The sequence below is a fragment of the Prinia subflava genome, chromosome 17 (assembly GCF_021018805.1).
Source record: "Prinia subflava isolate CZ2003 ecotype Zambia chromosome 17, Cam_Psub_1.2, whole genome shotgun sequence".
NCBI lineage: Eukaryota > Metazoa > Chordata > Aves > Passeriformes > Cisticolidae > Prinia > Prinia subflava.
The window spans coordinates 10,175,274-10,319,452 of record NC_086263.1 but is presented as its reverse complement, the minus strand read 5'-3'; the positions used below and the strand labels follow the sequence as shown (position 1 = coordinate 10,319,452).

General features: G+C 42.5%; 1 long non-coding RNA gene across 5 annotated transcripts; it reads right to left on the bottom strand.

The window, feature by feature from the left end:
* Nucleotides 1–46,876: 46,876 nt before the first annotated feature.
* Nucleotides 46,877–120,690, bottom strand: LOC134559594 (uncharacterized). Of its 5 annotated transcripts, XR_010082544.1 has the most exons (5): nt 120,193–120,690; nt 67,153–67,305; nt 64,193–64,302; nt 49,430–49,586; nt 46,877–47,018 (listed from the first exon to the last, which is right to left on the bottom strand). It is a non-coding gene; the product is annotated as an uncharacterized LOC134559594 (long non-coding RNA). The 5 variants fall into 5 exon arrangements; XR_010082546.1 differs by lacking the exons at nt 67,153–67,305; nt 120,193–120,690 and adding an exon at nt 66,244–66,342; XR_010082547.1 differs by lacking the exons at nt 67,153–67,305; nt 120,193–120,690 and adding an exon at nt 66,051–66,197.
* Nucleotides 120,691–144,179: the final 23,489 nt, after the last annotated feature.

Below are 144,179 nucleotides of genomic sequence, written 5' to 3'. Positions count from 1 at the left end.
AATTCCGTGGAAGCCTTCTGTTGCAGTCCAAAAGTCAATGCAGCATTCAGGCTTCATATGCACGTTACCCTTCCCTCAGGCCCTTGCTGAGATGGGGTTTTTAGGAAAGTTAAACATCATCAGTATCCTGTGTCCTGCTCTGGTGCAGCAAAGTCACTCCAGAACTGCTGTGGGGAAGGTTTGCAGCTACTCTGGGGCACCAGGCAGCCAAAACAGCAGGAGCACAACAGCAAATGGGATCCTAATAGCCAGAAAATCATAAGAAAGGCTTTTATTTAGGCAGATATGTTTTCTAGTTTTGGGTTTTTTAATCACCTCTTTCTAAGGAGAGCCTCTTGGACTCTCGGGCAGATGGAATGTCCCTCGTCACAGCTAATGGAGGAATATCTTCTATGGACCTTTTTCACTATGAGAACAAAATATTTTAGAAGAACCTCTCAATACATTTTGTACATCTCAGTATGATTAAATACAGAACTGGAGGCCAAGCAAAATCTGCACATGGTGCTGAGGCAAAGCCCCTGGAGTTGTTGGTGGTTCCCCTGGTAGAAAGCTGCCCTGGAGGAAGGAGCTCACAATTCAAGGCTGATTTGGAAGGATTTGGGGATCTGCTCTCTGGCTTCTGTTTTAATTGTTGTTTAGCTGTAAACATTCCCTCAACCCAGAGTGGATAGCAAATATCAAAATCAGAATAATTAAATGATTGCAAGTACTAATGAAGATCTTAAATAAGTGAAGACATTAAAAGCAGTCAGCTTCAGGACCACATCAGGTCTTTGTATCTGTGAGACTGAAGCTTGAAAATCAGATACACTTTTCTTCCAGCTCACAGATAATAATCAGATATTTAAATATCTCTTTTGTCCAGGCAGGAGACCACTGTAATATTCAGTATGCAGTAATATAGTAAGTGTACAGTAGTCATGGTTATTTTGATTATTCTCTCTCCCAGTCAGTATTTATTTTGAAAAGACAGATGGTAGCATTCTGTGCTGTATAGTAATGTGTGCTATTAACCCAATACAAGATCATATTCATGTCTTTCTCATGCAAGGTCATGCACATACAGGCCAAGGATAAAGTCAAGCTTTTTTCCTCTGGGCCTATCTTTGCCTGTGGAGAAAACAAAAAGGATTCTGGTTCAAAATCTGACCTCCTGATAGACATATTCATTCCATATAAAATAAAATCTCTCTGATTTTTACTCCCACACCTACCTTGAAGACCTGGGTACCTGTGCTCTGGGTACACAAGCCCCCAGTACTTATATTTTTCCATAAGCACAAAGACCTTTCCACAGAGGTTGGGGCAATGTGACCTCGAGACCATGAGAAGCCATCCATGCCCCACTCCTCAATGCAGAGCTGTGATTTTGGCCAAGGCTGCTCTCTTTGCTGCTGGAAATGAAGATGAGTGGAGCAGGAGGACGACTGTGGAAGGTTCTAGTAGCAAATATCCAGAGACTACCATCCCTGTCAGAAGGGATGGATGTTTCAACAGCCAGTCAGCCAATTTCACGCTGAAATTAAAGTTGTCAGTCATCAGGTGGCCTGCTTGGTAGATAAGTGATATTACAGTTTCACATGCCCAACCTTTTCCCATTGGCCAGAGTTTGATGCAGAATCCTTGCTGGCATGCCATTGACACATAAAATGTAGCAATTATTGCTAGCATTTTTATTCTCAAGGCTTTTTGGCACATCGAGTTCAGATTCCCATTTGCTATGTTTGATACACGTAAACAATCCAATTTTTCATCAGTTCTGCTCAAGAGCTCATCAGTGACTGCATATGGGTGTAATCAAGTAAGCATCGTTTACTAAACCCAAACCTTAGATCTTCATTTCCATCAGTTCTCACTTCTTTTTATATTTCCTAGAACAGCTCCATATTTTCAAATAGTGTTAGTCAGGATTCTCTTTTGTTTGTTTGTTTTAATCTTATTGATATCATTTCAGTGCTTCTTTTTTTATTTATTGCTTGAAGTGTAATTCTACTTTCCCCACATAATTTCCTTGCAAAGCCAGCTGGACAGAAATGGTGCCATGCCATGCTGAAACCTTCCATCTTATTTACACAAGATAAATCTTGTTGCTAAACAATTCTGGAGAACGTGTTCACTATACAATATCCACTGAATTTGTCAATCAAGTCATTCCTATTTCATCTTTCGTCATTCTGTTGTTGTCTACACACATGTAATAGAAAAGGGGAAAAAAACCAAAGCTGTGGAGAAGATGATGACAGGAATCTTGAGAAATGGATGAATTTGCCTACCATTGTTTTGCCCCCAAGGTGACAAATGGATTTTTTTTTTCTGTCACCCTTTTTTCCTCTCCCCCCTGAAGCACACAGAGCTGCCTTGGGTTAAGCAGCAAAGCTGCTGGAGCCAGTGCTGAGGAGCAGAGTACAGCCCCTGCTCTGCCAGCTCTCCCAGCTCACTTGTGTGCTCAGCATTCCGTGTGTCTACATACTCCTAAGGTGCATCTCTGGAAGTACATGTGTGGAAAAAACAAATTTATTTCATCAGGAGAGCACACTAGAGGTTTTGGGAAGATGTACTTGTAGCAAGTAATCTGCAGTACATATTGGATATCTTTATTCAAGTGCAGCTCTTCAAAGCAGCCTTTCAAAGGGGCAGAAATTCCCATTGTGGTGCTCAAAGATGGAGACTTCAAGGCAGAGGGAGTGCAAACCCTCCCAGTGCAGTCAGACATCTCAGCAGACACGAGCATTTCTCCCTCCTTCGTGCTTGCCTGTTGCTGCCCTGCTATGCTGATCACACTTCTGAAGGCTGACTGTACTTCTCATTTAGTTCAGTGCCAAAAAGCCTTTAGTGCAAAGACAGAGGAGGATTTTTTTTTCACCCGTTTGCCTCCTATGTCTTTCAGAGGTTTTTAGCTCGGCCTCCTCTGCTCTTTGTGTCATCACCGCTCTCAAAGACCAAGAGAAGGACAACCTGGGCTGTGCAGCTCTAAAAAAGAATGAGTTTTTCTGCTCAGGTTTTCACCCCAGCCCACCTGCCCTGGAGTGAGGCTGGACACCAGAGCCTGAGCCTGGACTGGAGAAGATGTGCTGGGAAATTTCCAAGACTTTTCCTCTCCTACAGATATTTTTACCCACGCCTGGATCAGCTCTGTTCCTTAATTGAAATCATCCTGTCTTCAGCATGCTTAATCCTATCCTTTGTGGGAGTCCCTTCCCCTCCCTGTGCTTTCTGCTTGCGTGTTTGCAGCTGATTGCCACTGTTTATGGAAAGTGGCACATGCTGCCTTCCAGTTTTTAATACCTCTTTCAACTGGAATATTAAATATTTTCCCCATAGACCTTCCTATTTCTCTTGTTTCCTGCGTAAACACTGTGTGAAATGCTGGGATCTCCCTCATCTGGACCCAAGTGCTTTGTGATGAGTATTAAGAGATATCTTGTAATTTAAAAAATTACTGTTCTATTGCAGTGGGAAAGACTTTTGCAGTTTTGCTTTTTTTCCCCCTTGTCTGAGACAATGTCTCCCCATTTCACTAATCTTGATTTGAAAGTGCTGGAAACTCTGCTTTCAAAGGCAAAGATGGAGTCCAAAAAAGAGCACCAGCCCCTCCTGTCTTGAAGGATCAGACTCCTCATCTTCCCTTGATGATTGTTACTTTATTTGTTTTACCATAATTCCCCGTTCATTCCTGCTGCTCACATTTTTCATTTGCTGGGCTATGATGCAGGGCTGCTGTTTCAAGGTTCACTTACAGTAGAGCTCAGGAAATCATGTTCTCTCCACAACACTCAGAGTTTCCAGCTCCCAAAGGTCATCTGTAGGAAAGTCTGTGTGAGGAAGTACAAGAAAAGGTCTGGAAATGATTATCTGAATCCGTGTAACTGGTTCCTGGAGGCCACACAAGAACAGCCATCCCTGCTGGGTTCAGGATGGAGAAGGGCAGAGATCTCCTAGCTCATGACTTTCCGTATTGAGCAAGAAGAGTGTTGTGTCACTTAGCAGAAGTACAAACCCAGCTCGTGCTCTTCAAATTCCTCATTCTCACCAGTGCTAAGGCCCTGATTCAGCAAAGCCACGCTGCTGAAATCTCTCCTTCCCAGCAATTCTCACCAGCACAGCTCAGACCCGTGCCTTCGCTTGGTAGCACAATTAAAGAAAATACCCTGATCCCTTTGACTGCTTCTTAAAATAACTTCAAAGGGATTTTTTTAATGGAGAATGTCTTGTGGGGAAACACTACAACCAAACAGCAAAGTGTTTTAAGAGTCTCATCTCAGAGGAGTGGCTGTGTTTGCTGCACTATGATCTTGCTAGAGCCTTTATTGTAATGTTCTAGAGGCCAGGTTGATATCCTAGATTTGCATCTTAAATCTTTGCTTATAACCCAGTGACAAAGTATTTTTTCAGCAGTTTGCCAATGCAGTGATTTGTTACTTGATTGTACAGGTCATTGATATGAATAGTTAATACAATTTAAATGCTATATTAGAGGAAAAATCATAGAGTTTATAGAGCAATGTGGTGGAAAATCCTCTTGTAGTAAAAAACTGACATGGCATTTATAGTGCTGGATGGGCTAGCCATGTAAAAATGGTAATGGAAACATAGAATTCTGCCAATTTTTAATGCTATTTCCTTCCCAGACATTATTGATGCACCTCTTATCTTAGTCTGCAGTTATTTGTTTAGTAACTATATATTAGTAACTTATTGAAAAGGTACCTTTACCTTTATGGACTGTTTGGTTTGGATCCAGTACAGAGTAAAAATAGAGCTTTATCTGTTCATTCTATCTTATATCAATGGGCTAAGGCATATTTTTTTCTCATCCCCACTCATCTTTAACTATGGAAAAATGATAATTAGTCAGAAGAGGTAGTGAACAGCACAGTGGAAAGCCCTTATGAGTAAACTGTGGAAAAAATGCGACCTTATTAAAGCAAAAAGTAAAATAAAAAGCTGGAATCCTTAAATACCCTTTAAATAGTTTGTTTTTACAGCTGCAAAAAGAGTGAAAGAACGGATTGATTGAGGCAAGTTGGACTATGGTTAAACAACATAAAAGGGTGTTCACACATTAACACAGTGTGGGTTTCCTCTCCGAGGTTCAGGTGTGAGAGTGCGCATCCCACACAGACCCAGGGATGTGTAAACCTGGGAAATAACCCAGGCCAGTGGTGGCTGAGGTGTCTCCAGGGGTAGATCACAGCCCAAGAGCTCAGTGGGTCTTACCAGTGCCCATAAAACCCTGACCTCTTGCTGCTGCATGTCTGCATTGTTGGTGGCAGGGCTGTGAGAAGGGGAGAGGTTGTTTACTCAATAGAGTTAAAATCTGTGATTGTTGTAACTGCTTTGTTCGGCCAAAATTGCAGAGAATTGTTTCCCAGGACTGTGTTGGAGCTGTGTTTGATCACACTGATTGCTGGTGCTTTAACAACCATTGGTATTAACAATTACTCATAATTGCTGGCACTCTTTGAAAAAGTCCTCTTGCCTCACACGATTTGTTGACAAAGAAGACGGTTCTCTCCCAGACCTCTTGACTTGAAAAGCCTTCCTCTCTTTTTAAGGTTTTTAAGTAAAATTTCAGATGCATGTGAGCAAATGTTAGCAAAAAGAGGCTGTGATTTATTTTTTTTTTTAAACAAAGTTGAAATTCAAATGAAACACATTTTATGTACAAAATTAAACGTCTTGATAAAGATGGACCAAGATATCTGATTTGTTTTTCAGATAAAGTGAGTTGACATTATAAAATAGCATCTTCACTTGGTCAGAAAAACTGTATCCTGCCCAAGCCTGGCTGTTATCTCAGTATGATGATAAGGTTTTCTTGTCGTTCCATTCTGTGAGAAACAAGTGTCAGCTCGCTTTGACTCACCACTGAGTCACAGTACAAGTTCACTTCAAAGGCAACCTGCCCAGAGCCCCAGACACGGAGCTGTGAGAGAAGCACAGTGACCCCACCACGCTCAGTCAGGCTGGGATTTTACAGCTCCAATGACATGCCCCTGTTAGCTGGCAGCAGATAATTCCTGAGTATTTGAGCTGTGGCTCTAAGATGTAATTTAAAGGGGGTTTTTTTGTCATAAGCAAAAAATATTAAACAGGGATGTTGTGTTCTGTGATTTTAAACAGTTTGTTAAAAATAACCAACAGCTCACAAACACTTGAACTGGTATTTCTCCCTGATTCTGATTAAGAGCTCAAACAACCCTCTTGAACAGGATTTTCCCAGGTCAAGTCTCAAGTGAATGCCCCCACTTTTACCTCCTCAGTGTCCCTGACCCTTTGCCATCACCACCTCCACATCAAACCCGCACACCCAGCACAGCCACACTCCTGCTATTGATGTGCTCCGTGTCTTGGGGCAGTGATACAAAGGGAGCACAACCCCACTGACCCGTGACTGTGTTTTCCAGATCTCCCTCTCTCACCAGGCACCGCCTGGTTTCACTTCTGAGAAATTGGATCAGATAAAAGTTCAATTGTTTTGTGCTGAATTGCAGCCAAGCTGCGCTGTCAGTTTAATTAACTCCTAACTCGAAGCCTCTGATGAAGGTGCTTGGGAGCAGACAGTGGAAATAAAACAAATGATGGCAGAGTTGTTGCTGTCAGGGCTGAGGTGTTCTTCACAAGGGAACAGTGTACAGAGAACACCTCTGCACTCACTGAGCCTGGCACAAGCTCTGTGATACAGAGCACAGAGAGCAGAGAGATAAACTGGAAAAGGTCACACGTGCTGGGCTGGACCTGGTACAAATTACTTTAGAGGGAAACTTTGTCCTCTACAAAAGATCAGTTTAGGCTGGAACACAACACAAAGGTAATTTTTCAAAGTTTTTAGTGAATTTTGAGGGCAGAGACTGTGTTCTGGCTTGTTCAACCATGTCAGATATAATCTGTAAGGCTTTTAAAGGAAAGATTCCTAGAGGCATTTCCTGGATAACAACAAATCTCTCAATTGGGCTTGAATCTGCAGAAGAGGAATCCACTAAACCCACTGAATTCACAGCTGCTTTCTTATTGACCAATAAATTTCAGTAAGTTTCAGCTCCTGCTTTAGCCTGGGAAGGTGGGGCTGAAAGTGTGAATTTAATTTCTCTGAGAAATTAAATTTCATGGCTGATGCAAATCTGAACCATGGGCAGCATGGTGGTGAGGGTGACTAAACACTGGCAGGGGTTGCACGAGGAGGTTTTGGACTCTCCATCCTGGGAAATATTCAAAAGCCATCGCTGGCCACTCACTCCAGGTGACTGCTTGGACCAGATGACCTGCACAGGTCCCTTCCACCCTCAGCCATTCCAGAGACTGGAGCAGCATCCTCTGCAAAGCAGGCTCAGAAATCCCTGCTCACTCCTGTACCTGCCCTGTTCAGACCCCAATTCCTCAAGGGGATCTGGTTTTAGGTGGAAGGTCTAGCAGATAAGTGAATATCAGGCTGGCAGGTGGATCATTTGGGGAAGTACAAATAAATGTTGTTCCAAAGGAACAGAGAAGTCTTATTCTGCTTTTACCTCTCCTCTTTTGCCCTGCAGAGAATCAGTGGGGTGTATCCAGCCAGTGTGTCAGAAAAGGGTGAACACTCAGGAATTCAATTAATTTTGCATCTTTTCTTCCCTTTCACCACCTAAAAGTCTACGGAGCAGAAGACAGCTTCCCTGGAAATGAGTCATTGTAGCAAACCCTTCTGTGAACAGCTTTTGGGCTGTAGTGTATGGTACAGATAATTTACAGCACTTGCTGTTCCAGACTGTAACAGTTTTTATTGGGCCTTTCTGCCTTGGGCAATACTATGATGTCCTTCCTGGAGGGACAGTAAATAAATCAGATGTTTACCATGATGAATCAAACATTATGACTTTTAAAAACTTTGTTTTCTGAAAGTATTTTCTCTCGTTGCTTAAAACATATTGTTCATGCCAACACATTTCCTAAGAAGCCTGCAAAAAACCCAAAGACAAAACAGATACAAAGGATGAAACATATGTTTTAAAATGGGAGATGTGTTCTTCTGAAAACATTTGTATGTCTAAGTCTCCAAATATGAGCGATTTCTTTCATTTTATTGAGACAGTCTTGCAGCCCAACTAGATTTGACATGAGTAGTAAGAAAGACCCTCTGAAATCTGGCACTACAGGAGAAACAACATGTTTGTATCCAAAACATCCAGAGGGGAATTATGCAAAGGGATTAGTCATCACTGGAGCAAAGTCTTAATTTCCAGAGCTGATTTACACTGGGCCACAGCACCAACTTCTCTCCCTATGCAACAGGAAAAGGCTTTTGCCCCCCTGCAACTGATGGATGAGGCTTGGCTCTGATCCAAACCAGAGCAAATATTTGTTAATTTGTGGATTGCAACAGCACAGGCCTGACCTGAGGTTGGTCATGAAATACCAGCCCAGGCTGGTAACCAGCAAGACGTGGAGCCCTGGCTGGAGAGCTGAGCTGAGCCACCAGCTGTGGCTTCAGCTGGCCACACTCACAGCAGGCTCTGCTTGGCTGGGTAGGAGTAAAATAAACACAGCCTGAATTCCTGCATAAACTGAGATGATTCAGGATTGCTCTGTCAAAAACCTACTGTGAACTTTCAAATATTGACTGACAGCACCCATTTCTGGAGCACAATAAAAGATGTAATTATAAAACAGCTTGTGGTTGTAGAGAAAAGCCTAAAATCATGATGCAGGGGTATATGGATGGCTGAGAAATTGAGAAATAATAAGAAAAAAAATCAAATTAAAGAAACCACAGGCTGTGTTAGTTTTAAAATATTCATGACTTTGAAAGAAATTTGGGAATGGCCAGTTTCTTAAAGCAGAGATTATGGAGTCTGGTAGTTTGCCTTTCTGGCAGTTGGTGTTCACAACAAACTTATAAAGTTGTTCATAATTTTAGAAAAAATGAGGAAGGCATAATTTAGTATGTTCTGTGACTTCTATTGATTATTTCTGGGCTGGAAAAAAAGCCATAAAGGAGTTAATGTAATTACTATAGAGGCAACTCTACTCTGTGCTTTCGGCTTCTCCAGGACCATTCCCTTGTCCCTGGACGGGACAGAGTTGACTCATGCTCCATCTGGAAAAGGAGAGTTTCCCATCTGCACTGCCAACCACCTCAGCTTAACCCAGGGAATTCCCCTCTGCCTCCTGATACTGGTGGATGGAAGGTTTGGGGCTTTGTGCTTTCTCTTCCCCTGCTCTGCCTGGCCCAGGGAGCAGCCTGGGATCTGCAGGCATGGGAGCATCCCTGGGCACCCAGCCACACACAGGGAAGGGCAAGGCAAAACCAGGGGGTGTTCAACATCCTGGGCCATGCAAGGGCTGGAAATGATAGTTCATTAAGGAGAGGGAAAGGAAAAACCTTCGGCTTTCTGAATCCCCCTCATCTGGTTGGAAGGGGCTTTCTGTGGGTACAGACATGGGAGAGGGCTCTGGGTGTAAAGAGCTTGTCCCTGCATGCTGGGGGGAACAACACACTGGGGCAAAATATCTGCAGGAAGAAAAGAGAAAGAAAGTGACACATTAAAAAAACAAAACCGAGAAAGGAAGCTCAAAGAGGAATGATGGCAGCGCTGTCAGGAGCCAGCAACCCACAGACATCCATTTTATCTGTGTGAGTAGGAGGGGATCTGATAACACCCAGGGTGATTAAAAGCATTGTCTTTGCACTCTGTCCTGTGTCCTCTAATAGGTGTATGAGAAACCTGAACTGCACAGCTGGTGTTTGGGGCTGTCAGCCCAAGGAGCTTTCACTTCCCATTCATTACAGCCTAAGTGAGCTGCCAGGGAGCACAGGGCACAGAGCAGTGCCACTCACCCTGCTGGCACTCCCATTTTCTGCTCCACGAGCCACAGAGGAGCAAAGCAATGCCAGAGGAGGACATGGCAACCTCATCACAGCTGAGATCCACCCTCCTCTAAGGCAGCTGATGGAAGAGGCTGTGGCTGGGTCGCTCTGCATCAGTACAATTTGGATTTGGAGAATTCACTGTTTTGGGCTTGTATGTTTTATTGAGTGGCAAAAAACCCCAACCAAACCGTCCTTGATTCTTGTGCTGTGCTGTACAAACACTTCTGATGAGAGGTGCAGGGCTGGCAGATGCCTGCAGAGTGAGGGAGAGCTCTCCTGCACGTACTTAGAAGGGACTGGGCTGCCACATGCTTTTCTTGCCTGCTTTGCTGCAATTGGCCATTTTGCCTGGTTTTGGAAAACAGCAGGAGATTCCTTTCCCCTGATTAAATGAATAATTAGATCTATTTCAGTATTTACAAGAGACTGCTAAACACTGTAATTTCAAGAAAGCCGGGAGAGGCGCCTCACGTGCGGTGATGCCACCACTGGGAGTGGGAGTGAAGAGCCTGACTCAGGGCTGTACCAGGGACTTTCTGAGCCTGCTGCAGGGCAGTAAATCAGCCTCTTCAATCTTGTTCTGACTGCTCAACGTGCAGGCCCAGCCTAAGGTCCTCCATTTGAAGAGCATCTTGTTTCTGAACCTGCCCTTTAGGCAGTCCCTGTGTCCTGCCTGTGCCATGGGGCAGTGCAGGTCAGCATTTGGTGCCTTCCAGAAATCATTTCCCTTGGAAATGGAGCCTGGCACCTCCCTGCTCCAGGGGTGTGCTGCAAACAGGGCAGTTTCTGTGGAAGTTAGCGTGCCTCTCTTGGTTTTATGCTGCTTTCTTTTGGCCCTGTGCCTCTGAGGTTTTCCATTGCAGCACTGGGCTGTGCTCAGAGCCCTGCCACTGCAGTGTGACCTGTGGGGTGGCTTCTGAAGAGGCTTTATTGATTTGTCACTTAGGAGGGAAGTGCTAAGCCATCCTTCTTGCTGCTCGAGGTCTCTCTGTGTCTGTAGCCTCAGCACAGCGTCTGCTGCAGCCACATTTTCTGCAGAGAGGTGAAAGTCAAATTCTCTTTTTGGAGAAGAGTCTCGGGGTTTGCAGGCCAAATCTCACGGCTCTTTTTGACAGGCAGGGAAAACAAAATGTGAGCTGGGGAGATTTGGAGTTTCTTTTGTCACTTGTCCATGACTCTGGGCACAGCAGGACCTGGATCTGCATGGGGGGACCTGACACATCACCTTGAGATATCCAGGGACTCACAGGGCAGAGGAAATGCAGTCCTTGTGATGCATTTATGGTGCCCTGCCAAAGGGAAGAAAGCTTGAGTTAAAGCAAGAGATGTTATGTTTGTGTTATTTTTTTTTCTTGGACAAAAACTATTTGAGGCAAATTTTTGAAACAGTTTCACACAAGAAAGCTGGTCAAAACTTGGAAAGGAAAACAAAGTAATTCAGTCCTTCTTTTTTTTTTTCCAGTCCAAAATGCCTCATTTTTGAGTGTGTCCGTGATATTTTTATACATTTTTTTTCAGGATCAAACAAACCAAACCAGTTTCAGCTTAAGGCTAAGCAAGAAATCTTTGATTAGCCCCAAATGATGGTGTTTTGTTGTTCAGTATTTCATTTTCCTGAGGCCAGCAGCACAATCATTTGGCATCAATCAAAAAAAAAAAAAAAAAAGCTTTCAATTCTTTGCTCATTTGTGGTCTGATAGATCCTCCCTGCTTTCCTACCAGTTTGGTCTGTCATGCTGTGGGACCTCCACATTTTCAGGGTCTGTGCCTCCAAGGCTACAACTGCTCTAGAGCTAAAGCCAGATTTTCCAAATGCCTGAGGCACCTCCTTCCTGTCCTGTCTGGTTCCAACGCCCCCTTTGTTCTGACCACAGTTCCCCATGCCCCCTCATCCAGCATGAAGCAATCACACCCCAATCTAATAAGAATATTTCACTTCTCATTGCTGCAGGGTGCAGTAATTAAGAAAAAAAATCGCTTCTGAGAAGGAATTTATTCCATTGTTATTCAGAATTGTAGTAAAAAAAATTAATGATGAAAACAAATACTAATGGCCAGACAAGGCCAGTGCCAGGGGCTGGCAAAATCCCTGCCACTGCCAGGAGCACAGAGGAGCTGTGACCCAGCTGTTTTGTGTCCTGGTTAGCAGATGTCTCCTTTGCCTGTGGAAAAGCCCTGAAAAACTCTCAGTGCTGCTCAGAGAGAAAGAGAAAAGCTGGAGGGCACCAGTGGCTGCCAGATGTGAGATCCCTCTCAGCCCTCTCGCCTTAGGTCAGGAACTGTTGTGTGATGCCTTTGAGCTGCTTCTCTTCATGCAGAGTTTTACACCCAGGAGTTTTATCAACTCCCCTGATAATCCCTAAACCTGAGAGCCATAAAATGGGGCCTCAGAGCACTTACAAATATACTTACTTACACCTCAGAGCACTTTGCAAATATATTGGAGGCTTTTAATAACTCCCTTTAACATAGGAAATCGGGCAAGGGAAGGGTTATTTGTCTGACCCAAATGAATCTACCAGGGAAAGCTGACTGCAACATTAGTTTTCATTTATAGAGCCATGAGAGCATCCAGGAGTCAATAGCAGTGTCCATATTCCCATCCTGTAGATAAGAAATAGGATAGTCCATCAAGGTGTTTCTTTATTTGTACACCAAGCTAAAAGTATTTCCTATTTTTGTCACTTGTCCGTGACTCTGGGCACAGCAGGACCTGGATCTGCACAGGGGGACCTGACACATCACCTTGAGATATCCAGGGACTCACAGGGCAGAGGAAATGCAGTCCTTGTGATGCATTTATGGTGCCCTGCTAAAGGGAAAAACGCTTGAGTCAAAGCAAGAGATGTTGTGATTGTATCATTTTTTTTTTGTTGGACAAAAACTATTTGAGGCAAATTTTTGAAACAGTTTCACACAAGAAAGCTGGTGTTGTTTTCAGGATGGGGGGAAAGAGCTCACTTATAATAAATCATGCAAATCCTGCTGTGGTCAGTGCAGAAATACCTGGTCAACACTCAAAGGTTGTAACCTAAGTGTGTGTCCTGGTGCAGGTTTTTCTTTTTTCTTCATCCCCCCAGGACACAAGAAAATCCCAAGACATCTCAGACATGGGCAGGACAAACAGCTGATCTCTATTTGCATTTTGGGTGTAGCTCTCAGTGGGTGGGTTTCTCAAAATGTGTCTAAAATTGCAAAGGAACAGGAGCCCAGAAAGCTCCTGGGAGCTGTGCTGAACCACTTCCCTCAGCTGGGTTGACTTAACCAGATCAAATACATGTGAACAGGATGAGAACTCACAGGTTTAAACTGCTGCTCAGGAAATTCAGGTTTAACATCAGGGAAAACTTTCTAACACTGAGAACAGCTGCATATTAATAGAAATTGCCATGGGAGATTGTGTACCCAGTGCCACTGGAGGCTGTTAAGAGCAGGTTAGAAAAACATCTGTCAAGAATGATGTAGGCAGAGTTGGTCCTGGCTTGGGGAAGAATTGTGAATTAAATGAAGCCCCAAGTTTCCTTTCAGCCCAATTTTCTCTGCTTCTGTAGTGTTGTGTAGTAGTGATTGACAGATAAATTATAGTATTACATTTTTTTTTCTTTTCTGAAGTATATATTTTGAGTTCTCTCTTCAGTGTAGCACAAATACAGGTTTCAGCCAGGAAAGGTCCATAAGCAAATAAATTATTAAACAGGCAAGAGCAAGAGCAGCGCCCCTTTTTTTAAAGGGAATGAAATTTCAATGCGGAAAAAAGGGGAAAAAATGAGGCCCCAAAGAATATGCATTAGCTTGGGGATGATGATTGTTATATTAAGAAAATAAATCTAGAATGTATCAAAAATTTCATACCTGTGGGGAGAAAAGAGAGGGAAAGAAGAGAGGGAAAAGCACAGATATCATTAGAACAAAACCCTAGAAAAGGGGAAAATCCTAAACAAATTAAATTATACATCTAACAAGCACAAACAGACATCTTCTTTCAGAAGAGATTTAACCCAATTCTTCAAAGAAACAAAACCCAGCAGTAATTAGTAAGTGCTTTTATCTCTTCTGGATTACAGTACCCAATAAAGCTGAATTCCTAGAGGTGATGTTCCTCCTCCCCAAAATATGAATCATTAGAAGATGTTGTGCAAGGCTTTTCCTGCCTCAGCCCAATAGGATGCCACCAAAGTCGGACAGCTTGGGCTGTGCTTATTCTGCATATCAAAAAATCAGCTGTGGCCAGACCCCAAATGCAGAGATGAGAAAAAGAAACTTGGGAAACTGGGACTTTTCCTTTGATGTTCTGTGAGTTATGAATCAGGCCTTAAAATCCTGCTGGTCTCCAGTGTTTTGACACAATACTGAAGTTTTGTAACTTCTTCAGCAGAGTGAAGCTGGAGGGTAACGAGGGAAGGAAATGTCGTAAGCAATAAAATTTATATTCTGTTTCTTTGCTTGGGTGCAAGTGCCCTGGCCACATAAAGGGAAACCAGGCCCTTGTTTATAAAGTGGACGTTGTTCTGTGGCCCAGACAGGTAATTCCATGTGGCTCCAGAGTGCAGACCTGGATTTCACAGCACTTGAAAATGAAAGTACAACAATCTCAGGCAGAGGAGGATGCAGATCCCTGCCATAACCCCAAGGCCTGGGAAAAGCTCTTATTTACTCTTTGTGGAAATTTCATGCCAGGACTAACCCACAAGTGACTTCTGCTTGCCACTGAGCAGCTTTTTTAATGACATGAATAAATAAGCCATAAATCCCTGATGGAAAACTCGTCATGGCTCACTCAGAGACACGCTCGGGCAACAAGTATTTCAATGTGTATTTGACTTTCTTTCTGCCTTTGAAGCTGCCAAAGCATCCCTTAATCCTGTAAAGCAAGATGGGAGGTGGGTTGTCCAGGAGGGATTTGCCCCCAGGTGTGGCCACGATTTTACCATGCAGAGATGAGGGCAGTGAGGGTGGGAAAACCCAGCCCAGGCAAAGCTTGTGCTCTCTGCCATCCTTGGGAAAAAAAAAAACAGAAAAATGTATTACCACAGAAATATAGGTCAGGGTGGAAAAACACAGCTCAGGAAGGTTTTCAAACCACTTCAGGAAAAATGAAGATCAATTCCTGTGCTACTGCCTTTTGACTTTTCATCCAGGCTACGTGCCTCTGGTAACCCAGAATCTGCATGCTGAGCTGAGTGGATGTTAAGCACTCAGATAAGAGTGGCAGACGTTGCCAAAATTTTTCTCCAGCCAGTTCTTTCAGCCCAAACATTCTCATTACTTTTCTATGGATTTAGACATTTCCCAGTGGGTAGCTTCTCTTCCTTTAGTTCCCATGTTTCAGGAGACAAAGTTAATCTGTCTCAGCAGAGGTGCCCGGGCTCTGTGCTGTCAGCAGGGTTCATATCAGCGCCATTAATCATCTGGTAGTTGCTGTTCTTTCATTTCCTTTTGCTACCTCGTGTTCTCAGCTGTCCTCCTGTGCTTGGAGGCACAGATCTCTGCCTGGCCTGCATGGGCAGTGGTGAGAGGCAGCTCCAGGCTCTGCCTGGGAGGGGAACCTGCTGCTCCTGGGGGGTTTAGCTGTGCCTGGCGTGTGGGGCAGCTCCAGACATCACAAACTCCTCACCAGGACATCAGCTGCTGCCCCTCTGGAGCCTCTGCAGCCCAGGACCTCGCCAGCAGTGGGATGACATCTCAGAAATGGAATTTGTCCCTTGCCCAAGCTGACAGGGCAGTCCCCATTGCTGCTGGGCCGTGTTGCAGCCTGAGCTGGGGAGCTCACTGTGCCTGTAAAGCCCAGGAGCATCCTCACCCTTGGAGCTCTTTTCCTTGCATAAATACATCCTATCCAACTCAAGGTTTGCTTTTAATCATGCATACCACAGTAAGAAGGCACGTTTGTTTTGTTCACCACGGTTATGATGCAGTTTCTCTGTAGTCTTTCCATACATCTTCCTGTTCATACTTCTATTTTTTCTTATTGAGATAAATTATATATTTCCATTATTGAGATAAATTCTTGAGCTTAAATGTGATGAAATCATCTTGAACAAGCTTAGTATTCTTATTAATATTGAGATAAGTCCCTGTCATTAGTAACATGGGTAATTATTTGTGATTTTGTTGCTTGCTGTTCATACACTGTTGTGTGCACAGTTCTTTCTAAACCGGTAAAAACTATTGCTGTTATTTTATTGTGATAAAATTCACAAACTCAGCAGCTTTGATCACTGCCCTCTGCTTAGAAATAGCCTTGGTGTGAAACAATATCCTCTTCCAAGCCAAAATGAAGCATCATGCCACTTGCCAAACCAAAGGCTGGTGTAAGGCAAGCTGTGAATCCAGGAGCCCTGGAAGCACACACTTGATCCCAGAGAGTTTGAGAGGCTGCAGGAGAGACAAGGGATGTTTGGTGAAGCCTGGGTTTGTCTCCATCAGAACTGCAGATGTGTCACAGCACAGCTGCACCCACCACAGTGAGCACAACCTGAAGCTCTGGGTCTGCATCCCACCTTTGTTCTGCCAGCACTGCTCCTTTCTGCTCCTTTCTGCTCCTTTCTGCTCCTTTCTGCTCCTTTCTGCTCCTTTCTGCTCCTTTCTGCTCCTTTCTGCTCCTCTCTCTCCTCCTCTGTCTCTTTTCAGGAGGTTTGGCCCCATCAGAAGTATCACAGGTAACAGCAGCCTGAGGAGAGGTGGGGTGAGGATGTCCTGGCAACAACTTGAGCAGCAAAATGGGAAGCACAACTAGAAACACCCCAGAGCACACGTGAAGGAATGCTCTTTGTGTATTGTAGGTAATCTCTACAGGAAGGCAGCTTCCAGCCACAGGAGCCCATACACATAAAAATTATGTTTTTCACTGTCACAAACTATTTGAGACATTATTAGGGTTCATTCTGTGCCCTGGGTTGGGCATGGAGGCAGCTAGAACAACCACAGCCCTTGGTCCTGCAATTACTGTGTCTGGTATGGAGTGATTGTCTCAAGTGCCTGAGATTTTGAAAATTATTTATTTATATTGTTACTTTATTTAATCATTGTGGTATCTCTCGGATACATTTATCGACCAAAGTAGCACTGCTTTTGCAACAGAAAAAAAAAATTTGGTCTCATTTAAATTTGTCTTAAAAGTAAAAGGGGTAAATCACAAATGTGTACAGAATGAAGGCCATGAAGGCAGAGTGTTGAGGTTTAGTGGCAGGATGTGTCTGTCTGTTACAGCTACTTTAACTACGCTTCAAAATTAAAAAGTAGAGAGCCTAAAAATAGAGTTTCAAAAGCCTTTTCTTATTGCTAGGCCAGCTTCAGAGAGGCAGGAATTTTGCCCAGACTGCAGGGAGTGCTGTGTTCCTGAAGGGCACCAGAGCTCCCTTCTGAGTACAACCCTGATCTCAGAAGCTCAGCCCAAGCTGGGTTGAGCCTCCCCAAGTCCAGCATTTCTCTGATCCAAGCTGAAGTCCTGGTGAGTGGTCACTTCCTGGGCAATGAGATGCTGAGCACTGGGACCAGATGCTGCCTCCCTTGGCCACACTCGTTCTGCCATCTGCAGAAGGCAGCACTCCTGACACTGCTGCAGCACAGATAATGCTCAGTGGCTGCTGCTCTCCCCTAATTACCAGGAACATTGCTTTAAGAAGTTACAACTTCCTGGAATGATGTGAAAAACAAATTGTTTAGAGCACAAGTGGGTAATAGGCAATTGCAGGCTGGAGCATCTTTAATCACTTTCAATTTTAAGTACATTTATGAAGAGAGTGGCTCATTATTACCTGGCAGATCGTGATGGAGTTCTGCATTTCTGGGAGCCTAGATTACAAATGAAAACAAGAATTTTATCTACAGGTTTGGCAGTTTCTTCCCCCAGAATGACCAGTGGCCAACAAGTTCTCAGCCAAGATGATATTCCTGCCTCAGACTTTGGAAGGGAAGAAGCCACACCACCTGTCTGGAGTGGAATAGGAGGGATGAACCTCACTCCAGCCACAGGCAGATGCCATCATCCTGCACTGCAGATTCCTGGGAGGGATGTCTGGAGCGGCAGGACATGCAATCCCACTGGCCCCAAATATCTGAAACTGTGTTATTATCCCCATTCCTACTGTGCATCTGCAAATGCCCTAAATTCATTGCCAGCATGTTGATGGAAAGCTGTTTTCTCCCCAATTAAAATATTTCCAAATGCATTTTCCCATTGTATGCTCACCATATTTCTTGCCAGCAAATGGAGTTTTCTTCTCCCTGCTCTGGTGGCAGTGGGAGCCTGGAGGGGAAGGGCAGGCAGGGCACAGGGATGTGCATCTCACCCCCCATACCCTGACTGTCCAGGCATTACCCACTGCAGTGGCCTTTTGGGGAGCAAAGGAGGGACAGCAGCCCAAGAGCTGGACAAATTTGATGTTTTAAAATAGGATTTATACCTCTGGAACAGGAAGGACAGTGTTAAAGGACTCCCTGCACCATCAGGAACCTGGCCCCATATATGATTGGCATTTGCACTGCTAATGAGACCATCTCTATTATAATGAGCTCATTACTATTTTTATTACTATTGTATTTTGCATGCTTCACAAATCATGCAGGGAGCTGCTTTTTACCTCTGCTTTCTTTTTCTACCTTGGAAACTCTCAGGGCAATCCCAATAACCCAAGAGAATGAATTAATCCCTGTGGAGAGACCGAGAAGGAGTGGCTGCCCCTAGCTGGTCATAGCAGGAGAGGGAGAAGGAGAGAAAGGAGGGGATTGAGTCGTGGCTGGAAACTAATTCAGTGAGGAGTTCCCATGCTGTGCTGAAACCCAGTGACAAGACATTTTTATGAATGTATCTCCTACTCAGGAATGTCTGCACAAAATTAGTCTGCTCCTAAGGGAACACTTGGCATATAGATTATGCTCTTTGTCAACGTTCTCTTTCAAATATCGATTTGGATCAGATTTTGTTTCTCTGCTATTTTGAAGTATTTTGCTTTAATAAATTTTGGATATGCTAAAACAAAGACATTTTGGCTTTGTAGCAATGTTCAAGTTTCCACTGTTGCTCAACTGGTCTGATTCATGTCCCTTGAGGTGCTCCTTTCCTTTTCCAAGTTCCAAACATATGTTCAGTAGGACAGACCCCAGAGATAGGTCTCCCTGGCTTCCAGTGATTCTGTTGGCTTGGATTGCTTTGGCTTCAGCTCCTTACCATTAGCAATTCCAGTTGGCTCCTCAGTAGCCACTGCCTCAGCTCTAACTCTCAGTGAATGGCCAACACCCTGGAAATCATCCTCTGCTAAATTTCAGGCTACTTGGCTTCACCACGAGATGCAACTCAGAGAGATGATTAAAAGGGGTAACTCTGCCCCTCTGGGAGCTTCCAGAAACCTCTGGAAGTGAAAATGAATCCTTGCTGCAAACCAGCTGCTGGAGAATCAGGTTGCTCTGCCATGTGGCTGCCACTAATAGGTGTAAGCACACCAGTGCCTGATGGAACAAAGACACCAGGATGCACAGATATGGAGGGATTTGGCACTCTGGACCTGTGCTAAAGGCTGTAATTCCACTGATTCCATTAAGAGAGGACAAACCCATGGATTTGTGTCACCTTGGATGTCACTGACTGCAGGACCAGGATGGTTTAACCTCACCAGGCAGGTGAGAGGTATCCAGGTGGGAATGGCCATCTGCCAGACTGCATTCCTCATCTACTTATCATACCTTTGCCTTGCCCATCAGCAAGGAAGAAGACTGTACTTGGATTTTTCTGTTCACAGTGACTCCAGACCAAATTTTTTTCTTACCTATACATTCCAGAAAAATTCTGCAGCCAGGCGTGAAGTCCAAGAATCGGTCAAGAAAATTGACTTCACCAAAGGATAAAAAAAAAAGTAAATGTGTGAGTACATCTGTCTGTTGTTGGAGCTACCAAGCTGCATTTTAAATTTCAGGTCTGTTATTTTGTTAGTTTGACATTGTAGCTCTCTGACAAGCTCCTTCTGTCTCACTCATTTCCTCTGTGTCCTCTGGCTGCTGAGAAATCATCACTCCTTCAAGCCAAGGGTTAGGGCTGGCCTGCTTTTAATACTCAGTAGACTTTGGTGGCATCTGGCAGTAGTACTGCCAGCTGTTGCAGAGAAGATAAAGAAAAAAGGAAGACATCAGCATTAGGAAAAAAATAAAACCAGTCAACTGGGTGTGTTCAAAGACTCAGTTTCACAAATTTATATTGAAGAAAAATATGGATAAAAACTTCAACTTTCAGATGAAGCTTCTCCCACCTTGTTTGAATACCTCACCAAGAGCAGAGGAGAAAGAAATAATAAATATGTAGAAAAACAGAAAACATGCTGCCTCTCCTTCAGGAATTTAGTAATTACTTAAGGGAACCTGGAGTTTGTTTTTCTCAACATCTTAGAGATGTGTCCATGTTGTTCTTTTGTGGGCTTTGTACTGAACTGATATTTTATGTTTAATAACATGTGGAATGAAATAGGAAAATTAACAAGAATTTTGCTTCTGGCAAGATTATCTACAGAATCTGCCTTTGGCTGGATGTAACAAATGTCTTTTCTGCAGGTGTCTGTGGGTGCCTTTGAGACAAACTGCTCTGGGATTTGAGATCCTGCTGCACAAACCAGCAGGAGTCAGCTGAGACTGGTCCTTTCCTTAGAACACTGTATAAAGGGAAAGGAAAGAGAGGGAAGCAAACTGGGGCCCTTTACAACCACATCCCAAGGAAATTCCTCCAAAACGAATGCAAATCATCATCCATCATTCTCTCCATGGAGCTGCTACAAGTTTCCTGCACGTGGGGTGAGCTTTTTGTCCTCCAGCTCCTTGGCCACAGGAATTCTGCAGTCGTCAACAGATGCGGGTCTTAACTTCACATTTCAGTCCTTCTTTACCCTTCCTTTGCCTTCTCAATCCACAAGAGCCAGGAAAGCCTTGAGGAATGTGACTAACATTTAAAACCTAGCTGGGTGTTTCACACGCTTCCTCCTCACTGTGAGCAGGATTTCAGTTCAATTAAGAGTAGACCCCCTCCCACTGACTTGGTTCCACAACCTAATTCAAGTTTTAACCCTGTAATGCTGATGCTGTGTATTTTCTGGCTGATTTGGGGGTTTTGTGGTAATGTATTTCTTCAAAGAGAATAGATTTAATCTATAGATCCAAACTGGGATTACTGAAAAAGGTCACACATACACGCCCTCAACCCTGCTCATCCCCACAGCCTCTCATTTAATTTCAACATCAGTAAAGCCTGAATTTTAATATTATTTGTTATATTTAGGGCAGATGACCTACCCAGTCAGAATAAGAGATTAGAAATTCATCTTTTAAGGCATTATGCAAAAACATAGAAAAAATTTGACCTTGGTTTAAGTACTCTGAGACCACTTGTGTGTAATTTAAAAATCAGGACAAGAATCTGAGGAGAAGAAAATGAAATAATGCTGGCGAAGATCTTTGGGGTTTAATCTATTTTTTTTTCCCTGCATGAGAGCTTCTGTACACAGAAACCTTGAGACAGTGGCTGGCTCCTTTGTGAATTCAGGTGTTTGTAGCAACCAAGATTGCTCAGGAGCAATAAGAATGACCCCAGCTTTTGTATGCTGCTAGAAACCTTTCAAATGGATAAGGACATAGTCAGTAATTACAAGGGAGGAAGGCCACATGGCTCAAAGTGACCAGTTAGTTTTGTCCTTGTTTTATGATATGTGTGGAAAAATGAAAAACATGTGCATAGAAATCAACAAAAGAAAAAGTGAAAGTTCATTCAAAAATGAATAATGTAGTCAGCATGGTATGAAATCCCACTGTTTTAAAATAATACCTAATTTAATTTCATCAATCTTCTAAAATAATTAAGAATGTGAGAATAATCGGTTTTCCTTTCATTTCAGACCTTTTTGTGTGTGTTAGGGAAACATTTTTTATCTGGTTTGCTCCCACAGCTTCAGCTTTAAAGGTCATGTTTTATCAAGATATCATTTTGTGATGACTTTTTTATTATTCTCAGTGGCACTAACAGCATGCAGTGGCTTATCTTGCTTCAGAAACCGTAAAGGAAGTAAGTGATTTATCCATATAACCTAAAAATAAAGGATATTTCTCTTGCATTTTAATTTAGCACTAATTAGCTGAGAGTTTTTGAATATGTATTTAGAACACAAGGAACAGATCTGGCCTTCTGTGTTGATTTTGTTACTGAGTTTCAGGAAATTAAACAACTCAACCTCAGAAAAAGAAGGAAAGCTGAACGCAATAAATGCTGCAGCAAGTGAAACTGTGATTTTAGAATTCAGTGATACAGAGAATGACTTTGACACATTTCTGAATAATCAGAGCCCAGATTGCTCCTCGAGAGCCACACACCGGAAAAGACAACACAGAAAGTAAATATTAAAATACTGAAATGTTCTGGGCTAGGGGAAACAAATCACCCCTTGAGAAGGGGAAGGCAACATTCCTTGTGCTCTCACAGCTGCCCTCGTGCCGTGGATGGAACTGGTGCTGCAGGCAGGCACAGCTTGCAGTATTTCAAAAGGACATCAATGCCACATCTTCTGTGTAAGTAGTGACAGAACTCAGGTTTGTCAGCAGCGCTTTCAGCGGTGAAGCTCAACTTTTTCCTTCTTTAAATGCACCTGCAACAGCACTGTCCCTGCCTACAGCCAGTTTTTGTCACCCAGTACCAAAAGAACTGGCTACAAGTAGGAGCAAGGCTGGGAAGAGAATCAAGAGGGCTGTGCACTGGACTGTTTGCTGTCCTCTTGCTGTCAACGAGGCAAATTCAGGAGTAAATGCTGCAGAGCACTGGAGAAGTTACCAAAGCACTCATATGGAAACTGTGCTGTCATCACAGTTTCCCTGACAGGCCCAGGTTTTGAAGCAGGAATGGCAGGACTGAACAGAGAATGTGGAATTCTTGAGTCAGTTCACAGTGCCAGAGAGGGCCCTGTGATTCACAGGGAAAAAAATGCAGCCTGTCTCTATTCAGTCCCCCATGCATAAACCGCATAAAACTCTCTGGAGTGACCTCCCATGATTTTGCTTTGTTTTGTTAAGGAAGATTTCCCCTTGCTTGAGCCTCTATTATGACTGCAGTAAGAAATAGTTTACTCCAGAGCAGTTCATAGACCCAGGTGCTTGTGTTCCTTTGTTCTTAAGATACTTTGAGCATTTTGCTTTTCTTCAAAGGGCTGTTTCTTCTTTGAGATGAAGCCATTCGCTTCATGTTTTAGAGTATTTCATATCCTCTGTTGTCTCCCCAGAAATTCTCTTTTTGTAAATGAAACATAGGCCTGGATCAATACCCTTCTCCTTGCTGCAGGGTAGCATAATAAGAGAAAGATGTTTTTATAATCGTTATGAGGACACGGGGGTTGTTTCATTAATGCAAGGGAACTGTGTTGTTAAGTCATCTGATGGTATGAGTTGAGCGTGAGCTTTCTTTACTTGTGGCAAAATGTCAATATTCCTAAAGCATCTTACAGTCAGCAGTTTCAGAGGGCAGGTTATTTGCAAAATAGCCTCACCACTATAATCCAGTGACACATAAATCTGCTGCTCCCTAACTTCCAGCACTGTCCTTTCCAAATCCAAAGTTAAATGGATTCTATTCCAAGAGCTGAATCGTCACCTAAACTGCAGTGCTTGAAAGATTTGCTGTTACTGAGGAAATTGGTCTCCTACATATTTCTATTGAATAATTTCCCAAGGACCTATCTTCAGTGCATGGTAATACCATATATTGCAGTGTTGTAGCTTCTGGATAGTCTAATAGACATGTAATCTTATTTTAGCAGAAACCCACATGCTCATAGACTTGTACAGAGCAGTAACTGGCTGTACAAATAGTCCCTCTGAAATCAACAGGAATCCTTGTCCAGGTATTGTTTCATATATTAAAGTATATTCACAGCTCATTAGCTCACACCAATGACTTCAGCAGAGTTACTTCTCAGCTTCTATTACAGTAAAGCTCAGGCCCTTTTCTGTTGGGCAAAGTATTTTTTACTTTGTGTAATAGGAAAATGTGAAGATTGCATTTGAACACAGTAACTTTCCAATCCATTTCAGCCCTCCTTTGGCCATGTTCATGAAATCCTGGTTGCTGAAAGGATCTTGTTCACAATTACCTAATTCTGCAGTTATCTTTACTTCCAGTGACCCCCTTGGTACGTATGACAATGTTCCTGCTCCTGCAAAGGGAGATGTTGGCCATTTTTTGTGGATGATTTTGAATAGAAGGAAAATACAGTAAATCATGCCCATTACTTAATAGAACCATGTTAATTTCTTAGGCTGTGCTACCCATTCCTCCTCCGTGAGCAAACTGGAAACCAGCAGTGGGACACCATTGCCCGTGCTTGTTCTTGCACCAGCTTCCTTTCCACCTCCCATAATTGCTTTTTTCCTTTCCAAAACTTCTGCAAATTTCTGGGTAGAGGGTGCACTTTGCTGCTGAACAAGATCAGAACAGATATCTCAGAAAGACACAACTGCAGCTTGTCACTGGTGAGGGATGAGCAGTGGGGCAGTGACGAGCAGTGGCCTTGGCAGGCGCGGTGAGGATCACCCTGGCCTCTGATGTTCCCCTCACACTCAGCACTCAGGAGCTGTGAATTTGAGAGGTTTGAGCTGTTCCACACAGTTGCCATGTCCCAGTGTTATCCCAAGGACCCTCCCCACCATCCCTGGACAACCACAAAATCTTTCAGCACAGATCTACAGGCGCCCTCAGGCGAGGCCCGTCCCTGCCCTGGGACAAGCCAGGGCACACGTCCCCCTTTGCCTGCCACGGCTGGCACTAGCCCGGGGTGTGCTGGCCAAGGATCACTGTGGCCCATCCAGGAGAGCATTTTCGAGCTGTTTCCCTCTGACAAGGCAGGCCAGGGGTCTGTCTGGCAGCCTGTTTGCAGATGCACAGCGTGGACTCAAACGCGTGCGTGCGCTCCGCTCTCACCCTGACAAAACAGCCTGAGACGAACGCCACAGCGAGAGCAGCCACGAGAAGCACTGTGGAGAGGGTTTGGAGGAGCTGATCAAATAGCTCTGGAGAGCCCTCGAAGCAGCCCGGCAGGAAAACGTGGCCGTGCATGTGTTCCAGAGAGAGTTCTGAGGCTCGCTGGCCTCTCTGCTGCTCCTTGGAGCAGGCTGCTCTCCCACGGCCAGGGTCTGCAGGCAAAAGATGCCAGAGCATGTCAGGTGCCAAAATGAACCCCCACTGCCTTTGTTCACCTTGCCAGATCCAGCTAAATAATGAACTGCATTCATTTCGTACAAGCCTCTCTCACCTCCTGTTGATTTGATGTAATAGATGTACTACAGATAAAATAGGTGCAAGCAGTACTTCCTCGTGAGCCAGTGGCGTGGAGAACTTTACACAATGCAAGCAGTTTGAGCTTTGTACAGGTTCAAACTCACCTGAGGAAACTGGGGTATAAATCTCCCTTGGCTTTCATTGTTATGTGTATTTTTCCTTTGTTATTAGGTAAGACCCACGCTTGTTTTAACTGCCCCTCTTTAATTTCTTGCTATTTAGATCCTTTATCAAAGCCCCAGAGTCTATCTTACGGAAAGAACTATTAGACTCTTTCTCATTCAGGAAAAGCAGAGCATTTTAGGATTTTTAGATTTTAGCAGTCCCAGTAAGTTGACAAAACATTAACTCTCACCCCCCTTCCCCAGCATATATAATATCAGAGGAGTTTCACAATGTACTGCATAGCAAACAATGCTGTGACATTTTCTGCCACTATATGTGAGACAGAGAAACACAAAGAAATATTTCAAGGGAGATATAAAGAAGCAAGAAAGCTTAGTACACAACCTGACACAATAGTGGCATTGTGGTCTTGTTTAAAGCCTAAACAGAGAGCCTTTTTGGCTGAGTGCTGGCTCATGGAGGCTCGGTGTTGGATGTAAAAGTATTTTTTCATATTACTTGATTTGGATGCTAAGAATTAGGATTTTATGTTCTTTTCAGATAAACAGAACTACATCAAAGATACCTGACTATCATCATTCCTTTTCTTCTAAGGGAAACAACAAAGTTTTGTCTATCCCTTAGGGACAAAAAGAAGCTGTGTTATTGAATACCTCACCACATCAGTTTCCTGGTTTGTTTGATGGGATGACTATGATTTACAGGATTTCTTTATGAGACTCAATTAAATATAGAATTTATAATATTCATGCAGTTTCTGTGCCAAATATACATAGTGCTGATACAGCAGGGATCTCAAAATATCAACCACCTGCTTGGAAGGAACAGAATTATGAATACATCTCCTTAAACAATAATTCATCATACTCAGAAGCCTAAAGTTGAGATGCTCTAGAGCCAACACAGCTGCTTTATCAACTTATTTGGGGGATACTGCTGACTTACAGTGCTGGGTATCATTCTTGTATCTCACAGTTAAGATTAAATTCAGGAATTTAGAACCTTAGGAAGCAACACTGACTGTGGCATGAAGGATCCCGATTTCCAGAGGGGAATCCAGAGCTGTGAATGCCATATCCACACTCATACAGCGTGCCAGGAAGGGAACCATTCAGAGATAATATCATCCCAGTGCCTGTGGGGAAGCAGGAGAATCCCTGCATACCTCACTGAGGACTGTAGGGAACATCCCCTCTTCTCAAGGACCCTCACTCTTAAGCCCCAGCCCCTCCAAAAGATGGTTATGGGGTAGAGTTTTTTCCCTAAATGAGGTCAGCTGAGGTACCAACTCAACAGAGCCAAGACATCTTTTTCCCTAGGGAAAGCTGCTCTACCCACAGTAATGAAGGTAATTTTAATCCTCATGACTTTGTGAAAAGACTCTGATCTCACATACTTCAGCTTTATGTTTTTGGGTTTTTTTTTCCCAGACAGGCTGAAGCTACAGAAGTGAGACAGAGTGAAGACCCTCTGAGCTGAGCTTAGAAGACTTACATTCAGTCTAGGAAGATATATGTGTGTAGCAAAAATGGAATCACAGGACCTGAGTGGGGCTCTGGAGGATAAAAACCAGCACCACAGCATGATAGTGGCTTTAAGTCCATTTTCACTGCATGGATGCAGAGTCCTGCTGTGCCCATTCCAGACAGATGTTAGTCTAATTGGTCTTTTCTAACTTAGATTTTACAGCTTCCCCTAGCAGCCAGGTTCACTGTTTAAATATCCATCATTAGGAAGCTTTTCCAGATTTCTAATTTAAAATTTTGCCCTATGTAGAGCCAGGAACCCTTTTACTCCTTTAGTGACCAGAACAGTATTTCAGAAGCACCTTCTTTGCAGACTTTTTGAGAATTAGAAGACTGTTACCATGTCTTTTTACTTCAAAGCTCTACAAATTCACCACTTTCAGTTTTTTATCCTTATGAAAAGGAACTTCTTGTAAACTTTATAATGCCTGTTGCTCTCCTGGAACCAGGGGTACTTTAGCCCTTTCTGTCCCTTTCTCACCAAGTAAATGTATTTCTGGATGACCACTTGTGAGAAGGGGACATCAAAATCTCTTTTAGTCAGTAACTGGGATGTCATCCTGCCTAATGAATTTTGCTAAAATGTTCAGACATACTGGGATAAAAGCCTCCTGAGGAGCCTTAAGTAGTCAGAGTAGGAAGAAGGCTGGCACTGCAAATACAATCTGCTGAGAAATACCACTCTTAGCTGTAGTATCCATGCTTCAACACAGCTGCTTATATCAGAAAGGAAAACATCCCAAAACACAAAATCCTGCTCGTTTTACCTCCAGCAGGTTTGCATTATTACCTGTCTCCAGGTCTTCCTTTTGGGACTTTGTTCCTGACCAAGAGGTTTTCCAGCCAGCGGCTGGATTTGTAGTCCAGCTCTGAAAGACACAGACCCCTCTGAGGGCATCATTACTACCTGAGCTTTGAAAATCACTCCAGACCAAATAGACCAGGCCTCTTTATTAAAGAAAACCTGTGCCACTGTAAAGACAGCAACCACCCTATTATTTATCTCTAGGAAATAACTTTTAGAGTTTTAACAAATAAGAAGGAATAGTCTTTTCAACCAGACTGTTCCTGCCTGAAGGATTCAAATAGACTGAGGGCTGTTTTCAGGAACAAAATGCACAACAAACTCAGAGTGGGATAAGAACACAGCAAGAAAACTTCAGATTTATTTGAGATTACAAGGAGATTTGCCTATCTCATCCAAAACCCTCTTCTAATTAGCATTTTCCTCTCATCTACTGTCTCATTTTACCTTTTGCTCCCCAATAGTGCTGGAGGCTTGGTCCTAGGACAGCTCTCTGACATCCACAGTGTGTGCCTTCTCCATTTGACTGAAGCTCCATTTCAGTGATGCAGAAAATTAATTAGGATATTTTATTTCCTTCATAACTAGACCTATATACTGTTTCTAGAGCTACAGATCTGTTAACTCTGTGAAGGAATAAACACAAAATTAGGTTCCTTTTCCATGATTTCTGAAGCTGATAGCAGCAACAGCCATGAAGGAATCTCAATACAGAGTCTGCTGTTTTAACCATGCTGGAAAAACATTCTCTGTACCAATTAGAGAGATTACTTTCCTCCCAGTGATGCAGAGAACTGAATAATCAGGCAAATATACTAACCAGATGTCACTTTATCAGACAAGAGGAAGGAATATTCTGTGGTGAATGGAAGACAGTGTGTGGGATGCCCATTGGCTCATGCAAAAATTTCCGTTTAGTCCCTTTATATTCACTTTTCCTGTGGTCTTTGCCCAGCCTTTGCTCATGAGCAGCATGAACAGGTGAAAGGGCTCCTATTTGTGTATCTGTGGCTCATCTGGGCCAGTGGCCACTTGCCCTGAGGGGGTGATGGCTGTGTACAGGTGATCCTCACCTGCTCTCCTGGTGCACCACAGTGAAGCATTAAAATGTCAGGAGGCAAAAATGTGGATTTGTGTCTTCAGCTCCTCTCATTCCAAACATGCACAGGGCTTGTCATGGCAAAACTGACAAACCACTAAAAATACAGGAGGAAATAAAGCCACAGAAGGGATTCACAGTAACAGCAACCAGGTATCACCCCTGTGCTCAGATGTTTTTATTCAACAAGCCCTTGGAAATGTTAGTCATGTTCAGGTTTTCAGAAGTCCCATATTTCACCAGATTGAAACCTTTGTGATATTAGGACTTCATGAGTGAAAAATAGTTCTTTCTACCCATATCTAAAAATATATGTTTGAAGCTCAAGTTGATTTAATGTGAATTCATGCTCAACTGTGCATGTGATGTTTGGATATAAACAACATTTTCACATTGCTCAGTATCACCCTGCTGCTGTTGTGTCTTTTCTCAGACTTAGTTATGTATCTTTAAGGTATTTTCTTCTCGGGGCTGATTAGATAACTTTAAATGCCTGAACTAAAATTCACTCTCTTTAAATTGGGCTAAAGACATCATAGTTATGTACAGTCCAGTTAAATTACTTTGACTGAGCTAACTTGCTATAAAATGGCATCTTTTATTTCAAAATAGGGCAAAAGGTTTTCCACCATGTCTTTTTTTGTGAGGTTAAAACAACCAAACAGACACCAGACCCTGCTCACCTGGAAATCCTCTGTGTGATCTCATCAAGCAATTCAAGGTAGAGCACGAAAGAAAAAGTCCTCCTACTCAGAAATCGAACATAAAGCCCCTTCTGCTCAACTCCAAACATGTGCTGAAAGCTCCCCAATCATCCTAGCTGTGATTTTGTCCTTGGCTGCTTCAAGACAAGGGAGCGAATCTCAGCTCATTTGAATCACAGCAGCTGCGATGACGAGTGATGAGCATTTATTCCTGCAGGAAGTCGTACCCAGAATCTTCCCTAGCTGTAAGATCCCTCTCACTGCCGAGCAGGATATTCCATGCCATATTATGCTAATGCAGTGGAGTGTTTCCAGCAAGCATAGTCTGTCAGCAGCACCACAGTGACAGCGATGACCACCACCCCCTAACTCAGCCACTCACTGCATCTGATAATTGTTACTGCATTTTGAAACCCTCCATGGGTGTTCCTCCTTTGTGGCCACAGAACTTACAGATCTGTTAAACTCCATGAGTAAGAACTGTATTCTTAAAAAGGTAAAATATTAGTTGTCTGGGGACAGCCTAATCTATAGAGGGCTCATTGCAGTGTGAATATTGTCCTGAATCATAAAGTGCTTTTAAATAAGAAAAGGTTAGGTAGGGCAAGAAGACATTTTTGCACCTTATCTTTATATTCTTTTTGTTAAAGATGTCAAAAAACTCCCAAGCTCAAAACAAACTGTTTGTATAAAGCCACACACCATATTAAGGCAATGGAGGGTTAAGCAAAGCAGTATTTTTAAAAACTAAAGAGGACAGGTTTTATTTAGGGGTGGAAGCCCTGTGTCCAACAAGGAAGGTTCTTGGACTCCACCTTGCATTTCCAGCCCCCCAGTCCATGCCCCAGCTCTCAGCTCCCCTGCCCACTGGCATCTCCTCTCCTTGATTTGTGCAAAGGCAGATTAGGCAGAGGGGTGAGAGTGGAGAGCAAATGTTTCAGTGCAGCAAACACAGCCAGTGCTCCCCCAGCACTGGGTGGCAATTATTTCTGTGTAATAGGCAGTCACCCCCTGACCCTCTCCTTCAGCATGCAACGCTTCCCTGTCAAGTGCTAATCCCTTTGTTAGCTACTCAGCTGCACGTTCATTTAGGAGGGCTAATGATTTACACTGCTCCTTCTCTGCAGGATTTCGATGGACATGTAATTAGAGGTGAATGGAGCCTTCGGAGGTACAGCAGCCACGAAAGCCAGCGGCAAAGTCAAAGTGTTTGTCTAATTTTGCAATCGGCTGTTTCAGTGAATGAAACCATGTGGTCAGCTGCACACTGAGAAGAAAGCAGAAAAGGAGAAGAAAAAAAAATCAGCCTTTAAATTAAAAAAAAAGTGGGTTGCGTGGCACGCACAAAGCTCTGAGATAAAAAGGAACGTATTTCAAAATATTTTTGGTCGGGGTGCCAGAGAGCAGGCTGGAAGATAAATGCCAGCAAGGGATCTGTTCTTCTTGTACAGAGGGAAAAAATATCTAAAGGTGAAAAGCTTTGTTTCAAAGTGCTTGAGATGCTTAATCATTAGCAGAATAAGTGTGAGAGCTGGAAAGCTACAGAAAAATGCATGAAGGTGAACTGAAGAACGTTTTGTGTGCCATGACATTGGTGTAAAAATTCGAGTATTTTTTTATGTGAGTCATCCACACCTGCAACACCTCAGGAAACATCCTACAGCTCTCACCCCAGATGAGTATGGCCTTTTGAAGTCCCAGGGATTCTTGCATATGTATTAAGATCACTGGATGAAGTGGAAAAGTGTAACAGGGAGCCAGAGTCTTGACAGATTTTAGATGAAATAAAAGCTCTCAGCTTTGATTTCTGGACAAACCACGGAGAAGGTCCCATTTTGCTGCAAGCCATCACTCCCTCTCCATCACACGGGGGGTTGTGGATGATCCCAGCAAGAAGGGCTGGCTGCCATCGGTGTCACTCTTGGCACTGTGACATCCCCAGGTCTGACGGTGCTGGCTGAAGGCACAGAAAGCAGGAGGTGACAGTGGGCTTGTAACTCCCTCCCAGCACAGGAGCAGATTCCAGCTACCAGTGATACCTGCCCTCTGCCTCCCTCTGTGCTGCTTCCTGCTGTCTCCTCACACCTCCTGAGGCTGCAGATTGTTTCCTGCTTCCCAGAATTTTTTGGCAGGGTTTGGGGTTTTTATATTACTGTATTTTATAAACTCTGCCTATGTTTTTGGTGTCCTCATCATGGGTTCCCCTGCACACTGCGTGGCCACCCCTTTATTGAGGCTGCTGCACCACCTCCCTGCCATTGACCATTTGTCCATTTTGGAGCAGGGAATCTCCATTCTCCACACAGATTACACACAGTGCATCCCTGGATAAAATAGTGTTTGTGTTAACTAACACCCACTCCTATCCTCTCAGTTACACAATAGCCAGTCAAAGTGATATTTTTGTGAATTGAAGTAAGACACCTTCACCAGTGCTCTGAATTCAGAAGCATAATTTCATTAAAAATGAAAAAACAGAGTAATAATTAATAATTGTTTTAATTCATCTTGGGCTTATGGGCTAATATCTCTCGCAGAGTTGTCTAATACAATTATAAACATAATTTCATGCTTAATGAAATATAAATGATGCAATTGAATGGTGCATTCCAAAGATATCTCCCTATCAATCAGCTGTCCTCCCAACACTTCCATTTTCCCGTGTGCTTTAGGTAGCAATTTTGTTTGAAATGTGGCTCTGGTTTTGATTTGATTTGCAGACAGCAAGCTGCAGGTATTCCACCCTGTCCCTGAGGACGGCAGTCTGGGGGTGAGGTGTCATCCCAATTTAAACTGGGTGTCTTTTTGCTGGTATGGGGCCTTTTATCTCCTCAGATCTTGATTCAGAGCACTGCCTCTTGAGTGAGCACAGCACAGCCTGTCCTCAGCCCTGCAGCAGCACAGCCCCACAACAAGAAAACACATCCACAAATGCCTCTGCTTTCACTGCAGCCTGTTTCCCACCACACCAGCAGAGACAGGATGATTTGCTGCTGACAATGTCAGAAGATGGCTGTGGGCAGCTGATGACGATGTTTGATTTTCTGAGTGATCTGGGGTCTGCTGATAATCAAACACATGAGCATGCACTTCTTGCTTTTTTTTTTTTTTTTTTTTTTGAATTACCATCTTTATCACTGATATTCACCTTTTGAATTATAGCAGTAATTTCTCTCCCACGTTGACCAGCTGGCTCATAGCACCCAGTGGTGCCATCATGGAAAACCTTGTGTGCAGTTGCATGACTTGCAGCTACAAATAGGTAAAACTTTGCAACACTTGCTCACTAATTTCTTGTGTTTGTATTCCAAGAGCTTCACTGTGTGCCTACAGAGGGAGAGGGAGAAAGAAAATTCCTCCCTTTGTATCAGAGGTGTAATGATCCTGACAGAAGGACAGGGGTGGGGGCAAAACCAACCAAACCCCAAACAGCAACTCCTGCTGTGGTTTGGGTCTGTGCAGTAAATATATGTTTTATCTTGCTGGGGCTTGGATATAATTAAATTGAAGTTTGTTGGAAAAGTAGCCTAGACATGCTGAAAGCTCCACACAACTCAAAACCAGGCAGCTTTGCTTGGTTCAGGTTTAATTATGAATGGTTCACTCAGCCCTGGTAGTGACTCATATTCACTAACCAGCCTGTATATGAGATGTGACGAAAGTGTGGTTCAGATACACAAAGCATAATTATTTAATGATGAAGTAAAGTTGATTAGGAAGCCTTTAAGCTATTACACTCTTAGCAGGGTATTTTGCAGTCACTGAATAAATGAACATAATTTAATTCTTAAAAGCTGCATGGCTCCTGCTGCTTTAGAAAATGATATGTAGCTAACATGATAGGTTTTTCCCATTATAGAATTCTATATGCTACAACAAACAGCATACAGAATGCAATGCAATGCCACTAAGAATAAGGAAAACTATTCTTAGTGACTATCCAGGCTAAAAATGATAGAACTCATATATCCACTTACAATCATGAACCTGACAAATCAAGCTTGTAAGCCTGTGGTGTGATCTGAAAACCTAACAAGCTTCCAAGAGGAATCTCCATTTTAAAAAATACATTCTTTCTTCCTGGATTTTTTTTCCTCATGATATGTGCAAGACTGAACAAGCTGAGAGGGGCTGTGCAACTGAAGGGATGTATTTATATATTATGTAGCTGTGTTCCAATTATGAAATTGATCCATGGATAAAAATCCCTCAAGGGTGGCTATTAATGAGATTGTCTGCTCTGAGTGCATCCAGTAATAAGATTAGGTATACATTTATCCTGAGCAGAGATAAACCAAAGACAAGTTCATGCCAAGATAAGACAGTTTTGAAAGGCAATTAAACATGGGACATAATGTGCTTGCATATGTCTGTGGGAGGCTGCAGGGTGGAAAGTTGGTTTTCATCTGCAGAAGTGCTCCTGAGTGTAACAGGTAAGGAGAAATAGGCTTTTCACAGGAGCCTCAGAAATCAAAATATTTGAATCTTGAATTTACAAACCAACATTATAAAATTCTACAAATTTGTACACCTTGGCCTTTTTTGGTTTTTTCCCCATTTATGAAAGGCTTGTAAACACCCTTGACAATTAACAGCTGCCCAATAAGACAAGAGTCCATCAACACTCTTGGGGTTCAGAGAGCACAGCACCTTAACAGCACCCAGGCATAGCCTTGCACCCTGCCTAGTGCAGGCAGATCACAGTGATGCTCTGACACAAACCATCTCAAGCATTTCCTACAGGATTTGCAGCAGAAACACCTCTGCCATAGCTGTGGCATGTGGGACACAAACTCTTGCACCAAGAATCAACCAGGGATAGTTTGGGTAGTGCTGGAGGAGCAGCCAGAGCAGCTCAGGGCTCAGCTTGAGCAGAAACACACACAAAGCCAATGGCTGTCACCACATCACAGCCAGCACCTTTCTGTCCCCACTTCGTGACCATTGGAACAGGTTGGTTGCTCATCACACTCCTGCAGAACAGCTGAAATACTTGCTAAAATTTTCCCTTATTTTTACAACACTGGTTAAAGATTCTCCTTCTCACGCTGCCTCTGCTGCTGCTCAGGACATGGTTTGGCTGCAGCACCTTCAATAACTAGATGCAAGAGGCCAGAACCCCCCTGGAAGCAGAATGATGCCTTGCAGGTGAACAACTCAAGCTCAAGTCAAATTTTGAGTTACTGGAGTTATTAAATAGGCCTTAAAATGCTGCCTGTGCTTGCCACCCTTCATAAATGTGACCCAGAGCCAAGTTCTCAGTGCAGGTGGAACCCCTGGGTACCACTCTGAACATCACCAGGCATCAGGTAAAAATGTGGAGGGGGAGGAAAACTACAGCTCAGTTTCTGGAAGTAGTGTCTGGGGAGATAATGGACAATAATTGGAGCACAAAGGGTAGGAATGAAGACATGATTTGTGCTCCCTCCATTTTTTGCCTGACCAGTTCAAGGTCACTCTGCCAGCAAGAGCAGCCTGGAGGCTTCTGAAAACCACATCCACTGAAAAAATCTTTAAACAGAAAGGTGTAAGGAGATGGGGAGCTTCTTCCAATAACGAGCATGAGCACATCTCAGGACTTTTTGGAAGAATTCTTGATAATAAGCTTGTAATAACAGAGCATCATAAAAACCCCATACTCTAAAAATATTGGCATCTCAATGATTTGTGAATACACAGGAAACTCCCTTCCTCATACTTTAAAATACAAAAGCCTCCTGTTCAACTGTCAAATACCCATTTTTCACAAACTAAATTACTTAAGAAAGTCAGATATTTGACACTTCAGTTAGGTGTATTTGAAAGGAATAAACGGATTTCTGCTATCTATCCATAGACCTCGAAGTAATGATTATAAGTTTTTGAAATATCCACTAAATGGGTATTCTATTCAGTGGTGACTGCACAGAGTATACGCAGAAAATGTGTGTGACTGAGGAGTTCTTGAATACAGCTGTGTGCTGTAATGAGCATTCTGTTAAAAAGTGAAAAAAAAGTATGTATTATTATATATAGCATTTTTCTCCCTGAGTAGTTTATTCACAGGTAATTATTTGCTTAACTTACTTAAAGTGACACAGAATCAAGTTCTTATCTGCTGCAGAAAGCTGTTGCATTCCCACCACTCCCAGGTAAAAATAACAGGGTCCTTTCACGCCTCATCTCATTTGACAGAAGAACAAGGTCGAGCAAAGCCACCCGTTCATATTTTACTCAAAAATGTAGTCCTGCCTTTTTGTTAAAAAGCCCTAGAGAAATTCAGTAATTTAGTAAGAAATATTGGATTTAGCAACTTCTCCCACTAGTCTGTCTGTTCCCTGCCAGGACAGCTGATTCTTCCCAAGCCTGATCTTTTTGTCACATATGAATGCCACAGTGCTGAGCACTGACATTCATTCTCCCAACAGATACTTTAAATCATCAACTTTGTTTTGCCTTTTGGGTTCCCTCCTTCAGAATTCTAAAAAATCATCTCTCTTCCAAATTAGTATCAGCGATTTACTGGTTGGGTACAAGATCTCTGAGCTCTTTTTGAAAACTCTGCTAATTTTGCTTTTCCATGTCCTTCCTTCAGTGCCCCTCCTGCAATCAGGATCCCAGAGTGTGCTTTCTGATGAGGATTAAGCCATGACCCATGCATGATTGCAGGAAATAAGCCTTTAAAGTATGCCTAAGTGCTCTGCTTGTTTGAAGCTACTGAGCCTTTAAATAGATGTCTGTAAAAATGTGTAATTTCAAATGTTTCTGCAGATATTGTTCCAGTGTGTGTAACGAGGGGACGCATCAAGCCAAGTTATATCAGTTATGCTCCATTATATCATGAACTGAGACAAAGGAATCAAAATATACAGTAATACTTCAAATGAAAACCCTACTCTTGTACAGATTCTTTTCCTAGTTACCACTTGCAAAGCATCAAAATATTCCATTTGATTTGGGGGGTTTATTTTAGCTATTCACCAAAAATCTTTTCAACATAAAAAGTATTTCATGTACTGCAAGAAAGGACAAAGAATTATTCTGTGTTAATATTCTCAATATCTTTTATGATTTGAAAGTCCAGAAAGTCTGATGTTCATTCTTCTACGGACCATTTCTTCCTTCCAGACCCACCTTTTTTTCTGGCTCACCATCCTTTTTTGTTTCTTTCTCATCTTTTCCAGAGAAGATGATCACGAGTGGGGTTTGTGAGCTGGTTCACCACAGACTGATGCAATGGTAAGTAAGAAATGCCATGATTTACTTCTCCAGCAGTTTCTACATTATTCCCATCAATGTTCCTCTGGCTGATCACCTCTCGATTTTGAATGGCTTTTACAGGAACCATACACGAGGACTTAGAGATTTTTCTCCTAAGTTTTTATAACAAAACTGTGTGGACTAAGAAATCAGCCAAATCAGCACAGGCAGCTGGGACAGGGTTGTTTCTTTCTCTCCAGTGGCTCAGTGCACTTCTGGGAAGCTCCAAAAATCTGGGAGAATAGAGCAAGACCAGGACTTCTCCAGGAAACCCCATTTGCTGTTCTTTGTGACCTTTCTGCTTAGAGATGGTGTGAAAAGAAGACTAGATTGATTTCCTTTCCTTTCCTTTCCTTTCCTTTCCTTTCCTTTCCTTTCCTTTCCTTTCCTTTCCTTTCCTTTCCTTTCCTTTCCTTTCCTTTCCTTTCCTTTCCTTTCCTTTCCTTTCCTTTCCTTTCCTTTCCTTTCCTTTCCTTTCCTTTCCTTTCCTTTCCTTTCCTTTCCTTTCCTTTCCTTTCCTTTCCTTTCCTTTCCTTTCCTTTCCTTTCCTTTCCTTTCCTTTCCTTTCCTTTCCTTTCCTTTCCTTTCCTTTCCTTTCCTTTCCTTTCCTTTCCTTTCCTTTCCTTTCCTTTCCTTTCCTTTCCTTTCCTTTCCTTTCCTTTTGTCCCTTTGGTATTATTAGGTATAAAATGCCATCATGGGAAGCTCAGTGTCACAAGATGCCTCAGAAATCCTAAATTACTGTCTGGCATTTTTAAATCCCCGACACTCACTAAGCTTAGTGGCAAAGCTCTGTAAGTATTGAGTATATTGATAGAAGTAGAATACTGTTGCTCCCTCCTCATCAGTTTCTCAAGGTACTTAGTACATAATTTTGGCCTATTTAATGTGACTTTAATCTTAACCAAGCCAAGATAAGGTCAGATATTTCACCTTCACTGCAGTTCTCAGTCCTCTTTATGCCTGTGTGCATAGAAACCCGTGAGAAAAACATTTCCATCATTTCCACAGCAGTGATCAAAGAAATTCACAAATGCAATGGACTTCAAAGAAAAGGGCAATGGCCCAGACCTAGCTCTTAGGCAGTGTGCACAAAATTGGTGAGATCTGAACTAAATTGCTTAAAAACAGCCTCCAGTTTGCAGCACTGGCTGTTGAAGAGAGCACAGGCTCGAGGTCTGTGGGTGCCTGCTGCTCACTGAGACCTCTCTGCAGAGCTCCTGAGCTGCCCTCACCTCTGGACAGGGAAACCTCAGCAGGAGGGAGCTTTAAGCAGTCTGTGAGCTGCAAAGCTTTGCCTCCTCATGTGTGGGAATTGAGTCAGTGAGAGAAACAAAACCCAACCAAACAAAGAAAAAATACAGTCCAAAGAAGAGAAACAGAGATGCCATTCAGTGCAGCACCTATCCCACCACGATGGGTGGAAAACCAAGGAACCCCTTGGGGCTTATTCTGAGCCTGTAAAATCCCTCCTCACCTTCACCAAGAACACTTATATTCCTGCCAGTGCAACAGGGGGAGGCAATATGGGTATTAACTACTCTACAGGACACTGGGAGGGCAGGCCATGCTTTCCTCCCTTCCTCAGGCTCTGCCAAGTTCAGAATTAGCAGCCACACCACAGATGGGACAGGAATGGGGACCTGCTGCAGCCTGGCTTGTTTTTGACATTGTCTCCCAGGGAGGGATGGTGGTAGCCTTGGAAAGCTGCAGCTACATTCTGCTGTGGGCCAAGGCCACCCCCTCCAGCAGCAGTTCCATTGCTTTAAGCTATTTATTTGCCAGGGTGTGCTATTTAAATCCACCTCACTAATGTGCATCACTGCTGCCAAAGGCAATTTTCTGAAGGAGCCTGGGGAAGAGGGGAGATGGGAGAAAAGGATGCATTTCCCCCCCGCCACTCCGGCCCCGAGCCAGGAATGGAAAGCTGCGAGGTGAAAACTCAAGGGCTTCATTTAACAGAGTTAAAGCCTCCATTTCTGCACATTGTGGTGCCTGCACAATCATAGAGAAATATATCCTGGTTAAATTTTTGATGAGCTTTCGGCTGCTCTAAATAATTAACCAGGACCTCTCTCATTTGAACAGGGGTGCAACTTTTCATGTTTCAAACGCCTCCCGCCTTAACCACAAGGGAATGGCTCGAGTTATGCAGCTCACGTGATAGATATATTTATTTATTTTCAACATCACTGGTCAGAACTAATTTTGAACCTTCATGCAGGAAGGGGAGAAAGCAGGTTCCTTTTGATCTCACTCCAGGTAAATCCCCAGGAGAAGCGTGTGTCTTGTTTCCAGTGGCTGAATAATGGAGATTGATAGGTTAATCAGTTCCAATACCACTTACAGAGCAACACTGTGCACTCAGATCCTGAGTTTTGACATTCCCAGAGTCCAGGATGTTCCAAAGATGTTATATCACGGCACAGTTTTTGAAAGACAAATGCATTAATAAGGATACTTCTGCATCCCCTCATAGAAAGCAGAGGAGACTGATCCTGCTTTTGACAGGCTGCTTGTGTGACATTCTAACTACTGAAGTCAGCCCTGCTCCACCACCATGTAACAGCATGGAAAATGAGGGCTTAAAACACTCCTTCTGTCCCTTCATTAGGTGTCACAAGGAGCTTGGATGTTGTTTTATACAGAAACCAGACTATCTTGTGAGTATATAAAGTGGCATTAAGTGTATTAAATATTGGATTCAGTCCCCTAATGAGGGACTTTGATCTTCTATCATAAGACTCAGATGTGAAAATTGGACTCTAAAAGCAGATTAATAAAAAAGCTCCTTCCTAACCATTCCATTCTAGTGGTGCTCAGTAAGTCACAGACTGAGCCTTGAATTCATGTAAAAAACCTGCAATATGAAATTAGCTGTGTCCACTCTGCAAGTGCAGCTGTCTGCAAAGGGGTAAGGGGCATGGAGGTGAGGCAGTGAAAATTTGGCTTCAAGTCATTTTCCAGCACACCTGCCTGTGAGCTTCAACATCCCAGCCCCAAAAATGGGATCCACATCACCCTGTCTCAGAGACATCACGGGAAAAGAAACATATCTAAAATTGCAGAGGGCTTCGAAATACCATAGACAAAGGAGCAGGCTGCACTGTCAGCTGAATTTCTAACAAATATCTACCCAGGGCTTTCAAACTTGTCAATAAATTCAGGATTAATGATCTCAGCTTGTGCCATTTTGTAACTCATTACTTCAGGCACAAAGCTGGCGAGCTTGTTTAGTCCTACATGACTCTTTTCTTCCTATGGGTGGTCACTGCAAGAATCCAAGCCATTTATTTCCCAGGAGCAGGTTACTGTTGTTTAGCTGTTACTGTAACTGAGTTCTTATATATTCTACTTTCACTAATTTGTCCCCTTTTGCAGTGAAAACTGTCATAACTGCTCAATTTAAAATGCAGACTGCCTGAGAAAGGCCTCCTGAGAAGTGACAGGTTTGGAGAAGTACTTCGTGTGCAGGAGAGCATTTTAAATTGAAAGCTCTCATGTTTCTGCAATGAGACTGGCAGAGCTACATGCTATTAAAATGGGAGTCTTACAGGACTTTCCTCAAGAAATGTCCTTTGGTGCTGGTCGTGTCTTCCAACAGTTTCTGCAAATTGCAGACATAGGTCAAAATTCATTTATTTTTCATTTGATGGTGTTGTTGTCAATGCTGATATTTGGCCATAGGTGCCAAAAGCATCAGCCAAAATGAAGAAGATCAAAAGCAACAGGACTGGGTATAAAGTGTTGTGGTTTTACTGTCTCAACAGTTTCTTTGTTCCAGCTGGGCATCAGACATTGAAAGCTAACTCAGAATCATCACCTCACAACAGAGGGAGTGTAAGAGTTTCTTCTTTTCTGAGAGCATTGCACAACCAAACGGTGTTTGTGAGCCACTCCCATGGCAGGGAGGGGTGCTAACTGCAAGGTGAGACACAGAGCTGCCTTTCCTCTGCAGCAGTCCCTGCTGATGCCAGCTGTGTGCAGCTCAGGCAGGTGGCCACACGTCCACCACCCTCCCAGCACCGAGGACACCAGTTTGGCCTCAGGCCTACACACTTGCTTTTCATCTTCGTGTGACCTCAGAGTTGGTCACAAAAAGCGTCTGGGACTCCTCCAAGGTTTCCGTCTTCCTCATCAAGATGCACTAAACATATTTGGAAATCTGCCCTTTAACCTGCCTGTGCCACAGTTCTTGCTCCTTTTTGTCTCTTTTCTCCTAGTGCAGTGTGAATGCAATCCCTCCACAGCAGCTGCCCCCCACTCAGTGCTCATGGCAGGATAGGACCCCCAATGTCATTTAGGAGCCCCTTTACTCTGAATAAGAAAAACAAAGTCCCCCATTATCTCAGCATCTACTTGACAGTGCTGGCTTAGTGTTGGACTCCATATTCTTAAGGGTCTTATACAAATTAAATTACTCCATGATCTTATTCTGTCTTTTTCCAGCTTAATTTTTATATATCTACATATGTTAGGTCATCTACTATTTCTGTGGGCTAGTGCATTGTCATATGTTCTATTTCAGTAACACCCGAGTGTGATTTATTAAGATGATGGACCACACTACAGTCTTCAATGCAGGGCTAATTTGTTCCTACTTTTAAATGCAGTTTCTTGCATGATTTCCAGCATTCAGGAGGATAAGTATTTATTTTAATCACCATGTGTTGCATATGTAATTTTTTTCCTAGGTGAAATTTCTTTTTTAATGGAGGCTGGGTCATGAGAGAGCAATTATATTAGTTATGTGCATGTTACAGAGTAATTTAAAACCAGCTTTAGGTCAATCTTTTTTAATTATCTATTTTATCAACAGTTTTGGACTAGCAATTTAAATAATTGTGTTTGCCTAATACCTGGAAGGGCAATTGCTTTCAGAGGGCCTTTATTCTGATCTCAGTATCAGCACACACTGCGCATGTTTGCATCTGTCTGCGTGGTGACAGCTTCGTGGTGACAGCTTGTATGACTTATTTATAAAATGACAAATTATTTTAGGATTTCTTGAAGTTCAGAGTCTGGAAACATGGAGAAACACCTGCTTGTTGCAGAAAGCTGAAGAGGATCTGCTAAGCTGAAGGGAAACTGCATGAATTGGTGAAGAATTCTTTGCAAATGCGACAAAACCCTGTGGGCCACTCTGATGCTGGTCCAGGTGCAGGCAGGGCTTCATGGATGTCATTTTTTGGCTACAGAGTCCCTGCTGCTGAAATCAGATATGATCAGGAAGGTTCCCAAAGCCTGACCTGGAGTCCATGGGGAGAAACAGGCTCCTGCTGGGGTTGGCTCAGAGCAGGAGCCGAGTGGAAGCGCGTTGAGGGCGTCTGGCAAAGCCCAGGGCACACGTGTCCTTCTGTGTCCTGCAAGGACAACTCCCTGCTGTCCCTCACCTTGGGCTTTCTCAGGCAAAGGCTGCAGGGAGCATTTCCATCCCAGCCCTGGAGGTGCCAAGGCTGGCACTGTAATTGCAGTGGGAGTGTCACTCTGCAGCCACCTCGTTAGCCTGAAAGGAGGAGTTCATCAGCAGGAGGCTTCGCTGGGGTGGAGTTTGGGATGTCCAGCTGGCAAGAATAAGGAGAGCCTCTGGTAGAAATTAGCCCCTGGTGGAAATTCCCAGCAGAAGGAGCAGGAATAAACAGGTGAATTGCCTCATGGCAGCCCTGGGTGGGCAGAGCAGCCCTGCAGACACAGACTGAGCTGCACAACTCTGAGCACACGGAGCCCACCGTGCATCTCTGCAGCACCAGCAGCTGTCAGTGCTGTGTACTGGGAGGACAATGGAAATAACCCACTGCTCCTCAGCTGGTGGGGGTTCTGCATTTAAGAATAAGTTACCACAGTACCTGAATGAAGCCAGCCTAGACACAGCCCTCTGACAGGCAAATAAACCACTGTGCACCTTTCTCAGAAGGCTACTCTCACAGTCACTTTCATAGATAATAAAGATACTTATCAGCATCATTCAAAAAGATATTGGTTTACATTTAGCATCGTGAAATACTACCCATAGAAACACCCATTTATCAGCTACTTAATGGCCTCTTGCTCAAAGGGCAACTTCTTTTCTAATCTGATGGGTGGTTTCTTATTGTCCAGGTCAGTTTTTGGTTTCATTAAGCAGCCTTGTGTAAGTTAGGATTTTTGGTCCATAATATTCTGAACTGTATTCAGCCACCAGTGAATATCAATGTTTGAGCTCTGTGCCAGCTCTGATTACTGTTCAGCCTGCTGGGTACAGCCTGCAGGGTACATGGCAAATGACCACTTTGGTGTCAGGCCAAGTCTGGCCTGGACAGGAATGTTTAAAGCTTCAATGCTCATAATAAAGCAATAGAGCAGCTTATCAGTTACTATGAAATTAGCTTCAGAATTGCTGCTGGACGCAAATGTACACAGCATTGACATTTATTTTCCTACCAAGAAAGACTTAATTTTGTTTTTGAGAGTGACTAAGGTATTGGCATAGTGCTTTGTGTTTTTCAAATTGTCTCTATTTGAAAAATAAACTATCCCTCAAGGTAAATTAAATGAGCCTTTTTCTTTGTTCTTTCAATCCTTCTGCTGGAAGCCTAGTGCTGTTCAGCTGGAACTGCATGTAAGCCAGAGATAGACAGGTTGCTCCTTTGAGCACTGACAAGAAGCATATTGACAAAAAAACCCCACCCTAGCAGAAATAAAACTGAATAATTCAGACCACCCTCATTGTCAGAAGAAGTGCAGGAACTTCCTGTGCACATGAAGGGATAGGATTTGGTCAGACCATGTGAGGATGCACAGGAGGTCACACAATTTCAGGAATTAAAGGAGAGAAGGGGATAAATGGACTGGCAGAAAGGATAGCAGCAAGGAGACAAACCCTACAGGCCATTCCCACACCTGGTATCACCCCTTAGAAAAATTCTGTCTCCATTTAGACCCTTTCATCCTTGCTTGAAATCATCAGTTTCATTCAGTTGAACATACCAGTGTTTCTGAGTAGCTTATTCCTCTTAGAATTCACAAATGCTGTGGAATGTTTCTCCATCAATACAAAACCTTCCTCCTGGTTTTATCTGTCCCAATAACAAGAGTGCACAGCACACAGAGTGTGTGCAGTTCCCCCCAGCCCAGACCCAGATGTGCTGGAGTGGACTCACCCTGACACCCCAGTGCAGAGGGCTGCTGCCATCACTTCTGCTCTGCAGACACTCACCTTGTGCTCTCTTCCACATGTTCTGCCCCCTTGGTCACATTTCCTACCTGCAAACACATTTTCTGCCTGCTCCCTTTGGCATCCTCTTTACCTGAGTGTGAACACACACGCCTGTGCACACTTCTGTGCTTTTTCCATGTGTTTTTACACGTGACTGTGTGTTTGTATTTCCCTTGAGATTGTTTCCTTCCTGCTGCCCTGAGAAGCTGTAAACATTCCAATTCCCTCTGGCACACAGAAGCAGCTATGATTACATCCATGCGAGTTTGGTGATAGCAGCTGACACATCCATTTCTGATCACAACTTCTGTGGGCAGCCTGCCTCTCACTCTCTAGCTGGTGAGGAAAAATAAGGGCTCTTCACAAAAGATAAAACTGTGTCAGCTTGCACTCACCTAGGGAGATGCTGAGCTCTGAGACAGGTGAGCTTAGTGCTAGGATTGAAGTCACATAGTGTTAAGCTGAAAGCTGCAAACACATTTTTAGGTATATTAGGATCAGGTAGTTACAAGACTATTAAAATAAATTCCAGAAGTTCTGCTTATATAGTAAAATGATGTAGTTAAACTGAAAGTAGATTGAAGTGGCATAAAGAAGTATATATTTATGTGGAAAAGACTTTTTCTGTAACTGCCCCGTCTTCACATAAATAGATGCTCACAGCACTTAATTGAAATGGTGCAAATCTGAAGAGCACCAAAGACTTCAGATTTCTTCAGCTGGATGAATATTACAGATACCTCTATGTTTTCTTATCAAAAGCAGCACTGTGATTAGAGACAGGTCATTTGTGTTCTGTATATGAATGCATTGCATTATACATGAATCTAACGCCAGCTTCATTAAAAAAAAGTTGAAAAAATACTGGAACTCAGAAACTGATATTGAAAATTTTACAGCTGAATTGGAGGCTGTACTGTGACACTGGAACTCCAGTGCTAAAGGAATACATGGATAGATTCAAGGAGATAACAGAGATGATGGAGATTTCAAAGCCAATGGTTTCTCTGACATTGAGAAGGATTTCCCCTTGTACAGGCAGTTGCACTGCCAGGACTGCAAAAGGGAAGCTGTTCCCTGCCCACTCTGCATTTCAACAGTGCTTAATTTAGCTTAACTTCAGCCACTGGGCCTGAAACTGTCTCAGGCACTTGAGAGGTTCTCTAAGATCAAACACAGATTTTCATATCTATTTGCTTTAGAGTTTATTGCATAATATCATTAAAATCCATGATTGAAATCAGGTTTTACTGGCTGAGAATACTCACAATTTATCAAGTTTCCTGCATTTACTGCCCAGCATGACATGGAAATGCAGGGCAGTGACATCTTCCCCATCAGCATTGAACTCACACCTTGGCTGCAAGGGCTGAGGGTCTGAGGTCAGCATAAGGCAGAGACTATCACAGAGTCTGGGACTATCACAGAGACATCCCAGACTTGCTCAGGCCTGGACTAACAGGAGGGCTGAGGTGGCAGGAGCTCTGTCACACCCCCAGGTCCTTGCCTTGCCTCTGCAGTACATTTACTCTGTCCCTGTGGGCAGAGACTTGGATCCAGCAGCCAGCAGGGGATGGAGCCCCCAGCAGCAGCAAATGAACAGAGCCAGCACGGTGCCATCAGCTGGTTTGGCCCACAGAGCTCCCAGGGGGCTTTTAGAACCCCTTGCCCACCCAGTTTCCAGTGGAGCCCCAGTTTCCAGAGCTGTCTGCTGGGGCTGGTTCCAGCAGACACACTGCAGGTCTGTCCTTCCTGCAGGACCTCAGCTCATGCCAAAAGCTGTGCTGTGCCCCAAAACCCCTGGAGGAGTAACAGCCCAGCCCAGCAGAGCCATTATCATCTACTGAGCCCACACAGCACAGCGTTTTTGTCTCCCCAGGCTTTAGCTGCCCTTGGAACAGCTCCAGGGGCCCTGCAGACTGCACACAATTCCAGTGAACTGCTGGAGCTCTTTGTGGGAAAGGAGCACTAGGACTGTGAGCAAGCAGGGTGAGATTTGTACAAACTGTGTCACAAAGAGCAGAGAGGGCTTGCAGGCTGTGGTGAGAGCAGCGTGTGGGCAGCACACAGAGATCAGCTCCTCTGAAACCCTTCCAGACCTGCTGGTTCCTCTGCAGGGTTGGAGTCAGGACTTAAAAGTAGCAGAGTACATGGACAAGTCCCAGTGCATGACTTTTTGGCAAACTGAGATGGTTTGAGTAGAGTGGAGCTCAGTAATCAGTCCTGTTCTACCACTGTGCTGTTCAGAGCCATTACTCCATCTCCCCAGAATTACAACAAACAGCTACCACCCCTTCTTGGGGAGTCAATATTCAAACAGAACTCATTTGAGGTGAAATTTTTAATCTTTTTTTTAGCTGTATCAGAATGCACTGGCACTGCTTAATCTTCTGCTGATTGAATTCAGTGTTTGGCTTTTAAAATGAGGGCACGCTCAAGTTCTTAAATTCCAGGAGCACAAACAGCAAGCGAAGTGCTTGCAAAGCAGCTTCACTGACTGCACCTGCTGGGCTTTGCTGCCATGCACCACTCCTGAGGAGTGTGTGCAGGAACAAAAACACCCAAGTACTGGGGGAAATTCTGCCTGCATCATCACAGCTCTGCAGATTTTTGTAATTTTGTTTTTCTGAGTATGAAAACACTTTTATGGTATGTTTGCAAACACGTGTGGGTAATTTTCACATGCTGCCTCTGAAGAGGCATGAAGGAGGTTGACATGGAAGGGCTGAACAACACCTGGTGGTTCCATCTGAGATGCTGAAGGTGATGTTTCTTGCATAACAAATCTCCTGTAAGAAACTGAATGAGGCCCTGAGAGGGTTTTGAGGCTTTAAATGAAACAAGGTTAAAACCATGCAGTATTAGCTTTGTCATGGTAAATGTGTCTTCTATCTCTGCATACACTTGTAATTCTTTTCATTTTCACAAACACAACTTTGAACAACAGACATGCTCTAGTAGTAAAGACAGTATATATAATATTAAAAATATTCTCTATACAGAAAAAAAAAAGGGCAAGATTAGTTTTTACTTCCATCTGTTCTTTAATTACTTTACAGGACATGAAGAGCCATAAAAGTTGCCACCTTTCTGAACCTGGAGAAATGCAGAATGGGTGCATTCTTCTTTGTGAAGAACAGGAGGATCTGAGCTCAGGTGATGCTCTTCCCATCTCTGTTGTAGAGCTGCAATATAATCAACAGTTCAGAGGGTCAGAATCTGAAGGGAGATTAAAGGCCAGGAGCAGTACGTACAGCTTGTAAAAAAGAGAACAGACAAAGCTGCTTCCTATCACCTGTTGGATCTGGTAGTTTTACAGCCCTGTTTTCTGTACAATTTTAGCTTACAAGAACAATTTAATAATTTATTCTGCATCTGATATCCAGACCTGGAGATCCTATAAATAGCCTCTCTGACTGTTTCAGGAGGAGCGGATTTCCCAGCACTGGAGGGCTGGATGCCCTTCAGATTGGGCACCCATCATTACAGAGGCTGGTATTTAAAAATTGAGACACCCAGAATTTTCAGTGTTGACCAACACCCAACAGACTCCTTTGTTTGAATCTTTAATCCCACCATTAGACACAAAAGTCTATTCAAATAATGTGGGTTTGGACATTCCACCTTTTTCCAGTTTTAAAATATCTTTATAAGTTGCACAAAAAGCTATTTTCTGAGAGTAACCTCACTTACACCAGCCTGAATGTAGCACCTCATCCTCTGCAGGTACCACTTGCACAGGATTGCTCTGTGCTACTCAATCAGCAATTTGTCAGATATCTTTCCCTAACAATATATTAAATATCAGTATAAAAACCACAAACTATCTCACTTGTTTGTGTCCTCAGTATCTGCAGTTGTGCTGATTTATTCTGGACAAGGCAATGCTCCTTGGAGAGTAAGAGCAGGGACACAGGGTGTGGCATGGCTGGATGAGCCCAGCCTGCAGAGGCATGAGGCCATTAAAGAATATTTTGTTATTTTTTTCCCCACTAGGACATTCTCTTTGCTAGGCCAGGCTGGTCGATGACAGCCTTATGTAGACACAAATTAACTGCTGATTTGGATGCTTACAGTCCAGACACAGATGGGTTTTTTCGATGTTGTTTAGTCCAAATAAACCAAATCTACAGAAGAAGGAAAGGCAGGAATATCCAGTGGCAATGGGCAGCAGAGTTCCCTGCACCATTCTTGCCCCAGGCATGGCTAGAAGGGGTTCCCTGGTGCCACACTGGGTCTGTCCTGCACCCCCAGGTCACCTTTCCATGCTGCCACCCACCCCTGTCACAAATCTGCCCCCAGGGACCCGGAGAGAGGGGCCAGGACAGGCTGGTGGCACTGGGGCACAACGTTCTGGGTGTTTGGCTGGTGCCACCTGTGCCCCAGCACCCAGGGCTGGCCCCAGACCTTGGCAGAGGTCACAGCCCAGCAGGGAGGGGTGGCCCCAGCTTCTCCCACCCTCTGCACTCCAAGTGCCACAGCCCAGCACTGCTGTCAGCTGCCAGGCACAATTCAATCTCCTCTGCAAAAGCTAATCTCCTTACAGCAGCATTTGTACATAAATTAGTGAAAGATCAGAATATAAAGATGTTCATTTTTGATTAGTTGCCCATTTACAGGAAATTCAGTTAAAACTGTTTCGTTTTATCATCACTAGACAAAATAAGCATGACAGGATATTTTAGCCTCTGGATTATGTAGATAACACACAGAAATGTCATTTACATTTTCATTCTTTTCACAGTGCAACAAACCCATGCTTGCAAGCAAATTAAAATTCAGAACTTAATTGGATTTTTATATTCTCTTTAAACAGGTAATATTGTTTTTCTTCTTTTTATTATTGTATCTGAACACTGGATTTCATTTTGAGAGTGTGCCACTGAAGGTGAGAGGCCCTCTGTGCTAAATGGTTCATTTAACACCATTAAAATCTACGTTTCTCCAACACGTTTGAGGATTTAGATTGTTGAATGCCAGCATTTCAGTATTGTTAAACAACAGAAAGGCTGTGGAAAATTACTTTCTTGGGTGTATTCATGTATATACTTATGTGTGTATATATAGCTACACAAACACATGTACATACATTATTTATCTGCTTGCACGTGCACAAATACACTTATACATGTTTATATATATGTCTATATATCTATGCATGCAAATGCAGACAAAATGTTCCAAAAATTTATCTCTGCACACTCACAATTTGCCATAACTTGACAAGCGATTTGAGGAAAAAAAAACAAACCACATATTTTGTTTGAGTATTTCTCAGAACTTAATATGATATGAAAACAATGGAAATAATTCACTGTTTCCCTTTTTTTTCCTTCTTTCTGCTTATCATGAGCTTTACCAAGATGGCACTTTCTGATCCTGTATATAAGACCTGATCTCTGATGGTGACAGTGAAGCCCAGTCTCTGCAAATGCAGATTGCAAAATCCAGGTCTCCCATATCCCACTGAGGGGAAAGTCATATTGAAGAGTAAGAAACATCTGTGAGAAAACTTCATATTCTTATTGAAGAAGATACTGAGAATGGGACTCTGGCAGGAAACAGCATTTTTAATGTGAGCAGAGGGAAAAGTCACCTTGATGATGTCACCTCCAGGTGATGTGGCCACTTCTCACTGTCTGTGTTGGAGAGGAGCAACAAATCTGCACTTCAGATCTCACACTCACTTCTGTTCTGTGGCACTGGAGTGGAAGGCTTCACTCCAGACAAGTCATTTGCTTTCAGGAAAATGTCTGAAATGATGAAAATGTTCAAAGATGAGAACATTTCTTGGCCAGCAGTTCTGGCTGCTCCCCTGAGCGCTCTTGGCACAGAGGGAATCAGGGAGGCCATTCCTCTTGTGTCCCCAGGCACCGTGGTCCTGCCTTATCCCAGGGTGACAAAAGAGTTCTTGCAGCTAAAGCTCTTCCCACTCCTGCAATGAATACTTTGTGACCCTGAAGGACCCACTGAGGTGGAAGCATGATTCAAAAATCCTCAGTGCTAAACTGATGCCTTGGGAAGGCTGACCTGAAACAGACTCTGGACAGAGCTAGAGAATAAAGCAGGTATTTATTGAAAAGCCTTTAAGGGTACACCTTGAGCAGGAGAGGGCCTGACCAGGGCTACACCCAAGGTGGACCCAAAATGGTCACAAAATGCCCAACTGATCACAAGGTCTTACCCTTTTATAAGTTTTGGTCCATTTGCGTATTGGGGTTTAATTGTCCAATTACAGCTTCAGGTTGTGAGGTCCCATCCTTCTTGTTGCTCCCATCAGCCCACCCTTGTTTGTGCCTTTGGGCTGAAAGTTGTCCTCGGTCTTCAGCAGGAAAAGAATTTTTGTCTCCCTTCTCTGTGGAGAGCTTACTGGCACTTAATATGAGTCTCAGAATTGCACCCCTAGGCAGCACAGAATCTGAAAATATGGAAGCTAAACCTTAAGGCATCAAAACAAACAGGCTCACACTAATCCCAGCCCCTCCTTTGCTCCGGTTCCCTCTGGTCAGCGCGGGTCAAACATCACTCCCACACCTGGAAACCTCAGCACTGCAGATCTGTGTGGGGTGAGGCAGGAGCAGAAAGGCATTGCTAACTGAGAGCCTAATTATAAAACTGCCAGTACCTTTGGGAAATAACTGACCAAAAGTGTCAGCTCATCAGCAGGGCTGGAGCACTCTTGCTGAAGTATAAAATTCTCGGCATTAAAGCTCCGCACTTCACATTGTATCATTTTCAAGTGCTTGACTTAAAGCTGATCATGCCAGACATCTTCCCATATCTTTTGTGTTTTCCCTTCTGAAACCGGTGATGTCAGTTTTAACACCTGCCATGAGCACATAGTTGTGTAAATTAAAAATATGCTTTGCCTCCTCTGCGCTGACCTTCCTCTCAGATTAACTCTGTACTTACCTCTACCTGAGGCAGAACCTCCACACATTCAATGCAATAAATGTATGCATAAATATGCAACAGATCCCTTGCATCGTTTGAAGACTTGCCCCTCATTTTATAAGTTGTGCTTGTTAAAGATTGCAACAGGAGTAAGGACACGGAATTACTTTTCAAAAATTAACCTTTTCCACACAAACAGACACTTCAGTAATAAAGTGATCAAGGAATAAAAGTCCCTGTTTGGTGCCACTTCTTCTTCAGGATTTTGCCTGGCTAGTCCTCTGCATTCCTTGGGAGTTCAGAATTAAGCATATAAGTCTATCAAAAACTCATTTTTTCCTAATTTCTGCCCAGTGTAAAAAAAAAAAATATTAAATGAACATATAACAAGAAAATCTGCTCCAACCGGGATATCAAGTCTCACTTTGTAGTCATCAAAGCTTTGTCTAATTCAAATTACATTGGCATAACTGTCAAAATTTGCTCTTCCCTGCTGATTCATCTCAGACGTGTGGCATTTTTCCCTTCTGATTAGCCAGAGATGGGCCTGGCCTGCCTCACTCACACGTGATTCCAGCACAGACCTGTGCAAGGTGGGGCAGAACCATGAACTGCTCTCCCATCCTCCTTGCCAGCCTCACACTCTGCTGGAACACCCAGAGAACATGGACATGAAAGAGGCCCACAGAAAAAGTAATTTTTCATTTTGAAAGAGTTTTCTAAACATTTTTCCCCCGCTCCCTTTTTTATTTTATTTTTGTTTTTGTTTTTGCTTTTAATTAAAAGAAAATTCTAGTATAGTAATAAGTCAAAGTTCTCTCTAAAGCACAACCTCCTATGAAGCTCAAAAGTAAAACACAGTTGGCAAGAGAATTTTTCATTTGTATCTCCGATGTGCCAGTTGGAAATCCCCAGTGGCAGTGCTGATCAAAAACCCCAAAACCAGTGATGGGTTTTGGGATTCCAAAGTCTGTTGAAATTAAATAGAAACTACAGATGTACTTCTCTTGCATATGTGGTTTTCCTTGTGTCATTTTTTTAAAATAAAGACTTTCTGAGTATACCCAGTATCTGTTTCTCTGGCTGTGGTGTAAGCAATTAAAACCAGCACTTTTTGTCCTGTGCAAGTGACTGGAGTGACCTGGATGGTGCTCAGCACCACCAAGCCACACAATTCTATTAGAAAAAGGGATACTCATCAGCTTTTGACCAGGCACTTTAGCTAATTGTATTAATAAGACTAAGTGAAACTCAAGTGCTCTCCAAAAGGAAGAGGCATTTATCACTGACCCTCTATAGGGCTGGAGGATGGAATTATTTCTGTTTTCCAGGTGACAGGGAGGGCTGGTAAGGGATTTGCCCAAAGCCCGTGGTTCTGACCAGCCTTGCAGGGCTGGGGCAGCTCCTAACCCCAGTGCACAGGTAAATGTGGGGTCTGCAAGGAGCCAGTGGCTGTCAATCCTGCAGGGAGCTGGTACTGATCACAACATCCAAAATGATCCATGGAGCTGCAGAACTGTGCAGAAAGCAGCTCGTCAGCAGCGCCAGCAGAGAGGAGAATTCACTGTGAGGCTGCAGAGCTGAAACACTTCAAAATGTCAATGCAGGATGACAACCCACAGGCAGGGCTGTCTCTGCAGAGCTGGGACGTTTCAGGAGAGCACATCCCACGCAGTTACCCTGGCGGTGTGACTGCAAACACGCTCCTCACTGGCACAGCCAAGACACCAGAGGAGCTGGGCCACCCCCGAGGGGATGCAGGTGAGGGTGGGTGAGTGCCCAGTGCTGCCCAGAAACGATGTGTGTTGAGATTCTGGACTCTCTGGCTCTCACACAGCATCTCAACCTCTGGGTGCACCTGCCCTGGATGAAACTTCTGCAAAGATCAGCTACATGCATTAAAAAAAAAAAAAAAAGTCTTTCTGAAGCCTTCAGTAATACTTGGAAAAAAAAAACCCACATCTTTTCCTGATTTTAGAAAATTTTGTGTTGTTGAAATGGTTTTCTTCTTGAACATCTAATATTGATGCACAGGGGGAAAGCAGCAGCAGAGAAAGGGTGTCAAAAATACCATTTCAAGTCATGGGTCATAATCACTGGGAAACAGGAAATGGTGCTATCTTCTTCACTGAAAAAAAAACAGTGGAAAAGAGTTCCTTACTTTCTTTCACTAGCTCCAAACTATTTTATTTCATTAAACTGTACTTTAAAACAGATGTCAACTGATCATAAATCTAACTCCTTGAAGAGAGTTGAGTAAGACTGGTTTAAAATCACAGAGGTTTTTTGTATGCCGATGTATTAAAGGACTTTGTTCAGATGTGTGATTTTATAGTTTTAAGGTTACAGTAGCAAGGAGTTTATGGCCTTCACATTACCCCTAGACAAGCCCAGTATAGGCCAACACAGCTATATATTCTGGAGTTCCCCAAGTCTATGTATTTTGCACACTTCTTCTTCCCTCCCACCCCATATCCCCCAAACCAGAAAATCCTACACAATACTCGCAACAATCTCGACACCTCTGCCTCCAAACCCCTGAGAAATGCGCTGCAGGAGACGCCAGTGTTCCCTGCACTCCCAGAAGTGTGGCCAGGTATATTAATGAGCCATTAAAATGTGCCACCTGCCCGTGGCTGTTGGCGGGAGCTGTCAGAGGCACCGCGTGCTGTGACTCTGCTCCCGCTTGCAGAGACCCGTGTGACGCCTCCAGACTGAACCCACTTCAAAACTTTCTGCCTGGTGAACGGATTCATTTGTAGCAGGATCTGAAAGCCATGGATTTTCCATGCCTTATCTGCAGTCTAAAATGTAAGCTCGATATCTGTGATGCCTCGGGGACAGGGAGTGAAGGTGGGACGTGCGCTGTGCGCGGTTTGTGCGCGCTCCTCCTGCCGATCCCGTTTGTTGTCTCGCCACCTCGCCACTGGCAGCTCGCTGCAGGGACATCATCCTAATCACAGCTATCAAATCCAGCTTGATTTGGAGCATGCATTGTCCCCCCTGTGCCCCCCAGACAGAGCTCAGCTACCGCTGCTCGGGTCAGACCGAGTTTTGAAGGAGCACTGCACCAGCAGCTCACAGCAAATCTTGTCCTGATTCTGTGCCAAAAAACCTACTGCTTCTCCCCAGAAGAAGTCTAGCTCCCTGGCAGGTGTGCCAGCTTCTACCTCTTCTTAAACTGGATCTCAGTAAGGTAGTCACGTATCCCCACTCTTTAGAAACTGAGTGCATTTTCTGTGGGACCATATCTAAAAGCTTTGTCAGGAAGCAGTGAATGAGCCCAAAATTAAGCTGTGAAATACTCTGTATCTGCATATTACAACACAGGAATTGACAGGTAACAATAAATGCACTCACAAATGTTATAATAATAAATACAGACTAAAGGGGAAGAAAGACTTTTTTTCTTTTTTTTTTTTTTTTTTTTCCTGGTCTCTGGACTTCTGCACCATACTTGTGCTTTGAAAACGTTGGTTTAAAATTCATTAAGAAACAAGAGCAAACAATCTCAAAATTTCTCCTCTTTCCTCTTGAAAACCCAATCATAAGTACCTCATGATTTTAAGGCACGAGAGATTTTGATTTTTCCAGTAATTCTGCTATCTAGTTGTGTTGCTTTAATTAGCTATCAGCAGCACTTAATTTATTTCTAGTGTATTGTTGCCAGCTTTTTGCATATCTCTCCCAACCTGTGAAAAAAATCTCAAAAATAGACCTACAAAAATTAATCTTCCTGTTCCCTGTGTAGAGATATTAAAATGGTAATTGCCTTCTTTATACCTCTAAAACCTAGTTCTACTTCTAGATACTTATCTGAAAGCCCAATGAAATTGTGTGATAGCAATTGTTGATGCTACTTACACATTACTGGAAGTTATTGAGATCTGATAGTAATCATGGTATTGTAAAATCTTCACACAGTGAGGCCATAGTTCATCAGTGCGTTTGATTTTTATACTGAAGGGTGATTGCCTGGACAAATAAACTCCACTTACTAATTCTTAGCATCATATTACTTTTACTTATTATAGCACAAGAAAAAAATCTTGTCATTTCCAAGGTACTATACTCAGCTGGCAACACAGTAATTTCTTAAAACCCCATGCCTTAAACACAGACTGCTTCTCCACAGGCACGTGGGTCGTGTGGTCAGACCCCACTTTGCTCCTTCCTGGAATTCACTTCCCACAGAAATCCCTTCTGCTCAAAATCCCACAGACTGCCAGGACGTGCTTGCAGTTGGTTTTTCACCCCTTGGAAGGATCAGAGCCACTTTGAGACTCTGATTTCAGCCTTATCTTTCAGGGTTTCTCAGAGGAGTTCTGTGATGTGGGGTCTGGCAAAACCATCCTCCCCTGAGGGCTTGGATGTGTCACCTTCACACACCAAGCACTCCTCCAACAGGAAGGGTGGTGGGCTTTGCCCTTGGATATCAAGTTATCTGAAGAATTTTTCCATAAACCCGTGCCAGGCAAAGCTAAGCAACAATTATCAACAGTTTAGCTGGAGGCACCTTCCTTACTTGTGACCCAGCCAGGCTCTCCAGTAAATGGAGATCTTTTGGAAACTCAGTATTTTTATTGCAGAGAAAGAGGTATCAAAAAAAGAACAAAGTAAACAGGTTACGCTCTTAAAATTCCTCCAGTATTTGGATTTATTTCAGTATTGTTTGGCAACTTCTCACAATAAGCAGTTTCAAATGGCCTAAAGTAATTGCAAAAGAAACCCTATTAAGAGACCCTGATGAGGAAACTATTAAAATTGTATATACAGTTTGCTCTGATGAATCTCCCTACTTCACTTTTGCAGCAAATAATATAGTTCCAAGTTGTTATTTCCTTTCACCAGAAGTGTGAATTATAGTCCTATAAATTCACCCTTACTGTCAATTAAATTGAATAAACATTGTGTGAGTGAATTAGGAAGAGATACAAAGCAATTCAATACCAGGGTTAGTTATGGAGAAGACTTTTTAATGAACATAAATTGATATAATTAAAATAAATTTGCTTTTCTGCTCCTGAAGTAGATGGCCTGCAAAACAAACACAGGGCCAAAGTTACTGTCTTTCCTCAGATTAAATGGGAGCTCCCTGCTCTCCGGGATTTCAGAGATTTCTCAGGCTGGAAGATGCAGCCTACTTTGTTAAAGGAATGCAACAGAGGAGATAAAACTTCAGCTTTTTTGTTAAATTTAGTTTTTCTCCCTAGCATCACCTTCTTTTTACAGAAGGAAATGAGTAAATAAAAAAGCCTTTCAACATTATTCTTTATAGGCTGGCAGTAACCAGTCGCTCGCTTCTCTGAATTCCCATTTTTGCAAATTGTGATGCAGTCATATGTCAGGACCACATTTAAAATCAGCGTGCAAGGTGAGGAAAGCATTTGTACTGTTACAAAACCTCCCTCTCACTCTCTCTTTGTGTCCCTGGAATAACAGCAATAGGCTCAGCATCATTTTTGACTGTGTATGGAGAGGAGAGATGAATCATGTGGACCAGTCTCCCACCTGGCAGCACACCATGCTTTTCCTCACCCTCTCCTGGGCTTGCCCACTTTCCCAAGCTGAAGCCCCATTCTCTTTGTCAGACATATCCTCCAGATCAGCTTCCATTTCAGGAGTTCTCCCCCACATGGCAAAATTCTTCTGAGAGAGAGGATTTTTTTGTGTGTGCAACAGCATCATTGACAATTAGTGCCTTTGGCATCCCCTCTACAGAGAGAGGAATTTCACTCTGTGGATAAATAGAGAGTTTGGGTTTCCAGGGCTGTCAGCCCTTAACAAACAATAAATGCATGCACCAGTGTAGAAGGGAATATAAATCAAAACAACAACTGGAAGGCTCTTTCTTAATAACACAATGCATGTTTATCTCCAAGAAAAGAAGGCCCAGCAGCTAGCAAACACCACGAAATTCCCACACAACATGGCATTGTCTATGGCTCTCAGAAAGGTAAAACATGCTTGAATAGATGTTAGTGTTCTTAACACCAGAGGCCTGCATGCTTAGAGAAAGGCAATCACAGCACACTGTTTCTCCCGAGGCACTACAAACTATTGTTCCTTATAATTGCAAGCATAAGATTTAAAAACCTTTTCATTGCCTTGATGAGCTGGTTTGCAAACTGGCAGCATACCAACCGCTGGCTTAGGCTGTGTGACACCATATGGACAGTCCTTAATTCCCAAAGCACACGTCTCTCCACCCTCAGAGGATGATGCCTTTGATAAGGGCAGATCGGTGGGAGGCCTGATTCCATGATTTACAGAATGCTTTTAGGGTGAGGCAGTTCTGCTCCTTTCAGGGAATAAATTTTTCCCTTCTCTCCAATCCCCCCCCTTCTCTCCTCTGATTTTTCAAGGTTATTATCTCAATGCTTTTTCCTTGGTACCAATTCCTCTGAACTTGAGCTCACAATGACTCACAGCAGGGAGGCACAGAGAGCTACCACCAGAAGCTTTCTCCCTGGAGGAGCTTCACAGTGCTGCCTATTATGTAGCAACTTGAAATGCTGGTTTAATGGCATACATCTCTTAAACATCCCTTTCTCTCATTTGTTCACCCCAGGGACCCCAGGCAGGACATGGATCTCCACTCTCCCAGTCCCAGCCTGCCCACTGCAGAGGTGTGTGACAGTGTGCAGGACTGCAGCAGTGACTCCCAGCACTGGTGTTTGCAGGTTGAACTGGTGGGCTCCAAGCCTCAGCTGAGCCCAGTGTTCACCCACCAGTGCAAGCCCTTAGAAAAAAACTGCCCATCTTAATGAGGGGTTAAATTTGGGGACGTTTTCCTCAGCCATACTCCTCCCACAAGCCCCAAATTCAGAGGTGCAATGCAGTGGAGAAGACACTACAGAGGCTTTGGCTGTGCTGCAGTGTGGATTAAAAGCTTGTTTTCTGAAGCTTGGTAGAAGGACCTCCTTGTAGAAAAGAACCCTCCTTAGCAGAAGATCCCTCCTACTGCAGTTTCAGGTTGGCCATTCCTCCTTGCACTCCCACACAGGAGAGCACAGATACTAAGGACAGACAACCATAAAATACTGGAAGGAAATCCACTCCCCCAGCCTCATTAGTGGTGACAGGAGCACAGCCCACCCTGCCTCCATGCAGGCTGTAGCCCTGCAAGCTTGAGCACAGAGCAGGCTGACAACCAGGGCCATTACATGGGACTGGCACCTCAGACTAACCCACCAGCCATTTAAATCTATCCATTGTTCCTTCTAAATTTCTCTCTCCCAAAACCCACGGCAGGTGAAATCCAATACCATGCACTGACTCACAAATAGCTATTCATTTCAAGAAATCTTTCACCTGAATCACTTGTTAGAAGCTTCTAAGGAAAACACTGGGTAATAGAAAGTGTAGGTGAAATGACAAGTTGAACTGATTGCACACAATAAACAAAACACCTGGGGCTTCAGCGTGCCACAGCTTTGTTTGGATGAACAGGATAATGCTGTAAGCCTAGCAGTGGTCCAAGATTACAGGCTACTACTCAGTTCTCTATTAAATTCACCATGTGATACTGAGCCTTGGCTCTCAGCTTCTTTTTCTCTTGACACTTTTGCCTCTGTGTTATTCATTTGCAAGAGAAGGACCTCAGAAGAAGGTCTGTCCTCCTCCATAGATTCTCTGTCTCTCTTCTGGCTGTGGTAGAACATTTCTGTCTACAGACTCTGTCTCTGTTCTGACCCTGGTGCCACAATCCCTTGATGGCATACGTGACAACTCCCTTAACATGTAAACAACTGTTACTAATAGCAGTAATAAGAATAGAAATAATTTTGCATTGTTCAGTCTCGTGGCCCATGTCACACACTGCTGCAGTTCAGACATCAGGCACATTAAGTCCAGGATCATAATGGTGACATTCAACCCTTCAGAGTAGACACAGGGTGCTGGCTGACTGCTTACAGCAAAAATTGTTGTTTACAAGGTACTGTAGAGCTGGCAGCTCTGAGCTATTAAAAAGACATTAAATTAATAGAATTCAAACAACCAGCCACAAGAACAGAAAGGAGAACAGTATGAAGCTGCCTTTACAGTTAGCATTTAAAGACAAATCCTCCTCATGAGGTGCAGCACACACACACAGATGGGGCAGGCCCTTCTCTGGTTTTTCTCTGTTACCTTTATGGGAGGAGACAAGTGGAAATGCAGAAAATGGGGATCTTTTCTACCCTCACCCACCTTAGCAACCTAAGAATAGCCCAGATTAATTTCACCACTTTCCAGCCCGGGTTGCTCCCCTCAGGGATAAATGCCTGCAGAATGTGTCAGCTGGTAAAGCATCTTCCCAGACTGACAGGGGAAAGGTGAGCTGCTCCATGAACACCACACATCCACGAGCTCTGACACACGTGAGGGCTGGGGGAATATGGATGCAGCCCGGAAAGGGTGCAGCAGTTTGGCAAAACTCCAAGTCAAAACATCATAATTTTGAAAAAACTATTAAAAAAAAAGACCAAAATAAAAAACCAAAACAAACAAACAAACAAAAACCAAAACAAAACACCATCAAGAAAAACTGTCCAGTGCAGGAAGTCAAGGTCTTATTGTGGAACTTTCTTCTTCATGCCGCAGATTTACTTCTTCTTCAGTATGATGTGATCACAGGACAGTATGAAGTGAAGCTTTCTGAAAAACAGCAGAAATTTCAAGCTTGGCTGTGTGGCAGAGTAGAGGAACACATGCCCTGGCACAGCACTGCCAGCAGGCTATTGGCACCAGGCAGCTGGATTAGGCATAAACCAAATTAACAGAGGCTGGAGAAAGAATTTACTGCCTTCCCCCAGGGCACATTTAAAAGGCTTCAGAGCAGAAGGGGTGAGCACAGCCACCAGCTGCTGAACTGTGCCCTGTCCTGGGCCAATGCAGGGCTATCCCTCAGTCCCAGCCCTCAGATCTCCGGGGCACTGCTCCAGCATCCTGTCCCGCTGCTGTGCAGAAGGAGAAGGGTTCATTAGGAATTTCTGCCTTCCCTCTGTCAGACTCTTCTTGAAACTACCACAGCCCTGAGCTGGCCTGACACTGCTCACGTCTCTTCTGCTCAGCATAATCCCTCAGCTAATTGCTGTATGGGAGAGGCACCTCTTCCCAGGCATGAGGCACTGCTTGGAACATGAATATTTCATAAATGAATACAGACTTTTCAAAAATTATTAACACATTTCTGCAATCCATGTTCAAGGATTGCTGTAAAATACGGCAGAGCTGTGCTTTCAGGGTCTCACTTTCCACTCTCAGACTGATCCTGACAGTATTTAAAACATGCAGCTATGGGCTTATTATGCAGTATTAATACAACAGATCTCAAGGATATTTATCGACTGCTGCTGCTAAGAAGCATTTTGAAATGCTTCCTTGACTCCCAGCAGATCCTACACTAAGGTAACATTTCCCAGGAGTTTATTTGTATTTCAGAGAAGAACACGCTGACCATGTTCACCCTTTCCAATATTTCTTCCAGACACAAGGGATTATTTACCCACGCTTGCATGCAAATATCTCATCTAATTCATTTTGTTCTTTTATAATGCTGGTTAAATAAAGCTTTTCAGGGAAACAGAGTCTGTTTCAATTTATCTTAGTTGAAACTGGGACTATAAATCTCTTCAGTTTCCTTTATTGATCTTAGACAAAATTACAAATATAAATTACAGCTGCTGCAAATTAAATGTTCTAATGACTGTGTTTGAAAGCAAATGCAATGGCGTCAATAACACATTAGATAAGACACTGTGAGGATAGCACAGAGCTACCATTCCCTGCTGAAAGCAAAAGGATTTCTGTGGAAACTCACAGCCAGGGGCTCCCTTCTCCCACAGCCATGTTTTCCTATCCCTGATTAATATATAAAATTAGCTACATCACATCTACAGGACTTGCAGATGGTTTGATGCAGCCATCAAGAAAACTCATCAGGTGGTTTGACAGACACCATCATTTCAGAGCCAACAGCCCAAAGAGGGTTGTTGCTGAAGTCTTTCTTCTATAAAAATGGCTTTGGCTGAAATTGTGTTGAGACTCAGAAAGTTTGTACACTGGACCAAGACAAGAATCCAATTCTGGCATGTGGTGCTGAACCACTGCCTTCAAAGAGGCAACACATATTCCATATACAGCCCGTGCTGCAGGAGATAATCCTATCTCCAGCTCAGCTGTCCCACCAGCTCCCTTCACTCTTTATCTCACTGAAAGCACTGGCCACAAGGTCATGCTTTACAAGGGCAAATATCAAGTGATGCTGCTTCAGGTGTGATATATTTCTCCTGAAGAAGCTCCTATTTCACAAAGCAGCATAATCATCAGTTTTCTACACCACTGACATTTAGACCCTTAAGCACAAAGGTATCTGTTTACCAGGTCATGAAATTGCAAGTATAATATCAGTGGCTGTGCTGTGCTTGACAAAACTGTAAAACATTTCATTTTGCTGTCTAGTGATCTTTCAAAAGCCCCGACACAGGAGAGGAGACAACATCCATGTTACCATCAAAGTACTTCAAAACACCTACTTTTCTGTCTGTAATCTGTGGTCATAAATTTTTTCTTCACTCCAGTTCTGCCACCCCTTTCTGATACAGCCAGCACTGCAAATATCCAAGAAAACAGATTCCCTTTATGCTTTCTTAAGTTTTATGTGATCACAAAGCCTCTCTGAATAAGTATAACTGTGTGTAGTCAAGGTATTAACATTCTTACAAATTTTGTGAGCAAGGCACCTTGGTAAGTAGATGAATGAGCTCTTCATTTATCCAGAGATAAATGCAGGACACGGGCTCTGGAAATCCTGTTGTCTTTGCAGCTCACAGAACTAATTGCTTCTAAGCATAATTCAGGTGGTTTGATGGACACCATGGATTCAGGGCCTCACAGCCATTAAATGTTGCTACTGAAAGTCCTGCTTGTAAACCCACCATGAACAGCTGAAACTGCATTGACTGTGAAACCACAAAGGCTTTGCACTCTGGACCAAGGAGGAATTCAATCCTGGCATGAACTGCTGGTCAGAAGGGCAGGTCTGACAGACCCTCCCAGCCTGTGAGCTGTTCCACAGAGGGAATTTCTCCTCTGTGCCTAAAACAAGCAATAGACCCTGATTTTTTTCTTCCCTCATCGTGTATCCAAGCGAAAAAAATAACAGCTGTGGCAACAATCTTTGTCTACTTCTTGTTCTCTGGGGTCAGCCCAGCTGCTGCTGAGCAGAAACCTCCACAGATACCTGGTGTCACTGGCATCTCTGCCACTGATTTTGGAGGAAAAAGTTGGATTTTTTTTTTCCTGAAACAAAAGCATTCAGAAAAGCTTACCATATCATTGCAATGATTCATGTACCTTCTGTTTTAAGGGTGAAATTAGTGGACATCCCAATCATGTTCTAAATTTCATGCCTTGGCTGGTGGATCTGCATCTCCAAGAGGGGAGCACAGGAGCTCCTCTGGGGGGCATGGATGGCCTCTGATCCAGGGAGAGCATTTATGTAGATTAGAATTAGCCTCTGACAATACTTTTTGTTCCTTGCTGAATATCAGTTTATGGAATTTCATTCATGATTTACTTTGACCTTTAGCTGCAGTTGATACTTTCTTATACCAAAACTTGACACTTCATAAAGAAAAACTCAAGAAAACATCAGCCAGCAATCCAAACATCCACAGGAAGGGCAGATCTCATAAGGAACTGATAAAAACCATCCCCTTGCTGACAGACTGGGAAAATCCTCCTTACTTCAGACTCAAGCTGCCCAAAGCAGGATCTCCTGCCTTCAACACCACTGTTTATGCTTATTCTCTCTCAGACTGCTCAGGTCTTTTGGGTAACAGTGCTGCCTATAGCTGCCTTTGGGGAGATTTTTCTCCTCCCCATTAACATGAGTGAGCCCAAGCTACTCTGCCTGTGTGCATTCATGCATGATGTACAAATTTCAGCAAGTATCTTCCACAAGAACATTCTGCAAAAATCGTTTGCTGGATGCAAAAGTTCAGCAGAGAGAATGATCCACATTCTGTAATCTCGGTGTTAAATGGCAAGGAGACAATTACAAAGAAGAGGTTAAATACCTTTCACAATCCCTACAAGCTGTAAGGCTTGAAATGTTTGCCCTTAGAATTGTAACTGGGCAGCACAGGGTAAGAGTGAACAGAATGGAAAGAACCTGGGATCCCTGGCCCCTCACCTGTTATTTGCAGAAGGTAAAAGCACACCCTTTTTGTTCAAGACTCTCATGGAGTTTTACCCACAAAAGGAACCTGAAAATGTCTTTGATTATATTTAAATATTTCAGAGAGGTGACCAGACAGTGGAAGTTTAATTACCTTAAGACATGAGAGGGCAGAGAATTGAGGGCAGTGACAAAGAGAACGAAAAGGAGAAAAATGAACTTTTTTCCAGGACAATGGAATGTTACTATTTATGAACCTGCCAGAGAATTAGAGCTGAAATAATTCGACAGAAAAAGAGATTTTAATTAATGATGGTAATTCTTACGAAAGGAACCAGATTGCCAGCCCTGGAAACTGCCAGTTCATTTAATCCACAATGTCCACACAATCTCAATGAGACTATTTCAAAGATCCCCAGCACAGGACATTATCCTGAGCTGAGTTCAGTTTCTGATTGCTCATACATCTTGTCTTTTGCTGCAGCTGAACTTTGCAACATGAATAGTTGCTCACTAAATCAATCCCACGGTGCAAGCAGATCCTTTGACATGGGCCAATTGATCTCTAACAGCTTGAATCAGATTGTAGCAGTGACCAAGAATCACAAAACCTATTGAAATAAATGTAAAGCCACTTAGGTTCAAATGGCTGCTGCATCAGGGTCTCAGCCTGAGGAATTCACAGCAAATTGATCACCAGCTTCCTCCAATACGTAAGTAACCCTTTTAAAAAGCCAGATCACAGCAACAAGGACCAAAGAGGGAAAAAAGGAACCTTTCATTTCAGTTAACTTCTGATCATTCTGTTTAGATACATCAGTCCCTTCACCCCAGTCCTGATGAGTGTCATAGCTGTGGGAGATACCAAATATCAGATTTTGCAAAGAGCAGCAGCTGCAGAATTTGTTTCCAAACTGGAAGGTGAGAAAGAAACTGGGTTTTTTGAGTAGCTGATAATAAAATCCAGGAGTAATGAAACATTAGCAGAAGCCTTTTACCATCCACCTTTGCATCCTATTCTCCATGCTTTTGCATCTGAGTGGAGAATTCCACCTCCCAGAAGTGCTGAGCAGACTAACAGATTTGGGGTTCAAGTTCCCTGGTAGAAGGACAGCTGGCCTGGCTTGTCCCTGAAATTTGATTTCTGGTCCCCACTGGCTTAGCAACACAGCTGCCTTAAGCTAAACACCTTGCTGTGGTTCTCATAGCATCCTGTGGCACAGACAGCTACTTGAGCCTAATATGAAATAGATTAAGTCACATGTATCAAATTCACTTTAACATGAGTATTTCTATTACCTGGGTCAGAGAGTCTGTGCAGTCGCTCTTCAAAACCTGCTGTTATTAATTCAGCAATTACAGCTTTATGGTGGCAGGAAATCCTCCCTGTTTGAGCTGGGGCTGGGAAGCTGTAATTCCGAATGGGACATGACATGAATTACTGGACTGCTGTAATTTTTCAGCTTTTCATGCATTTTCACTGCATATATTAAAAATACAGTGAGTAATTCACTTTTAATTATGCAAATTCAAAGGCAGTAAGACAAGAGATGGATGAGTTTTTAAATGCCTGCTCTGCCTGGCCACCTGGGGTTAGCACAGAAAATCCACCAGCTAATCAGGTAACCTGACCCACCATGCTTCTGTTTGCCTGAGTGTACAAAAAAATTACCTCTTTTTAGTATTCTACACCATCACAGGAGCACAGAGCACAGGAAATAAATTGCCAAACGGGGAAAGCTGGGCACAGACAAACCTTCTCAACCTGCCTTTCCCCTTCCCTTAGGTGTTTAAGGACAGCTGATACACAGCTGCCCTCACATCTGACATCCCATAAAACCTTCAGAGGCTTTCAGGCTTTCAACATGCTCTCTAATTTGGTCATTCTCACCCACCATTTCTCAGTAAAAGGAAAAAATGCCCAATACAGATATTAGAAAGAACTTTTAATTATTCAAACTAGGTCCATAATGTCCATCAGCTTCCACATTCTCCACCTCTATCCTTGGCTCCCTTTCTGTTTCTTAGCAAAATCTCTGGCTGCAGCCAGCTTTTATATGCATGAGTCCATCCACAGGTCTGTGAGTCTGCTACACTGGTCTCAAAGACGTTGCTAAACTGTAAGATAGCAAGAACAAGTAATGATGTCTTGTTAAAAGTCTAGTAGCTGTATCTAATAGCTAAAGTGTTCAGTGTGGTAATTACAGAGGCGAGAGGCTGCTGAACATGTGCAAAAAAAGGAAATAATTGGAGTAGCAGTAATGCAAAAAGCATCTCCAAGCCTAGAGCAATTGTTATTTTGTCCTCCTACTGATGTGCTACTTATCGAGGGTACAGTGGTTAGAGCCCAGCTCTCTTTAATGAATGCTAAGTTCAGGTGTTTTCCGTGCAGAAACCCCAAGGCTTCACATCCAGTACATACAGGGTTTAGGCTGCAGAGATAAAATTACTCAAGCACCTTATTGCCTTGCCCTGAAAGATTACATCTGCCTCTTTTCCCTGGGAGCCCGGGAGAACTTTCATGCAAGCACATTAGCATTGCAAATCTCCAGCAACCTACTGAAAAGAGGGTGCTAAAGAAGGTGCTCACAAGACACTGCTGTGCCGAATTATTCGTATTAATATTTACAAACCAGGTGGAAACTTTTCATTTTCTCTAATCTCTTCATCCTGCTCTCTCCACCCAGAGATCTCACTGCCAGTTTCACTATTGCTTCTTTAAAGGTGATTTCTTGCAGCTTCTTCAGCAGCTATTCCATGTGCTGAATTCTTTCAGTACTTGCCTGGGTGACTATTACGTGGAGTTTCAAGAGCAGAAATATTCCTGAAGGGGAGTGGGTGGTTCAAGTGGGGTTTTTTTGCTGTCGTGTCCTTGGCATTGCTATTACAAATCTCACTCAGATATTGTATCTGCCCTGCAGCCCAGGAATTCTGCCTTATTCTCCATCTTTTTGAAACTCATCGCTCTGTTCTGGCATACCTGCTGATCACAGCCTCCTTAAATCTGAGCAGAGCTGAGCATTGCCTTCACCTTCCAGCTTCTACAGAAACCTTAGTCATGCATTAGTCACTCGTGGTCTCAGCCACTGCCACTGCTTTTAAAATGGTGTTAAACTCCTGCTCTTCACTGAGCGAGGCACAGAATTAGCTCACTTACCTGTTTATCTGCTCCACTTTGACAAAGATGTGTTTTGTTGGGCGGGGAAAAGCCACCAATTCAGTCATTTACCAACACCTATCCTATCCTGTCCCCTGACTGCAAAGCCATGGGGGGATTTCTCCCCCAGCCTCACCAGGGAGCACTTCTGGCTAAGATGGCACAGCCCAGGTGTGTGTCTGTGTGAACTCACCCTCAAAGCAGCCCAGGGAACTCAGGATCTGAAACACTGCATGGGAAAAGCAGCTCTGGCTGGCTGTGAACACGAGACTCTGAGCTCCCCTGCCTCCCAGTCGTGCTAAAGGGAAACCTGACTCTTATTTATAATCAGGAGGAAATGAAGACCACAAAACGAGATGATGACAGCATCATTAAGGATTTATTTTAAACTACAGAACAAAGCAGAAACAATATCTTGGCTTGATGGAGATTAAAGACTTGTGTGGATTCTCCCATTCTCATCTGATCTCTCCATTATGTAGCGAGGGTTCTCATAACTTTTAATTTGAATTCTGCAGTACACGTCTGCTGCCAGTTCTACCAACCAAAGACTGTACAAAGATCAGCTTGTAATGAGAGTCAGTTTAACCCCACTTATTTTCCTTGTGTCAGTGGTGTCATGGAGATCACTAATAAACTTGCATGTTAAGTAAAGTAGTTAATTGTGCTGCTGTACCAGGTTTAGACATAAAAGGCAGAATTAATAGCAGGTTTAAAGAAAAGCCTTAGAATAGGAGTCCTGTATGCAGAAAAGAGGTTAGTGTGAGTTAATGTCAGCTTGTAAATAGAAGGCATGGCTAATATTTGGTTAAAGGATAAGATTAGAGTGTTTGCTATTGATTTGAATGACATACCTATGATAGACAGAAAATAAACATTTTGATGGAAAGAAGTGACAGAAACACCAAGGCTGACCCTTGTGTGAAGTGAGGTTCTCCTGAGCAAACAGGGCCATCAGACTGGAAATATCCCATTCTGTGCTTGTCCCAAAGGGATTCCCATGCAGTTCATGGAGACCAAACAGGCACTTCAGGATCCATTTCTTCTCCAGCAGAGGAGAAGTGCTTGGCCCCAGCGTGGGTATCTACACCCAAACACTCACCTGGGGGAGGGGGATGGCCCCAATTCCTGGACATGGAGCCAGGGTTTGATTGAAACCAGAGCATCCAGGTCAGCAGAAGCACTGGAGGAATTTATGGGTACAATGGGGCATATAGCAGTTTTGCAGAGGTCTGGAGGGGTCTGCTGTTCATTTCTGGGGAGAAAACAACAACAAAACACACCAAAAAACCACCCAAACAAACAACAAAAACAAAGCAAATAACATTATGAACCTATTTTCATCCTTGGGCACCTGAATACCTTCCCTCAATGCCTGCTTAGAGCAAGGAGTGTGGTTGGCAGGGAAAGATTAGAGACTTTCAACTCACAATTCCTTTCTCAGCAATTATGCTCTTTCCCTTACTCAGGACAGACTGTAAAATGACTCTATTGTCCTAAAAGACTAAACCAAGGAAACAGAAATGTAAGTAAATGCTTTCTACGTGTCTGTTGCCATTTCATTAAAAACCCTATTGAACAAAAATGAAAGGTAGCCATAGGTACAAACCCAATTTTTTAAATTCTTTTTTGTTTGTTTTAGTTTTAATGGTCCAAGACATTGTTTAAACAGCAAAGCTATTATAGATTTACTTAGCTGATTTCTTTCTGAGTACACCAGAACCCTGATCCTTCCTACAATGAATTCTACAGAAATCAGCATTAGACACAAGTTACTGTGAAACCAAAGTGTGTTTGTGCAGCAGTAAAGAAGAAAGAATTGGGACAATAATGAGCAAATAGTAACACAGTTAAGGGTGCTGCTTTGCAGAGACAAGTGACTATTCTGAACTCTGAAGTGCCAATGTAATGAATCACAAGAGCCCACTGAAATGAGAGCAAACATATAAATTCTTCTTATTTCAATATGCACGAATAGCAAAGCAAGTTGGGGCTGTTAACCTCCACAGCTTGAGGACAATATGTTCATCATTATTGTATAGCACTTCCCTCTTCAGAAATTCACTCTTGATTGGTTTGGTGTTCCAGTAAAGCACAGTGTATACCTGAAAGGATGCTCAATATCAGGCAATGCTGAGTAGCTCATAAAAAAGTGGACAATTTCAGAAAGAAATAACGAGAAAAAGGAAACAAACTGTTGCAATTCACTATTGCTGACAATGCAATTATGAAAACACACTTTTTTTTTTCTTTTGCATGGATTTCATGGCTCCTCCTTTTTTAAAGAGCTTAAAGTTTTTGCCTTTTTCTCCTTCATCTACACTCCAGTTTCATCTCTACATCCCCTACGTCTACAGCTCCACCTGAAATGCAAGTACTTCTAGCTTCTCTACTCTGCTCTGAGCCATAACCAAATCTTATGTTGAAGACACACAACTGCCAGCAACTAAATTTGACTAAAAACTCATTAGAAGAACAGAGGCAGGTGGGCAGAGTGAGTTTGGTGAGGTTGGCTGGGCACACACCACTCCAGGTGACCACAGTGACCACTGCTCTGTCCTCTCCCCTGGGCAAGCCAAGCCAGCTTTACTCAGGGCTGGAAAAATACCTTGGCCAAAGCAAATTTTCCCTGGACACCCCTGAAGGATGAGAGGCTGCAGCATCTCCCTGCTGCCAGCGCTGAGGGGAAGGTCAGCCACGAAGGGAGGCAGAGCAAGGTGCTTCAGTGCTGTCCTTGTAGAAGCTGTGCTCCATGAACAAGTCATGCACTGAAAAATCCCCTTCTCTTTGCAGCTCTGAGTGACCACGGGGTTGCAGCCACACTTTGTCTCTCAGGACTGTGATTCTGAGCCTCATTCATGCAGAATTCACCCTTCAGCAATCCCCACAAGAGGCAAGCTCCACCAGCCAAGGTAAAATCTCAGGCCCTGGTCAGAGCTACACAAATGGCAAGAACATTCCTCCTTTAGAAAGAGCTTTGTTGGTGTGCTGAAAGTTTGGGGAAACAAGTATGTTATAACCTGGGTATGAAAGTGTAAATACTTAAAAATACCTTTCATTTTAGCCCTGTTAACAGTCAGTGGAGAGGCAGGAAACACAGAAAATGCCCAGAATTCTTCACCAGGCAATTGAGTCTTTTAGGAGATTCCTCAACACACCAACAGCCACTTGTTCAGTTGTGTTAGAGGAGGAGAAAATACCATAAAGCTTAAGAAGCATTTTGCTCAGGAAATCACATCTTTCCCCATTTTCCAGCTGACACATTGCATTGCAAGTCTGTCACAGCACATTTCCTCGGTGATGTGATGTAATGCAACTTTGCTGATGCAACCCAATCTGATGTGTCTAATGTGATACATCAGGTACAATATTTGGGAAGGTTCTTCTGAAAACAGCATCCGCAGAAGAGCATCTTTCCCCATCTTTGCCAATTAAAAGTGCCTTTCCAAAGAGTTGTATCACTTGCAGATAATTGCTTTTTCACAGGTAATTAGCAAATACAATTAGTTGTGGGAAAGGTTTGCTTTTCAGCAACTCACATGCACAAAAAAAAATGGGAGAACAGATGATCATAGCTGACATGTAACTGTGTTCCAGGGGAGCAGGACCCAAGTTGTTGTTATTTACAGGGCTAGATTGTGCCACTATTAAGTTGATATTTTTTCTCCCCCATTGACAAGTGAGAATTGAGGGTTTGGAGTTTTGTGTTTACAGATTTTCATTTAGGGCCCCAAAGTTTTATTCTGGGGGAAAATAACAGTAGTCACCCATTTGTCCAGAGATACATCAAAATTCACAAAAAAAATTAGGAAATCTCTATCAACGTCATGAACTCTTCAGTTTATTTTGGCAGATAAGTTTGCTAATTTCTGCAGAAGATAAGTATCACCCAAAGTGAAATCAAGCAAAGATACATCTCTCAGCAGACACTGGGGGACACTGTAGTGAATTCAGAGTGATTTATTCCAATGTTAGCACTGGACACTGCAGGCAAATTCAAGATGCCCTGAAATCCTCTCCAGTAGTTTCCAAACCCAGCTGCAGGTGTGGGAAACTGCTGGGTGTTCACATACAGGAGGGACACAGCCCCAGACCTCCAACAGCCCAGCAGGGTGAGGCTGATGGTGAGCACAGGAGGCTGCAGCTGCAGGGGAAGGTGCCACACTGAGCCTGGCAGCAGCAGAAGCCTGTGGGCAACCCCACACCTCTGCTGGCTCCCTTCACCTCCACAGGGCAGCAGAGAGATAAAATACACACAAGCCTTCAAAACTGGTTTAAAGGAGGCCTTCAAAGGAGGAGACAGCCCCAGCTCTAAATGTTTTCTCTCCATTTAGCACCTTCCCCTGTCCTGGCCAGGCCTTGGGAGTGTGACCTGCTGTGGCCAGGGACAGAGCAGCAGGGGACTGGCACAGACACAACACCAGGACATTTCACTCTCTGCTTGGGCTGGTTTCTCAAGTGTAAAATGTAATTCAAATCTCCATAAAAAGCTATTTGCTCCCTAGTCTCAGGGTTTTTACACCCAGTTTCAACCATGAAATCCAATTGGGAAAAAAAAAATAATAGTAAAGAAGCTTTATGCTCAAAGTCTGAAAATCCTGCAAGAGCATTCCAGTCTCAGGCTCAGCCTATCTTAAGAGGCATCTGACCACTTGTGTTTCTCTTCTCTGAAGGTGTGTCTTGACTCCCAAAAGCCACACTTTCAAAGCCCAGCACACGCCCCTTGAAATTCCAGATTTTTTTTTGTTATTTCTACACCTGCTGACCTCTTCTAACAAAAGGATCAAAGACAAACTTTCAGAATTTTGAAAACATGACCCAAAATGCACATGGCAAGTGAACAAATTCATCCCTGAAATGCTGAGTCCATGCAGCCCCTTGGGGCTTCTTCTCAGCTCTGGCCACTGATGGTATCACAAGTCCCTGTTTACAGCTGCCAGTCCAAAAGATTTTTATTATTCCTATTATTCCATAGGAGCAAAAATATTTCTCACCCTTCCTAACCTAGCAGTGCTGTCCTTGCTGATTCAGATTAGCTGATAGCATGGATCCTGAAAGGTTTATTTCATTATCTGGACTTTCTTTTTCACTGTTTCATTTTCTCTCCTTGCACATGTGAGGTTTTTTCTCTTTTATGGAGGCTTGTATTTAAAATTATCTCAAATCACTGAAGGATTAGCAATGAGCAAAGAGACTTTCAAAAGTTTGAAATTTGGCCTTCCTTCAGGATAAAAAGTTGGATCTATATCTAAATTTTCCAAGTTGCTTCAATGTGAAAATTTATCAAAATAATTAGAACACATTGCAATTTCTGACACCAGTTTCTAGTGAGCTATTTCAGGAACAGCTTTCCTCATGTTCTAATATTTTCTAAATTAGGAACTGTAAGTGGAGTAAAAATACAATAATTTCTGAGTATTCTAATCCAGAAGTAGGTAAAACATTCCATTTTTGCAATTTCTAACCCCTCAACTAACAGCTTTTACAAGAAAACATGCAATTACAATTCATATTTCCTCCTCTGTCTTACTGCATTGCCATAAGTTCCACAGGTATAGGATTAGCTGGGAAAAGATCTTTTACTAAACACAAAATAAGTTTTTAACTCATATGTTTATGATGTAAAGCTTGAAAATACGATCTCTGTATATTCTGAGGCTTCAGAAATGAGACTTGTTATCTATTTTATCATTTGCTACATTTCATCCTTTCTTTTCTAAAAGATGTTAGGTATTTTGGGAGGCTTGAAATCATTCTGAAGGGGCAGGAGTGATTTATGTGTTACACCTGTGAATTGCTCCCTGCACCCAACAGGCTGCTATGCATCACCTGTCAGATCCTGCACCAACCATTTTATCATGCTCCAGGCAGGACTGAAAAGAGATTTGCCCAACCAAAACCTCCCTTTGGATTTTTCAAATTTTCTCTCCTGGCATCTGATATTATCAAGTGTGACAGAGTGCTGCTCATAAAAAAAAAATCCGCCCCACTTTAAAATCTTTCAGCTGTCCCTCATATCAATCATGTTTTGCTTTTGTTAAATTCAGGCCACATGTCTGTGTCAGTGAAATCAGCCACTCTGTGTGAAGAGCACGGTGTGGCTGCATTTATTCCTCTAAAGAACAAAGTTCACCTGATATTCTGCTTTATGTTGGGAGAAACGATGGCATGGCCATCTGCCTTCTAATTAAGATTATTGTATCTCAGAGACCAGGAAACCTCATCTGTATCTATTCACTGTCACATCTGTGGCTGGGGAAGGGGGAAGGAAAATCTCTTTGCTGCTCAGGGACTTGGTTTAGCAGGAGTTCACTGACATGGGAGCCAGTTATCTGCTTCAATATCAGGTAACAGCACCACCTTCTGCCAACAAGTTACCATCTCTTTAGCGAATTATTAGGTCCATTTTCTCTCTGTGATTTCAGTAGCTTTCTTGAACGTTTCTGATGTAGACAGCAAACCTTAGACCAAAATCCTTAAGGCTATTTCAAAAGACATCAAGCTGTCCAGAAGAGACTTAAATGAAATCATAGAAATTTGCTTACAAAAATACAATGAAACTAAAAGTTCTAAAGCTAAAAATGGTCTGGTTCAGCAAAACATTTAAATACACACTTAACTGCACAGTACCTAAATAAATCCTCAAATGTTCTTTGCTGAAGCAGGGCTTGATGTACCTTTGCAAGATTTCCAGTCCTGCTCCTAAACACTTCCATGGCATTTCCAACAAGATTTGGGAGGCCAGGCAGGACCACAGCACCTGGCTTAGTCTGAAAATAACATCTGGTTCCTATTTTAGCTTTCATCCTGTGCCAAAGGGGAAATATCAGAAGCAACAGGAGGGAAAGATGGAGCTCCCAGTAAGAGAGGCATGAAAGGAGCAGGTCTGTCCTGCCCAGGTGGGAGCTCAGCTTTCCCTCCCTGTAGTCCTGGAAGGGTAGGGGTGCAGGTCCCAGGCTGCAGGTGAGACCCTGTGTGCCAAGATCTTGTTCCTGTGGCACACACCAGGCGTGTCTGCTCAAAGAGCTGCTGCCACCAGCCCACGGGGACACAAACACCAACAGGGAGCTGCTGGCAGGGGCTTGGGGTGATGGGACAAGAGAGAATGGGGGGACAAGAGAGAACAGCTTTAAGCTGAAGGAGGGAAGATTTAGATTAGGTGTTAGGAGGGAATTCCTTCTGGGAGGGTGCTAGGGCCCTGGCTGAGCAAAGAAAGGGTGGATGGCCAGTGGGTAATGCTGAAGAAAGGCTGCAGGGTGACTTGTCTCAAAGCCAGCAGTTGTTGCCTCAAGCCCTCCTGTCCAGGGAGCAAAACCAACAGCAACACATCATCCTGACTCTTCGTTTTTCTCTGATTTCACCTTCCACAGTTGGAATGGCAAACACACCTGGCCATGCTGGTGATGGAGGATTCAGCTTTGGGGAACAAACACTGCTGGGAAGCCTTGGACAAACTCTGCTTTCTGACACTGCAGCAGCTCAGAATGCTACAAGCACCCAGTGCAAAACATCTCTTCTCAACCACTTTCCTTGAAATAATCAACCCTTTCCAGTGCTATCAGTGGAAACACAGGAAAGAATTAGCAGCAGGCAGGCTGCTGCACCTGCCAGCCATGCAGATGAGTGTACTGAGAGATGGGAAGTACTGCATTAAGCAAAGTAACATCTGCCATGGGCTGCTCTCATATCCTCTCTCCCAAGGGAAAAGTCAGAGTAGAGAGGGTTTGGTTATGGATTTTGATCATCTAGGGCTCTCTGTCACATGAGCTGGAAACTTTTTTCCCAGTGAATTCTTGCATCATGTTTGTAACTGCTCACTGCACAGGCAGATCTCGTTTGGAAATGCAAACAGGGCCTGTCAGCAGGGAGAAGGCTGGCGCTGGGAAATGCAGCACATTTCCAGGCAAACTGCTGTCACTACTCCTTAAAGCCAATTCTTGGTTTCTAATAATGCTGAGGGGATTTTTAATTGGATTCTGGTGTTTTCCCTGACATTCAGCAGCAGCAATGCCTGAGCACTTTGTGGCACTAAGCTGGGTGACAGAACTGGGTAATGAGACTTACAGTGCAAAATGGGGGCATTAGTTCCTGGGAAGGTAATTGAACAGCCTCTGACTGAGCCTGCAGAGAAAACCCACTTCCCTTTTGCTCCCTGTTTTACAGATTGTTTTCCATGTTTCCTCGTGAGCCCCATGCCCCTGTGAGTTATAATCTGGGATGCTGAGGGGGTTCCACATCTGGTGTAAAACTATTGGCACTTCCTGCAGTGAGGACGTGTGGAGTTCAGTAGATGTACCCCAGTCCCCAGAGGAGGTGCTCCTACATCTCCTGCAAGATATTCCCATGTAATTTTCAGGGAAAATTCTCCAAACTGTGTGCAGAAAGTTAGAGTGGGGTCTTTTAATAGCAGAAAACCTGCCAGGGAGAAAGCAACCTCTTAAATTTAGATGCATAGGAACTATTTATTAAGTCTTAACATCTCCATTTATGTTTTCTTTGTACTTTGCAGTCAATGATTGCCCTGCTTTCAGCTTAAGTTAAATGTTTCATTTTTAGACTAAGTTTCAGAGGGGTGAATCTTACACAATGTATAATATAGCTACCCTTAAGAGTGATTTAACTGTAGGAAATGTCCTATTTCCTGACAAGATGGTCCCTCAGTGTGGGAAGCACACCTAGCTGCCACTGGAGCCAAGGGATCTGGGAGGGATCATGTCACCAGACACAGAGATAAAGAATAAAGCACTGAGGACCCAATCAATAAACCAGTAATTAGGGCTGCTTGGCAGATTGGGGGTGTTTTGGTACTTTACTTGTGGTTTTTTTTCCTATGGATTTGGAAGAAGTTTGCTTATCTGAGTTTTAGAACCATTTAAATGAATCCCAGTTCTGTTCAAATCAATGAAAGTCTTGGTGAGACAGCTGTAATTTTATGTGCATGTGTTTTAGTAAATTAGAGGGTTTAGGCTTAAGGATTCACTTTAGTGTAATCTACTACAAAGATAAGTAGAGCCAGATGTAGTGTCTTATAAACTGCTGGACAGTTCAACTGGAATGACAGCCTTGAAAGCAACTTTATAGCATAGGCAGCAGATTTTCTGACTCCAAAAAAGCAGTATTTTACATAAATCGTTGTAAATATTTTCTATTTACAATTCAAGAAGGAAGAGTGCAAGCAGGTTTTAAAAAAAAGCCTGAGTAATTGGTAACGGTTTTATCTTGTTCTGTTGGTGAATATCCATGGAGGATTACAAGCTGTATTACAAACCATTTAACTAAATTAAATTCTAGTTAGCATCTGGGATCCCATCAATAAGAGTCTATATTTCTGTGGAGCCACAGACTGGTGGCAGTAATAGACACATAAAGATTTTAATAGGTAAGTAAATTTGTTTTGCATTTCTCCTGCTACCAGAACACACTTTAGCAGAGTAATTAGTGGTTAGATATCTGACTATAATTAAGAAAATTCTCTAATCATTAAAAATTCTCAAGAAAGAACATTCATCCCATCAGTAATGTTTTCTTATTCTGAGGCACATTCACTCAGCACCAGTAATAGTTGTCACCTGGTTCCCTGCTCCACATAAATCTTTAATAAGATGTTTTCAACACAATTAAAAAGTGATTTTTCAGGGTCACCATCAATTTGTGATCATTTCATATGTCTTTAGACACTCAAATTGAAAAGAAAAAAAAAAAAAAAAAGGAATAAAAATCAATGCAGTTCAGCTATAAATCCCCAGGAGCTGGGCTATGTCATAGTGACTTTATCTGCTAGACCCAACTCCTTATTTATAAATCTCCTGCCTCTCCTGAGTCCTCATGAGGGCTGTGCACAGAACAAGTGACTACAACAAATCCTGGGAGAGAATCATTTAGCCCAGCCTAACCAGGCTTTTGATGCCCAGGTTTTTTTCTGTTGGGGTAGCCACAAGTGTGACTTTCTTGCTGCAAGCACAAATGCACAAATGCTCTCCCAGGGCTGAGCTCAGAGAGGTGCTGAGCACATGGGGTGAAATAAATCCTCCTTTTAACCCCTCCGAGGTTCCAATGCTAGCTCAGGCCTTAGAAGGCTTTGGAGGAATATTTTATGGACAGGATAAAGGACCCAAAAGAGGCTCTGACCCCCAGCTGCTGTTCAAGACGTTTATTCCAGGTGGTGTCCAGAGGGAAAGAGGGCGTGCACAGAGGAACGGGGTCTTTTCTTAGCTCCTGCCAGGGAGGGGCAGTTTGGGACACAGCCAATGGGGTCAGAAAGGGAAGGAAGGGTTAAACTACATGGTTAGAAACTCTAGGGGTCCCTGAGGGGGAGAAACCATTCCCCAGGGAAATGTAACAGTGGGGTCTGTGGGTGTCTGCTCCCCCTCCATGGATGGGTGCAGCTGCACCCACAGCTGGAGCTGCCAGCACGTCCCAAACTGAGCCCAGGTCTCCTGACATCCAACCACTGCCGTGTCCATGCAAAGCTATTTACTGCTGGCCTGCAGTTTGCCACTTCTGAGCAGTGTGGGGACCTAATCCTCGCTGAAGCCAGTGGAAGTTAAACATGAACATGGACTGGTGACATTGCAATTGTATTTTGGAAGCTACCAAGCAAAATAAATCTGGTAGTGCGTGACATTTCAATTCCAGTGCCTGCAGCTTTCGCATTGCTAGTAGGTCTGAGTCTCCCCACATGCTAACTTGCCAAGTTCAACAAGAATTCTGTAAAAATATTAGGCCTATTTCTTTCTGATTATAAATAATCACCGGCAATAAACATTTTTCAGGGTGGAAGAAAGGATTGCAAAGTCACTGTAAAGATACAAAACAAAGCTGATTTTTCCCCCACAGAGCATCCAGCATCAGAGAGCAGGTGATGGGGACAGACTGGAGAGAAGAGAAAAATAAAAAACCAAATTACAGCACTGAATCCAGGAGATGTGCAGGCTACAAGAGATTAATTTTGTCAATAAGGCATGGAGCTGTAATTTGGAACACCCTGGAAAGAAGAGATTTCAATTGAAAACAAACCACACCTTTGCTGCTGGTAGCCAGATGGTGAGAGCTACAGGATTTTGGCTGTCAGGGAGCAGAGCTAATGGTATGGGATTTGTTTCATCCCAGCAATGGAGAACTCAAAGGCTAACTCAAACAGCAGAGACTAAACACAGAGCCTGAGCTAAAGAGCAGCTCTGGATCTAGAGGAACATACATTCTTCCCACACAGACTAACATCTGGCAAACACCTGATTGGAAAAACTACCAGCAGTTAGACATTTGCTGAAATGCTTCTCTCGTCCTCTTTTTTATTTCTGTATTTTTATTTTTCCCCTGAATCGGCAATAAGATTACATCCTTATTGCCCTCTCATTGATTCCTTCCTCAGAGGCAAATGACAGCATTTCTGAGAAATAAATAAATAACCAAATAAAATAAGGCTGAGAGGCAATCTGCATGCAAATCAGCATTAGTCATTGACATTTGAGACTTGAAAATAAGCCATCCCAGTCCCAGCTGTCCCCACAAAAGCTGATCTCCTTTGTAAGACAGAGAACACTGCAAGCAAACGGAACCAAGGATGAATATAGATAAGATGTAAACACTCTTTGCTTGAAGTTTTCCCTAAAAAGTCCTTTGTTCACAAACACTTAGGAATACTTCTACCTACTGCTGCTGCTGATGGGAGCTTTGTCTTTGGTACTTTCCTCCCAAGGATGCAGTTCCCTACAATTCTTCCTGAGTTGTTTGCTCACACTTGCAGCACGTGGGGCAGCTGCTTAAACTGGGGACAATGTTCATTATTCCTCTCTGCACTGTGCACATCTGTAGTAAAAGCTGTTAAGTTATACTAGGTTTTCTCACCGTTTTTCCAAAGAATTTCTTTCACAGTCAATATTCTAGCAACATTCAGACAACATCACTTTTACTAAAAAGCAACAGATTTGGGTTTACGAGACAAACATTACTGGAGATTGGGCATAGTTCTGAATAGCACTATAAATACTTTATTTGGCCAAGTCAAATTACTTAGTTCTACCTCTTGCCAGTATTTTTACTGAGAACTAATCTCCAGGTATGGTTCTGTGCTGCTCTGACCTCTCTTTCCTGCTGCTGCAGGAAAGGCAGGGGTTTTAAAGGGCTGTCCAGGGAGGGATTTGTTTTGCCACCTTCCATAGGAATTACCCAAAACAAGGGCAGGATTTCTATTGCTGCCAAAACACTAAAATCATCAGCCAGTTGCTGTCCCAAGAGGCAGCAGGAGATGCTGCACTGTGTGAGAAAAACCACCTTTCCCAACATTCCCTTAACCTATCACACATCAGGGAACTTCTGATGTGGAGCTGCTACCCCCAAAAGCAGTTTGCCCAAATGGGCCAGCAATTAAACACAGTGAAATGTGCAGAATGCAGTTTATAATTCCCTTCTAAGGGGGGATATTTCCCTTCTCTGCTCCAGGAGAGATGGCCCTGATTCCACTAAAGTGTTTGAGCACTGAGATATTTACCGGAAGTGCTGTCCTGGTTTCGTGTGGAATCTTTCCCTTTCTGTGCCTCCTTTCTGGCACTGAAATTGAAGCTCTTGTGTGTCCTTCTATGCAAAAAAGGGTAAGAAATGAAGGCACGAGGGCCTGACTGACAAGGAGAAGGGACAGATCCCAGGGGAGCCTTTCCAGATCCAATTTTTTTTACTTATGTTTTTGGGGTGACTTTGGTTTGGTTTTTTGGTGTTGTTTTGTTTTGTTCTTAATTAAGAATGCAAAAATATTTTAGAAAGTAAATCCCCACTCTTGAACACTTTCATTTTAATTGAGGATAAAATACCTCCAAATTCCCAAAGCTCTAATTATGTGCATAAGTTTCAGCATAATGCAGGGTTGATGTTGCTCAACAGAGCAATGAGGTTATGGAAGAATGAAAATATTGATTTTCTTTGACAGAGACAAGGAGGGCTCAGCATTTGGGTCCTTGCAGTAGTGTTATCAGCTTAACCAAGTCTAATTAACTTCATTCATTGTGAAGTTTAAATAAATACAAGAAAAGTCTGTTCAACAACCAAGAGCACAACCAAAGGCTTGGAAACCCTTGGCTGTATTAATTTCCCCTACCCTTTCTCTCCTTTGCTTGTTTGGGCAACCAGAGATCAAAGGCTTTTAACCCCTTGAAGGTAATACACTCTGAAAGGCTGGAAAAATCCACCCTCACAAAAAATATGTGAAATGTGTGCCTGGTACTGAGAACCCTGCTGAAAAATGGAGCCCCAGCCCTGGCTTGGATGAGCTTATGATCTTCTACAAGGTGACTGTTCAGGACACAAATGAATGCCACACTCAGTGTTTTCATCACCATCAGATGGTATCTGGAAACTAATTCTGCCCTTTACTCTGTTGGCCCAGCTGGTGTATAGGTTCCACTGATGGAATTCACTAATTTCTCATGAAAAGACAATTTTTGCACTTCCTTTTCCAATGTCCTCCTAGCACTGTATACCCTAGAATGCTTTTCCTAGCAAAACCTCTGTATCAAAAAGTCAGTTACTGCAGCACATGAAGCATTAATACTTCAACATGCCAAATAAATCATAGAACAGGACAGAGTATCCTGAAAGGAAAAGTGCCATTCTTCCTGGTTTTTCTGCTATTGTAGCTATACTGTCATATTGAATCAGTTCAGCAACTCCAGGGCACGCAGAGAGAAACCCAACAAAGAAACTCTTTTCTCAAGTGGCGAGGAAAAGAGAGATGAAATTGTGCAGTGGGCAAGGAAGATCAGCACAGTTACAGGGTGAGCAGTGACCTTGCTCTCCCAGCACAGGTGAGCTCCAGAGAGCACCACCCTCCTTCCTGGCCCCCATTGCCACAATCCTTTCAAAGGAGAGGCAGGTTTCTCCCCAAAACAGAGGCAGGATGAGCCTGGGGGCCTCCTCCCTCCCTGTCCTGCAGTGTAACCCCTGACCAAAACCATCAAGAACCCACCCCTTCATGTTAATCCAGGCTGGGAGCACTTGTAGCACCTCGTGTCTTGTTCTTTTCTCAAGAACCACTCAATCTGTACATGATCCCTGCCCTACCTAAAGCAGTCTATATTGCTTGTCAACCAATTTTCACATTTTAAACTTTGAAAGTGCAGTTCTGCCAACATTTCCATGATGCTTCGCTCCTTCTTCTTTTTCAGTTTTATTCATGAGCAGATCCCACCAGTCACCATTTTTTAAAAGAGGATTTTACAACGCAGCATTGTTAATTTTAGCACCTATGTGTTATGCTGCTATGTCTGATATAACTAGTGCTGCTGGGAATTGAGAAAAATCAGAGGAAAAAAGTGTCTTTTAAGACAAACTAAGCAAATTTCTTCTTGGTTCTTTGGCTACCAACTCTCTCTCTAGCTCCAGTGTAAAATAATCTAAGCAAACAGTAGTACACTTCACCAATCACACAGACCACTAGCAAAGATTCTGCCTTGTGCCACAAGATACCCACTATGGTGGGAATTGTTTCACCTGTATCCCAGTTCAGAAAATGCCCAGAGGCCTGTAGTCCTTTATGTTGTTTTGCAATACTCTTAGAGATGTTCATCACCAATCATAAATCCATTATGTTGTCGTAGAGAACCCTGAGGGAATCTTTTAACAAAATCTCAGTGGTGTTAGCAACTGATAAATTGCCATATGTTAGAATAATTCCCTCTCCATTTCCTCCTGGGGCATTTCTAAAGCAGCCATACCTGGCTTATGGGGCTGTGTAATTGCCTGATAATTATTAGATTAGTGCTCCTCCAGTCTGTAGGTGCTGCTCTGGCCTCTACTGTAACATCTGCAATAAGTTACCTGGGCAAGGCTGCTGTCACTCTGCAGTGATAACATTGAGATGTCAAGGGATGTGACATGTGACATGGGATGTCAATGAGATATCCAGGATGTGGGATAGAAATAAACTCGGGGTGGTCCTTAAGACCCTGGCTGGGGGTGATTACACAGGATCACAGCAAGGGTGGATGTCCCTGGCAGCACAGAGTCTGGGAAATGCACTGTACCAGCCCCGAGTACCAAAATCCTGCCAAAGAGACTTGGGTTTGGACTGATTCTCTCTGCCTTGCTTTGCTGTTGGTTTTGTTTCTGTTTTTAACCCACAAGTACAGCAACACTGCCTGATTTCATGTGAAGGAATGCAAAATTCAGGCTCCAAATAAACCTCCCTTCCATTTGTGGTCCTGGGTATTACTTGTATGCAGCTTGATTTTTAAAATTTCTTTTTTCAAACCCAAGACAAAAGCCTCTCATTTCAGCACCTTGTTCACTTGCCTTTTCAACCATCTGGGTGTTGCATTTTGCAGGGTCCCAATTTAGCTGTCCTTTATTCTCACTAAACGAAGCAACTAACAAGGGAATGACATCAGCACCGATTTCTGGTGCTAAAAAGAAAAGCAGTAAGAACAAATCATAACTTGCACTGAATAATTTCCAAACGCTTCTGGCTCTCTCCACTCAGACATATGCATGAAACCCTGCTCCTCTCCTCTGAACTACTGTGGGACTTTGTACGTGAAGAATCAAAAGGAAATAGTTCTGCAGCTGTCAAATGCAGAGTTCAGTGATAGCCAGCTCTAAGCTGTCTGAATCAAACAGAAGCTTCCTGGCTTAGTTTGGATTGCCTGTATCCACAAATTCAACTTTCCCTAATGCTGCTGACATGACTTTGTCTTTTGAGGCATCCATGTAAAGCCTCCAAGTCCAGCCAATGAGCAGTGTCACTTCAAAGGAAAACCTTCCCATGAGAAAATTAACAAAGATGTTTGGGGTGGGGGAACAAGTTACTTTTGTTGTTTACTCTTTGTCCCAAGTGAGCTCTCAAAACAAACACCTTCCACCCGCCTAAGGAAGCTGATTTTTGTCTGGCTGAGGCAGCAGCTGAGGCAGCAGCACAGTTGCTTCCTTTGCACTAATGAGCAAAAAAAAAAAAAAAAAATGAAGAAAAAAAGAAACTGGTTTCTGAATGGAAGGTGAGTCAAAAAAAGGACATGCAGAAGGGTGAACACAGCTCCCACAACTCTCCTGTGCCAAGCTCCAGAAGGAGCAAAACAGCTGCAAGCAAAGCCAAGCCAGGTTTTGATGAAGCGTCTGTTGGAGATTTTTTTTTTTTTTTAATTCATTTCAGAACTTGTCATCTGGGTTATGAAGCTGAAACTGAAGGGAACCTTTTGGGTTTTTTCTAGCAGTAACAGCTGCTCTTGCTAGCAAACACCTGCACTACCTAGAGATTTCTGGTTACCTCTGTGGCTGCTGCTACCAGAAGTCAGAATTAATAGTTTGGTAGAGTTCCAGAAGAAATTAATTCATTTCATTTTGAAAAATAAGGACCAGCACTTTGGCTTAGAAATATTTGGGCCTTTGCCTGTTTTATTTTGGCTACTTTTGCCTGCCTTTGGCTGATGAGGCCAGCCCCACTGCACTCTGATGATCATTTCCACGTGCAGAGCACAAATCCCTTGCCACAACTTCCGACATTTGCTCCCTTCATGGATCTCCTACTGCAATCCACACATTTGCATCCAGCATTCTGCTGATCTCATCACCCCTCAGGCGCCAGCTCCCTCCTGCTCTGGCAGTGCTCCTGGGGTAGGTGCTCACCTGCTAAGAGCAAGAGCTGTGGCAGATGGACAAACTGGCTGGAGACAGACGCCCTGTTCATATGGAACCATCCCCTCTGCCCTGTCCCTGTGCCACTGGCTGGGGGGACATCTGTGCTTTGCTGGCACCTCAGAGGGCTGAACCACAGGGAGGTGGGCAGTGAACCTCAGAGCACAGCCAGGGAAGTGCAGTGACCTGGGCTGGGGCGTGGAAAAGGCCTTGTGCTGACTGAGGATGTGATACCTGAACTATCCACAGGCCTCAGGGCCGGGGAATGTCCTTTAAGAGTGCAACAAAGGATTTTGCATTGCTTTGAGTTAATTTCAAACATTTTTAATACCATGAGTAAATGAGGAAACCTTGACCTCTGTGCTCCAAAGTTCATTTCTGCAAGAAAACTGAAATGGGAACTGCCATAGAACAGTTAGTGGTTTTTAACAGTGTTGAGGAGAGAAGTCAGATTACTTTAAATAGGTCATGACCCTATCCAAATGCTGCCAGAACCACCCCAGCCTCAGGCTACATCTGCCCAAGCAGTCTTTGTTTTCACATTGTTTAGTTGTACATACAATAATGTAAGTGCCAGCTGTGCCACTGCTGCTGCTTTTGATCTGTAGTGTTTCTTACTGTATTAACAGCACAATACACATTAATTCTGCAGTTCCAACTGGACTCCTTCAGCAGAACATGATTTTGGTCAGTTAGAAGTGGGAGAATTCCTGCCAATCTCCAAAGGCCACCAGGCATCAGCACTGGAGAAGAGCTCTCACTCTGTGTGTGAATTCTTCCCCTGCAGAACACCTTGTTTTGCAAACCAGATGAGTACAAGGACATAGAGCCTCTAAAATACTCAGACTCCAAAATCAACAAAGTAATTAACTAGACTGAATGCACCCTTGTTTGCTAAAAGCATCTGTTCAATTATTATTGTACAGCTCATCCTGGTAGGTGGATGTTGGGTATCAGGTACTTTCCACTGAGCTTGTTCTGAGTCCTTCCAAAATGCAGCTTGAAAGATGATGGCAGAAAATCCACTGATCAATTCCCAGTTCGGAATACTTTCCACTTACTGATGGTGTGCTGTTCCAGGCTTTTCATTTTGGCTTGCAACATTTCTGTAAGAGGCTTTGATTCAGACAATGCCCATTACTGCTGCTGCTGATACAGACCCAGAAAGTGAAGGAGATTATATTGTATAAGCCTGAACATGAATAGCATTGGTTAGTTAGAGCAGCTGTTGGCAACAGTTCAGATACAGGGGGAAAAAATGCTGCTAATATCCACTGGACATAAATTACCAGTTTAAAACTAGCACCAGTTCATAGATTTAAATGGATTTTTAATGGACTCCAGCCTCACGATTAAAGCAATAAGAGGATATGATTCCTCTATCCCCAATGGCATCGTAAGGGCTTCATTGACATGTGCCTCAGTGATTCATGGTTGACTGCCTTAATCAGAGCTCCCAGCACTGGGGGAAAATGCCCAGGCAGCAGAAGACAGATCATGCAAAAGCACTTGCTAATTTGGCTTTCTGAGCAGTATTCACATGCATCAGCCTGCCCGTGCTCAGACTGACCCTGCTCCAGAGGTCATTGCCTCAAATTGTTTCTAGGTGTGTCAGTCACCCACCAGTTTTAACATTTCAACATTTAACCAACATTTCAATCATCTTGTAAGCTGCCTTTTCTTTGGATTTTTGTTAGCTCTGTAGCCTATACACATGAATATGGTGTTGTAACTTTTAGCCCCTTTGCAGTGAGGACTTGATGTGCCAGATCAGAAAGGCAAAGAGCACATACAGCCTGGTCTCAGTGGTCATTCAGAGTGTGCAGAGGGGACAGGGACACTGGGACAGCCCTAACACTGCTGCCAGTGCACAGAAAGCCCAACAGCCTCCCTCTCTCTCAGGCAGGTATTTCTCTGCTGCTCTGTGCAGCAGGTTTTCTACATGGCATTTACTGCAGTGGGCTTGAGAAGAAGAGAAAACACTATCAGCAGTTATAAGAGTTGGGGTTACTGGAGACAGCAGGTCTCAGAGGGGGGAAGCTGTGAATGAACCCCCCATCCCTATAAAGCACACAGAGAACAGGAGCAAGCCCTGTGTGCTGACAGAGGAGTCATTGCCGTGGGCACTTCCTGTGGTTTATCCACTCACTCATTCCATGACTTTATTAAATGGTCACATGGAAATACTGCAAATGCAGTTTGCCAGGAGTTTATCCTTGCTTTTGATGTTGCAGCCATTATAGCACAATCATTTTGAAGCGCTGTGATTTCTTTCAACAATCAAAACGATTCCCACAGTGAATCTTTTTTTTTTCCCCTCCAGAGGCAGTGTGTCTTATCATAGCCTTGTCCCTCATTGGTAAGTCAAACTGTATCTGAGATGTCAACTCCTGTCACACTTATCTATGATTTCATGCATGTAGCAGTACAGGATTTTAGCTCACAAGCTTTGCCACTGCCCCTATTTTTTAGGTTGTGACTATGGTAACTGTTCCATAAGTTGCTTCCTAATAACCATAAAATGAAGCAGATAGTACAGGAGATATCTCTCATTAATACCCTTTAATTGATTCTATAATCACACTGCAAATTAGTCTGGAACAATCAGGAGTGCTACCATTTTCACTTAGGTGAAAATTTCTAAAGCAAAGGAAGTTAAGTCAAAATAAAGCATAAAGTTATTTCAGAAAGTTTAGTATCACAAAGACAGGAGTGATGAGGGTGATACAGCTCTAGTTTCATCAGAAATATCTTGACTGGCTGTGTCAGAATAGACTTTTTTTTTTTTACTTTTATTTTTTTCCACACAAAGGGTGCTGGGAGTAGGAATTCACACTTTCTGACAAAAAGTAATATTTTCTTTTTTTTAATTATATCTAAGTAGGCCAGGCTCTGAGATACTACCAGCTACCTCTGTGGTCTCAAACGAAACAGAAACTCTAATTAGTCTGATGAAAACTTGACCAAAATAATTTTGCTCTGTATTTTGCTAACAGACCGTGCAATTGAACAGCTCTACAAACTTGCCCCAAATGGGCAAAATTCTAGATTTGTTTAAAAACTAATCACTGGGTAATTGACACCAAACTAATCAAGAACAGTAAAAACAGGTTATGAACAACTGTTGCCACTCCCCAGAGCCCCAGCAGGTTTTAGAGGTGCTCCAGCTCTCACTACCTGCTGCCAGAAGACAGAGCACAGAGCAGTGCCCTGACATCCTGGCTCCCTAGGGATGCCAAGGTGCACACTCTGGTTTAATTCAGAGAAAAACTACAAAGGCACAAGCCCTGACACAGCAACACATTCACACTTTTCCAGGCTTTAATGGTGGGTTATTTATTGTCTGTGCTGCTTAGAAGATTTCCTTTACAAGCCTTTTTTTAGCTAAAAAGTTGTACCCAGGCACCTGACAGAGACTTGGCTTTACAATCACTCTCAGGCTCCTTTCACTGCTCAAGCAGCTGAGGGATTTCCTTGTAGCCAATAAGTCTGGCATCCTTATCTTCCCTCAGGGATATAATTTTAAAATTAGTTTGCTTTCTTTTATCTCAGACATAAAGTATACAACAAACAATATCCTGACTGAAATTTGAGTGCTTTGGATGTTTTACTGGAGTGGTGGAAACTTGCTCTTCCCGATGGAGGTGCCTGCAGAGAGCTGACTGCTCGCTCACTGTCAACTTCCCTCCCTAGAGAAAAATTCAAATTAAAACACTGTGATCTTTCAGAGACTTCCAAGGTCCCTGTCATTAGCAATTAGCAGGACTGCTGAGGAATACCCAGAGCTTAGTTACAGGGAGATGTGTTCTCTTCTAAGAGTGGCAGCACTGTGGATGTCACCCCTGAACGTGCACAAGGTGGTGAGCCACGGCACAGACTGGTGAGCATCCACCCCCCCAAACCCACAGGCCTCCTGCAATCCACTCTGCAGCGCCTCTGAGCCTGGAGCATGGATGTGTCATCTTGGATTTCTCCCCAATGGGAAAATAGATGAGAAACATGTGAAAAAAACACCCACTTTGTTTTAGCTAATGGTAGTATAACTTATAAGCACGCTAGAAGCTCAAATTGAAGGTCTGATTGACAAGGAGCTGATCATCCTCCCTTCATCACTAGAAGGGAGCACATGAGTTAATATTTCAGGCATGATGTGAGGTGGCAGCAGGTGGGCGAGGTGCTGGGATTGACACTAATGCTATTCTGACAAGTGTGACTCTCCAAGTGCACAACTCCAGGGTTAGGCTCAGCCACGATCTTGGATCCAACAGTGGTGGCATTGCTGGAGATCACAGCCAGAGAAACATGGGACTGGATGGCTAAAACTCTTCTCCTTCCCACGGGCACTTAAGTCAGTACACCTGTCATCTACTGGCAGGTTCGTGTGTCACAGAAAGGGAGGGATGAGGAACGGGGATTTTGGAGCTTGCCAAATAAATGATCTCTGCTTGCAATCATCTGATACATAAAAGATTGAAATCCTCTTAGAAGTTCCAGAGTACCCAAACAAAGGATTGAAAAAGTAGTCTGAGATGCCCACCAAGTTTATTCTTTCTTAGAGATATTCAGATTTCCTTTTTTGTTGTTGTTGTTTTTCCCAGGCTAATTATAATTTAATTGAGCCAAAAACTCTTAGAGCACGTCTAACTATCTATCTATCTATCTATCTATCTATCTATCTATCTATCTATCTATCTATCTGTTTATCTAAGTAGTGCTTCCTCTAACTGGGAGAGGGCTAAGGAAAACAGACTAAAACTTTGAGCTGAAAATTCTTCTTTAGACTTCAATGGTGAATAATTCATTCTAGCACTAAATTTAAACTCACAATGCATCAGCAAGGACCTGCAAAAAGACAGAGCCAAGTGGCCGAGCAGTAGCTCAGCCCTGGAGAAGCCTTACTCACATACAATTTCTAAACATTCATTTTTTACAACATGAATCACTGCAGAGCACAACAGCTGGTCCCAACTGGCCCCACAAAGTTTTTTTGCACAAGTCTTACGAAACACAACACCCCACATTTTCCTTTTCTAAACTCTACAGCAGTCTACAACCAGCCTCAGGACAACTGAAAGCTTCAACCACTAAAGTCTTTTCTTTATCACAGCTTCTCAGCAATGTCCACTCCCTCAGCTCTTCTCTAGTGGTGCCACCAGGAGCTGTGGAGCTCAGACAGACAGACAGACAGACAGCTGACTGGATCTGCTTACACCACTCACCAGGGCTCTGCTGCTTTCACAACACTGATTGTGCAGGACTTACCCTGCCAAAGTATGAATTCAGGAGTGCTCTGCTCCCTTTTCCCAGGCTTGAGCAGCCTCAGAGAGGTCAAAGCATAGCAATGTGCACACCCCTGCAGGAGATGCTGAACCCTTTGTACAGACCAGGCAAATGGAAAAGGCATCTGCTCCTGAAAGTGGAAGGAGATGCAACCTGCTGAGGTACAGGAGCGCTTCAGAGGCAGTACAGCCACCAAATAGAGCATGGATCAATTTGATATCTTTGCTTTGGGTACAAACAGGAGTAGTAATTTGACAGCACCAGTGTCACAGCATGGTTTCACTTGTCATACACCAAGGCCTGAGGCAAAAGCTGGAAGGTTACCCAAAGACAGACTCATAGAAACACAGTAGGACCACAGCATTGAGTAAGCAGATTTCAGAGTAACATAACAGGACTGTTTTTCAGAAAAACAACACTTTATGAATATGAAGCCTGTCACCCAGTAGCCAGTGAAATACAGTGGCTCAACGTGCTGGGTACAGCTTTCCTGGCTGACCCAGACACTGCACAAGCTCCAGCTGCAGATGACCCAGTATTTCATACCACTTTTGACCCAAATATATTCGTGGAGATGAAAAGTAAATTAATAGAAACATTTCTCTGCTGTGTAAGTGAAACTGCACTTGTGAGGAATCTCATTTTACTGACTCTCAGGCATAAGATTAGCTCCTCAGGCTGCTGCTCTGCATCTGATCCCACAAGGTTTCATGAATTTCTAAGCCAGAAGTTATATGAGCCCCAAAGAAAGGAGGTCCCAGATTCTGGGACTGTCCCATGAGCATCTTGAAGAAAATCAGTCAATCTTTCAGACATTCAGCTCACCAAGATTAAAATGAAGACCCTGTTCTTTTGCCTGTTTTTACTATAGATGTTTTGTGTTGCTCAAAAAAATGTGGATTCACAAGTTATTCAGATCCTGGTATAGCAGCAATAATATCAGATCTAAATTTATTACCAAAATCACACAAAACCTCTGCAGTCCCGAAGTATTCCAGCAGAGTATATAACTGTCTAGGAGTGCAGCAGAGGCAGTAATTAAAATAAGAAAATGAAACATGAATTTCAACAGCCAATTTAAATGCAAACTCTTCAAGTGTGGTGCACAGAGGCATCCTACAAGGGTCTGGGAGGTTGGCAAAGCAGATTAGGAAATGCAGGCAACTGCACTGCCATGACCAGAGCATCTCATGTGCTGCAGAAATGCAAAGCCATCTGGAGTGACAAGCTGGAGAGAGCAAAGGTCCCCCAGGCCTCTGCCAAGTCTCTATAAAGTGCTATGAAAACGATAAAACAATATGAATCATTTAAGAGCAAAACTATATTAAGAAATGAGTAAGCATCCACTCCTATTTAAACTGAGAGGATGAGACTAACGTGGTTACTGATTTAGTACAGGTCAGGTTAGACTGAGAAGTGGGTCTGATTTTTCCACCTTTTAAGTATAACATCTGAAGGGTAGAAAAGTACAAACTCAGGCTATTTCCTAACTCTGTCCTCAGCTGTTTACTGATACACAACATTCCAGCCAAGTCAGTAAGATCCAGAGAATAAAGGGTGAGATTTTCTAAAGCATTTACAAATATTAGCATTCAGCAATATTTGGAGTCTCTGTAGAAATCAGGCTGTCTCTAATTTGAGATATTAACTGGCGTGATTATTCCAGAATAAATCCATGGAGAAATGAAACTTCTTTTTTGGGGGTAGATGCCTTTGCTCATGATGACGCTGAAAGAGAAAAAGTGATGCTCTGCACCAGCATGGCCACATTGGGGTAGCTTGGGAAAGGCTTGTTTCGTGATGTAGGTTGAAGAGATGAGGCTTAAATTCCTCAGGCACTTAAAACCATTTCTTACCCACGTCCTAGGATCCATCACCAGCACTCTGAGATCACTATCAGAGCCCTAACTGCTTAAGCAGCCATTGCAGACAAGACCACTTGTTACTGAAACGTTCAGCCATAAATTGCTGCATCCCATGGCTTGCAAACCTCATTTGTGGGAGCAAAGGACACATGGCTGGCAGACACAGAGTGGTTGGTAGGTCCCACAGACAAACATTTGTCTTCTTGATGCCTTAAGTTTTAGCTTGCATGTTTTTGAGATTCTGTGCTGCCCAGGGGTGCAGTTCTGAGCCTCATATCGCCAGTCAGCTCTCTTCACAGAGTAGGGAGACAAAATAAATCCTTTCCCTGCTGAAGACCAAGGAACTTTCAGCCCAAAAGCACAAACAAGAGTGAGCTGAAGGGAAGAACAAGAAGGATGGGACCTCACAACCTGAAGCTGTAATTGGAAAATTAAACCCCAGTATGCAAATGGACCAAAACTTATAAAAATGTAAGACCTCATGGCCAGTCAGCCACTTTGTGACCATTCTTGGTCCACCTTGGGTGTAGCCCTGGCCAGGCTCTTGTCCTGCCCAAGGTGGATCCTGGAGGCCTTTCAGTAAATACCTGCTTTATTCTCTAGCTCTGCCCAGTCTGTGTTTCAGGTCAGCCTTCCCAAGACATCATTCTCTCCATTCAGGTGCAACTGCTACACAGACACTCTCTGCTTTTGGTAAGATTTTGCAGCAACAAGATTTTTATCATGTGAAAGTCACAGGTTCTCTTTCTCTGGTGAAGGTATGACAGAAAGGCTGCATCCACAAAACAAACTGCAAAGAAAAATGATCACAGCTGCAAGAGAGGCAAGGGCTTCACACTGGGAAACCTCCCAGTATATGGAGGAATGGACAAAACTGGACTGTGGGCCCAGGCTGGGGCTGCTTCCCAAGGAAAGAGTGTCATAGGGAGGGGAGGGCATCAGGAGTGAGGCACAGGCTATATTAAAAACAAGTAATTTGCAATAATCTGCAGGTCTGCAGCACTGGGAGGAAGTCTCAGAATTCTGCAGCACAGGAAAGATTGACTGCAAAAGGAAAAACCTCAAGAGAGATTGTCCCTTATGCAGGACTTAACCAAAATTCTGTCAACCAGTGCCAGGCAACATCTGCTCCATGAACCCCAAGCACATTTGTGTGGTGCAGCACAAATCTGTTCCACCATCCACAATCTGCCAGGGGACGGTGCCAGCAAAGGCAGGAAAGGCAGCTGGACACAGCAGGAGCCTCGGGCTGGGGCACAGACCTGCAGCCCTGGGATGTGTGGGACCAGGGGAGTGGGCAGGCAGCAGCAGGGCAGCATCAGAGTCAGAAACAGAGCACTCTCTCTTTTTTCTTCTTGCCATGGACCACGGAGATTTGATTTCTCCTCCTGGTCACCTTAATACGATGGATGTCGCAGGGGAATCCCTGACTGCAGGATTTAGCACAGTGAATTAAGGGGTTTGTTCTTGGTACACATTTAAAATGTATTTGGTGAAAAGAAACGTGGCAGGAGCTGGGTTTACAATGAGTCTGTCCCACACATCCCTCATGCTTCCAAGCCACACAACAGCCTAAGGCTCTGTCTGACACAGAAACCTTCTCTCTGCTCAGTATTTGTGCTGATCAGTCAATGACAGCAAGTTCAAAACAAAAGATTTTTAGTCCTTGAAAACCAGAACCATATATTTACCAGTGGCAAGAATGACAATGTCAGTAATTCATTTTCTGGGATTTTTTTCCTTTTTTTTTTCACTTTGGCTTGAGATCTGTCAGTATGTTGGGAGATGGTTTTCAGCTTTTTAAGCTCATAAGAATGTATTTATGTTTGTACTTCATTGCTAAAATGTTCATTTGGAGTTTTTAGAAGTGCTCCTACAACAGAAATTGAAACAGGCTTTTGACACAATCAAAACACTTAATCCCTTGGGCTTTTATAACAAAAAGGAATGTCATCAAAATTGATTTTCCAAATATTGGGGAAAATGGTTTTGTAATTGAAAAAGTCTTCTTGACAAAATTATTCTGAGCAGTTCCAAACCTCTCTTTTTAATTTTTTTCCCAGTGCTCTCTCTCACACAGAATAGAAAAGTTTATAACCAATAAAAAGACATAAACAAATATTCACAGGACCAGCTCTTTCACAATTGTTGGTTTTGAAAGTACTTTTCCAGTTCTCATGCTGGACTTATAACACATGTAAATCTGTGACCCATCCCAGCTGAGAACACACCCTGGCTCAGTAGAAAAACAGGCTACAGAGACTTTTCTGCCCAGTGAATTCAGCTCCTGGAGGAAATGGATAAGCAACCTATCAGCGTTAATCAGGAGAGCTTTCCTTGTGCACATGGGAGTCTCAGATGATATTTCAGAATAATTATGACATAAAACACCCAAAATACATTCCTAAAATAGAAATGTTTCAACATTTCTTCAAACTCAGGTTTAACCTGGCCACAACACAGAAGCCATGGTTTTTTCTCCTGTTAGAGCCCCACACAGATCACTGTGGCTTAGAGTGGTGAGGAAAGAAAAGCGTTTTCTCTCTTTCTACAGTAGCACATGTTTTCTTTTTTGCATTTTTCAAAGTCACAGCCACTTCTCATCTCTTGCTCCCTGGGCTGCAGAGACACTGAGCCCCGCTGGCAGCTGGAGTCCAGAGCCACAAGGAGGAATCACTGGACATGGGATCCCTCTTTTCTCAGGCTTGTAAATGAGAAGGTTCTGAGACTCAGGTGTAAAGCACTGCTGAAGGTGAATGCCAGGTGCCTCACTACTGCTCCCTTGTTTTTGTAGCATTACTAGCAGTAAAAATAAAAATATAACTAGGTAAAGTGTTTCCATTTGCAAAGCAATCGAGATAATAACTCAGCCCTAAAGGCTCTTTGTCAAATAAACATTGTCAACCTGCCTTTACACATAGGGAAAGTGAGCTGCAGAGAGGGGGATGATTCACCTCCTTTTCCTGAGAAATCTCAAATCCTGATCAGGTTTTCTATAGCCTTCCCTAGAAACAGAAAAGTGAAAGGGAATGTTTTAAGGACACTTAAACTTGTAGACACTAAACTACATATAGGGAGTCAGACAGGCTTATCTTTTCTCAAGAAATTGACCCTTTTTTTGCTCATTTTGACCTTTCATCTCACAATCACAGAAATTATCTCTCAGAAGCTGAAGTTACCTGCATCTGGATGAAAATGCTCTACCTTTGACTCTATTGTGAGCTTTCTCCTTTAAAATTCAAGCAAAGTAAAAATTTTACTGAGAGCATTTTTTATTTTCTTTTCAAGGCTGCTGCAGAAACATGCAGTTACACCATGCTCCAAGTTCAGCCTCAGTGCTGACGAGAAAGCTGCTGCAGCAAGAAGCTAACTCAGCTCCCAAATCCAGGGATGGGGGAAATACTAAAAATCAGAAAATCAGGTCAGGAGGGATTTCAGGTTTTTTCTTCTATCTCTTCCTACAGGGAATCTAAGAAACTTGCTCTGAGAAACACCTTCTCTAGGATTGTATCAACTCAGCAAAACTGCCTGAGACCAGAGAACTTTTTTGCTGATTACTCTGTAAAAGCGTCACTTCTCCTGAGTTCCCAAAGGTAATCAGTAAACAGAATAGTGATTTTTAAATATATTTTTCTGCTTGGCTGCTGAACCACATGTACTCTCTCTCTCTGCTTAAAGTCTTCCTGGGGACTTGCAGGAGTACATTTTTGGAGCTCTTCCCCAAGCAGCTGCTCAGAGCTCTGGGCAGCCTGGCGAAAAATATCCACCTGCTCCTCAGCAGCTCCTTGAGAGCTCCTTCTCCCCCTCCTCACCAGTCAATATTCAGACCTTCAGCTAACTGAGCACTGGAATCAATTACAGAGTTGTACAAATTTATGAGAGCTGAAGATGTTGCTCCCATTTGTTCATACATTCCTTGAGATTCTGGGATAGCACCTCCTATTCTTTGAACTCTGGTCAGAATTAGGGCTGATTATCAAGGGAAGCTACAACCTGTCACACAACACTCTCTTCTCTAAACTGCTGGGTTCCTCTCTGAAAACACAGAATCCCTTATATATCACTTAAAACAGGCAGCATTTTTCACAGTGATGAAACAAGGAACATAGGCATAGCTGACAAAAGTGTTATGCAGTGAGATAACAGGCAAACTGCAATTCTGGGCACCTAAATCTCTCAAACACAAACAAGACAACACACTTACACACAAATTAATAATATAACAGACATCATTCAATGAATGAGAATCATGAAATATTTATTTCATGCTGCTGCAAGTGGTAGTGACCAATTAAAATTCTAACTCTGAAACATAGGTGACATCAGAACAGTATTGATCAAATACCAATAAAAGTCACATTTTAGCATGTGAAGGCTTGGCCTCGAAGTCACAGAACACAAAGTATACTTTTAATTGCCAAATAAATGTGCAAAGCTACTGCTTCTCATTCAATGTCTGTTTCTATTTTCTGAACTGGGACTGTCACCAGCTTGTAACATTTTGTTTGGGAATAGCCTTGAGATGCTACAAGGCTTTGGAGACAAGTCATAAGCTGTTAATGTAAAGTCAGGACTTTACATCATTCCAGAATAGTCTCTCCTGATGGGAGATTGATCTGTGTTAAAAATCCAAAACACTGGCACTGTGTGTATTTATATCTGGGCCATGTTGCTTTGGACACACAACATGGAATTCAGTTTAACACTTCTACAGTAAGAATACAAATCCCTAAGGGGAGATTTTGCAAGAGCTGGACACTTCTGCTCATCAGTGCATCAACAAAAAGCAGTCACCATAAAACTCCCATCATCTGCCTGGAGCATCTCATACACTGCTTTCAACACCCAGGAGATCTTTCAACAGCTTATGTCAGGTATCTGCCACACAGAATATGATGTAAATCATGTAAGCCTTGTGAAAGTTGGTTACAGCTGTGCCCTGCATTTGAGGGGAATCTTTAATCTCCTAGAATTCAAATATGACCAATGGTTTAAGTCCACTTGGCATATGCATGTTGACTCAAGTCACCTCCGGGAAGCATTTCTAAGCAAAATTCTCGTATCCATCTTCACCTTAGGTATATTCCCATAAATCTGAGTGACAGTAATCTGACTACACCATCGAGATTCTGTCCCTCTGCTAGGGATGATTCATGGAGCACTTTCCTCTTCTCACTGAATTTCTTAAGCGAGAGAGAAGTGTGCCTTGCCTATCTCCATATACTGAAGAACCAGTATTTAGAATTTCCAGAAGTATTTCCACTAAAAGTGGCTTAAGTGCCCTAAAAAGGCTCTTCTTGCCACTCCATAAAACCTGTTCACTCAAAGCACTGTATAGAAGCAGAAATTTGAGATCAATGAAGGGGATAAAGGAAAAGAGGAAGAAATAAAAAAAGGAGAAGGCAAGAATCAGCAGGAGTGATCCTGATTAGAAAGATGTAGGAGCAGCAATGTTGGGGATTTCCCAGGACCATGTTGGCACGCCTTTTCCTATCCCAGTGTTCCTGGAGCACCAGGCTCTTTGACTCTCTCAAATCCAAGCCAAAACTCTACCCATAACTAGCTCTGTAACCACTACCATTACCAGCTCCTTCCATGATGCTGCTGATTTTCTACCTTCCATCCTCATGGCACACATAACGAAGGTTTTTGAGGTAGATTCACAAAGTAAGGGACAAGCCACACCAAGTTTAAATAGCAATGATGTATTTGACTTTGATGGTAAGAATATCTTTCTAATACCAACTTTAATGAAGCCCAGAAGTGGATTACTGACAGAAGCCGCTGGATCTTTGTCACTGAAGGTTCTCACAACAAGCTGTACACTTTGTGTCATGCCTTATTCAGGTCTAGTTGAGTCTGCCCTGGAGCAGACACAGACTATGGGAGCTCTCAGTGTTCCCTCCTGCCCTATTATTATCTCCTGAAAAAGAAACTCAACTATAACCCTGAAATAAAGCATTTCAGCTGTAAAACACAAGTGTAGCATAAATTCTTTTGCACAGATGTCCTTTCCAGAACACCTGTGTTGCATCTACTCTCTTCCCAGTAGTGCACTGAGGAGTCCCAATGCAATGGGAAGATTCAAACCCATACCAGTTAATCTTTGAATTAAAAAGAAAAAAAAAAAAAAAAAAGGAAAGGTGAATGTTGACAAAACCTTCCTTCCTGGTTTCCATTCCTATGAATTCCCCAGAGACTCATCCGGCTTTTCCAGTTAGATTGTGTCCCTCTGTACTTTGGAGTAATTATACGTGACCCTTCCCACAATTGCACTTTTCTCAGTATGCACAAGTTTGGAAGAATCATTCCCACAATCAGAAACCTGGAAGAATTCAATGTCAATGTCACCTTCTAGCTTAGGAAAGATAATTATACTATTAAAAGGCATCCTGGGCTACTTATTTTTTCAATTTCAAGAGTACAATGTTAACTGAGGAGGTTTGCTCTTTCTTTCACTTTGTACTAAAACAAAAGTTCTGAGTTATTGCACTGTTTTGCCCAGCCATACTATGGTCTTGTCAGAATTAAGGAATACCACTTTCAGAACACCTGAATACACCCTCTTTTGTACATATTTGTGTAATATGTACACAGAGTTGTTTGTCACTGCACATGAGTTTATTTCCCAAAAGAAGTTTGCCATGAACTGAACTCAGCCAAGGAAATTCACACTGGAAAATGAATATCTGAATACTTAAATCCAGCAGCTCTTAGGCAATCCCATATTCTTCTGTGGCATTTGAATATGAATCATTTCGGTGTTGTATCAAGTACTTAATGTTCTTTTAATGCTGAGTTTCTCATCTGAATTTCACTGGGACTTATTAAACATAGGGTTTTTCTTTCCCTACCATGATTACAGTAACTGTGTATAATTATGTGCATAGGGTAAATATGCTAATTGTATAATTGCAATATTCAAGTAAATCCTGACAAACAGAGAATGTACTTAAGGCAGGCAGGACACACACTGATAGGTATAACACAACTAGAGCCACTCCCCTTATTTCCCATTATTAATATTTAGAGACAAATATAATTTATCTAGCATTCAGGTGACCCTCCCATTCAAAGGCTGGACAGTGATCCCTGCTGCCATGAGAATGGACATTAAATATACCTGTAATAACTGCAGAATAGCTTTGTCCACGGCTATCACCTGTATGCTGGGAGCAGGACAACTCAAAGGTTAAACTGGGTCTACTTACTAAACTTCCCAAATCTGCAGAAGATTGACTGAAAATGCAGAATATTATCAATAATTAATTTGCTTTGTGGGAGATCTATTAGGGAAAATGAAACAAAGATTGTACTTAAGTACTCAGAGGGAGAGACAGGGACAGAAAATTCTCCATATTATGCTGCCTTTTTTTTTTTTTAAGAAAGAAAGGGGCAAAGAAACCCATGAAAATGTGCAAGTTTCATTTCTGCCAATTAATTGATTAGTGATTACAATGCTAATTGTTTCACATCCTTTATTTCTCTTATTGTCTCTGCACTTGGATTGACATCTGTCATTGTGCATTTGAACATCAGCCAATAGACTGGGATGTTGTAGTCACTTGGGTGACCCAGTGCTGTCATAAGTTTTGTTCACACAGCACTAAAAACAAAAGCTGGGATTTGTTTCATAAAGGTAGGCATGACCTTCAGGGAGGCAGGGTGGGTGGGAAGAGAAGAGAAGGGAAAAGGGATTTATGTTTGTCTTTAAAAAATGAGAGAATTCAGCTGGCATAATTTTCCCATTGATTGGAAAAAAAATAAAACATCCCAAGGCACTGGAAAAGAGTGAATGGAAATTATGCTGTCAACAACTGTGGTACTACTGTGAGCTTTCAGAACACTATTCAAAAACTAAAAACATTCAGGTTGCAGCACAGTATTAAAATAATGCTGATGCCCATGAAAACATTTATTTATGAGGCAGAGGGAGACAGATTGAGATAAAATGCAACTTAGCATCCTGACCTGCCATTAGCACTGTGGAGTTGTGTCAATCCTGACACAAGCCAAGATCACTGGACTTGACCTCAGTGGGATTCCTGTCAAGGGTCCTAAAGGCAGGGAGTTCACCCAGGCCTGTTTTGCATGCAGAACAGGTCACACCAGGCTTCCCTCACCCTTCTGTGCCTGTGAAGAGCAGCAGACTCTGTGGCATATGTGACTTCTTTACACAGATGACAGAGAACCCAGGTTCAGTCAGATATACAAAAGTCTTTACAGCTCGCTAAGGAGGGCCATAATTTTGCTCAAAGGAGGGTGAAGAAGAGATCCATGAAGTGTTGCCTTTGCACAACAAAGGTCCAGCAACATACAGCATCTGGTGAAGGATGCAACATTACTCTAGGAACCTGGTTATTGGTGATTTTTCATCTTGAGGCACTCAGCTTTGAACATCTTTGCTTGAATACTCAAATAATAAATTCTCAGGATCTCTGTGAGTCAGACCTAAGCCACCCTAAACTGGCTCTATCTATGCAGCACCTTCCTGTCCATTGGCTCCCACTGTCACCCATTTGTAGGACAGATCCCCTAATTAGTGTGGGTGCACTTTACCCCTGCATCACTGAAGACCTGAATTCATTCTTACATTGGGTCACACAGAAATGAACTTTTATGCTCTTCCAATTTCCCAGAGACCTGAAGTAGCACACATAAGAAATAAACCCTCCTGGGATCCGAGCCAAATGCTCTTATTGAAAACACATACTATGTATTAAACCCCAGATCCTTCAGTGTGACTGGCCTATTTTCATAACATTTGGCTCACAAAGGCCCCAACAGACAGCAGAGAGTGAAATTGCCTGATGACCTCCTCTGCTGACAGCCCCTGTTGCTCATCTCAAATGCTTTTGATAGAACACAGCACATTCTTTTAAATATTTTATCCACTCAGTGATCATGGGTGAAGGAAAGGACTAACAAGAAATGACAAGTGAAACAACTACATTTCCGGACCTGACAACACTCTTTATTTTTAATTTTACCAGGGCTGGGGATAGACATTAAAGTACAACTTTGACAAGAGATTAAATAAGTGAGTTTAGGAGTTAAATTACATTATACCCAACAAGAGCTGCAAGTTCACTTGAAAACAGAAGGAAGTAAAAGAAAACAGGCCAAGAAATCTTGTGTTTCCTTGCATTACCCCAAATGCTGGTGTTTTTCTCTGTGAATTTTCTCTTGTAAAAATGCCCTCATTTCTTTGTGGTGAAACCTGATTCAGCCATAAAGAAGCACACTATAATGATGATAGGACAAGGTGTGTAACTAGATTAAATAAGATAAAGTGAAATTTCCCAATATTTCTAAAAACAGTTTTGTACTCTGTATCTGAAAGACCTAAATGCAGTTGTTTGGGAACAGTCCAATGGATGTTCCTATGGAAAATAATTGTAAAACATTAATAGGATACTCCAAGTATATTAATACTGTATTTTACCTGTAATATGTCTCACCTCTGTTATTTCTTTAGTGCCTTATCCTAGGCAGATTTAAATACCTGAATAACAAACAAATGGGGGAGGAAGTGGGGAGGAGTGAGAAACATTAAGGGGAATGGGATGGAAGAAAGATTTTTCTCCCAGGGGAAAAAAAAAGTGAGAGAACTTTTGAGTTCCCATGGCTAAAAAGAAAGTTTAATATCAAAATATGTCCATGTTAATTAAGTGTTTTTAATTTCTGCTTGTGCAAGTCCAGCATCACAAGACAAATATCCAGGTGACACTGAGCACTCTCACAGTTCCCCTCAGTGAACCTCATCAAAGCTGTTGAGTGGCAAATGATTATTATATTTTAAGCTATGTTTGGGTAGTTTGGAAACCTGATTTCATTGTGCTTTAGAATAAATATGCTAGAAAAATAGATGAAAGAATGAAGATTTCTTGCATTGCCAGTGTGTTTGGGCTGTCTGTGGACCTGCAGGGACAGGTGAAGTGTCACTTCCAAGTGCCCACATTCTTTCTCCTTGTTAATCAACTTTTTCATAAAGGCACAGAGCTCCCTGTGTTTTGCAGATGTTCCAAATGTGAGATTCTTACACTAACACGTGTTGCTGGGAATCGATTGTCTGCCAGAGGCCTCCCAGAGCTCAGTGAGGATGTCAGCCTGACACAATCGCACCCTGTGGGAACAGCTCTGGTACAAACAGCCCCTGGCACACAGGCAGCCAGAGCCCGCTGAGCTGCAAGAGTTCAACAGCAACAACAAACACTGGAAAAGGCAGTGGAACAGACTAAACAAGGTTTCTGGACTGAGAAGTCAGTGCAGCAAGGAGAGGGCCTGGGCAGCTGCAGGCAGTGAGGGCCTGGTCCGGGGCTCTTGCAGCAGCACGGCCTCCAGAGCCAGCACCCCAGCCCTTCTCCCATCACTGCCCCCACAAAGAGACAATGGTTATAAATCGATACTGTAAAAACAAAGTGTGATATGATCACAGATTAAGGCAATCCTCAGTGGTCATGCTGAGAACAAATTTGTGCTACCTCCAGTGAAGCCTGAAAGCTACCTAATGACCTGACACAGCAAATCATTAGTAGCATCTCACCTAGGTCTTAAAATATTTTCATTGCAAATGACTCTCCCATTAGATGAATGCCCCTTGCAGAAAGTAATTACCCTTTCTTTGAACTTGCATTTGACAAATTTGAAACAATGAAAAGAAAAATGACAGAGAAGAACAAGCACAAGCTCTTTTATGACTTGTCTGCCTTCCCCCTGCTGGAACCACATCAATGATGGAGTGAGGGGCAGGTGAACAGCCTGGATTTTCAAAATGAGAGTGCAAGGAGACTGCAAAAATGTCATGACCAGGAGGTAGCTCTCACTAGCCATTCCTTTAAGAGAGTGCCAGTGACATATGTGAGCTGACAGGACAGTCCCGGGGAGCTGCCAGGGCACTTGGGTCCTTGAAGCTGCGAGCTCTGGGGGAATGTGCCAGAAAGCAGCATAGCCCTGCTGGGTCCTGGCAGAGCAGTCCCCATGCAAAGCAGGGCACAGCAGCTCTTACAGCTCATCTCAAATATGCACCCTGGCTGGAGGCTGGATTTTTTGAAAGGTTTGCTCGCTGCGTGTCCCAGCTAAGCTGAGTGTGAAAGCTGACAGGAGACGAAGCCACAGGATCTGGGCTGACATTTACAAGTTCTTCAGCTCTCAGAAACAAACATCGACTTGTAACTCTGCATCAGCAAATTATTCACTTATTTTTTTCTGTGTGTGCATCTGCTGAGAGATACTGGCTACAGTGGGTGCTCTTTCTGTATATACATAGATGTTTGTGTATATATGCATTAGCACACAGATATTTCAAATGGAGAGGAAGAAAATGGAACTGTAAATTAATAACTCTATCTTAATTCATTGTTTTAAATTAATTTTTTGATCATCCACATTGGGCTTGACTCAAAATAACAAGCCCATCTGTCTGAAGAAGATATATCCAGATGCTAATATCAGGACAACAATACAAGACCATGCTATTAGGAAAAAAAAAAACCAAATAAAACTATTCTCTACACTAAGAAGTCAATATATCTCTTCTGTGAAAGAAGTAAAGTGTGTATCTGTCTCTGTATAGGATTTTTCTAGGCTTGGGAGAAATCTATTACAGAGGATGAATCAAAAACAAAGCAACATTTATTGGTGCTTTCTTTAAGGGAAGAGAAGAGAGAATAAAATTTGCTCTATCATAAAATATTTACATGGGTTTTTCTGTAAATCACAGTAGAAAGAAAATAATAGGACAGAAAAGGAAGATGATGTTCAGACAAAGATTCTGAAAGTGATTTTCTTCAGCAAAGTTAGAAAGAGAGAGAAAGAAATAAAAAAGAGAAAGAGTGAGACTGCACACACCATAACGAGCACTCCCTGCACACCCAGCCCTACAGCCCTGCCAGCAGGAATTGCAGCTGACATCAGGCACCTCCAGAGGTCCAGCACAGCTTCCAGCCCAGCTGCCAGAGCCCTGAGCACCTCTGGGCCAGAGGTGACACAGCCCTGGCCTCACCTTGCTGTGCAGAGGAGCTCAGGGGGAAGCACAGCCCTGGGCACAGAGTCCTGGGGCTCCCTGAGCACCTCCAGCACAGGCAGCACTCAGTCAAGAGCTAAACCACTTCTGCATCATCAGCAGCCTCCTCCTGCCACAGAACCCAACCTGTCCTTCATCATCCTCACACAGCCATCCTCTCATGGTGACAAAACAGCACAGCAAACTCCCTCTGCACTCATGAGCTGTGTGACTTGTCCTGTGCTGGGGACACCTCAGCCCCAGAGCTCCTGTGATGGGGAAAAGGGGCTCCAGCCCAGCCCCATGGCTCCCATGCTGGAAACAGGAGCTCCAGCCCAGCCCCAGAGCTCCTGTGCTGGGGAAAAGGGGCTCCAGCCCAGCCCCAGAGCTCCCATGCTGGAAACGAAGCTCCAGATCACACCCAGAGCTCCCATGTTGGTCTCAGGGGCTCCAGCCCATCCCCAGGGGAGCCAAGGCAGGTCAGGGCAGTGCTGGGCAGGTGGGAACACCAGCTCAGGGTCCCCAGGGTGTCCCCCTGCACACCAGGGCACAGCTGGAGGAAAGCTGGTGGGTATCATCCATATCTCACAAATCTCTCATTTACACCACTGCAGTCACAAACAGTTTGGGTTTTTTCAGCTGAGCTGATTGATTTCCAGGGGTTTAAAGCTAGGCACAGGTATGAGTGTGCAGGATCATGGCAATAATTCAGAACTAAACCCCTTTGGACTTCAAACAGCTTCAGCTTTCACTGTGAGCATTTCTACCATCTCTATTAATTGCACCCAGTGGAATTTTCTGGAAGTACAGCTTTAATTTCAAGGGGAGGAAAATATATTACATAGACTTTTTAGATATTTGAATTAAAAAAACAAAGCAAAACAAAACCAAGTCAAACAAAAACACCCCACATAGTTTTACTTAGAAAACTCTACAACATTTTCTACTTAGCCACTTCTAGCAGATTTTTGTCCACTCCAACTCTGAATTCTGCTCAGAGCTGCTAATTTCAGGAAAGAGAAGATGCCATATATCTGATATAATTCAGATATTGCACTGCAAAAAGTGTCTTCAAAGTGCAGATTTGGGCAGAGAACATCCTGCAGAGATTTGATGAGAAGCTTTTATACTTAAGCGATAGCTTTTGTGTTGTGTAGAAGGAGGAGGAAATAGCTATTCAGACAGAAAAACAGTGATCTATTTTTCCAAAGAATGAAACATCTGAATATAACAAAGATGATCTGCAGCACAAAAAGCACAGTGGATCATTGACATCTCCCTTTGCCAGGTAACACAGAATGCTTCCAGCTCACCACCAATTTTAGTTTACACTCTGTGATGGATATTTACTCTTGCCTCATCCCTTAAGTCAGCTTTCCAACACTGTCATTAGTGACAGGACTTTGTAGGGGACAGTCAAAGATGGAGATAATGACCAACATAAGGACTAGAGCACTTTTGGTAGTGATCGGGTATTTTCCAAGACTTGCACTTAATTAGAGCTGGAGTGTGTCTCTGGAAATGTGCATGTGTTCTCTCCTCTCTATTATCTGTCACATCACATTTTTACTCAACATAATGCAGCAAACCTTGGGAGTGATTTGTGGAATATATTAACATAGTTTAACACAGAATGCATAAGCTTTACATGCTAGTGCTGTAAGAGAAGGTGATAGGTCAGAGTAAAATGGATGATTTAAAAAAAAGTTGATTAATTTCTGTGGCACTGTTTCAAAAAGATCTATTGGAACAGAAGACTCGACTCACTCCCTGTGAATATCTTAATTACACAAAGTGAAAGAACAATGCTGGGGCTGCGATCCTCCCTGCTGCACCACGCATGACTCCTACAAGCAGGGAACAGTCAGTGATTTTTGTAATGTGGGGCTGCATTTCAGCACTCATCCTACACACCCCTGCTAGGTCCTCCAACTCAGCTGCCTCATCTTGGAGCTCTCATCTTCCTTTGTTCCAGTCACCCAAAATCAAAGCTCAGCATATTCTGAGGTGTTTTTCTCTTTAAGGATGGGATTACATCTTAGGAAAATCTTTTTTTCTTAGACTGGCCCCCTAAAGAGTGGCACAGTGACTTTCACTTGAGCATGGCTGAACAATATCCAGATATCTGTACAGGACAAGGCACTCTATGAGACTCTCAGTCTCAGTGAGGCTGAGGGGATTTTTTCCACCCACTGCTTCCAGTGGGGCCAAAATCATCATCCAATATTATCAGCTGCCTGGGGAGGGGACAGCACTGCCACAGCCCCCAGGCCTTGCTGGGCTCTCCTGGCTGTGCTGCAATAACAGTAATCCATAAAGGTAAACATCAATTTGTCATGAATCTCAGTCTCTCTCAGCTGCCTGCTCATAATCTGAATAAAACAGAAGCCAGGCACCCCCTAAGCATCCATCAGGGCATTGCTGCCACTCTCCCAGTGGGTTGCTTCTTTCTGGTGGAACTAATTGACCTCTGACCTGTTTATTGCTTCAGTGCCACCAATTTATCACCAGTTTATTCATCAACATCTGGTGGTCGGAAAATTGTATTTTACATTATTATCTCTCAAATGGATAGCTAATGCTGCTTAATGGGGCAGTTATATGTTATTATAGATTCATTTTTTCTCATTTTGCTAATGAATGGAGAATCTTCATCAAATAAATATTTGCCAGTTGGCTTAATATCAAAGCTGCTAATTAAAAACAGAAAAATGTTCTATGTATGGAGAGCTGAATGGTGGTAGCATATGAGTTTAAAGAAGTGTCATTTCAGCCACACTGTACTTGCACAGGGGCCAAATTGGCAATCAAGTGATCAGTGTGAGGAAGGTTGAGCTGTATTTACATATTGTCTCAGTAAAATGCTACTGATTTATTTCTCTGGTGCCAGACACAATACGAGCATAGCTTAAATTGGCTCCTTTCCTGGTTTTTACAAAAGAAATGGAAAAAAAAAAAAAAAAGAAAAATATGGAAATAAACAAATCTTGGACACAGTCCTAAAAAATCTGATTCTTGTCACCAGCTCACATAACTGCATTTTACAGAGGGGATGGGTGGAAGTGGTGTGACCTGGCATGCAGAATTCATGGAACATCTCTGCATAAACATGTGAATTTGGAGTAAACACACTTCAAGCTGACAAAGTGCAGCACTGAAGGCAGAGCAGGCTGCACTTGAGCATGTACGCCCTGGGGCTCAGCTCCTGCCCCACATCTGGGACTACTCAAGTCAAGGCTCTTACACGAGCTCCCCAGTCCCAGAGGACAGAGGGTTTACAGGGAAAAAGTTATTGTTTCACTACATACAAAAACATGCACGCATCCATTACTGTGGGATTCTTTTCCACACCAATACCTCGTGGTGACAGCTGGTAGTAGTCAATGCACAGAAAGACTTCACTTTTTCTTACAGTAAAAGTCTTTTCTTCTCAGGTCAACATCCTACACAGGGCTTAGAAAATCATCTTTACAAACAAAACCTGCTGACTTCCCCCATGCAGATGTACAAGTGCATTTTGTTGGCAGGGCTGGAGTTTGCCAGCAATCCTGTATTCCAGGAGCTCACAAATAACTGAATGTTGTTATCCTGGGATCAAACAGGGCTATTCACAAGCCTGATTCACGCAGGAATTCAAGTGGAGTTGGCCAAAGTGCTGATGTGAATGTGAGTGAAATTTAACTTGCATTTCTTGCATATTCTGTCTATGAAAAGAGAATGCTGAGAACATTTTTTACCCCTTCATGTGAGGCCCAACAGGAAGCTGTAGTTTCAGTTTAAGACTTCATCATTTAGCATAGCTCACCCATGCCTTGTTTTCTGCACAATCCACATCATCTTGAGGCAAAGCAATAAAGGTGTAAGAAATACAAATTATTGTAATAGTGCTATCAAAATGTGAAAATCTCTATTTTTCCCAAACCAAATAGAACATACTCTAATCTAAAGCTACTGAAGCACACAGAAGCTGTGCCAGCTCTAACATATCCATTGGCTTCATGGACCATTAAATAGCACAAATGGCACTATGAATTATTTCTGAAAACATCAATACATTTCTAATACCTTGGGCACAATTCTCCTAATCTTTGGGTGCACACTCCCTGAGCCTAGGTCCAAGCTCAGGTCCCCAACACCCTCTTTTTCCATTTCACATAGTGGATGAAGTCACTGGAGCAGACACAGCCCACACAGCCCCAAAATTGCAATTTTACTGCTACACTTTCAAAAACCCACCAAGGGTGCTGAAAGCATGGGGTGAGCACTCCTTAGAAATGTATACAGTTAAAAGTAAACACCAAAGCCCAGGAAGTCATTACAGAAGTGTTTGGGTTTATTTATTTTGAGAGCTCTAATGCATTCTTGAGTGAAGAAAATAAACCAAAGAAAATAGAGAAAGAAGAGGGGGAGAAAAGCTGTGTCAGGCAGATTTACATGGTTTCCTCTGCCATTGTTTCTAGATCCATTGGCACACACTGGATAGAAGAGCAGAAGAATTAATGCTTCACTAATACAGTTTATGTGCATCTAATGTAGAAGAGTCATGAACCCAGTCTTTTTAAGAAGTAAAACAAAAAAGCCCTAAGATACATGCCAGGTTTAACATTACACTTAAAGTGCACCTTCTCTTGAATTTTCTGATGGTTCAGAAATACCTGACTGCAATTTTCTACTGAGTTTGGAATTTGTAATGAATTCTCCCATGAGGCTTCTGTTGCAAACTTCCTGAGAAACAGCTGTCAAACAGTAAAGTGAATCGCTATGCTGCCTCTTTTCCAGCGTAAAATAACTTGGGTTTTGCAAGAAAAGTGCCTAACTTGGTGCAAAAACCCCACCAAAACAAAAACCCAGATCAGCAATGTGTACTGAAACACACAATCCTTTAGCCAGGAAAGATCTTTCCTTTATGGATATATAAAATACATGCTCTTGCAACAAGCTTGAAGCTTATTTATTGTTCCCAAGTGGCTCCTGAAAACTCCTTAAATGTTGTTTGATGGAGCAGTGATTCTTTTCTGCCTTACTGGTGTAAACTGAATATATCTAAGAGCAGAATATATTGGCAATAAAAAAGGTTCTTTTTTTTCCTTTTTTTCTTTTTTCTTTTTCTTTGAGATCTATCAAAATAAAATATACTTGGGAGGCTTTGAAGTTAAATTTTAAAAAATCCTTTGGATATTGCCTTTCATTTCTAAGAGCACAATTTAAATTCACTCTGAGGGTTTGCATGAGACACCTCAGGTGCTCTCTGTTCCAAATTCACTTGATTAATCTTGCCTTAAAAGATTTGCTGAAGAATCAGGCAAATGTAATTAGAGGAGAGGCAGCTCATACTATACATAGATCATCAAAGGATAGGTAGAGAACCTTATTTATTTTCAGAGGAGATAAAGAATCTCCATACAATTGTAATAATCTCAGCAGATTAAAAAAAATTAATTACCATCATAATTAGGAGAAAGTGATGAAAGCTTGCATTAATACATAGCCCAGGTTCCCTGGTACTTTATCAGCAGAGCTGTTCCATGCATGCATGATGGAAAAATCACCAGGGCTGAAGGGAAACAACCCAGGGGCAGAAAATATCTGCACAAAAATTGTCCCATTGTTTATGGGCTGGTGTCTCCAAAGCAGGAATCCTGCATGAAATGAGGTGCCCTGGTGCACCAGGTTGGTGAATGAGGAGGAATTGCCCATTGTCCACCTGGAGTGAACTTCCACCAATGGCATGACAATTTCCAGAGCACTCCCTAAGCCTCCTCATCAAAGGATAGGTAGAGAATATTATTTATTTTCAGAGGAGATAAAGAATCTCCATACAATTTTAATAATCTCAGCAGATTAAAAATATAACCTAAACCACACAGGGTACTCCCTAAAGCCTGAATTCCTGTGTGGATGAAATCCTGCAAGAAGTTTCTATCCTGGGCTCAAGTCTGAGTTTTGATCACTGAAATTCCAACTGCTAGAGTTGACTCAGCTATTTCATAGTGCTTTTAAGCAAGTGCTAACTGCCTCTGTCACGACTGGAACCACTGCTCTTGGAGCTGCAAGTGCATATGTAAACACCAGAATGACTCAGAGCCAATAAGAGTACTTTTGTATTGCAATGCAAAATTTTAAGGCCCTTTTATCGTTTAAATCTGCCAAAATTCACATTTTTTCCATTAAACATGAAACAGTGCTTAATGCAGTTGGAAACAGGCCATCATATCCCTTCTGAGGTTGGTAATTTATGTTAAACATGTGGTTAGAAAAACAGAAGTCTATAAGACCACAACCAGTAATAGAATAAACATCTTTTCAACACAAAGATGAAAACAGTACTTTGATGGGACACAAATGGCCTCGTTACTGCACGGCCATACCTCCATACTTTATGATTTTTTCCAACTCACTATAAAGACTTAAGAGGTAAATCAAATAAATAAGGTTCACTAAAGCAGTGTCACAATATTGAAATAATTCACGTGGGTTAAAAGCCAAAGTGAGCTGCATGCAGAGTGGGGTGCAGGCTGCTCAGCATTACAGCTCTTCCTACACAGAACACCACAATTCCTTGTTCTTTTGTGTGCTTCATCTGGGGCTTTGTGAATTCAACACAAGACAGGTTCCTAAAGGTACTTTCTTGCCTGCTGTACTTTCCAAGAGGGCCTGAGACAGCAGGAGTGAGAAATTTGTCAAATCTTATTGCACAAACTCCTCCTCCGGTCCATACTGAGAGACAAGCACTTCCAAAAGGAGATTGTCCCCTCTGCCTTCAGACAGAAGGGTTTGTTTGGGTTTTCTTCTGGAAGAGCACTTCTTACAGCAAACATTTCATCCCAACAGCTCCTCATGTCAGACAGCTACAGGCAAATCCCAGCCCAGCTGTAAAACAGCCCCAAAGCCTCAGAACACCAGGGTAATGACAAATACCTCAAATGTCACCAGGCCACGGTGGGGCAGAGGTTTGTGATACAGGGGAGATGTTGGCAGTAGTGAGTGCTGAACTCTCAAAGGGGCTTGCTCAGCCTCAGTACTGTTAGAAAGATCTGCAGGCAGGTTATCAGCACAGGCCAGCAAGCTGGAAAAGGACTGGAATGTCCCAGTGGCACAGCCACAGCAAGCCCCTCTGTCTGGATGTGTGCCAGAACCAGTGCCAGACCTCCCCTGCCCAAATACAGACGTTCTTGGCCTCTTTCACAGGGGGATTTGAACTCTTACAAGGAATTACAACTCTGACCTTTCTGTCAGACAAGGTCTGCTCTTGCTGGGCAAGCCCAGGCAGATTCATACCCTGACACTGCCTTCAGCTGCAGAGCACTTAACAATTGTTCCAGACACATTTTGCACCCAGCCAAGAACTCCAAGAGAAATGTTTTGCTCATTTGTTTCCACGTCACCGATCTTTGCAGTGACAACTCAGCAACCCACAGAGCCACCTATCCATGCAGTCCTGGCTGGAAAAAGCTTGGCTGGTATTTCACAACAGGAGAACATCACACCTGAGTGGAAGGGTGTTTTTCTCTCTCCACTTGAACTCAGGTTTGGGGAGGGTGTCTCTAATAGAGATGTGGCAGAACAGAAGCCAGCCAGACTGAACACCACCCCATTCCCACTGTAGCATAACTCCCTCTCACTGCAGCCTTCCAAATTTCTTCAGGATTTAGTTCCATGCCTAATTAGAGATGTAAAATGGTAAAAGCTAAAGAAAAGGATCCAAGAGCACTCAGCACTGTATTCACTCCAAGGACTCTCTTGCAGGCTGGCAGCTGGGTCACCCCATCCCCAGACAATTTTCCTCCCTGTTTCCCAATCCTGAGTCTTTAATTCCTCCATCTAAAACAGGGACTTAGTGAGTTACTGCCCATCTGCTGCATCTCAGGGGGTTGGCTACTCTGTGGGGAAAGAAACACATCCTCAAATTGAAGGGACTGAGCTCAAACATCAGCTCCAAGTGCCACTGTCCCTACTGACTTGGCTCTAAGGAAAGCAGGACCAGGTTAACATGGAGAGGGAATAACTTTCAGTAGCTCCACAACCAAAGCAGGCAAGTTTGCAAAACATGACAGAGTCCAGCTGAGGCACTTGCTTTAATAAAAGGTGATATCAATACCTACAAAATTTATTTTTCTCCATCTCTTAGCCCATCACTGTCCCCAAAGCCTTATTATTGTGGCAACATTACAAGAAAAGCAGGGATCTGGGCTGGGTCATTCAGCAGAGGAAACAACTCTCTTTTCTTCCTGCAGTAGCTCAGACCAGCACAGGAAACAGGGAGCCTTTAGGAGGAGGGAGGGAGGAAAAAGGAGGCAGCCCCAGAGCAGGAAACATCTCAGACCTGGGCTAAGCAGGACTCACAACTGCAGCTTCACTTCAGACCATGACCTGGGTTTGGATTACAAAGGTACTTAGGTATCCAAAAGTACAACTTGGCTGCCTAATTTGATTTTCAAAAGAAAATTAAGTGGATTAGGGGTTAGATTTTTTTAAGGGATTTAATTTCCTACCGGGACAGAGGAGTACCCAGTGGGAGAGTATTACAACTCAATTAGGATTATAACAAAGAGCTTATGTTTGTTTTCGCTATTCACACAATTTATAAGGGCTTGAAGGAATTTTGTACAAATAATCAAATTATAGTAAACCTGAAAACACTTGGTTTCTTCTGATAGAGATCAGCTATATGAAGCTTCAGGCCAAACAAAATTTCTGAATGTGATCACTACCAGAAAAAGAAAAGAAAAGAAAAAAAAAAAAAAGGTTCTGCTTCAACAATTACCTTAATGACTGGGTTTTTCTATAAAATATTGAAATGTTGGTATTTCACTCAAGGCATTTACCCTCAAAATCTAAAAATAACCAAATACTGACAATTAATTTTTTTCATTGTTCTTGTTGTAAATATCTCAAAGAAACCTCAGCTTTTGGTCCGTTTTTTACCCTCCCTACTGAGGAATACCTTACTACATTCTTCCACAATGAAGACAACCTCTCTTGGTTTTCCAGTCCTTGTTACACTCTGAAACAAAAAACTGTACTGAAATCCACTGCCCCAAATGTTATCTCATCTTATTTTGGAAGTAACAAGCATTATCCTGCCATTTTTCCTGAAATCCTAAATTCTCCTAAATTCACATATCTTCTACAGAAAACATCCACCTATATGAAAATGCAACTTACCAAAGCTGATTCCTGTACCAAAAGCTTTAATAACAGAGTCTGAGACAATCTTCTGCAGATGTAGGAAAGTAAAAGTCAGAATCAGGTATTATGATCTCTCACAGCTTCCTGGTACTTCTGCTAAAGCAAAACTATTACAGTGTAATCCTTAATTTCCTAATGGAATACATTTGGGATGTAGGGAGCTGACAGAGGCTGGAGCCAGGACTTCGCCCCATGGCTGTTTAAAAACTTCAATCTGGTTAAAGGCTTTCATTGCACTGATTTTGTACACATGCTGCTTGAAAGCTGAGAAGCAACAGCATAACTTTAAGAATTCCATTTTCATTGTGGAATGGTCCAAAAATCCTCCCCTGAGGTAGGAGTGTTATCTCATTGAATTTAAAAACAATAAATTGAAAGGGGAAAAAAAAGAAAGGGAAAGGTATGAGAAGCAGGTAGAAAGGCACTGAAACTGTAGGAGTTCTGACAAATCATCTTGGCATATAGTCCCAGTGGTGATGAGAAATTGTTCTGTGTGTTTTATTTGTTTTTTTACATGGCAGAACAAGAAATGCACTTGAGGCAAAGATGTAGAATATTGTTAAATTAGTGGGTTTATTTTATTAATACCCATGAGAATGGAGTTATGAGGGAGAATTATTCTACTACACAGCCAGTGTAAGAAGACACAGCAGCACGTGTGCCAGCCCTGCAGTCTGTCACTTGTACTCATTGCATGTGGGTAAACACCCCCTGGTTTAACACAATATCCTAGGGAAGCATTTCTGTACTGGGAATTACATACATTGCTGGTCTCACCATAATGGATAAATCTAGTGACCTTTATTTACAGTACATCAAATCCAACAGACTGTTCTCCATATTTTGGCCTTGGAAATGCTTTTAGCTATACCTTGTACCCTCATGATTAGGTAAATGACTTGGAGTCAATTAAACATGCAAAACACACTTTACCAAGGCATATTCTTTAACAGAAGCTGAACTTCAGTGTCATTCATCCCCCAGGCAGTACTTGCAGCCAGCAGAAGAAACCTAATGTGCACAATTCTCTTGATAAGAGTGAAAATTAGAAACATGGAGGTTTGCTTAAGCAGATTCAAGTATCCCTGGAAACAGGTAACTAAAGCCAGACAAACCTTGCATGCTTCAGCTCACAGTGTGTTCATAAACCAAATTCTGGTTTTCTGTTTGCAGGGTTTGGACTCTTGCCTGAAGAGTCAAATTAGATTAATTTAAATCTCTGAATTAAAATTTCATAGAAAAGGCAAGAGAAGACTGTTGTGATATGATCCAGGATGGAATGGATGCAAAAAACAGCCTAGGTTTAACTGGGAGATGCAGGTTTGCGCGTCAATTCACTCTGGGTACAGATTTCCTACCTGCCTTTAAAGGTTCTGCAAAGGGCACACAGGCACAGGGTCAATAAGACCTTATAATGTCACCCCAAGTCAGGGCTGACCTGTGTGTGTGGATGAGATGCTGTTCATGGTTTGACTTTCATAGCTAAATCCAAAAGCTGTAATTCCATATGCTAGTTCAATTTTGGCGGGTTTGTATTTCCTGAAATTTTGATTTAGGCACATAAGGCATCAAGAAAGAGCAAATCTACTCCGTGCTTTAATTTATTCTCATTCTGTTACCAGAGGGAGAAGAGATCTCACAGTTAGTCTGTATTAATCTGTCTTCCTACAATGCCATTAGTAAAATGTCATTTTGATTTGAACCTACTGTGACCCACTTGAAGAAAAAACTCCCATGCTGTACACACTATATATCAGTGTGTATACATATACATATATCAGAGAACTTTTCATTAGCTGTTAAACTGCATAATGTTGTTTATATATGAGCATGGCTTAATTAGCTACGGAATGGAAAGTGCAATGAAAATGCAAAAGGGTTTGGAAGGGCTGAGCTGCAAGAGGAAACCGGATCTCGACACGTCTTGGGAATACTGAAGTTTGTATAATAAGGTCAAAGTCTCAGCTTCCATTGAGGAATACAACATTACATAAATAAATATTGCGTGTGGGGCCCTTACCAGACAGACTGGTGAATTCACTGAGGAAGACAAGGCTGATGGATTGTTCCTTGAACAGCAGCAGTGCTCTGCAGAGGTGTGGTTCACATCCTCAGTTCAGCTTGCACTGCAGAAAACAGCTACCCCCCTTCTAGGTCACTGTGGTGGAAGAGTGCTTTCATAGAAACATGTTTGTGTGTTGGAGAAGCTGCCCCAAGACACAAAATGTCACCTGTGACAAGCATGAGGGGAAGAAAAACATCTTTCAGTCCAAACTATCAGTTTTTGGTGCTGAATGTGTATGGAGCAGATTGCTTATGAGGGGAGGTCCTTTCTGAGGCTGTAGCTCCTGGAGGAATTTAGGCAGCTCAGGGGCTACCCCAGCAAAGGTAGAGTGCTTTTTCTGGAAATGCACTGACAGCAAGCTGAAAACAACCCCACATTTGTGGGAGAAAAAATGTTTAAGTCAGTAACAAAACAGGACAAGAAATAAAGAGAGAAAGTAAAAAGCAGCCTAAGCTCAGCCACAGCAGTGGGGAAAAACAAACAAACAAACAAACAAACACAACTGTCTTTGAAACCAGACCAAAACAACAGCAAATAATGCCCATGGCTACTGACTTCAGAGCATTTGTGTGAGGAACATTGGGCAGACCTGCTCACAGAGCTCTCACCTTAGGGTGTTTTTGCCAGAGTCTGAACCCCCTAAAAAATACCAATAGGCCACTCCTTTACGAGAATGCTCAAGAAGACTTTACAGATATTAGGTTATTTCTAGAATAATTTAGAAGTTTGACAATGACCTTATAAATGCCCATGACAGCTTTCCAAGATTCGAATGTGTAACTCAATGAGGTCTTGTAAGTTACTTTAAAAAAAAATAATAAACCCCCCAAAATTACGAAATGAATATATGTCAATAAAGACATAGCAACCCCCTTTAATTCTGTTCCCCTTGTATGCCAGATGCTAATTAGGAGCTGGTCCTCATCACATAAATGGGATCCAGCTTTGCACTTTACCAAAACACAAAAGGCCAAATTCCAACCCAGGGTTTCATTCTGGCCTACCCTAATGGCTACAGAAAGCTGCACAGTTAAGATCTGGATCAGATTCAAAACTGTGCCAAAATGTATCTCTGTTCATATCCTGATTTTTGAATCCAGCTCATCTCTAATTATAATTATCACACAGAATGTCAGATCTCAGGTTATACGCCTTAAATTTCTCCCTATAAACAATTAATTAGCTTGCTAAAGCCTTTCTATAAATAGCATGTACATATAAACTATTCTCATCTGCTCAGACAAACAAAAATCCCAGCTCTGTTTTTTGTCTTCTGATTTTCCCTAGTGGTCTGCAGCTGTCAGGCGGCCAGACACATGTGTGCTCTTCATATCTGGAGATAAAAATAAGATTATGGGGCTAATTGACAAAGTTTTTTGGACCGAGTTAGTGCTTGAGAAATCAGGTTTTCCCCAGAAAATGTCTGAAAGCAGCATTTCCATCAGTTTAACTCGGGCAGAGAGCTGCCTCCTGCACCAGCTGAAATGTTCACCAAACAGCACGGATTCCAGGGTCTGAGGCACCATGCTATTATGGGACAGGACACATATGGCTGCCCCAATTAATTTTGCTGACAGTTTTTCCACACTCATCCTATAGGTGCTGACAGGCAAGATCAGGCCACAGCTTCAGCTGTGCTCCCAGAGAGCCACCTCCTGTCTCCAGACACGTTCTCTGCTAACCCACACAAGGTTTGCACTCCCACACTAGAGATGCCCAGGAAAGCGTGCAGCCAGTCCTCTGCCATGTCAGGGCACATTCCTGGGACTTCACTCACAGCTCAGCTGCATTTATACAAAGCATCCTTGGCCATGTGCTAGTGGGAGGTGGGTTTTGTGTGTTTCTAAATATGTATATATAAATATATAAAATATATCTCAATCAGACCAATAATTGCAGCAGTCATGAATATACAACAAAGCAAACCTCGATGTGAATCTACCAGAGGCAGTTACCAGAGCCATCCCCTTCAGTCTGTGTGCACCCTGCTGTGAAATGTGCACACTGAGCATCTTTGTCTCATGCCTGTGTTGAGACTGAGTGAGAAATATTGGTAAAGCACTTTGGAAAATTGTCAACCAGTGCAGCCAAATGTTATGCTCATTTGAAGCACTAATCTATACATTTTTCCCCACAATCTAGCATGCAATTGTCATTGCACCCAGCCAGAGAGTAGGAGCTGGGGTTATTGGATATTTTCATGTTTCACTGCATAATGCTGCTATCAGAGTGGGAACAGCAGGACACTGATTGTCCTTGTTTTGTGGCCTTGATGTTCAGGGAGGAATCACTCTGTTTACCTTCCTCAGACCCAGCCAGGGATGAGCAGAGCTTTCCTGAGCTTGCTGTGATTGTGCCACCCCATTAACACAGTGAAATGCCCACCAAGCATCTCCAGGGTCCACTATCCCTTCACCTGTGTATTGCTGCTTTTCAGAAAAGCCACCCTTGAACCCTAAGAGTGTGAACATCACACTCTTCATCAGCAGTGCTTTCAACAGCCCCCTCGTGCTTGTGTGGGTGTCCACAACAGACTTGGAGGGCCTGAATTCTGCTTTTGGCATGGGTTTGGGGTGTCCTTGGGGCAAGTTTTTTCCCTTTTCTCCTTGTTTTGAATTTTACTGAGGACAACTGTGCCATGAAGAATTGGCATCCAGGTTTGAAAATGGAAACAAGGATGGGGTAGGTACTGCTGCTGGTTTCTGAAGTGTGTGTATGTGCATCGTGTTTCAGGCAGCTTTCCTCATTTCACACATTGCTGTTCATCTCCCTCAAATAAGGTGTCCCTGACACACGAGTTTTCCTTCTGCTTTGTCAAATTAGTTACCTTTTGACATTTTACATTTTTGCATTTCGTGAAGGCCACTAAAGAAGTAATCTCCGTGAACTGAAACATTCTCATTATTCTGGAGATGAAAACATACCTTCTGGTTTTCTATTTTGTTTCACTCAATAATATGAAATGCCATCTTGTCTTGTTGACTCTTAGCCCCTTATACTTCAGTTATTTTAGTGGTTTAAAGACTCATGCAATAAAGTCACATAAAGTCTCAATTATTCTTCATTTATCTGTGCTAAACTATTTCAGTCAACAACTGACCTTGATTCATTTTAAATATGATTTTATCTGGTTACATTTGCACTTGGAAGTTATTGCCTTTCTCTCATCCATGCTTTGACCAGTACTAATCTACTCTGTTTTTCATTTTCCAGGCATCCCACAGAGTTCAGAACATTATTGATATTCAGGATTCATCCGTTCTAATTTGAGTTTCTCCTATGACCGCAGACAAAGACAACTTTATTGAAGAAAAACACAAATTGGAAATAGAAAAGTACTACTTTGTTAGATGGTATTAGGAATTCCTCTCCCCAAAGCCAAACTGAGCTATTCTGTATATTGGATTATGTACCCCTGAGTAGGACCTGGGCATTTTTGAGCCTCACCAACGACAGCACAAATCCCACACAGAAAAGCCATAATCAGCAGCTGTTGAGTTTGTGTGAGTTGATAACTGAGATAAACCCCATCATCCCCAGGCAGGGTTTGTCTCTCAGTGCAGCCACCCAGATCTGAACTAAACAAGAGCAACTATTATTTTTCCAAACAGCAACAAGGAGGGTGCAGTGGAAAATCATCCCAGGAACTTTTCTGATGGGACATCATATGGAAGCAAATATGTGAATACACAAGGCAGGCCAGCTTGCCAGAGGGAGTGAAGAAACTCAAGTAATTGATTATAATATGTGGACAAAAAAAATAAAATAAAAAATAAGTTTGTTTGGTTTTTTAAATTAAATTAGACCACCATGTGGGAGAAAAGAGAAGATGGGGTCACTGAACCAACACTGCTCTAGCACAAAACCCACATGGCTCAGCAGGGAAGGGCCTGCTGGTTTTCCTACATCCATCTTCCCTCCTATCAGAAAGGAAGCTGGGATTAAATCCATCCTCCAGCCCTCACACACTGCTTGTGCAGAGTTTGAACTCTGCTACCTCTGAAGCAGGGAAAAATAAAAATGCCCTGGACCACAGAAGAACAGCCAGCTTCTAGGGAAACATTTTCTTATTAATAAATGTCAGCACATTATTACAGCCTACATTATTATCTGCATCATTATTAGGAAAGTACAAATTATGATGAAATTCTTATTTAGGGATAAGTTTTTGAAAAACTGATTTTTTCCTTTCAGAAACATTTTTATTTTTATAGAAATACTTTAATGTTATACTATTTTTAATTAGGAGTTCAACAGTAATCCAGATGGAAATACTTTTTAATCTAAATATCTCTGTAGATTCTTTTTCTTTCTAAAATATGGGATTTGAAGAAAAAAATCAGTTTCCTTTGCTTTCTCCATTATGAGTAAAAATTCCCCTCTAACTCTAATTGATGTTTGACTTCACACATCTCTCTGCAGCACCAGTCTCCAGGCAAATCATGCTGCAGCTGAAGGTGAAAGGGTTCTGTAGGTGCTATATCAGTATGACACACTGAGGATGTGCTGGGTCTGTACAGCACCAACCCAAAGTGGTGCTCCTACTCTCATTAACATATCTAAAAAGAAATAGGAAATGTAAATGAAACATCCACCTAATACGGTAAATTATCATCTGTCATTTCTCCATTTGTTCTGCCTTTTTTTTTTAATTCCTCCATTTACTTTTTTTATTTTTCTCCTAGTTCCTCACCTTACAAATGACATGTGAACACTCCTTGCACTACTCTGAATATCTGCTTGGCAGACCTGTGAGGACTTTGTCTTCCTATCTGTCCACTTAAAGCTTAGCATTATTGTGAGAGGTTTAGATAGTTACTAACACAATAAAGTGTGAAAATGAACTATAATGGTGTTACTGCTATTGGATTCCCTGGTGCAGGATCTGTACTGCATTTTTTTGCCACTGCATAGTCAACCACTTTGATTAATAAAGGTGAATTTAGAAATCAGAATGCTCACTCACATTAAAATTCTTATTTTGTGAGCAGCTTTGTATTCTCCATTTTAGAAATGGAGAAAATAGAGAATATAGTTTTTTATCTCTGCTTTTTCCTAAATCTTTTCCCAGTGTTAAAATATTTTCTAAAGAAATGGTTTGACATTTTTCCTGGTATGTACCTATACCCCAAAGAATTCTTTAATGGCTGTTTATGTCTCAGAGAAACTAGTGTTAAAGTGCCATTTTTCAAGTAAGCAACATGCTGATGCTCAGGAAGTGATACAGATTATTTTAGATAGGAGTAACTGAGCTGGGTAATTCATCTAACCTACCTGACCTGACAACTCCTTTCATTATTTTAGATCAGTAATTGAGATGCCAGAGCGTTTGGTGATGATGACATAAGATGACAATATCAGTCCACCTCAACCAGTCCTCCTTGATGAGCGATGCCACAGGCTCACAGCTCAGCCACAGACAGGGCCCTGCTGCCTTTTGCAGAGGATGGGACAGCCCAGGGACTGATGTGTGACTTCACCTGAACCCCTTCTTCTGCTGCCATAAACAATGAGGTGTTTTTATTGTTACAAAAGAGGTTATTCCCCCAGAATAACAGAACTGCTCCTTCTTCCAGAGTACCCAGCCCACCTCACATCACCTCCACTTCAGAGGGGTTTCTTTGCTCTGTTTTCTTTTTAAGTCCTTTCAAAACTTTGAAACACATAGAGAACACTCATCTTCACCCCTTAAGGTCCCAGTCCCAAAATTACACCCTGACCCCATCACTATTTAGGTCTGAATGAGGTAAATTCAAATAGAGATGTTTGCCTCTGGAATGCACATACAAGTGGATCAGGTCAATAGAGGAAAACTGCTTTTCTAAAGTCCCATCATAAAGTCAGGATGGTTTGGGGGAAAAAAAAAAGAAAATTCCAACAAAAAAACAAGCCCCGAAACACATACAGATATCAATCCATTTTTACAGGCCTTTGACTTAGGCTAAATAGGGGGAGAGGATATCTTGGTTTTGTTATGATTTTAGCGCAACAAAAAGAATCCTACATTGTCACTTGATTTATACCACATGGGTTAAATATTTGAAGCAACCATTGATGGAATGGTTCTCTGAAAAGAACATTAAGTTCCTCAACTTTGACAGACAAAGTCAGTCAGTGACTGGCATTTTAAAATAAAATAAAAAAAAAAAAAATAAAAAAATAAAAAAAAAATAAAAATAAAAAAAAAAAATAAAAAAAAAAAAAAAAAAGCCCAAACAAAAAACCTTTCACTTAAGACACAGCTTCACAGCTTCACATGAGCTGTTTCGTCACAAAGGTCTCCTTCATCAGGGTGAAACTGGGTAAGTTAAGTTCACTGTATCCTCAGAATCTTTGGGCATTAACAGGAAGGAAGAGATGAGAACTAGTCTATTCTTCACTAGAGAAATTTTTAGCACCAGCTTCTCTACCCAGTGATTAACCAGACATTTGGAATTTTGAACAAAAATCTCTCTTCCCGTTTAGTCCATTCTTGTCTTGATTACAGAATAAAACACATGTTGCTAGAATATGAAACAAGATGTGCATGAAACAGAAACAGAGACGTGCAACTGTCTGGTATAATTTCTGAATTCCAGCAAATTACAGTTAACCAGACAACAACAATTCCATTTTGTAAGAACTTTCAACGTAACCACAACAAAATGTGGAGAATACTTTCCAAATGTTTTCTGCTTAGCATGGGAGCAAAAATAAATCCATTTTAAAATATTGCCACAAAAAAAGCAAACAAAGAAACAAACAAAAAACCAACAAAACAAACAGAAAAAAAGGGCAAAATGTCCCTTTTCTGAATAAAGACGTCTTTCCATTTGGAAAGAGGATCCAAGAGTGTTTTAGCTCTTATGAAGGAATATGGCAAATTCAAGCCAGTTCCTCATCCCAGATCAGGATGGTAGTAAAACGATTTCCCAAAAACCTCTTTTACTCCTTAGATCCTCACCTCAGTGGATTATTGAGGTAACTATCTTTACAAAACACTACAGCTTAACAAAAAACACTTTTGGCCAAGGGAAATTCTCTCTGGTTTCACCAGCACTAGCAAAAACCTATTGTCCCACTCTCCCAGAAAGTTAAGAAAACCGTTCTTACAAAAATGAATAAGCAATGTAACAGAGTTACCTGTGTGTAGAAGCAACATCAGGCTTTATTCTTCCCTGTAACTGTTTGCTGCTGCCATAATTCTGTCTTAAGTACAAATGACTGCACTGCTTTCAAAGAACTTGCTATAAAAACGTTTTGCTGGAGGAGAAGATAAGTGCTAGCAGCTATAATTCAAAAGCAACAAAAGCTGCACACACTCCCTAGCAACACAACAAACGTGAGACCTGCACTTACAACAACAACAGAGAGCTGGGATGGTTCAAATTGTTTTTCTCTCCAAGACCAGAAAGAAGGGGAAAAATATCTGATACCTTTTCAATGAAAAAGGTTGAGCAACCATGATAGGGAATGATTTTGGTTTTTAATATGTTGGTTAGACTGTGGACGAGGGATTAGATAGAACAGAATTTCTGCAGCTCAGTGAGCATCATAAGGAGACATTTAAGCAGGGATGTGTGAGACATGAAGTCATTCACTCCACACAGCTCCAGGGACAGTGCTGTGTCCAGCCTGCAGCATCACACCTTGGCAGAGATGCAGCCCAGCCTGGAATGATGCAGCCCAGCCTGGAGAACAGGCAGGAGGAATGTGAGCATAGAAATTTTGCCCCCTGAAGCAAGACGGAAAGAACTGAAAACTGCTAAGGCTAAAAAAAAATGCAGTTGGAAGATCATGGAAAAGATGACCTGAGTAAGAGTTTTATCTTGATTCTGTCTGTCAGTGACCCTGAGTATGCTAAGAGTAAAAATCAAAGTTATTGAAAATGTATGAGAGGGTTTTATCCCTGTAGATCTGAATTTTGCTGGTGAAGTCAGTCTCAACAGTAAAAATTCCCTCTTGACATCTATTTCAGTGGATCAGGGAATTCACATTTTAAAGCTCCTTGCCCAGATCTGAGGAATATCCTATGCAAATAATAGACAATCCTGTTGAATTTGTGGACATGAGTATTCCAAAGTTCCATGAAAAACGTGTTTCCCTTCTTTCAAACTTCTGATCTTAGACACATCACTGCAGAAACAGCCTTAATGCTCCCATTCAGCTTGCATTTAACTCTCATTAAACTAGTCACAAGTTCTGTAAGACTGAATGGATTTAGACATCCTCTACTGAAATGAATTCTAAAAGTAAAACTTCCATAATTTTGGAAAAATTTTTTTTGAACAAAACATGTATGGAGCCCAAAGAAGTTGTAGTAGAAACACTTATTCTAAAAACCCAACAAATTTGAATGTGGCACCTTTTAAAGAGATTTCTCCAATCATATTGCACTGTAGCTACAAGAAATGGCAGAGTTTGGTAAATTTTACAGCTGCTTTCAACAACTTACAATATACAGCAAATCAAAGACACCTCGTTGACTTGAGTTAGGAGGAGGAGGAGTGCAAAAATTCACAAGTGCAGGAAGAAGAAACACAGGACCGAGTCAAAGGAGTCTGAAGTCTGGTGTTTTTTCAGCCTTGAACTTTTTTTAAGTCCCAGAATAAGTTCACTGATCCAACACATGCACACAGCATTTCCAAGGAATCACGAGTTTTTCTAAAACCCTTTTTCTGCTGAACTCCAGCACAGTGCTCAACCTACCTGGGCCAGCAGATAATAAATACTAAAATACAGGTGGACTGCTGAGGGCTGCCAGCTCACCACAATCATGCTGCTGACTCTTGAAATTGTCACCAGGGCTGGAGGGACAAGAGAAGCCCGGGACAGAGGTGTCCCCCAGCATGCACAGGCCTGACTGGAGCACACAAGCTTGGTCAGAGCTGGACTGGAGGGAACATCCTTGCCTAGAAGAGCTTGGCAGTCTTCAACTACAATCCCTCCATAATCTGTACTGTTACTGAGGTATCACCAGAGGATATTTCACTTTCTTTTCTTTGCTGTCCTTTGTAGCACAGCTCAGAAAATATAAATCATAAAATAGCATGAAAATCACATTTCCTCTCTGCCTCTGGAATGATTTCTTCATACCTTTCTCTGCTCAGCCTGTGAAACAGCTAATGCTCTTCTCTTTTTTTTTTTTTTTTTCAGTCTCTTTATGGATTTTAGGTTACCTGTAGTAATGTTTACAAAAAGAGCTCCAAAATCATAAGGTGGTGACAGGTTCTTGTCAGTGTGAAGAGATTTAAAACAAGTGAAACCCTGACCCAAATTATCAAAACCATCTGGGCGTTTTGCATTCCCCAAGGTCAATTGGTCAATTTTTCAATCTCAAAATTCAAAGATGAACAAACAAAAAAGATTATTTTCATGGTTTACTCTTTTTTTTTTTGGCGGGGGGTGGGGGGGGGTTGTATTTTAAAAATTTATACAATGTTTGACCTGTTCAGCTAAGGAGACAGCACAAGTCAAATACTGACTAATTCAAACAAGGATTAAGATGGAGGTTTCCAGCCTGAAAAAAAGGGGCATCATTTCAGAAATATATGAGCACAGTTAACTTGGTGACCTCCTTAGAGGGGAGAAGATTTGAGAAGACCTGTTCATGGATGCTACAAATGCTGCCTTAGGAAATAGAAGACATGTAAAAACTGAAATTAATAGCATTCTCTGAGATCCCACCTTCCTTTCTAATGACACTTCTTTTATAATGACATTTCTTTTACAACACTTACGATGCAGAAGTATTACCTTTGGAAGTAGGGTGTCATGTTAAATGGAAGTGTACAGAATTTGGAGTGAAATGGGTTATTAATAGTAGGTATTATGAATTTATTACATCTTGCTGCTCCCAAATATGCTACCTTACCTTTTGCTATAGTCTTTTCCAAGACCATCAAAGTCATCTTGCTAATGGATGTGCAGACCTGGTCCACATGCAATGACTCTGGTCTTTAAATTCACCATGATTTCCTCTACAGGGATTTAATTAGATGTGCTCCAAGGCACTCACTCCCCATTTCTGCACCTTCTAAGACTGACCTTTGATTTGTTGATTTTTGCTTGCTTAAACACATCCTGAAACACATTTTGCAAACTGAATTAATTTTCATTTGCACTTTACCATTTATGCTAAAACAGCCCAACACTCTAACTCCCTTTTTAAAGACTGGCTTCTAAAAATGAAATTTCTTAAAGTCTAAATCATTCAGTGTAATGTCTGCGAAATGTGCATAATGGTTGTTATTAGGAGTTGTCATCTAGGGAAAAACACTAAATACATAAACCCACAAGCATTCACAGTAATTCAAAATATGATTTTCTTCCTGGATAATCTCATTTTAGCAACTAAAAGACCATCATAACATTAATACTAATGTTTGTATTTTACATGACCTAAAATGTAGCTTAGAAAAACCCCAGGCAGCCACTAAAAAGCTCAACTGCTGTCCTTGGATCAATGTGGGAAAAGAGTGAAATCTGGGGAGAAAGAAAGCAGGGAGGGAGGTAGAGCACATTGCATGTTCTGCCCACAGGCTGAGCTCTTGGGGGGTTATTCACTGGAAAGATGGGCTTCAGAGCATCCACCCACCCCAGCTGGGGAGGTTTTCCCACCTGCTCTCCCCCTCTGCTCTGTCCCACATCCTGGTGATGCCACAGTCCTGGGAGCACACAAACCATCCTGTGTTCTTCCTTCCCAGCACTAAAGGGAGCTGAAAGATTGCTCATGACACAGCAAACTTCACAAACCCCAGCTAACACTTCAGAGAACTGGAAACTTCAGAAACATTTCCCTGGATTTGCATTAACACGATGTCAATAGAAGCTTTTATCTTCCATTCACATGCTCATCAGATATTATGACTTAAGGGAGATTTTAGCAGTTACATCTTCGTAAGCAAAACACCCACATTGCTTAGCAAGCACAATACTGTTTTTCTTCATACAAAGTGACTCCTAAAAGCCTAAGCTGGAGATGCAGAGACAGAAATGTCTAGTGACTAATTTCTTAGTACACACTCTAAGATTTCCTTTGGACTTGCATGACTGTACCTGCACAGAGAAACACACAAAACCCCACTTTCTCAGGCAGAAAGATCAACTAGGATTTATCCTCCCATGCCATTGAGAGGGTATGTGGGAGAGCAAGTCCCCACAATTACACAGCCCAGTTTCCTGAGCAGGGGGTGCTGCCCTGGCTGCAGACACAGGGGAGTTCAGGGGTCACATGGGGAGGTTTTGGTGGGTGCCCATCATTTATTTCTAAGGCAGCCCCTCTTTGCCTCCCGTGGTGTCCTGTGCTTGCAGGGATCATTGTCTCTGCACCTTTGCACATCTTCAGAGACTGACCAAGCTAAAGCTGCACTTCTCCATGGGCACTGCAAGCTCATTTAACTGAGCTTAAAACCCTCTAAACTAAACTGCACCTGCCCAAAGGTTTTGTTTCCTCACAGAACTCCAGTGTCCCCTGACACCCAGACCCTGACACTGTCTGGATCCAGCAGTGTGACAGCTCAGCCAGAGTTACACCTGCAGCCAGATATTTTCTGGGTCTGTGCTGCTATTTGCAAGCCCTGACTGGGTATAGAACAAAAGGCTAAGCCAACAGGTGATGCTCAAACTGCAATTCATGTTTGTGTCCCCACCACACAACACCTGCAAGGTGATTCAAGATATCTGGACCCTTCCAGTAAGAAGAGCTAATCTCAGGTAAGAAATTCATGGATGGAGAACTCAGTTCAAGCTGTAAATATGCTGAAAAGCCTCAGCTGTACTCAGGCTGTGAAAAATTCATCACATAACCATAATTTCAATATAAGTTTATAGTAGTGGAGGAGTATCACTCTTGCTCTTACCTTAGGCTAGCATCATTTCCATTATCAATGCATAATGCATATAAGCAGTTCTCTCTTTACCTTGTATCCATTTGAAAAATAAACCTGGCATTTTTGTTATTTTATGGATTTTTAAGAGCCAGAATAAGCAGTGTTTACACGAACAGAATATAAAATCAATTCCATCTTGATTACATTTGACTTCAATGAGTACTAAGTGATGCTTTTTCCATTTAATCAGGGAACAGTTTTGAAGCTACACTATTTGCATTTTAATAAAAATTCTCTCAAGATCCAAAAAAGTAGCAGCACAGCTACGTGCCTAAACATTAGGAATTCATCTTTCTTGATGAATAGTAAGATTTAACTTGTTTAGATATTATTTGGCTCCTAGTTTTAAGACATATTTAATAAATAGAAACAGCTTGAGAACCACCAAAGCTTATATCTACCTTCAAATCAATTTAAAAACCCCCTCCCCATATGCAGAGTTTTCCTGGAGTTTCGTGTGTTCACATACAATTACATATGTGTTTACACATGTGCAAGCACACACTTATATATGCACATCTCATCCAATTTTACTGCAAGCAGCAGCAAATGTCCCTGAAGGACTAAATAAAATCACTTAAAACAGCATGATATTTTAGCTTCTAGAAAAGTAATACAGCACATCATTACCCTCTAACATTAATAAAGGATGAAACACAAATTCAGAGAACGTAGTGTCAGACTTGTTTTACCTCATGGCAAACATAATATGTTTTTCCCAGTGTCTCCAAAATGTTAAAGTGGGCCAAAACTAATCCTGATATAATTCCATTGGTTTTAATGGAATAGTGCTGTAGATTAATTTATAGCAACAACTAAATTATATAATTCTCTTTCTCACAGTTGTACTCTGAGCAGTCAAAAAGAGCAGTGGGACCACAAACAGCAATGAGTCTCCCAAAGTGTCTTTCCTGAATAATCTTTTAAATTACAAAGTCCCGTTAAAACTGTAAACTGGAAAATTTTTATTAAACTGCCCTTTCATAGCAATCTACAGGTTTGCCAGCTAAGCATCCAAAATTTGTATCATGAGGATTAGAACTCAGACTCTTTAAAAGAAGAAGGGAAGAGGTGCTGATTTCTGGTTGAAAGCAAATCCCACAGACACATAAAAAGCAGTGAGGAGCTGGGCAATTGGTCTGTACAAGGAGTGGCTGCATACTGAGATCTGGAAGGCCATTTAAGGGCTTTGAGTGCCCATTTCCATTAGAATTAGCATTTAGTTCCCCTGGGTAGCTTTGAAAATTTCAGCGTAGGTGTGTACATAAGCTACATTATTACTGAATCCTAAAACAGTTCAAGGAACATTAAATTTTATGTGCCATGTTCTCAGCTGATGTTACTCAACAAAGCCCCACTGAGGTCATTAAAGTGCTGGAGGTGGCTGTTGGAGGATCTGATGTCGAGCCCTCACATCTAACTCCTTTTTTTCTTTTTTTCTCCCTAGTTTGTACACTTTGGATCAATAGCGTCATTACCAATAATGATCCTTCACAACAACTGCAAATTAATTAGATGTTGCAAGGGTTCCATTGATCCCCTTGCACGTCACAGAGTTACAGATCTGCCTCCCCTCAGCAGTGCTGCCAGCTGAGGTTGTGAGCACCCAGAACTGGGGACTTTCTCCTGAACTGAGCTGCAAACACTGGAATTGCTTGAACTTTAATGGGAAAAGCTTGCAAGGGTCCTTGCAGGTTTGTATTTCAAGGGGAGCAGTCCTATCAGCCTCTCAGTCCTGGCCCCTCACCCTGGATGCAAACAAGCCAAGAGCTCCCTGGAGTATGGAGCACTGCCACGGTTTTGTCTGCATGTTTTTACCCCAAAACTGAGCTACAAACACCACTCTTCACTGGGAGAGGAGCTGCAGCGTCCTGCTAATGTTGTCCCTGTCCCCAACAGGTTTGGAGCCACAATTTGGAAGAAGAGTCAAAACTAGAGGTCAAAACTGGGAGTTTCTTTTCAGTCTGACAGCTGTGATTTAGTGTCACTGTTACCAGCAAAAGATGAGCAACTCTTAAAGCAAAAAAGTATTTTGCCTCTGTGGAAATCTAAACAAGGTGTAATATTTTGTAGTATTAATCCTTCCTCACTGGTAAATGTCTTGGGAAAGCATGATTGCTTTGAAAAGATGTCCCTGACATTAAAATCAGACAGGACCCTAGTCATTATTGTTTAATCCAAGTATTTTTACATAAGCTTTGTTTCAGTGGTTAATGATTTTTGGCTTTTTTTTTTTGTGATTATGACACCTGTTCAAAACAGCGACATATAATTTAATCAGCAAGTTCAAGCTCCAAACCTTGTCTTTTTAATTAAACACCATCAAAAGCCTGCAAAATAATTACTCATTTGAGCACTAAAAGGAATTTTGGAGCAAGTAAAAATGTGCAGAAAACCTAAAGCATTTAGTCATAAGCTAATTAATTTTTAAAAAGCTTAATAATTTGCATATCTTCTAAATTTGACCAATGTAAAGTATCTACTCCTGTCACAATCCAATATAACGAAACAGAAACTTTCTGATCTGAGGACAGCAGTTCCACCCCACAGCAGCTCAGGACCTGGCCCTGATTTGTGCCCAGCTCTTCAGCCCACACTGATTTCAGACACCACTTGGAGCTGACACACATCTGGGGAGAATTTTAAAGCAGTGATAATATGGGAGCAATCATTGTATTCCCCCCCATTACAATTGTTCCCTGGAAATTCAGGAAACAGCACTAGAGGAAACCCAAAGCAGAAATGAAATGTGCATTTGTGTTGAGAGCACAAACCACAGGCTGAGTGGCTGTGACACAGATGTGTCACACAGCTCAGTGGCTCTCTCAGCAGACCCTGCTCAGTGCCCACAGGCAGCAGTGTTTGCACTCTTTCCTTGTTGCTTTGGCATATGGAGAAGATTTTGTTTTCTTGTTTTGTATTACTACTCTTCCTTCCTCCCTTTGTTTCTCAGCATCTCCCACACAACACACATTAGGACTTAATTCATTTGAGACATCAAAGCCCATAAAGAATCCCAGATATTCCTGCTGGAAAGAATGAAACAGTGATTGACTGACAGATTCCTAGAAATGCTGGGAAACAAGAGCATTTGTGGTCACATCTTTCACCTCAAAGAGGTGTGACACATCCTTGGAGTACCTGCAGGAAGCCTTCTGGACAGGGATTTCCCTGGATGCCCCCGGTGCAGGAGCTTCACAAACTCACCACAGCATTCCAGGTGAGCAGAGCAGCTGCCACAGCTATCTGGGACAATCCTGACTCCCAGCCCTCTCTCTTTTCGTGCACCAATCCCACAGGCACTGTTGGAAGGGAACACGAAGCATTTTCCCCACCATGGAGCTGCTGCTGATGTCACAGACCCCTCTGGCCTCCCACCATTCCACTCCTCTCTGCCCTGCTTTGGCAACACCTCCCTGATGCTCTGCAGCCTTCACTGGGAGATGCCACACCTTGTTTGGCTCTTCCACTTCTTTCTGAAGCACAGAAAGTTCTTTTTAGTCATTTTGGATGCCATTCCTGAGAGAATGTGTACCAGGAATGGAATATATTGAAAGAAGCCCAGCATATCTGTACTTTTTCTTTTCTTTCCTCAAAATAGGACTTGACTTGTCTCTGGTTTTATCATTTTGGGGAACCTCCTGCTCCACATTGCAATATCTCTTCAATGCACAAGTCCAGTCTATCACTGAACTACACATTTAAATTCTACACCAAGGGCTGTCGTGTCTTTCAACATAAATGATTTTTCCTTCCCTGCATGCTCACAAAACCCACAGCCATGCCTGAAATAAATGCCCTCAACTGAGTTTCAACATGTGCATTCAGAAGAAAAGTTCCTCAAATTAATAAGAGTAAATTAACTTCACATTAAGGTCACTGCTTCTGAATTTTTTTTATCAATGTTTTTAAAGCACTGTCTGATAATTGAGTATTGATTTCAATGCCCTACAAATTGACCCATCCAGTTGTCTTTGTCTCTTTCTTGATTCTCCTCCATTAAGGAGTTGATGATGATAGTTGTAATTATTTTGCAATATTCTTATTTCAGAAGGAAGAAGAATCACAATTTTAACTGAGCCCTTTTTCAGACCAAATCAGAAGGATGTAATTACTTCCATGCTGATCAACATCGTAATGGATTTTACTTTAGTTCCTACCATGAAACCCTTCACTGTAATTAACAGCCCAGAAACTGAGAGTATGAACATGATTCATTGCTGTACAATCAGATCTCTGGTTTATCCATCTGCCCCCACTTCATGGCAACCTCATGATGAGCCACAATCTCCTTCACACAGAGAGGTGAACCAGCAGTGATGCTCCAGAGCTCCAAAATCTCACGTGGAGGCTACTTGATGCTTCAGGGGCTGTTGTGTGCACTCAGACAAGGTTTCCTATTCTCTCATTTTCTCACCAGTAAGAGCAAGACACAGGGGATATTATTACAGTACATTAAAAAAGCCCTAGAAGCAGGGGCTTGTGAAAAGGAGCTTGGTCCCCACACAAAAGTCTTATTTACGCACAGTGGGATTCCCTGCCTTTCACTTACACAGCACTGGACCCCAGCACTGAACAGGACTGAGTCTGAAATAGAAAGGGATTTTACCAAATGCTATGTCTTGAAAGTTTCAAATCCCTAATATCTGTCATCTGACAGCTACAGCTACACAGTATTCTTCTTATTTTCTGTCCTTTTTGTGATTATATCCTCAAACACCTTCACTGTTTCCCCACTCAGTGCAATGTGTGTCTGCCCCTGCTTTCAAAGGCTTATTTAGAATTACAGAACTGGGGGGCATCAAGGGACAAATAACCATTTAGCTCACTCCCTGGACTGAAGGGGGATAAATATCCTGGATATTGTGGGGAGTTTCCCTTAATTTGATGGTATTTTGAGGGCACTGAGTTCATACAACTTGAATCCCAATATTAACAGACTTTTGGCCAAGAAAAGATATTGAAGTCAAAAAAGCATTGCAGTGCCACTGAAGAGATCAGAGGGATGTGAAGGTGAGCAGAATTAGAGGGTAAGAGCTACGAACCCCCTGGGAAACGAGCAGCCCAGGGGTACAGTCCCTGCAGCACATATGGGAGGTCCCAGAAGAGCTGTAACAGTACCAAGTTTTCCTGCTGGACTCTCAAGAACTAAGATTAGTTTGATAGTCTTTAATTACTTAACAGAATAGGTTTTAAACAAGGTTTTCCCCATTCAACCCTTTCAGTCCACAACTCAGGCCACCTAATCCAGGGCAAGAGGGTCACCAGATGGAGTCACAGGAGATGCTGCTTTCCCCAGCTGTTTGTGCTTCTAAAAGCTCTGAGCTGCTGAAAACCAACAGCATGACCTGTACAGCCAGAGCAGGGTGAGACACCCAGTTACCCCATATTAACCATCCCAGCTCCTACAGACTGGCAAAGACAAGTTCACCCTTACAGCTGCAGCACTAAGAAATAAAACAAGTTAATTTAAATTTTTGTTACCTCACTCTTCACAAACTAATTATTTTAAATTGTGTTATCTGTATAAACATATTAAAACTCCAACTTCCATTACAAATCCTATTCTTGCACGACATTTATAATTTAAATAATACAAATCTCTGAAAGCAGGCCCTATAATCCCCCTGCCAAGCCTAATTTGGAGCAGTGGAGAGCAGAGGGCTGTAAGGGTGATATGAAGGCATGAGGCAGCAGAGGGACCTTTGCAGCACCAGGTAATTGCAGTGTTTACTGCAGCCATCCTGCTGCAGGGCTGGATGGCTCAGGGCAGCTGCCAGGAATGTGCAATTAAACACACACTGTTAATCTTGCTTCAGTGTGCTGGGGACAGAAGGATCCTGGTGTTGTTCCCACAAGCACACCTGGACACTGCACAGAGCTGGACAACAACAGGTGCTCTGTCTGGGAGATGCTGCTGCAGATTTTTAATTAGAAGCACCTAAAAAGACCAGGAGGGACCCACCTCAGTATGCTCAGAATGCTGGGCTGGGAGTCACAAAACATGAATTCTGTGTCTGCCTTCACCATAAAACTCCTGCCCCCCGATCTTTGAAGCAGGGATACCTTTGCTCAGGTACAGACCCCGTAGCTCACAGCAGAGAGCTTTAGGCATCAGTACAGCCTCTGTACTCCACTGGCTCCCCAGACACTCCGAGAAAAGCCAGACCCTTCAGAGGATGACTCAAAGGAGGAGTCTGAGCTGTAATTGCATCAAGGTCCCCTTCTTGCAGCTGAGAGAGCTGCAGCATCCCAGGGCAGGTCACAGAGCCTCTGTCCCAGCTGAGGCACTGCACACCTCTGGCAGCAGTGACTTCCTTTCCCACCTGGAGATGACAGATGCTGCTTCAAAACCCCAACAAACAGGAACAAACAAACCTACACACTTATTAAGGTCATTTCTGCTCTGCCCGGGGTTACTGATGCACTCAAGGCCCTGCCAAGCTTGCCAGCAGCACTGTCTCTGAGCAGTGGGTTTGGAAAATGCAGTGGATCAGCTCAGTACCGAGCTGCCAGGTCAGAAATTTGCTACCAGGGGAAGGAGCAGGCGCTTTCCCACCCCCAGTGCTGCTGAGACAGGAGTTACCTGTGCCAGTCTGGGCAAACATAGAGTGACCCCTGGGAGTTCAGCCACTCTGAAACACCCACTGTCCCTGCTACACTTTGGGACCATTTCCCAGCTGCAACACGTGGTGAATGTGTTGCAGAAAAACATTTTTTGGTCATTCTAACACCTCCTTAATCAGATTTCTGGGTACAACTGTCAGCACGTACACACAAGAGATGGAGCAGCCATTCCAAATTCTTTGCTGTTTATCCAGCCCCTGATCATCTGTCACACAAAGGGAATGAGACACTTGGATTTCTATGTCTGCTCTTGAAGAGTATCTGGGATGAAACAGTTTCATACGTTTTTGTCCAAGCTTGTGCAAGTGTCCCTAGATTGTTGCATCAACATATTGCAAAATACCTGGGGTGACACAGGGCAGTACATGACTAAAAACACAGAAAAACCCTTTATGTATCTGTGCAAATATATTTACCAGAGGAAATCCTATTTCAAACCAGTTAGATTCTGAAGCAAGGTTTACGAATTCACAACAGAATTTTACTTCTAGACTGGGAATAAAAACAAGTATCAAACAGATTAAAAACTTTCCTGTCAGGGTGAGATATTTTGTTGCTGGTTCATTTTATTCTGGGAAAGAGCTACAAACCTGTTGGACAGCAAAGAACAAAAAGTTCATCAAGGCTGGTCTCTGGAGGACAAGATGCTGTAGGGACAGCCAAGCATACAGCAAGGTTTGGAAAAATGCTGCTATGCAACCACAGTGGTTTGTTCTCAAAGAAAAAATCCTAAAGAAAATTAAACTATTAAAAGCGTCCTGATTAAGTGAATAGATGGCCCCAGACAGGTTTGCATTATAAACATTAATTGCACATTAGCTCAACTAATTAAAAAATAAATACTGTACACGGCAGGAAGCTCCTTCTTAAAAGCAACTTCTGCCTTGGGAAATGAGCCAGTTCTTTAAAAAAAAAAAAAAAAACACAAGCCCTGGAGTGCCAGTGAAATGCCTGTTTCAGCCAGGGAGCCTGAGAACAGCGTGGAGCAGATATTACTGCTGTGCCAACTGTGCAGAGCCAAAGTGGCAGCAAACACCAGGAAACACTTAATGAAAGGAGCTCTTCATCCCCTCTTACTGCCCAATCCGACTGAAAGCCTCAGATACCATGAATGAAACAACCACAAAAACAATAAATATTTCTCTTTCTGCGCTTTGGCAGAGGGTTGGAGCAGAGGCTTTGGGGAGCCAGGGGTTGGGGGAAGGTTGCTCTTTTCTGGGTGCTGGAAACTCTGGGGCAAACCCAGCCTTGTGCAAATGCTTCAGCTCCTCACTCAGAGCCAGGACAGTGCCAAAACTGCCAGGAGCTGCCTCGGGGCCACGCTGCTCCCAAACCCTGCCTCAGCTTTGTCCCACATCCCCACTGCTGCCTGCCTCAAGGCGTGCCCCCAGCACGACCCTGGCTACCAGCACAGCTTTAGCAGCAAGCTCAGAGCCTGCTTGGGGCACCCCTCATCACAGCAGACTGCTGCCATGCCCTTCCAGCTCCCTGTTAAGTGGTTTCCAAGGAACCCAGTGAGATAGGAGATATTCAGGCTCTTGCAGCTCAGCTGAGGTCAGGACTGAAGGATTTTGATGACCCAGTTTGGCTGTGGGAGATGGTTGTGGTGTTGATAAGCCCTGTGAGGCTAAAAGATGAGATAAAAAATGAAAAAATTAAACAAAAAACCAGGCTGGCACATGGATGGGCTGAGTGCCAGCCCAGTGCTGGGTAAGCATTACTGACCAGATTCACACTTGCTTGTGTTTTCTTAGCAAACATGCATGTGCAAGAATAAGAGATTAAAGGCGTTTTCAGACATGAATATTAGCTTTCTGCACCTGTGTACACACAGGCAAAACATTTCTTTTTTTAGGCAGAGAAGCACAGGCACTTTCACCAGGGTGACACTAAGTAGTTAATGCAATACTAGATAAAAATCAAGATGCCACATCAATTTGTGTGAAAAGAGTTGTACTGATATATCTGGGTTCACATCCAAGCTCTGCCACAGACTAGCTACATAACCCCAGGCAAGGCAGCTCCTTTCTCTACTCCTTAGATCCAGGAAAAGCCATTTTTCTTCTGTCTTTTATCTGTTCTCCATTTAGCTCTTTGGGGAAGCCACTTGTGCAATCAGCCTTTGTGTAACACTGAACACATAAAAGATCCAGTCTCAATTTAAACACTAGTGTAATGCAGATAATAAACAATCATCATTAAGCCATTAATTCACTTAACAGCCTTTTTCTCTTGTTCTGCCAACACACTTTCTGAGTTGGAAGGGGCTTTTTTTCAGCAGGGAGGTAAATTTGTAGTGTCTTGCAGATGGAAAGATTATGTGCCTGTGTACTCATAATATTGAGTCATAATAATAAATGACTGTTTGATAAATTTCTTGACAAGCACCACAGATCTTCCCTTCAAGTCATGCCACATCTTAACAGCCAGTTCTGTTGAGGGGACTCAGAGGAAGTACAGAGCCAGTTTGGATGCCATTTAGGTTTTACTGATAATCAAAAACCTGCTATCTAAACACACTAACAGCAGTATCATTTCCATTGTGTGTGTTATCAAAAATGCATGAATCTCCTCTCAGGGGGGATTGCTGCTATGGACAGAGCACCTTGTAGCACTGCAGTGCATCCAGTGGCAGCCAGCAGAGGAATTGTTTCTTGCAGTGGAGATTATTCTGACTGAGAAAAGGTTCCTGCGATCGTGGTAGCTGCTAATAATTTATTTTATTTCCATTTGAGGGGATTAGGGAAATCACATCCCCCAGCACTTTATTTCTGGCAGGTGAGAATGTCATATATGTGCTAAGCCTGAGGAATATTTAAGCTCACTGGGAGGGAACAAATGCATGCCCAGAAATTCCAGGGTGGGTCCATACTGCCTGGAAAACCACACAAAGCAACTCCACCATGTACAGTGTGGGGAACTGGCAGAGCAATATCCTAAAAGGAACAGGTCAGTGGGAGACAGAGCCAGCCATGCTTAGCCCTGCAGCTGCCATGGGTACATAAATGCCACGTGGCTTGCTAAGAAACTTCTTTGAATTTAAGCATCTCAAGTGAATTACTGTCATTAGATCCCAACAACTGGCTGGTACTTAAGTTTCATTTACAAGTGTTTAAAAAACACGGAGATAATGATCAGTGCCATGTGTGTTACCCTATTAGAGGGTCCCTTTTTATAAGCTTTGAAGAGAATGAAACCCCACAAAAGGGTAAGAACAACAGAAATGGCAACAAAACTCTTGCTTTATCTCACTGCATGCAGGTGAGTGTCTGGGTATGTGGAAGGTTGACGAGCTGCAGCCTGGAAGTGCTCAAGCTCACCACCCTAAGGAAAAGACAAGGCTCAGTTTGGAGAACAACAAGGTAGCTGTTCACAGATCACATCAGTGATTTATCCATGTCCTCTCATCTTTCTCCAGCCCTCCTCACCTGATTTCTTTACATCCTGAGGACAGGTGGCAAAGCAAAGAGCTGCAGGAAGAAACTCATTCATCCCTTCTGTGTCTGCCTGTGGAATTTGGAGGAGGAAAAAGACAAGGGAAGAACTGTTGTGTTTCTTCATCCCTGCCCGTGTGTCCACACAGCCAACTGCCTGTTTCCTCTGCTGCAATGTCTTTGCATTTTCTCCCCTTGCTCCCAGCAGTTTATTCCACTCCACATTCACCCCCAGTTTTGTTCAGGTCCCACCCAATGCTCCCAAGACATTTCAGACCCCGAGCTCAGCCTGTACAGGTTAAAAATTACTCTTGGGGCACACTGAGGGTTGACCTCTCCTGCTCCTCTGGAGGAAGAAGCAGAACAAGAGCCTGTCTGAATCAAAATCAGAGAACAGGGACCTCTGTCTCTCTCACACCCAGCTGAGGCAGCCTGTGCTAAGAAACGAACACCCTTCATTCATGCCATTCTCTGCCAAGGGAAAGAGTTCATGTCAGCTACTTAAAAATTATTACCATCCATAACAGTGCACTTCCCAAAGACAAATAATGCTAACGCTGCTGAAAGAGTATTGATTCCATAAAATGATCAGAAGGGAGTGCTTAATTATTTCCTGAGGAAAGAAGAAAAGCATGCTAATACCACAGATCTCCATTACATAAGACCATTTCTAAGAATAAAAGCCTTCATGTCAACTCTAGGTCTTCCTTCTTTCACAGCCAAATCCATATTCTTTAGACAGTTTGTTACAGCTTCTCATAAATCCCTTTAGAAATTTAATGCAAACTACCCTTTTTTTAATAAGCATTTTAATTCTGCTGTGGGTTCAGTATTCTCCAAGGCAGGCATGTGCATGAAGTGCATTGTGTGTCTCCTGGGTGATTGCAGAAATGACTTTAGCACACACACTAAATAATAACCATAGCAGTAATTCTAGTCTAGGATTTGACCCCAAGTTACTGTTTTCAGATGCAAATCTTCATAGTACTCTGTATATTGATGTTAATAACTGCCAAGAAATATGTTTTAAAGAGCAGAGAAAACGAATTATTGAGGGGATGGGGGATGTGTTTAAGAATAAACACGGATTAGTGAGGCATCCTGATCCAGGCAGAAGTCCTGAAGGATCCAATCTGCATCTAATCATGAGGGGTTGGCCAGAGGTGCTCACAGATGTGGCTGCAGCTCCTTCCAGAGAGGCAGGAGCACTGCTCCAGCAAGCAAAATACACAGCCTGGGCAGAGGTAGATTTTCTCCATTCTCAGAGCAACTTAATTAAAAAATCTCCAAATATCTAAAGAACAGGAAGCTCATTGTTTCAGGATCAGCACAGGAATTCATCAGGGATGGCCAAATCCCCCACAAAGGAGAAGAGATGCCTTTGCAGGGTGGTTTTATCTGATTTCTGGGAAGTATCAGTAGTCAGGAGGTCAACAATACCTGGTTTGGGGGTGGTGGAGGGAGGGAGGTGTTTTGGGAAAGGTCCAGGGACTACAGAAGCCAGGGGTGAGGTTTAGTCCCATGCAAATTTAATAAAGTCTGTGTTTTGAACTCAGGGCTAAAAGTAAAAATGGTCTTATTGTAAAAACATGTCAGGTCAACCCCTCTACAAGTAATTTCTAGAAAGATGCTCTCCCCAAAAAGGAGAGCAAATCACAGAACAAATCAATATGAGAATATATATACAGAAAAAAAGAAAAGAAATAAGGCTCGAATTTGTGATTTATGCAGAGAGAACTCATGCTGCCAGAGTTAAATTGCCCTTGCTATTGCTAAGAATCTATGGATGACAAAACCTCTAACTCAGAAAAGATGCATCCAACACAGATAATTCTGTATTAGAACTCATCTGTGTGATAAGGAGTAAATTGATCACAAAAAAGGTATTATCCAAAAAAGAAGTGATCTTTACTTGATTGCATTTTTCAAGTGCAAACAAAAAACTTTTTACTTTGCCAAGGCTATTAATATACAGGCTTGCTGCTTAAAAAGGATCAATTTCATGAAGCTAGGAGAGGAGAAAAGGGAACAAAAGAGCCAAACCAGTTGGGAGAAAGAATTTTATAAGAAAAATGTTACAATAATTGGGAACAGCTTAAGAACATTTTTCTGGATGTCCAGAAAAACCACAGTCTGAGTCAAAGAAAGCTGTAACTACTAAAAACCAAGCTGGCTTATGGGGAAGCAGAGACAGGTATAAACCATGCATATAACAAATACATAAAAGACAAAGTTCTTCATTTTAATGCAAGTCAGCATACAGAAAATGCCAAAAATGTACAGAAAAACCATAGATTTCTCCTTTTATATATCTGTGTTAAAAAGAAAAAGAAAAAAGAAAGACAATGGAAGGAAATATTTAGATATAATAGGAATAAAATGGAGCTGTAAAGTGATACTCTTCCTCCAAAGATTGAAGCATCAAATGTTCAAAAGTAACACAGAAAAGGAAAATATTTCAAGAAAACATATTGCCTGTATGAGAAGAAAATTAGCACAATACAGTGATATAGATGAGTGAGTGTTAACAGCTACCAGCAACAATAACATCCTCAGAGGTTTTGGTAATTTTTGGAAAATGGCTTCTTTGAATGCTTACATTACACAGGAAAGATTTTCTAGACATACTTAAAGAAGTGTAAATCTGTTTCTCCTTGTTCTTGGCCGTTTGTTGATTCTCCATCAGAGATATGTTATGAAACCAAGAGTTTTCACATCATCTAAATAGAGTTTATTTCCTCTCTAACTCAGCAAGTACTTATATATTTCTGGTACACCCAGCTGTCTAATTGGCAAGGGTTTCCTCTTGCTGCTTTCAAAAATAAACAGAGACACATAAGGAAGCACCAGACCAACACACAAAAGAACATTCTTCTGCTCTCAGTTTCATGGGATACCTTGAACATCCTCCTTCTCTTTCTACTCCTGCCTCTAAAAAAAGGCTTTGTGAGCTAGTGCTGTGAGAACTTCCAGTATGAGTGAGCAGCCAAAAGCTGGGACCAGGTCAGAAGCCTTTCTCAGCTTCCTTCTTGAGTTACCAGTGAGATTTTTGGGAATTCTTTCATACTGAAGATGGATAAATGAATGAATAGAGGATTCGAGCTTTTCCTGTCCTCTCATCAAAGACTGGTTTTTGAAATAAGCACTTTTCCTGCTGAAGGGTTCTGGAGAACCTGGTGGCCTGAGCAGCTGCTGCTGTGGTGATTACAGAGCAGGAAACCCACTGAGGATTTGATCAATACCTGGGATTGCATCAGCTCAGAACTTATCCTCTGCAATAAACTTGTGCAGCTACCTAGGTGGAGTTAACTCTGTTTTGCAACTAAAACCATATCCAGAAAATCTGATTCTAATGGAATTAATCCATCATTCACTGGAGACCCCCACTTCCCTCCTCTCAAAGCTACCATTTTTCCATCATTGCTAAATACCACCTGTCAGGAGCTGCATCTGCTTGAGATGCGGAGGCATCAATAAAATAATTGCTGATGTCAGGAGCATTCTTTGCTTAGTATTCATTAGCATGGATGACTTAATGAACAATGCCTCCATATCAGAATAAATCAGCTCTTTTTTTATTTATCTGACCTCTTCAGACAATTTCATGACTGTGACATGGGAGGTCCTTTTCTTATCAGGTTATATATACCTGATTTTCTTCCAGAGCATCAGGTAGGTGCAAGGGTGGACTCAGTTTGAGACTGAGATCCCCAAATCCCTGCTGGTAGAGCAGAGGAATGGAGGTGGAGATGAGCCAGTCTGAGTTTAGGGAAGCTTTAGAGATATGGCTTATGTAACAAAGGGATTAGAAAGGAACTTATTAGAGGTGCCACAGCACAGTGAAAGAAAATGAAACCTGGTAAATTAGATAATGTAATAACATTGGGGGCATGCAAAGAGTCAAGACAATGTATGAACTATCTCTTTATGACAAACTGTTGCACTTTTTGAACTGAATGGACAATAAATGTGTTCTTTTAAAGTTACATGTAGAAGAACTGGATAAAGCTTCCCTGCAGCAGAACTTCCACTTACAACAGCTGAAGATGCCTGAGGTAAAAAGCAGAGCTAAAAAAGAAACCACGTTTCTATGCTCCTCTCTGCTCCCACCAGAAGGGGAACAGCAGATTTCCCTCTGTGAAATCTGATTTTAGTCAGACAGTGATCTCACCTATGCCCCTGTAAACTCAAAATTACTGATGTGATGTTAACAAAATCCTTCCAGATTTGTACTCCTGGGTGCAAGGTGCACCAAGGTGCACTCCTGGGCTGAGTTACCTTCCCCCAGCAGAAAGAGCAACACCCCAAGGCAGAGCCTTTTCCCTCTCCCCACGCAGGGTTGACACCAGCTGGGACTGGTGAAATTTGCTACTCACATTCTCACTTCAAAATGCAGCTTAACCAGTGGCTCTAGACAACAGAACAGATAATCAAAAGGCAACTAATTGCAGAGCATCTCAAGGTCTGACAGAACAAAATCTGGGTACCAGTAAAACACCCAGGTTGGAGCTGTTACAAAAGAAAAGCCTCATTCCTCAGGCACAATCCAGACAGTATTAATAAGTAGTCACAGTGGGATTTCTTATTATTCACAAGAAAATGGAAGTGGTTTCATCATTTCTCAGTGATAGAGAAAGTACACAGAAGCAAAAAGACAAGTTTAAGGCTAGATCCAGCATTAGGCAGTGTTAGAACTGCACAGACATCCTCTGAACAGCTCACTGGTAAAAGCTGCATTGAAAAACAAATATCACATTTCTGAAGCCCTTATCTCATCCATTCTTTCACCTCATATTGAAAAGGGTCAAGATTTAAGCCAGGGAATGTAAAGATGTCTGTCCAATAAGCCTGAGTTCATGGATCTCTGTGCAGCTTTAAAAATACACCAAGAACCCTCCTTATCTTCTCCCTTCTGTCCCTCAGGAGCAGACACTGGTCAGAACACCCTGCTCCCCCCTAAAGAACTGTTTACTAGATACTTAAAAAAACAAAAGTACCCACGTTGTACCATACTTGTCAATGAGTCACTGACCTGAACCAGTCCTCTCTAACCCATTTATTTCTGGCATTTGCCACAGAAATCTCTCAGAGTCCAGAGTAAACTCAGAGGAGGTGAGATTTTTCTCATTCACCAAAACTTCTTAACAATGTTGCTCTCTACATAAACCAGAAAAGAGCCTCCCTCTTTGAGGGTCCAGCTCAAATCCAGCAATGAAATCCTGTGGTCCCATAGAAGTTGCTAGGGGGAATTTTTATTGAAGATATGCTAACATCCCAGCAATCCAATCCTCCCAAAAATAACCCTTGGGAGCATGATTAGTCTAATTTGGGTCTGTGACTAACACACACATGTTACAGTCACTTCACAAGATTCCAAGTCTGTATATCATATAGGGCAATAATAAAGTTTTAAAAACTTTCTACAGGTTCATTTACCTTCCTTAGAAAACCTGGACACTTGGCTGTACCACAACAGTGTTCATTTTATTTTTAAAAAGTGCTGGGCTTTATTGCTTCTGGTAATATTTAAAGGCAGCAAAATAAACTTCTTAAATGTTTATAACAGCTCTGCTGAGACAGGTACACTGCAAGTCTCTTACTTTTGTCTTGAGGCTGCATTCCACTCCCATTTTTTCAGGAAAATCTCTGATACAGTGAATGACACCCTCATCCTTTTATAGCAGGTAATATTGGCCACCAAAGCATTTGTGTTGTGAAACTCCTGCAGCCTGCTTCTTATTCAACTGCAGCTGGAGGAATTCAGGAGAAACCTCCCAAGCATCCATAAAATTGTATCAATATGAGAGAAATCAAACCAGAGCTGTGGCCTTCTCGTGCCACTTACAGGTTATTTTTGCTCTCCAACAGGCTCACTAAACATCAGTGAGTTTACAGCCTATTAAAGTCAATGAAAAAATGCTTCCATTTTCCAACAGATTTTTGGTCTCAATTCTCTGCTTCTCTGCAGAACAATTCCCCTGCTCTGGTCAGAGGGGCCATGGCCTTTGGCTCTGAAGTCCCCATGCTGGTCTGTATGAATTAACCCACCAAAGTCAATTATGGCACCAGAGTACACTGGAAGCATAAATATTTAAGTAAATTGTAGGTCTGTTCCTTGCTCCAACCTAAAGTTTTCCTTTTGGAAGGAACATTAATTCAAGCCCATACGCTCCCCTCTTTTTCACTTTTAAAGGAAGCCTGAGGGTAGTGCTTTTACTTATTATGACAGGCAGAGTTCTCAGCATCTGTTTAAACAAAACAGAACAAAGGGATTGTATGTTGCCATGCAACCAATAAAAATGATACATTTTTAATAGCTGAGACCAGAAAAAGCAACTGCCATACGGACTCAAAAATTTTCAAAAGAAAAAAAAAGAGGGTTAAAGCCTTGAGTCAAGCTAAAGCACTTTTCACCAGCAGGGAGGGGCACAAGCCTTTTGTAACTATTATGATATAAACTCAGCATGGCTGGCAAGGGAACTGCTTTCAGAAGTTCTCCCAGTGGGCACAAGAATTGTCCTTCTTCCACAAATACACTGGATTTTCCTTCACTGTCTTTGCTGAGTTTGTTTGCCCCATTTCTTTATGTACCAGAGCACCTGACCTTTCATTCTGTGGGATGGAAGCTAAAGCACACTTGGGACAGCCCAGGCCAGCTCCTGGTGCCAATACCTGGGGGTGTCCAGAGAACATCTGGATTTCCATTTGTGCCAGACTGACACATGAAAATGAATAATTTCCATTATTCCCCAGACTGACCTGGGGAACACCAGGAAAATCAGAACAGGTCTGGAGCAGGATCAGTGGAGTCACTTATTCCTTCCCAGGAATCAATCTGATCGTGTATCTTGGGTACAGCATCCTGAAAACTCCTAAAGGAGTATTTTTAAACAGTTTGAAGCTTTCCTGATGCCTGCAGGGCAATGCCCATCCAGAAAACAGGAATTTGGGTTGTTTGGATACAGGCAATATTATTGAGCACAGTGAATGGCTGAGGTTTGCAAGACCACGAGGCACATTTACTGGAAATGTTTAAAGCTAACAGGTTTTAAGTCTCAGCCATAGGTAACTGTCTTAGGAGCTCAGTAGTGATACTTTTTTTTTTTTTTTTTTTTAATATTAACCTATCCAGAAAAACAAAAAAAAAATCCTTGAAGAATCCCTTAGAAAAAAAAGAAAAATCCCTTTTTACAAGATGAAATTGTTCCCAGGAGAAAAGAAAAGCTGAAGCTCTCGCTTCAAAATTTAGTCTCCAGAGGATTTCAGCAGAGGTTTGAAGCATCTGGAAAATTAAGCTGTTTAGAAAAGTACAAGACTCCCTACTGATATTTTGTTACTATATCATTACTATATTATGTTATCTATACATGCTAAATTGCTTATAGATTTAAAGCTATCCAATATAGCTTGGATATATATATATATATATATATATATATATATAGGTATAAAATATATTATAAATAGCTATAAAATAGCTATCCAAGGCTGAGGTCAGTGACAAGGATCTGACCCCACCCCACAAAATGTACTTATCCCATATATACTTAAGCCTTCCAGGGGCTTTTCCCTGCAAGGAAAAAAAATTCATCACCCTTCTGACTTCTGAAAGCAGCTATCTTCAAGAATTTCACTGATATATTCCTACCATTTAATAATTTTAGATTACACTCAAGATTAGCAGTGTACAAGGTCACAGAATTAACCAGTAAGTGAGGAACGTCTCTGTTCTCCTAATCCAATCCAAATTTTGACCAGCAGATCTGGTTTTGCATTCAGAAGGAATTGAAAATGAAGCTTCCATAATCTCCTCCTGGGTCTCAGTCAAAGCTGAACGGGGCTAGCAGGAGCTTTGTTTTAAGGTTAGCTTCCCTTGGATCAAATCCACTCTGCCTTTGAACATCCATCCTCCAGACACCCAGCTCAGGTGGCATCACTTAGGAAAAGCCTGGACACACTGCAAATCCTCCCCAGGTTTTTTATGACACCACCAAAGGCTTGTCTGGGGTTGAAGCCAGCCAGCTCTAGGGCTAAGTCATCTTGGCATGTTTTTGTCTTCAGTGCCATAAAAGTTTTGTGTAGAAGCAGTTAACAACCCAGCAGCACAGGCTCATTCTGTGCTGCTGTTTCCCTGCCATGCCCCTTGATGGATCAAGACAACACGAAATAGACTCTGTCTTGGGAAATAAAGACTGACATGGCACAAGACATTTCGATCTCAATGTGCAATCCTTCTAATTACAACCAAGCAAATGAGCAAGATGTATTTCTTCTTTTATCCTTTGTGTCATATTGAATAAGTGATCTGTTCTTATAAAAAAGGATTATTTGTTTTTTCAAATTGGTAATCACCACCACCAATAACATTTTGGCAGCTATGGAAGTCATGATACAATTAGAAAATATTGAAGGAACAAATGATATCTCATTAATACGTAATGATCATCATTAATACAAATACAATTTAAAGTTCATTTAGAAGAATGGCTACATTAAGATAACTATGTTTCTCCAGTTAAAGGGCACAAACATTCTCCACTGAACCCACAGTGAGTTATTAAGTTGTGCTTCTTGGTGAAATATTTGCAGAGTTCTGATTTCAAATTTTTTCTCTTCACTCTGCCAATGACTGAATTTTAGCAAAACTACAAGAATGGCAGGGACAAGAGTGAAGCATCCTTGTGATGACTTGTTCTGTCACATTCATATCTAGAAATGCAGTGAAAGAAAGGAAATGGAACAACCTGAATGTCCTCGAGGTTGTTATAAGCCCAGGAAACAAAAGATGTTTGCCAGGAGAATCATTCTTCCACATGAAATGAGAATCAACAATAATTTTTACTGGTTCCAGTAGTTAGCTTCCTTTTGATGTGACAGGGTTCACTGACTGCAGGGTAGAAAACAATATTGACCCTCAGCAGAGCAGGAAAAATAAAGTACAAGCCATAGGATCTAGGCAACACTTGGTGTACTTTAAAGAAAAAAAGCCTGAATTTTTTTTAAAAAAGAGACAACAAAAAATGTCGCCTACTAATTGTCAGAGATTGCTATAAATGTTAATAAGTAATTCACTATGCACAAAGAATATAATAATAGCTTAGCTAAAATCTATAAAATCTTGCTACTGACAAAAAACAGGAGGCAGAAGACACTACCCATGGATTTGGCCAAGGGAACA